This window comes from Boleophthalmus pectinirostris, unplaced genomic scaffold, assembly GCF_026225935.1.
Source record: "Boleophthalmus pectinirostris isolate CB_2022bp ecotype Guang Dong unplaced genomic scaffold, ASM2622593v1 HiC_scaffold_6, whole genome shotgun sequence".
Classification (NCBI taxonomy): Eukaryota; Metazoa; Chordata; class Actinopteri; order Gobiiformes; family Gobiidae; genus Boleophthalmus; species Boleophthalmus pectinirostris.
In genome coordinates, this window is record NW_026571447.1 from 26,470,084 (window position 1) to 26,613,860 (window position 143,777).

The following is a 143,777-nucleotide window of genomic DNA, read 5'->3' on the forward strand; positions in this document are numbered from 1 at the left end:
TGTTGAAGATTTTGCAATAATCTTGCGCTCTTTTGACTTGTTTGACTTGAAGTTATTATTTTACTTATAGTTACGACACTGTAAACAAGGGTCAGTTATTCATTATTTGACAGCTACAAATACATGATCACAACACCTTTATTTTGTTAAATAATTAAGCCCAAGTTGTTCATTTTGTCTTCTTACGTACTTTAACTTCTTGGGTTCTTTTTAAATTACACAACATAATCACTGCAGTCAAACCATTCACAAAACTCCGCCAACAGCTAGTACACCGCAAAAATAAAATCCCACAAGAACAAAAATGTAATACCATATACGAAATCCAGTGCAAATCATGCAATAAATCATACATAGGGTCCGGCATTTCACGTCCAAATAAAGGAACTCCAAATGGAATGTGAAAAAGGAACATCAGGGAGACTCACAGAACACAAAAAGACAAAGGAGAACAGGAATATCAGACCACTGTAAAAGAAATAATCATATTCTGGATTGGGACGGGGCTCGGGTCATTGGATCGGAAAACAGCAAGTTCAAACTCTGGATCAGGGAGGACACTGAAATCAGGAAACGAGGCAGCATTAACCGTGATGACGAAGCATTCCTCCTTTCACACACCTGGGACACCCTCCTCCAGAGAACACCTGGTGATGAGGGGCGTGCTCAGTCTGAGCGACCTGCCGGGTCCATCAGGCTGACCACGCCTACAGGAAGTAACAACAGCTGATATACAACACGTCAACACCAGTCAACACAGTTCTGAAGAAGGCTTGCAGCAGCAGGTGAAGCACGTCAACCAAAAAAAGAACCCAAGAAGTTATTGTTAAATAATTGTTTAAATGAAATAATCATCAGAAAATGCTTTATGTGATGTGTATATGTGTATCGAATTCTCTGTGTCATTCTGAGTGACGGTTGTTCATGGTTGAATTCATAATAAATTGATGCATTATTTTTGATAATAAGTGTTACCTCAATAAATATGTTTTGGAACTTAATGCTACTTCTGTAATTTTTAACTTTTTTGGAACTTTTCTTCACAAACTTACACTTGACTCTATGAAAACTATAATAAATATTTAGCACAAGAGTAACAATCATAAAATCAATATTTAGTTTAAACTTTCAGTCACTTTAGGTATTAAAAGCTTTGCACAATAGTGTATTATACTGAGTTAGCCAGTGTCACTTTTTAAGACGTCAGCTTCAGAGTAGCATTTGGGTCTAATGACTTTTCCACTGATTCAACCATCTGTTATGCTTCAAACAAATACTGATATATAATACAATAGACTTTGCACTGAAAGAAAATGGCCCATGTTCATGTAACAAAGAGCTTTGTGTGGTTCCAGAAGGGGTGGACAGCTCCTCTACCGTGTGCTCCAATTTTCAGACATTTTGAGATTTTTTTCCATTTCAAAGTCAGAAGTACAATTAGTTTGATTTAATACCACCATAAAACAGGAGGTGGGGGTGACACAGCGTCAGGTCAAATTTTGCTAGGTCCAATTTGTAATCTGCTTTGAGTTTTATTGTGTCCAAATTGTAAGTATTATGGGAGTACTATTGCAATACTCATGTTACTCGCACAATCTTGTATTTTGTCAGCTGCTGTTAATCGGCCACTTTATCCTGTCACACAAAATACACATTTTTTCACTCGTATAATGTTGCAGCAGTTACAATGAGCTGTATTTTGGACGCAGTTCTATTTAAAAAGACACTTGCTCATTAGCTTTGAAGTTCAGGGGTCTAGTGGGCGTGGTAAACGGGGGTACGCCGTCCACCCACCTTTCCTGACGTCAGATATGAAAAAATAACAAAAATAAATAAATAAATAATAGGTACAACTTAAATGTCAAACCAGAGCTATTGGCAATGGTGAAAACATCCTGCACAGGCTCATGATCTCTGCAGTACTGTCCTATAGTGACCTGAGACATGAGGGACCAGGACTGATCCAGGACTAAAACAGGACTAAACCAAAACTGAACCAGGACTGAGATTAGATTAGTCCTGGTTTAGACCTGGTTTAGTCCTGGTTCAGTCCTGGTTCAATTCCGGTTTAGTTCTGGTTTAGTTTTAGTTCTGGTTTAGTCCTGGTTCAGTCCTGGTTCAATGTCGGTTTAGTTCTGGTTTAGACATGGTTTAGTCCTTTTTTAGTCCTGGTTTAGTCCTGGTTCAGTCCTGGTTCAATTCCGGTTTAGTCCTGGTTTAGGGTTTAGTCCTTTTACTGGTTTAGTCCTGGTTAGTCCTGGTTCAATTCGGTTTAGTCTGGTTAGACTGGTTTAGTCCTTTTTAGTTCTGGTTTAGTCCTGGTTCAGTCCTGGATTCGTTTAGTTCTGGTTTAGACGTTTAGTCCTTTTTTAGTCTGGTTTAGTCCTGGTTTTTAGTCCTGGTTTAGTCCTGGTTCAGTCCTGGTTCAATTCGGTTTAGTTCTGGTTTCTGGTTTAGTCTTTTTAGTCTGGTTTAGTCCTGGTTCAGTCCTGGTTCAATTCCGGTTTAGTTCTGGTTTAGTCCTGGTTTAGTCCTTTTTTAGTTCTGGTTTAGTCCTGGTTCAGTCCTGGTTCAATTTCGGTTTAGTTCTGGTTTAGACATGGTTTAGTCCTTTTTTAGTCCTGGTTTAGTCCTGGTTCAGTCCTGGTTCAATTCCGGTTTAGTCCTGGTTCCATTGCAGTTTAGTCCTGGTTTAGTCCTTTTTTAGTCCTGGTTTAGTCCTGGTTCAATTTCAGTTTAGTTCTGGTTTAGTCCTGGTTCAATTCCGATTTAGTTCTGGTTTAGACATGATTTAGTCTTTTTTTAGTCCTGGTTTAGTTCTGGTTTAGTCCTGGTTTAGTCTTTTTTTTAGTCCTGGTTTAGTCCTGATTCAATTCCGGTTTAGTCCTAGTTTAGTCCTTTTTTAGTCCTGGTTCAGTTTCGGCTTAGCTCTGGTTTAGACATGGTTTAGTCCTGGTTCATTTTTGATTTAGTTCTGGTTTAGTCCTGGTTCAATTCTGATTTAGTTCTGGTTTAGACATGGTTTAGTCTTTTTTTAGTCCTGGTTTAGTCCTGGTTTAGTCCTGGTTCAGTCCTGGTTCAATTCCGGTTTAGTTCTGGTTTAGTCCTGGTTTAGTCCTTTTTTAGTCCTGGTTCAATTCTGATTTAGTTCTGGTTTAGACATGGTTTAGTCTTTTTTTAGTTCTGGTGTAGTCCTGGTTTAGTCCTGGTTTAGTCCTGGTTTAGACCTGGTTTAGACCTGGTTTAGACCTGATTTAGACCTGATTCAGGCCTGGTTCATGTGTTGTATCCTATGATTTATGTTCTGTAGGTGATTATGAATGGCGTTAATGCATCATACTGAGTAAAAAAACATCAAATATTACTGATTTTTACTGGGCTGTCATTTTGTATCTGATGGAAATGTAGCGACTATTCTGCACGGACACAACAACAACACATGTATTAGGGGTTGTACTACTGCCCAAACATACACTATAGGGGGCAGTTAAAAATGTCTTTCAACTTGAATCCTGTTTTTATTTATTTGTAACTACGAATCAAATATAATGCTGTGATCTGATGATTGCAGCTTCCATTTTGGTCAAAACCCAGGAGACGTTTTCCTCATATTTTATTTTCAAACATGCAACCAAATTTGTCCCGCCTGTTATGGAAATCAAACTCAATATGCTGCGTCTTCACAGTTTGTCAGCAAAAGGAGCATGTCAAATAATTACCCACAGGTATTGCATCTTTTACACTGCACGCTCGGCAGGATCTAATAACAACTTAACTGACCAGGGCCCATGGGAATCCAGTTTACAGCAGACTGGAGCGGAGCCTCTTTTTTCACACATGTGCGATCACTTTTTTAAAAAATGAAGCTGTTTTTCTCCAATAGTGAGTGGTCAAACACACTGAAAAGAAGAGAAGAAGTCCAGCTTTTTATAAAATAACTGATTTGCGTTTTTCTCTTCATAACTTCATGGATAATATGGTTAAACTGGACTTAAGTTTGGGGACATTTAAAGGTCCACTGTGTAATCAGAGGGTCTGTCAAATGCTTTTCTCCATGGAGATGTTTTTGCTTTATCTGGATGTTTCACAGTATAAACTTTCCAATCTTCATGGAGGCCGAATCACACCAAGTTAAAGGTCAGATCTGTGGAGAGATGACCCCGTTCACAGTCAGAATGCCTGTTTTTTGAGGTATTTTTGAGCTATAAAACTACCCTTTTATGGGATTTAAAAAAAAAAAAAAAATCATTTAAAGAAGAGCTGTTTAATGTTATATTGTGAACCATTAATGGCGGAGAAAATTACATATCCATAGAAACAAGCAGGTGACAGACCCCAGTACATTTTCAGATCTATGTTATAATGTTGTTTCCTCATCACAGACATACCTGGAGTTGTGTTTTGTTTCATTCACACATGTATAACACATCCACACACAGCATTACTGTTGTCCCTCCAGTCCAGTCTGTTGTTCACTTGGATGCCAAGGTACTTGTAGCAGTCGTCCACTATTTCCACATCATGGCCCTGGATGGTGATGGGCTCCACTGGTGTCCTCTTCCTCCTGAAGTCAGTCACCAGTTCCTTGGTCTTGTCAACATTCAGGAGCAGATGGTTTGCTTGGGACCACTCCACAAAGTTTGCAATCAGTGTCCTGTCCTCCAGCTCCTGACCATCTCTGATACACCCAAGCACTGCAGAGTCATCAGAGAACTTCTGCAGATGGCAGGACTCAGAGCTGTACTGGAAATCAGAGGTGAACAGAGTGAACAGAAACAGAGACAGGACTGTACCCTGGGGGGTCCTGCATTACTGGCCACTGTATCCAAGGGCGTAAGTTTGCATAGATACGGTGGAGACATGTCACAACCAATATTTGGTGAAGAAAATAAAAAATAAAGAAAATAGTCCCTACCAATATTTGCCATTTTATTTTCATAAACAAAAATATAAATTTAGTCTGATATTTTCCCAAATTCAAGTAGTATTAATTGAACACGTTTTAGTTCACATTTTGTTCTGAGATGTATTCAGTGATATGACGACAGGGTTACCCCTGCCGCTATTTCATTGGCTGCAAGAGAGTGATGTCATTAGTGGTGCCAGGAGCCTAAACTGGAGAAGCGACAGGACAGGGTCAGTGCCCGAAGATGGCTGCTTGAGCAGGTGTGAGTGAAGACGCTGTGCGCCAAACCTTGAAAAACTTTTCAAAAGGAACTTACGTGGCTACATCTTCAATTAAACTTGTCTTATAATGAGTTGCAGCAGAAAAAGAGCGACTATCACCACAAGTGCACCTCCCAAACGGAGCCCTACTCGTGTGCTGTGAGCAGCTCAACTTTATTGACAATATTTCATCAAATGTTTGGACATTACCTCACAAATATCTCATCACCAACAAGCAAAGGGAAATCTGCAACAAACTTGCTGTTTGCTCGCTGTTATGCTGTAAAAAATAATCTTAGAAGGGCAATGGACACAAACTGTACATTTTGCGAACTGAAAAATGAAACAGGGTGGTCCCCAGTTGCTCGTCCTGACGCCTGCCTGACAGGTAGTCAGTAATTCAAGAGACAATGGAGGGCTTAATATGGGCTTTTTAATGTCAAAACCTGAACGTTATACTCAAGTAAATGATTGAATTAACCACTCAAATTGTAACTCATTTCAACCTCGCTTTGTCCTCTCTGACTCTCACACACACACTGACACACACAAGCACACACACACTTGTATACAGACGCAGTGAGCCCTATTTCAGGTTGCTGTCAGCGGGGGACAGAGGCTAGAGGAAACACAGGATGAATTCTCCTCTGCTTCATTCTATCACCGAGCCATGACACCCCTATTTACCTCCCCCATCTATCTCCTCCCTGACTGCCGACCAGATCGTCCCGGCCGGGTGTGTAACCGCTAATGTGCTCCCCCGCTGGTGTGTGTGTGCGCGCTGGGCTAAAGTGTATCGGAGCATCGCCAGTGATGGAGAGAGATAAATTGGAGACTGTATATTGTAGTTTACGGTGTTAGAGCATGCTGAACTGAGCAGAATTCAAGTGTTTTGTTAAGGCGGCTCAAATACACTCTGAGTTTGGCAGGACAGGGCCGTACATCGGGGAGAATGGAGGGATGGGGATAAATTTGCTGAAGAAAGATAGGAAATCAGGTCGATGCTCATTATTATTTGAACAGTTTGAAATGCAATTGATTGTAGTAGGTTGAGGGTGACAAGAATATACGCCTCTGTCTGGTGGTTGCTCCAGGATCATTCCAGCTCTAACCCAAAGAAGTTTATTTAATTATTTATGCTTTGTAATCGCCACTCAGTCCATCAAAGTCCATCAAAAATATGAAGTGAAGTACACCGCTGTTGATACTTTGCAGTGGAATCATGCTGGGGGTGTTGTACGTACGTTTCTAATGGGAGAATATTTATGAGTTACCACGGCGACTAGAGCTGGGTATCGTTCAGAGGTTGCCGATATGCTACATACCTCGATACAAAAGCCACGATACGATACATACCTCGATACAGTGAGCTTTCGATTCAATACGATTCAATACAATACATTTCAAATCGATTTGATACAGTTCAATAAAAAAATAAAGCCCAATTCATGGTTGTGATACTAAAAGTCTTTGTTAAACCACTTCTACTGCAAAGTATAAGTATAAATATATAAATAAAATATAAAAATATAAATATAAACACACCCATTTTAATCATCAAAACAGTGAAAATGTCAAATGTATTGCATAAACGAGTTTCCTTCCTCCAAACAAGCAACAAAACTGTAGAGCTGTAACAAAATAATTTAATAAAATATACCAAAAAATACTCATGGCGATACAGTGATACAGCAGCCCACGATATCGATACTGTATCATCACATTAAACGATATGATATTCGATTCAATATTTTTGCACACCCCTAATAGTGACGCAAATAGCAAACACTGCCAAAAATGTATTTAATTTTCAGTTGCATGTGGACAATACGAGTGTTCATGGTCCTGTTTAGGTGTAGGTCTCAATGAAAAAACAGTTGGTTAATACTAGTTGACTTGTAACTGTAATTTTATGTGTGAGAGACTTTAGTTTAAGTTAAATCTTTCACTCGTTGTAGTTTCAGCTAAGTCAGTTCTTTCTGGTCAGACTGAGTTAAAATAAAACACAGATAAGTCTTAAAAGCTTCACATAAAGTAGTGTCTACAGTTAACATCACACCCTCAGAGAATGTTGATATCAGCTGTAAAGTATAGTAAAATGATAAAAAATACACTCTTAGTAAAATGATACAAAATACAATCTTTTACAATCTTTCATGATGAATTACTTGCACTGAATAGGTTTGATTTAAGCACATTGTGACTTGTAGGGAAAGAACATTGTCATAAAGTATGTCACTTTTTATTGAATATTGTGAAAATGTGACAGCACTTAACAAAATAGTAAAATACATAGTCAGATAGTCAAAATTGAAATAGATGTGAGCTTATTTAAAGGTGCACTACTTGTGTCTGTGGAGATGTTATTGCTTTGGCTGGAATGTTCCACAGTATGGCATTTAGGCATCTATCTCAGGTGCCACTAGGCCAATTTAAAATCTGTTTATTTGGACCCCAGTAACAGTGCATGTTTTTATGTATTTTTGAGCAATAAAATCACCTGCAAGACAGATATGTTTAATGCCATACTGTGGGACATTCCAGTTCCAAAAAAAGCTAGAACAGAACAAGCTGGTGACGGAACCTGTGCCAGAGAAGTTACATAGCGCACCTTTAAGATGGCTGTTTATTTTGGGACATTTCTGAGTGGAGCTGTTGTGTATCATGCTTTGACATCTATGATCCATTTTTGTTTCACTACATCCTCCCCTCCTGCATCCCTCTTTTGTTCCTCTGTTGTCATCTCTTCATCCTCTTCCCTCTCCCTCTCGTCGGCGGCCAAAGGCTTGTTTTCCCACTCCATATGTCGTAGTGCAAATATGAAAGAGCTTTCACGGACTACAGCTATAGACTTGTGTCCAATTCCCCAACCTCATTTTGGCTTGGAGAAAAATGGGCACTTTTTGGTCTCATTCTGTTGCCCACACACATACGTCCGGACAGCCTCTCTCCCTCAGGCCACGGTCATGCGCTTTCACTTCGTATTAACTTTTTAGGTTTGTTTTCTCTTGTCCACAATGGAACAAGCTACACATTCAGATACAAATAAAATAAGAATGCTCTGTTCCACCTTGTGATGTCATGAAGCTGTAGTTTGCCAATTCCTAGAGTAGAGTTTGGCGGTTCCAGCACTGAAATGATTCTAAATGAATTTTGTGAAAATGGTGTGTTTTCTGTTTGAGAGAAAAACTTGTGTGTTAAATGTGGGAATGAATCAAAACACACAGGGTTGCCACGGTCATGGAAATCCTGGAAAAGTCATGGAAATTGAAAATGCCATTTTCCAGGCCTGGAAAAGTCAAGGAATTTTGTAAATTCAATGAAAGTTTTGGAAAAATGATGCAATTTTAGTATCTCTTTCACACAACTACAGCGTTTTGTTAAGTTCTCATTAGACTATTATGATTATTTCTGAACGTATGCGACTTTTGTTTAGAAGAGATGACAATAAATGCACTGACAGTATTTTGAATGTTAAAAACTATAATAAGAGACCATAAGGTGAGTAGAAAAGGTTAATGTTTCATATTTAGCCCTAAAAGTATGGGAAATTCACTTTGGGTCATGAAAAAGTTGTGGAAAAGTTTTGAAATTTTGTCAGTGAAAAAGAGTGGGAACCCTGGAACACAACTCCAGGTATATTTTTGATGAGGAAACATTATAACAGATCAGAAAATAGTTTAATAAGGGTCCTTTAAGATTAAAAGTAAAGTTAAATACTTCCTTTTCAGTTGGCATCACTGCAACAGCCACTATAAAAGAGAGGAAAAAACAGACAGCCTTCTGGTAATGGGGCAGACAGGCTTTACTTTTAGATTAGAAGCTATTCATGCATGATTATTGTTTTCTCATTTAAATAAACAAATTGATTCAAATTGTAGAGTTACAAGCATCCAGTAAGACAACACAGATAAAAATATTTATATGTCAATAACCAACTACAACTACTTAATATTTACACATGCAATACTTATAATTATAGTCGTAACATCTTCATACTGCACTCTGGGTTATTCCTTTGTAATTGCCTGGACTCTATCAGCTTTTTAATGCACACTTAAAATGGAAATTCATGCTGTCAGCTGCCTTATCATAAATGTGAATACTGTGCCTTATAAAATGTTAAATGTATTGTAGGAAAGCACCGTTCAAATGCCCATTCATCTTTTAGTGATCCGCCCGTGCCCCTAAATCTCACACCTGCCACATTCACACAACGTGACCTTGCAGTGAACGCTGTAATTGTAATTTGTGACAATGTAAAAATGAAGGACACCGGACCCTATGCATGCCCTTATTGACAAGGGGACGATTCAATAATAAAGGAATAAAGGGCCTGCACCTGATTTCTGTCCGTGTACATGTGCAGAATCTGTCATGCCCTTGTACAGTTACATGTATTTTAAAGGGCCCATATTACACTATTCTCTGATCTATGTTGTAATGTTATTTCTTCGTTATAAACATACTTGGAGCTGTGTTTTGTTTCATTCACACATGTTTAACACACTAACCCTGCATATTTAGTTTTTCTCTCAAAAAGAAAACACTCTCTTCCACCTTGTGATGTCATATGGTACTGTGTTTTTAAACTCCGTATCATTTGGGTAATTTCAGCCCTGGAATTGCCCATTTCTGCTGAACTAAAGGTAAAATGTGACTATTAACTTGAAAACTACCAGTATAGGACACTACAAGGTTAGAACAGACTAGAGGTGGGGACTTGCAGGTCATGACTTGGACTCGAGTCAGACTTGAGTCACTATTTTTAGGACTTGAGACTTAACAAGATAAAATAGACAAAGACTTGGGACTCGACTTGGACTTGAAGGTCAGTGACTTGGAACTTGACTCAGACTTGAGGCCTGTGACTTGAGAAGCTTTTAAATCGGAATTTTTTCTGTTCTGACCCATTACGGTCACACTAAGATCAAAACATTTAAAAAGCAAAAACTAACTAAATTAATTTCTAGAACTCTTATAAATATGCACTCTATAAATACTCATATATAAATATACTATGATTTAAGTACAATTTATCTTAAAAGTCATATAAATTGCAAAAATCTATCTATATTTGGTACTTTGGTTTAAAGACTTGAAGCTCAAAGCAGACTTGGACTTGACTTGAGACTTGACTTGGACTTGCCTGTATTTAACTTGGGACTTGACTTGGACTTGAGACTTGCAAAACAACAACTTGGTCCCACTTCTGAAACAGACTATTTTGAGCTTTGGAGATTTAAACAAACTAATAATAAAGAGTTACTCAAACATGTGTGAATGAAACAAAACACAACTCCTGGTCTGTTTTTGATGAGAACAACATTATGACAAGAGTTAATTCTCTCAAAAGTCAATTTTGTGCACAGGACCATTAATACAGTAAAAATCAGGTTGGCCTACAGTGTCTTGGAGCTGTTTTAACTCATCACTTCACAGTATTACTATTCAAATAAATCCTTGTTATTGAAAATGTATATTGGAATCTGTGTCCCAATAATCCACAAAGTTTGTCTATTGTAAGTCATATTAAATGAAAAAAAAAAAAAGGTATAATGGTGGAAAATAGATCAATATTATGCAACAAAAAGAATTGCCAACATCAGTTGAAGTCCAAAAAGATGCCCATAAACTCTATTGATCACTGAATGTATTAAAACAAAGATGGATTTTCAATAGTACTGTATTTTACAATTATTTGAATATTATTATTTGGTATTTGAAAGGGTATGGATATTTGCAGTGCTCTGGTTATTTGGCTCATTGTCACGTAGTTTAGAATTTACTATTTGGATTTTTTTCTGTTTAAAATAAAAACTGAAAAGATAGTTTTGTTGTTTTACTTTTTACTAAAGAGGAAAAACAGAACAAAAATAGTTGAGTAATGCCAGGAGGTGAATCAACAGAGGTCTTCATACTCTCTGGTTTCCTTCCCCAATCTGCTTCTTATGAACCCTGAACTTCTCCTACCGCACATTACTCATTTTTGGTCCTGCTGAGATGAGATACAACATTTAGGGGCTGTTAATGAAGATTTGATTCTTTGTTTATTCAAATTAATTCAAGAGCACATTAGTAAATCAAGCCCTGAGTAAATATCTTACTTTCCGCTTCAGAAAATTATGCTCACTGCTTTTTGCCATGTCTCTTGGGGATGTCGTGTGCATCCTCAAAATCCTCTTCCAACGCCTTCATGTCAGATAAATTCAAATCCACGAATCCATCTGTGCATAATATTTTTAATAAATCAATATTTAAAGTGCACTCCTACCCCAACCTATTATGTTTTAGATGCAATTTATCAACGTCAAATCTGTTTTATTGTGCACAGGGGCAAAGTAACCCATTACAAATATTCATGTTACTGTAACTGTGTAGATTTTTGGGGTAGCTGTACTTTTCTGAGTACATTTTGAAACCTGTACTTGTACATGTAATTGAATATAATTCTATCATGTATTCATAATTGGTTATAAATCATAAGTTACTGAATACAACACAAACACGTAACAAATTTGCATGTCCTGCTGTGACTGGACAGAGCTCAGGTTTAAGTACAGTTTGAGCAAAATTCAGTTTGACTTGATTAAAAAGTAACTACCAGTGCTTAAAGTAGTATTCTTCATGTTTACTTTTTACTGTATTACTTTTACTTAAGTATAAACATGTACTTGTAATTAATTATATTTATAGTCAAGTACAGGTACAAATTCTCAGTACTGGTCAGAGCTCAGATATAATTTCAGTTTAAAGCAAAATACTTTTACTTGTTTGGTCAAGTTCTGTATAAAAGTGTGATTTTAAAGATTGCATTAAAAAGTAACTACTAGTACTTAATGTAGTATTCTTCATGTGTACTTTTTGTTATTTTTACTTAAGTACATGACTATATTTATATCCAAGTAAGCTTCAATACTTTTTCCACCACTGTACATATTTGTCAATGTGCTCCTGTTTGTGCTGCTCTGTTTACAAATTCATTTTTACAAATCAATATTGACACTTGAAATAATGTGAAAAGTGTTTAGAAACAGGATGATGGTTGTGGAGTTTGATTTCCCTGCTGTAGGTTTTGATTGGATTATTTCTGCCGCACATTTGATATTCACACTAGAGATAACTTGACAGCTTAAACAGAGCCCAGTGACAAATGGTGGCTTATGTGACAACAGACTCACAATAGGTCCCGGCCGACCACTGGTAAAAAATACACTTCCTGTCCCCAGCTTGGCATTAGGCGGCTGACAGCTATATTTTTTATTCTAGTGTGAGTCGACAGTCTAGTGATGGGCGAACACCTCTCACTTGGAGACAGCCACTGCTCCATAGCCCGAGCAACCAAGGACTTCTCCAGCATAGTAAACAATTCACTTTGCCTCAGCCAGTCCAAACCATTGACTGGACTAAATAAGGCTGTTATTAGATGACCTGAGGCTGCGCCCAGGCACTCCTAAGGCAAGGCTCAATGATATTACTTAATAATAAAGAGATGCAACAGCAGGAGACAGCGAGCACTCACTAAGCGAGAACTATAGGACTGGTAAAGGTGGGCACCCAGTTACATTTACTTGATTAACTTTGTGAAGAAACTGTAGTTTTCTGACACCATACTTGATTAGTATTGTATTTCAAGTACCAGTATTCTTACTTGAGTAAAGGTTTCCTCAAACAGTGACTACAGCATACAAGTGACACATGTATTATTCAGGGGTGTAACAATATTCAAGTCTCACGATACAATATTGTCAAGGTATGAACCTCACAGTATGATATTTATTGTGATATTTTGTGGAGGCTAACAAACTTGTTAATGTGCTACTATTTCCTCTTAAAATGCCTCGACAAGACTTAATCCAAAGAAAGAAGACTTAAAAGTGCTTAGAACTGTTATTTCTTCTTGTAATCTACACTGAAATGGAGCAAAGGATCATGGTCTATGTAGTTCCCTCTGTCTTTCTATTGCTGCATCATAACTCTTAATTTAAACAAAGACACCTGTAATTCGATATATTGTGATGGTTCACGATATTATTGTGAGAACTTTGACGATACAATATCACAATATTTTGGTTATCAAAATCCCTCGATATGATATTTTGACGATATTCATCTCAAGGTACAATATTTATTGCGAAAACTGTGAATATGCCACTTTTCCCTTTAAAGCCTTAAACAGCCTTTGGTACTGTTATAATAGGAAGAATTAAGATTTAAAAGTACTTAATATGTTATTTTTTCATGTAGTCCGCACTGACAACACTAAAGGATCATGGTCTATGTAATTCTCTCTGGTTTTTAGCTATTCTGTACCATGGGATGGCAAGGCAAGTTTATTTATATAGCATAATTTGTACACAAAGTAATTCAAAGCACTTTACAGAAAAAGAAAGACATTAGAATCACCATAAATAGTCATTTAAGCAAGCACTTGTATTTTGATATATTATGATGGTCCACGATATTATTGTGAGACTTTTGACGTTATCGCGATATTTTGGTTATTGTTACATCCCTAGTATTATCGGAAAAATAGTCAGTAGCCTTAAAAAGTATGAACAAAGACAATTCATGATGAGTAAATAATTTGTTAAGAATGATAGTTATTTTAAAGTGCAACCAGAACTACAAATCATAAATAGACTTTATATCCAAACTGTTAATCAGTACTCAGATTCTCCAAATGTTTTACTCTTACTTGAGTAACTGTCATTATTTTCATTCAGTAAGGTTACTCTTACCTGAGTACACATCTGAGCTGCTCTACCGTCTCTGTCGCTGGCCTGATCCAACCACACAGACTTGCCCCACATCAGGATAAAAATAAATAAATAAAAATATAGGTCTATAAAATGGGTGCTCCATGAGATTATGCTAAGGGCTTGTTGGTTATTTTCAGAAGCGATAATTAGTGTCTACAGACGTCAAATGTTTCTCCCTGGCTATGCAAATTACATCTCACATGACAACTATTAAACAGCATTAAATCAGCTCAGAGAGTCTATTAGCTGCAATATTTGGACAAAGCTATTTAAAGGAGCAGATAGGAGAATATGGGAGAGGAGCAGAGGGGCACTTCCTAGCGTCAGCCAGGATTACCGGCTCCCCTGAGCAGCACGGCAAATTGTACATTATTTTCCAGAAATAAAAATGCAAGAGGAGTATTATAGTATAGGATTAGGATAAGTATAGGTCTATTGTGGTCCGTCATTTCTTAATAACAGTCTCCCACAAAAGAAGCGTGCTATTTGGTATTTATTACTATATGTGGTGCTGCACTAATGAAAAAGTAGAACACGCTTTGCATTTCAATTGAGCACAGGATTCATGTATGATCTTAAAATAAAATAATCCTTTTATGAATTTACATCCTCCTACTGGTGCATTTTAGGAGCAGAGAACATTCTCTTAAAGGAAAACACATCTTATTTTATCCCAGTGGTCTTGAAAATAAACCAAGTATTCGTTGTTTTTTATTCATACATTAGCTCTAATATTTTCTCTGAGCTATTGTGTTACAATTATGTGACTTTTGGATCACTTTGGTTATTTGATTATTTATTTTTGGCAAATAAAAACAATTGCATTACTGCGTATAGTGCTCTGTTGGCTGGGATCTTTCATTGACAATCAGATATCCTGCCAGCAACGCCAATTACGTGGTAAGTGAGGCAGTTTGTAATGTATTAAGGAATTTGTATTTTGATTAAACTTTTAAAAATAAGCCATCCAGATTTTGATTTAACATAATTAAATGCTTGAAAGGGCAATCGCAGAAGTGCAGTACAAGCCTGGGATTTCTTATGTTACCTAATACATAAGAAATGACACTCTGCTCTCTTCTCAGGTCAAACTCAGAACCAAATAGATTAGATAATATTTCTCAGTTATTCAGGGGTGTAACGATATCCAAGTCTCACGATACGATATCGTCACGGTATGAACTTCATGGTAAAATATTTATTGCGATATCCTGGTAAAGTTCATGATTAGGGATGCAAGAATATCCAAATCTCTCGTACGATATTTTCACGATATACCTATACGATATACACGGTACGATATTTATTGCGATATTTTCTGGAGGCTAACAAACTGTTAATATGTTACTTTTTCCTCTTAAAATGCCTTGACAAGACTTAATCCAAAGAACGAAGCCTTAAAAGTGCTTAGAACTGTTATTTCTTCATGTAGTCTACACTGAAATGGAGCAAAGGATTATGGTCAATGTAGTTCCCTTTGTCTTTTTTTTTTTTTTAACTATTGCTGCATAACTCTTAATTTAAGCAAAGAGACTTGTAATTTGATATATTGTGATGGTCCACGATATTATTGTGAGAATTTTGATGATAGAATATTGCGATATTTCAGTTATTGTTACATCTGTTTCAGTTGTATGTGTCTTTCCTCATTAGCAGCCATATTTGTTTTGATATGAAGAGACAATGTGTTTCGAACTGGACTATAGGAGCAGGACCCAGACTACACTTCTTTTTACAATACAGAAAAACATGTGGTCTTGGTTGACCAGGCTAGGTCAGAACCAAAGGTAAAACATTTTTTTTAAAATGACAAAAGGAGGAGACATAGAAATTGAAATTTACCCAGTCTTTTAATAGACTTATGACTTCAGTTATACCTGAAGTGACTTTGTAATCCCCACCCAAAATGATCACATCTTTAGCAAAAATCAGATTTGACTTTGATGTCTGTTTCGTTTGGTTGAGTTTAATTCTAAAAATGTGCCTCCAATACGTTTCATATGTGGCGTATTGTGATGAAATCGTGAGAAACGGAAACCCCCTGATACTGCAACTGCATGGTCATTTACTGTCAAGATCCCGCAACTCTTGGCTCGTGTTGTGAAAAGCATTTCATTCTCTCTTTCTCCAGCCAGACTTACTAAAACCAAAACTTACTTGAGCATTTGAGTGTGTGTACAGTTTTCACTGAGGAGGATATGAGATAATTGAATTATACCGCAGATAGAGAGGGTTACAGAGGTTAATATCCTGCATGCACTCTGCTCCTCTCCGGACGCTCTAATTGCTTTAAGCACATTAGGAACTTTATTGACTGTGATGGCCTTTTAAGACATTACATTTGTGCTGCTTAGTGTCAGAAGGGAGTCAGCCTGTTACTGCTTACTGTCTACTCCTATCTTCGTCTGCTGCTGCCGTCATGCCTTCTCTCCTTCCCCTCTCTCTCAGCTTAATTAAAGTCCCCTGTAAATATGATGAGATTTGTATAGCCGCTCCAGCAGAAGAAGGAAGGGCATGATGGGTTGTGATTGGCAGGCGATTAACTCCTCTTAACCTGGCAGATTCAATTCATCCTCAGCGGAACAGGCACGCTAATGATTCTATAAAAGCCTTATTCATATGTCAGAATCTGGAACAAGACAAAAAAGAAATGCTATCTCCCCCTCACTTGTCTTCTGCTAAGATCAATCCCCTCATCCACTACCCCGCCGTGGTTCTCTCCATTTTCAACCCTTCTAGACCTCTTAATAAGGATGGAGGTGAACGGAAGGAGTTATTAAAAAGTCCACAACCGTCCTCCCGGGAGCGCTAAAGAGGAATTATATGCAGCTAAGTGCACTTACACACCTCAGATTTCAGTCATTTTGCATGGCTCGCATCTTACTTTCACACCACTAGCAGAAGAAAACCGATGATTATTCAGACAAAGAATGAGATGACCTCCTTACACTTGAACATCGTCAAAACTGGGTCAAGAATTACAGGAAGTAGTGGGTATAAAGTATAACAAATATCCGTAGTCGCAGTAGATTAGGCCTATACACAGATGAATGATAACAGCATGGATCAATGTCTGCTGTCCCTCGAAAAAGAGCTATGTTCATAAATTACAATAAAGCACCAAGCCTCTTCCTTCTCCCCCAGCACATACTCTCTCAGCCAGCTCAATTAGTATGAATGGAGATGTATGGCTGTGGAGAGGGTGCGTCTTGAGACTACTATGTAAATGTCGTCTTGCAGCTGTCCAGTCCCATCACGGGGCAGATGGTAGGAGCAAGAAAAGAGGAAATCAATTTGTTAAGCTAGCACTATCCGGCTAATGAGAAATCAAGTGGCTCGACTTTTCACATGAATCCCATCATGTCCATTTCTGGTCTGAAAGAGAGATGTCATTAGCCACTCTGACTGCACATCCTAGAGGAGCCTACACTCTGAGCTGAGCTTCAGTGCCTTAGATCATAGTCCCACCTGGTGGCTAGAGGCATTATTGCAGTTGTAGTTGAAATTATTTCTAAGTTTGCAAGGGTTAATTACACAATCTTCTTTTGGGAGTTGTTTTTCAATATAGCTAATTATACTAATGGTAAATGGTAAGTCTTTATTTATATAGCGCTTTTCACAGACATTTTTTGTCACAAAGACACTTACAGAGCATTATTCAGAATTATTCATTTACTCTATACCTGGTGATGGTAAGCTACTGTTGTAGCCACAGCTGCCCTGGGGCAAACTGACAGACGGTCCCTCCGACCACCACCATCACTGACGCACACACCACTTTCATACTAGGCAACGTGGGTGAAGTGCCTTGCCTAAGGACACAATGATTGAATTGATTGTATTTAACTGACCTTGACTATCAGTTGTTCTTGGAGACCTGTAGCATGTTTTGGGTTGATGGGGGAAACTGGAGCGCCCAGAGGAAACCCATCACATGTCTGGGGTCAGTTCTATGTTCCCTCAGCCCTATGTTTCCTTATTTCTAAGATTTTTCTGATTTGTACACTAAAAAAAAAAAAAAAAAAAAAAAAACATAAAAATTTAAAATAAACAATATCTAGGTATGTTAAAATGCAACTTAAATTAAGAACATTTTACTATTTTAAGTGTTTTTTTTTTTTTTTTTTTTGTGTAGCAAGATGTATTTTCATATTTTAACTATAAAAAGTCTTGTTCCACTAGCAGATAATTTTACTTGTAAAGTGAAATTTACTCAAATAATGATAAAACTTTCTTAATTCAAGTCATCTTAACTCAGGGCTGTCAAACTCTAATTCACAGAGGGTCAAAATTAAAAGTCATGGGCCAAACTAAATACGTATTGAAAATTTTCGAACAAAATCTGCATGTTTTCTCTTCTTTCAAGATATGTAATGTTAAACTTTTCTTATTAAAATAAATGTTTAATAATAGTTTTGCTTAAACATTGAATCCAGAACAAGCAAAATATAAAATAATAAACAAAATTTAAATAAACAATGTCTCTATAGCCTTATCTGTAGCAGGCCAGCTCTAATACATATTTGATATGATCTCACGGGACAAATATAATTATATTACGGGCCAAAGTTGGTCCCCGGGCCTGAGTTTGACATGTCTGGGTTAGAGAGCTTGTCCACGATTCCAGAAGTTGAGGTTTGAACCCAGTTCAGACCAAGTGCATGCTGTTGTTGTGCAATACTTTATAATCTCAGACAATATGAACTACATAGAGCGACTGAGGCTTTATGTCTTGTCATTATGTCTTGTCATATACACTGTGCATTGAAAATGTATCTCACAAACTATAGTAGCAGCGGCAGTGCACTTATTTTGATTTATCCACTTCTGCCAAATGATAATAAAGTTTACAGTCTGGACCTGATCCAGTTAGCCACAGCTCTGTACTTGCAAACACCGAGCAGTTTGCATGCGGCACTTTGTCGCTTATACTGTAATCACCTGCACAATCTAAGGGCATTGGAAAAGGGCATATTTTATTTGCAAGGCTGCACCAAAATACATAGGTAGTTTGGAGTTATGAGATGTACAGTAAAATGAAAGGTTATCCATTTGTGAGGTTTTTGCATAAAATGTCCTAGTTCCATAAAAGTAATGTGATCTATTTTTGTGAGTGATGAATATGTCACAGAGAGAATTCTGTAGCTCATGTCGAGGAGGAGAAGCCTGTGAGCACAGTGAAGGATGGGGATGTGCCTGTCTCGGCGTCAGCTGTGGTGGGGACTGGAGATGTATCAATCATTGCATTTTCATCCCCGCCAACTTCTGCCAACGCTCCTGTAGAATGGCTGGCTAGACTCCTTATTAGTTAGATTAGTTAATAAGTTAATTAGTTATATTTCAGATTTCGCTCATAGTTTTCTATGTTGTATTTTGGTGAAGTTTATCATTTTAATTCCTGGAGGGACATGGGCACCAGATGTGACTAACAGAGAGCTACTTCCAAAATTGATATTCAGCCTCCATATGTTAATAATGGCCAGACGTCATCCAATGTACACAATAGACTAATAAAAACAAATGACAAATGTGAAATCATTGTTTTCTCCTTTTGCATAGTTTATTCCTGCATTTTGGATGAAATGTGCTAATGTGCCCTCTTCCTGTATTTTGTAGTTTTCTTCTCAAGTTTTTCCACTTAACTGATGTAAAACTATAATAAATATTTACCACATTTACTATCCCATCAAAGTAAGTCATAAAATATTAAAGCCGGTCATGTGTGCTTTTAACTTGATGGATAAAGACCTCTGAATATTTTTCCCACTAGGAGGCGGTGCGTACTGCTTCAGAGTAAGACCTGGACAAGCTAGTGTAACAGCGCCATCTGCTGGTGATGATAGAACTGCCAACTCATACTGCTACTCTCAAGTTACAAGTCACATTTGTTGAGAAACACTCACTCACAATAAAACTATATGTTTAAAGCAATAAAACACCTACAGTATTGATACATGCATTGTCATACTGTAGATGATTGTTTCTCAAAGACTGGTTCGCGACACTCAGGTGGGTCGCAAGAGATTTTTTGGGGGGTCGCCTTGTCACAATTTACATGTAGGTCTGCAGTATACAGTTCTGACACATGAGGGAGCTAGTGAGTCAGCAAATATATTATCATCATTCTGGATAAGCATTTTATCACAATATCTTGTACTCAGTAGGGCCATTATTTCTAGGCTTATTCCTTTCACTACTACATATATGTGTAAATTGGGATTTTCAGTGCTCAGAAAAATGAATCCAAAGCACAGAAACAAACTGAATGCTGCTCCTGACCTGCTGCTGCGCTCCTGGACTGGAATGAGCTACAAAAACAAAGACAGGTCCACCTATCTCATTAGAAATGTTGAAATGCTAAGAAATGTTTTGTACAATTTCTAATCTTTTTGTAATTATTTTACTGATTATTTTGTTCCAATATTGCTGGTTCAGTTGAATGTTGAAAAGAAAAAGAAATGGGCTACATTTACTGTCCAAATATGTGACTTGTGGATCCTTTTATTGCTGGTTTAATAACTGTTTTTCAATGTTTTAACTTGAGTTCAGAGAGACACGAGCACTCAGGCAACAATAAAATATCCTCATTAATGTTCAATAATGGTTCAATCCACGTTTATTTTGTGATTTACAAATAATGTCTATTGATTTGGTTCGCAAAGGTGGTCCCCAGAAAAAAGTTTGGGAAACACTGCTGTAGAACAATCAAGGCAAAAGCATCTCTATGGAGACTAGCAAATACTGGACCCCCCACAATTAAAGTTACATAATACACCTTTAGGTTTGGTTGAATAAGGTGTAATCTTAGAATCTGTGTAACTTCTGAAACAACAGCTATGGAAACTTCTGATGAGGAGACCTACATTGTCAGCATGTGTCCTCTTATCACTTTTAGTACAGACTCTTGGCACGCTGCACCATGACAGAGCAGATTGTGTGGACTCCTGTTGTTACGAGTAACACTACTCTTTACTTCCATCTGGCACAGTCACAATGCAGCCTTTTATGGATTTGTCTCACAGAGATGATGTCAGCAGTGACCTCATGGGGTCCCCTCTCATTTGTGGGTTGCTTTTCATACTTCTCCTGGTCCTGCGCAGGGTTGGATGCAGCAGAATGAAACTACTTCAGAGGGATCAGATGTCATTAATATAGCTGAGCAGCTGTTTCAACATATCAGGATTAAGAGGAAGTGAAAGAGAAAGAAAGAAGAAGAAAGGTTTTAAGACCTTACACGCCTCTTGCTTGGTGAATGCAATGGGGAAGTCAGGTAAGTAAAAAAAAATCCACCCTTAGGACTTGCTAAACATGCTAAAACATGCTTTTCTTCTAGCCATTTCTTCATGCTTTATGCCAGCATGTAAAATATTAGATTCCTTTCCTCTTCCTATTTGCTGCTGGTAAGTCTTGTAGGTTTTCTTCTGGAGCAGTATCTTCTTAAATAGGTCCTTTGTGTCAGAGTGAGTGACAAGCACGAGTGGCAGGCAGGGATGTGCTTAGCTCAGCTCTCATTTCTATAGACAAATCTCTGTCTTTTGTTTTACAGCCTCCAAGCAGTTTGCCGAAGAGCTGCTCCACTCCCATAATGAGTACAGGAGAAAACACCAGGCTCCTCCACTGAAACTGAGCAGCAAAATCAGCAAAGAGGCAACACGGTAGGTCCAAAGATGCCAGCAATATAACAGCCTATAATACTGTCACTGCTAGAAAGAATAAATAGTAAGACATCCTGCCTCATAATACATTGTGAATGACTTAATACACAGAATTATTGTGTAAAATGTTAGCAGTCTACAGTCAGCATCTGTCAGATCTAAACATGTCTCGAACAGGCAGGTACATCTGTCTTTCTTGCGTAACAATTATTAGCAGAGTCAGTCATATTCACATGGGGATTGAAGAATTTGCCATGTTGTTTTAATTTTAATGATCATATTTTGTTAGACATTTTATCAAGATTTACACATTTTGACTTTTTTTTTGTTATATTGTTTTATAAAGCATATATCCTGACACATTAAACTTTGTATTTTGAGGTAAATTTGCTTGATTGTTTAACTTGATATTCACTTTCACATTAACAAGTATATTTATATATGTAGCCTGCTTTATCCCAGAGCAGCTCTATACACAAAGAAAATACTTGATTGGTTTTGGTATCCAGGACTTTCAGGATTCACTTCCACTAAACTGAAATAATCATTTACACTTACATTTACACAGTTATGCAGAAAGTTTGGCAAGCACAAGAATCTTGAAACACAGCGTTGAGTCCACCAGAGGGAGCTGTGGAGAGAACCTGGCCTGGGCGTCCTATGATCAGTCAGGTAAAATGCAGTTTCCTTAAGTTACGTCTTTACTGTTGGGAATGACTCAAAGTGAGACGCTGGGGCCTGTTTCCACTTTAAGCTCTCAGACTGAATGAGTCACTGAACAAATATGTGCAGTGTGGGACCGTACAGCTTCTCAGAGTGCAGCTTATGGGTCAAGAAAACTACGAAGGGACAAAAAAAAAAAAAAAAAAAAAGATTAAATTAAAACATAGCCAGTATGACAACAGAGAGAGAGACTGAAATGGGAAAAAATGTAAGAAATTGCTGTGTTGTGATTCAGCGATTACAACGGTTTGATACTGGATACCAATTTCTCTACCACACCTGTTTTTAGTAAATAATTATACTTACTTTACTACCACTTGGTCATGTTCTGATATAAAACTTTTTTTTTTCGTAATCATTAATAGTAGTATCTAGTTTCAGTACCACTTGTAGTATTGATTAGTGCCCGGGTATTGATACCTACTCCAACTCTACACAGACCCAGCACAATTAATAAATCCGTTGTGTATGTTTTTCAGGTAAAGACGTAACAGATCGCTGGTACGACGAAGTAAAACAATATAACTTCAAGCGTCCAGGATTCTCCTCAGGCACTGGTGAGATGTTCAATTCATGGACTCAAAAAAAAACCACAATAACAAAAACAAAAACAACACTACACACATTTCTTTGGCTATTAATATTTGTTAAAACATGTTGGATTTGTAAAGTCTCTTGGAATAAGAAATCTTCAGTCCATCGGCACAACGTTAAGAAAAAAAACTATATCAATAACTTAAATTTCATGCAAACTGTAGTGTTCTAATACTAATACAATTCTGTGCGTACTCATTTACTCAGATCAGTTGTCCTTTCAGAGTAATGTCAACTATGGTTTTATTGTATGTTTTTTTTCCAAGTGATACTGTGCATAGTGAGTCTACCTAACTTGCGCTGATTCGTTTAATGTGATGGAGATTAGAGTTTAAGAAAAGCAAAGAGATTCTTGCACGTATAAATATTTAAACTGTTAAATGGGACAAGCTCACATTCCTGGTCTTGCTCCTCCCCAGGTCACTTCACTGCCATGGTGTGGAAGAGCAGTAAGAAGCTGGGCGTGGGTAAAGCCACTGCTCAAGATGGCTCAACGTTTGTGGTTGCCAGATACTTTCCTGCAGGGAACATAACGAACCAGGGCCACTTTGAAAGCAACGTCCTGCCTGCAACACACACCCCACCAAAGCCTCTGGACGTGTAACTGGCAACTGCACAGTGAAACTGGGAGAGAACCACTTCAGTTTAAGGACTAAAGAAGTAGCAAAGTAGTTTGGTGGGGCATTTAAAAGTGGACTATTTAATGTGTTTCCATGAAAGTGTTAATGCTTTTCTTGGAATGTTCCACAGTTTGGCATTAAACTATTGTACAGTATCTTGAATTTCTCAAAAATACAGTGAAAATGTGCATTCCTCCTCCCCCATAGATCTGACATGTAACTTGGCGTGGTAGGACATATAAACTAAACATATGCTTGCCTCCAAGGAGATGGATCAGTTTAATGTCATACTGTGGAACTTTCCAGACAATGCAGTAACATTTCCGTAGCAAACAGGTGGCGTGCCCTCCACCAGAAAACTTTTAGCACCTTTTAGCTTTGATATATTACACTTCTAACTCTCTAAAGATATTACATGCACTTTAGAGATGGCATTTAAATTTGCCCTTCAAGTTCAGTGAAGGCAGCAGAGATGACCTTGCTTTGCTCTTTAAGCAAATTTTACTTTTAGTGCAAAAAGCAGCAATGAAAGTATTCTAATAAAATGAGTCTTGTAGGTGAGTTCGAGTGACAAAAGTGTGTGTTTTGACCCAGAGTTGTGTGGTCAGTCAGTATGTTTCTAAATGTATTTATGTATTGCTTTAACATTTCAGGATTTGCAAAAATGTTTACACAGAGCCTGTAATAATACACTAAATTATGTCATATTTTACTTAAATGACCTTTTTAACCAACATGTTTTGTATGAATTATCGCCATCTCTTGTCCTGCACTGTTTTGTACTCTGGCTTTAACTACTTTTGTATAATAAAAAAGTGCCAAAAACAAAAGAAGTTTATTTTTCTTTTACTTCTCAAATAGAAAACAAAAATAAAACAGAATAGGTAAGTTATAAATTATGCTTTAAATTGTGTAACTTTTCTGCTTGAGGGTCTGCTCGTGTGTGTCCATGAAGATGATATTATTTTGCCTGGGATGTTTCACAAAATACTGTGAGTTGATTCACTTTTCCACAGGTCTGACATATAACTTGGCCTTGTGCTAAAGGCCACATGGAACATTCCAGGCAACACAATATCATCTCCACAGACACAAGCAGATGGTCGGTGGCGGACCCTCCACCAGAAAAGTTTCATGAATTTTAAAAGCGAAATATATTATGTAGTATCTCTTTATTTGTCATAGAGCCTTGATCTAACATTAGAATTTATAGGCTTCCTTGTAAATGTTTAAAATAAAAGTTATTCACAATGAAACAGATTTTATTAAGCAGATACTGAGGGCGCAACACATAATAGCAGCAATACCAAACAGAAGAGATGTCTTAGGCTTTTGGCTGGAAGAGTTCTCACATGGTTAGCTCCTGAAAACAAAAAAGGTAGTTCAGTTAGTACCTGGCGCCATCTTGTGGGGATCTACTGTACTGCCCTGTAGCTAAGGTTACTGCTCCATGACTCACCACTATCTGACATTTACCCTTGGTCTACCCTTTAGCCTTGACAGGATAATTGACCTGCTGTCTGCTACATATCTGCTCTTCCTATTATTCTAAAAATGAAGCCATTTTAAATTTTCACAACATAAATGATGAATGTAGTGCCCAAGACAAAATGTTTTACTCTTCAGTATAAGATAATAATGAATACAGTAATTAATATTACAGTAGCCACTGGAAATTAAAAACTAAGCATGTTTTCATATATGAAAATATATGAAATAGATAGTAGAGTAGACCTATGTCTGGTGGTAGCCAGAAGGTCAGTTAAGGTCTTACTTGGTACTTGGTGAGAAAACTTAGAGAACCATTATTATAGAATAATATATAGACCTGTAATATGTTGTGTAGAAAATTCAAACGACCAAAGTCCCAGCTGAACTGAATGTGTGTGTCAAATATAAAACTCTCTTTTTATGAGCTTGGTTTGTCAAGTGTTAATGCCTTCCCTCTCCCTCTGCCCCCTCCCTCTCATGGTAATGCCTCTGCCCCTCCTCTTTCTCACCATGATGGCATTCACAATGTCGTTCTTGTTGTGTTTGAGTGCGCGGACAGCTTTGGACCGAGACACATTGGCCTGAGCCATGACCAGCTCGATGTCCCTGTGCTCCAGGCCGCCCTCGTCCACCTGAACAACACAAAAGGTTACAATGTCATCATTTTCAATCAAGAGGTATAATAATAAACCACAAAAATACAACTAAACTTGGGTAATAAGCTTAAAAAATGTCAAAACCATAATAATAATAATTAAATCAATAATAATATGATTTTGTGAAACGAGACTAGCCAGATTTGCACTACATACAAGTTTTGTACTCTACTTACTTTAGGTTGCGTTCAGACTCCTGGTTTAGTTTGGTTTATTTGTGGGTTTATTCCAAGCGAATCTAAATTGTTATTGTATTTTACTGTACTTACTCTACTCTCTTTAGTATCTTAATTTTTCTTTCTTATTTTTATTTTAATATTTTAGTTAAACTGTTGATGCCTGTTGTTGAAATCTTATTTATCTTGAATATTTTAGAAACAATAACCAGTTACCTCTTCTTCCTCTTCGTCATCACTCTCCTCTTTTATACTGAGCCTGGGAGGGACGGGTGGGGCCAGTGGAGTGGATGTCACAGGAACTTTGAACTTCTCTGCAGCAGCTTTGTGGGCTTGTTGGGATAGGTCCTCAATCTGATGAAAGATCATTATTGTTTGTATATGTGAGAAATATGCAGAGGGGATAAAAAGGTGAATATAAACGTGCCTTCGCTTCTCCAAACACTATATAGATATCAGACGCAGGACTTTTGAAAACATCTGGTCGACTGATGACAAACAGAATACTTTTGGACTTCCTGATGGTAATTCTTGTCACACCATGGACTGGCTTTAGACCTAGTTTAGACATGGCCTTCGGTGAAACAAAGAAGCAAAAATTAATTGAAAAAATATCAAAAATGAACTACATCGGACAGTTTCAGTTGCTATGTGTCCAACCTTGCGAGCCTTCTTCTCACTGCGGCTTTGTTTGGGTCGACTCAGCCCTTCACTCGCAGATGAGAAAGACTGAAAAGTGAAGGCCAAAAGGTTAATTGCATTGTAAAAGAGAAAGAAAGAAAGCAACAAAAATGCATTGGCAAAGATTATGATAAAAATCCAATTTGTAAGAGTGTTTTGACTGGACTCACATGATGCTCTGGCCTCATCGGCTCTGCGTCCTCCAGCTCTGGAACTGACTCCTCGCTCTCAGACTCATTACACGAAGTCAAACCTTGAAAGGAAAAATGAAAATTACAAGAAGATGCATTCATATTAGAGAAAGTTGATATTACTGATGAAAGAAATACACATAAAGAAAACTCTAACCTGATGTTTTTAGCGCTATAGTGATAATAATTTCTACAACTGCCGTATTCTTTTTTATATAAAGGCAGGCACTACTGGCACACATTTCAGCCTACGCCTTTTCAGTTTTTCTGCATGTAAGGTCACTGCTTTAGGAATAAGTTTAAGTCTGTAACTAGCAACTAAAAACAAACTATTTCATCTTTTTAATGGTCAAAAGTCCTCCAAATGGTGCCTGTAACAGAGAACTAAAACAGGCTTCTAACAAGAACTCACAGTTGTTTTTCAGAGCAAGGTCACATGGATCTGAGTTTCTGTAGCCGTGATTGACAGGACATCCTCCGTGTCGGTCCATCATTGAAGTGTATGGCTGGATTGCTTGTTGCCTTGAGTCATTATGGTCAAGTTTATTTCCCACAATTCCTTTGGGCTGTGGTCTGTGTCGAGGCAGTCTGCTGTCATCCTCACTGTCTGTATCTTCTTCAGCCAGACCAGAATCTAAAATAAAGCAACATAATTAAACAGAAATATTCAAATAATCTATAAATGATGTATATTTTTGACACTCACCAATCAATCTGACTTGTTCTTGCTTGATTTGTTTATGAGTTTCTACCTTCGTTGCCATTGCAGTGGTGTGGGAGGTGAACAAGGCGTCACATTGTAGATTTGAATCCACTGACGACTCCTGCGTTGGTTGTGAAAGGTTGAGTGGTGATATTGACGTCAAGGAGACATTTTGTTCCTGATAACTGCGTATTGGAAGATTTGGAGAGGGGGTAGTGCATTCCTCTGAAATGAAGGGTTGTGATTCCTGGATTGGTGTGGGGAGATTGTCTTCTGGTTTAGCTGATGCTGATGATGTTGAGTTTAAACTTGATGAACAATGGCTGGTATCTACATTGTTGTCATTGATGTCAACCGTGTTACACCTTGGATTAGAAGACAGTGGTTGGTTGTCAAGTTGTTCCTGCATTTGATTAGAGGGTGTCTTACAGTTATCGTTCAATGACCCTTTTTCTGTCGTACTTTGAAGGATTTTATTGTTATTGTCTGAAACTTCTACCAAACTGTTTGTGTCTTGGTTCGCCTCAGGACTTGGATCAGTCCCGTTACCCTTCTGTGATGCTTTGGTCTTCTGCTTTCCCCTCCTCCTGTTTTTACCAGGTTTTTTATGACTAGTTTGTGACATATTTGTTTCTGTATCAGTTCCTTCTCTTTCATCCGGATCATTTGCTTTACAATGTTGACCATCATCAGGCTTTGGTTTTTCATGTTGTACAACTTTCTCATTTGCATTGTGTCCACTGGGGACTTCCATACAGAGGTCCTTCTCAGTTACTCCCTGAGATTCATCATTATTATCCATTTGATTTTGTTGGACTGATCTACATTCAACAGACTTACACTTCGGGGTGAATGAACCAAAAGACCCTTGGAGCCAAGACATTGCTGTATTCGGCTCATGGTGTGGGATATTTTGACATGTTGACTTTGCCTCTAAGCATACGGTTTGACTTTCAGTTACTACTTTCTTTTCCGGACTTGTCTGTGGGTTTTCTTCAAGAGGAATATTGGAAATGGACTCTCTTAAACCAACACTTTGCGTTCTAACCTCTTCTGACAATGCATTCAGACCTCTACACATAGATATCTGCAGTGTTTCAAATTCATTATTATTCTGACAATCCTTCCAAGTAAACGTATTTTCAATATCTACATTTCCTGTCTCTTCTTGTGTTTGAAGACTATCATCTGTTTCACCGCCTAGATCTGATATTCTGAACTGACTTGGCAATCCCTCATCTGGCATTTCATCCTTTTTTTGAATATGTCCATTATTGTCATTTTCATCCAAAACAGAGTCAAAAACATTGTAGTTTCTTTGCCCTGTATTGTTGCTTAGATCCCCACACAGTTGTTTGCTATTACCACACAAGGTCATCCCAAGAGAGTGTCCGGTTGCCCAGATATTGTACCCATCCCCTGAACCAAGTTGTAAGCTTATTTTCTCATCGCACCACGTCCCAGCTCGATGACTAATATCTGTTTCGGAGTTTTCCCTCTTAGGTGAAATTGCCAAGGGCGACGAGCACCCAACAGCACCCAGAATCCCTTCATCGGTCATCAACAATGTGTTCTCTCTTAGATTCTCTTGGGTAGAATCCTTTGACCTATGTTCAGGGGTTAAGGATGGGGTTACGACCTCTGGAGTAATAGCTACAGGGATGTTGCTAGGGTTTGTATTAGTATCTTTTGGGTTTGATAGAAGTAATGGTCCTTTGTTTAAATCATTGGTCGCAGTTGAGGTCAAAGACTCTTCCAAAGTGTTACCGTACTTCTGATTAGCAAACGATTTGGACAACAATAGCCTCCCTGTTTCCACGGCCCTCTCTTTCTGAAACTGACGAGGTTTTATCAGCAACTTATAAGAATCTCTTTCTGGTTCATCTGTACTTTCTTCTGTAATATTGTTATTTGATTGTACAATGACTTCTTGAGGTTTTGAGGCAACTTCTTCAACCTTCGCCTCAGTTGTCAAAGTCAAAGGTTGTGATCTATCCAGCATTTCTGTACATTTTACAGAAGTAGCACCAAGAGGCATGAACGTTTGCATGACATTGGTTGTAGTGTATGTATTGGTGGTGTTTGATAAGAAAGATTGTTTTGATAATCTTGACATATCAATTTCAGCTTTAGTTACACTTTCATTTAAGGGAGTAGAGTTCTCCAAATCACTAGATGGAAAGCACAACTCTTCAGCACTCAGTGTGTCATCTGGACTCGTGTTGATTTGCAAGGATTTATCGGTAACTAGATCTTGCTCGGCTTGCGTCACTTCTGATACATTTAGGGTTTTGCCCTCTTTTTCTGAAACTGCACTGATCTCAGACTGGTTCAGACTCTCTGCGTCTTGACATGAGCTTGCAGAAGTTTCAACAACTTCTGTATCAGTATTGAGCTCAGGATTGTGATCACCTTGTTGAGTTTCTGTCGGTTCTTGTATTTGTGCATGTTGCTCAGTGCTATACACACGCTCATCTTCCTCGCCATTAAAAGAGGCAGAATCCAATGAGTCATCCGTATCGTCCTGGTAACAGAAAGACTCATCCAAGCCTTCGTTGATTGATGTTTCAGAAAGCGAGTGGAGAAAGGAGCTGTCCTCATCTGTTGGATAGTCATGTCCTTTGCTGTCTGAGTCTTCATCATCGTCATCGTCATCGTCGTCCTCGTCACATTCAACATCATCGGCATTGCCCTGATTTTCCTCCCCAACCACTTCCACTTCTACATTCACTTCCTGGTTCACTTCCTGGTTCACTTCCTGATTCACTTCCTCGCTAAGCTCATCGTCAAGACAATCGTTACTTTCAATACCGTAGTCTTCGTCGTCTTCGTCATCTTCATCAACGTCAGCTTCCTCCTCTCCAGCTCCGTAAGCGTCATTCGTCTCGTTTATGTCTTCTACTTCCTCCTCGGTGGGGAAAAGCATGATCTCCATCGAATCCGCCCTGAAGATGAGATTTGCGTGAGGGGGGAACCCAAGAAGGGACGCAGGAATCATTTGGTCATCATCCAGGATATTGTTGCTGCAAGCCGCCTGGGAAAGCATGGACAACCCAGAGTTAAGTCTTTCGAAGGCGTCCAGTGAGATTGTTGGGGAGTCGGGGCTGAGATTGGTTGAGGTTATGGTATCGGGAGTTAATGCTGAAGATGCTAAATCAGAGTCTTTCTGTCCATATGTTTCTTCTGATGAACATGATTCTAGCTGCAGTTTTAAACCAAGGGATCTTGAGTACTGCGCTGACCCCATCCCGGTTACTTCAACTTCAGACTCTGCTCCATCCTCTTGGGAGTCACTACTACGACTACTACTACTTCTTAGAGGGGAAATATCTTCAGTCACCCAACTCGGACGACAGCTTTCTCTTGAAACCTTGATCTCTTCCTCAGTGTTACTCTCTTCCTCCTCCAAAATGGCCGTTCCACTTATATCTGAAATATAGGCACTTTCTTCTGATCTACAGTGGAAGAAGTCTCCAGCTCTGCTTTCTTTTTCTGGTGTCGAGCGAACCTTATCCTCACCATCTTCATCTCCTATTTCTGATAAGGATCCGACAAAGCAAGCGGGAGCCTCTTGCGTTTCTTCTGTGAGGAGGGGATTGGGTGAGGTGGAGGGTGAGGTGGAGGAGGTGTAAGATGATGCCCGGCTATCTCCCTCCGCCGTCATATAAGATCCAGAGGAAGAAGTGAGGGGAGAGCATAGGTCCTCACTATCTGAAGGCGAGCCAGGAGAGAGTGGATAGGAAGGTGACCCTGGATATGAGTGATGTTTGAGGTGGGAAGAGCGCATTTTGATTGGGGTGGACGGAGCGGTGTAGTACAAGTCGGGGTCTCGAGATGAGGGTACACCAACTCGTAATGGGTCCACGGCAAATATGGGTTCGGAGAAGGATAAAGTAACAGGGCAAACGAGCTCGGAGAAATGTAGGGAAGGCACTTCATCTGGAGAGTGAGCCTGCTCTCCTAAAGCGTCATCTGGGGTAGAGGTGTCTGTGTATGATGAAGAGGCTGGGAGCAGAGGGGTGAGGAAAGGGGAGGGGAAAGTCACAGGAGGCTGTGGATCAGTGGAGTTTTGGTGCGGCTGACTTTGGCTTTCAGTTTTGTCTGTCTCTGTGTGAGTTTCTGTTTCATGTAAACGAGTTACTGGAACAGACTGATGATGTGTTGTAGTTTGAGATTTCTCTTTCTGTTTTTCTGGACTTTTGAGCAATGACTCCTGACCCATCACCACTCTTGTGTCCACTGTGTCCATTTTATGTGGTTCTTGGTAGTCGCTTTCCACTTCTGAACCAGTCAAGACCTAAAAGCAAAATATTATTTATGCAAAACATCAGCGAGTAACAACATATTAATTATTACAACATATTTAAAGAATATTAATTTAGTTGCTGTTTTTGGGTAAAGGTAACTTGGGACTGTAAAATAAAAGTGCAGTAGTAACAATTCAGAATAAAGAATAAAAACTTGTTTAGCAGGAAATAGTGACATATATTTAAAGGTTCACTATGTAACCTTTTTGTTGAAGGGTATGTCATCTGCTATGCTAGTCTTAAGTTTAAGTTTTGCCAATATAGAGACTAAAGTTTGGGCATTATGGGTAATGTTTCCAACTGTATTTTAACCTCTACAACATTCAATCACACACCTTGATCCTCTCCATTTTAACTGGAATATGGCGCCCACATGGTCCATGGCCTCCCAACTTCCCGGAAAGCCTGGGAGCAGGTCGTCGGTCTGAGCCCTCGGGCTGTGGGCGAGGCGATTCTGAGGACCTGCGACTCACATTAACCAACCTGGGGCCGAAGGGAGAGGTGCATGCTGGGAGGAGCTTTTGAGGAGTACTTGGGGACGGACTTGAGCCAGTGTCACTCGGAGAGGATCCACTATCACTTGGTGTAGAGTCCGCCAAGGAGTGTCTAGTTAAGTCTAGGAAAGGAGAGGATAAGACTGCATTAGTTACGAATTACAAATGCTACAAGTAAACATGCACTCTCTTTATGTTCTGTCCTTTTACCCCTAAAGGCAGCACAGCAACAATGTGACTGCCTGACATTTAGTTGGGACGAAAAAAGTTATAAGTATTATGTAGTAGTATGATTAGTAGTATGAGTTATAATAATTTGGCTTAAATGTATTTCCATAAGCAACCAATGTACAGTACAACAGTTCTTACACTGTTCACTGCTCTTACATTCTTTGAGCTAAAATCATATTAGGTCACATGTTAAATAATTGTTGAAAATTTTAATTGAAAGTTAAATTTAACACCGGTACGGCACCCTACAAGCCAACCACTTCTAGCCTTTATGACAATAGTATATTGATGTTATTTATGTTCATTTAGGGAAAAAAAAAAAAGTCAAATTTATAGCACAAATTCACAGAGTGTAAGGATTTACAACATGGTCAGGTGTAACATTAGCCCATGGGCTGATACTAAAATATGTTGTCATGTTCAAACCAATTTACATACTACACACAGTACTGTATTGTACATAAATCTGTATTTTCGTCATTGCAGTAAGCATGTAACAGAGCCACCCTATAATGGTCCACATAAAATGGAAGGATTTGTAATAAAACAGTGAGTAATCCCCCAGGTGATACTGTGATACGAATACAGTGTTGTCATTCTTAAACCAAATGTCATTTTCACAGTGCTATATATGAGCTTAAATGACTTTACAATCAATATTCTGCTCATTGCAGTAGGCAGATAACAAAGCCAACCTTTAAGTGGGCCATTGCTTTCATATGACCTCAGTTCAAATGCTGATTGGCTTCTATCACACACCAGCTCATCTCAATGCTACCCTCAAATACACATACTTCCTGTTTCCCTGGAGCTAAGGATCACTTGGTAATTCACTTTCTTTTCTAAGCTCTGTCCTTCTTTCAGAGGCAATATGCTGCACCCATTTTCTGCCTTTTGCTATTGGTGCATATAGAGCGTAGTTTAGAGAGAGAGGGAGCTTGTTGTTTTTCAGGACTGGGTATATTTTCTCTGGGGAAAGGCAGTCAAATCAGACACAGTGTTGGCTGGAATAAAGAGCAGGATGCAGAAAAGCGCACTGGCCGAAGCTGCGTCACTAAATCTGCAACTCCAGCCTGAAGGGAGCCTCTGGTTTAACTGCAAGGGAAAACGGCAACAACACCAGTCTGAATTATTTACTCTCAACAAACCACACAGTACTAGAGCAGCTTTCAGTTGTTGAATTTGGATGAATTTATCAAGGACAATTCACACAAAACATTGCACAAATGAGAAAATATGTTCCAAGGTAAATAACAAAGTTGCCAATTTCCACCAACAATCCTTGTTTCCAAAATTCTACCACAGGAAGCACTCAAGCACATAAAAAAATCAACACAGGGACACATAAGTAGACAATAAATACTTGGTTTGGTAATGTCAGTGTTGAGGCAGTGTTGTGTTAACCTTCCACAATTGAAATGATATCAAGATTAAGCACTTACGAACAATAACAGCGGCTCTTGATCAGTAAATGTGCATACAGTGCACTGCCAAGCTGCTGTGTCATGTTCATGGAGAGGGGGAGGAAGAGGAGAGAGGAGGAAGAGGTGAGAGGGAGTGAGGGAGGAGAGAGGGAGAGTGAAAACTGCCCAAGCCGCCTGTGAATATGCTCTGAAGATGAGGATAGGGATGGGGCAAAAACACAACAGGAGAAGTCATGTCAGTGTTTGGGTTTCGTGTAAGTGAACATAAATAGGGGAAATTAAACTGTTACTTTAGATTTTGGATTTTAGAGACAGAGTTCAGGACATGGGTGGAGACTTGTGAGAGCATAATATTAGCAGTGACACAGCCTGCATTGAAGTGCTGCTGAATCATGGCGTATGTATGAGATGTCAACACAATAAAGACATGCTGAAAGTAAACAACCTTATAGCCCAAAGTCCTACCTGGTCCAGGGAGCTCTGCGTCCTCTGCTCCCAGCTCGAGGTGTTTGTCGGTGGGGCCAGATCTGTGGATGCTCTCCCCGGGCATGCTTCACTCTTTGGCTCTGTGTGGCTCTGACGCACCAATAAAACATACAGCCGTGCAGACAGTGAGTGAAAGAGAGAGAGGCAGGACGAGGAGGAGGAAGAGGAGGAGGAGGAGAGGGGGAATCAGAGCACGTGACTGTCCATGAGTTTGGGTATAAAGAGAAAAAGGAGCGGAGGCAGAGGCTATGGTGTTGCTGCAGTTGTGATGCTGAGTCCATTTGAGAGACAGAGAGAACGAGGGGTGAGCCGCAGTGTACTCTCTCACTGCCCCCTCCCTCGTCTCCTCTCTCTCTCCCTCCCTCCCTCCTTCTCTCTTCCCTTCTCTCCTCTCTTCATCTTTATTATCCGTCTCTCTACCAGGATACAACTGGATCTTGAGAGATGATGTCAGCAGATTTCCACTGTCCTACTCTCAGTACTGCCCTCAACCTTGAAGGAAAGTACCAGTACTGCAAAAACAAGACAAAAGTGAAACAACAAAAATCAAAGCAGTGATGACCAGAGAAAGAAAAATGAAACACATGTAAAGGCGCACTATGTAACCTTTTTGGTGGTAGATCAGTCACATGTTATAACTTGTATTTATTTATTTACAGGTGCTTTTACTGCAAACTAAATAAATAAATAAATAAACACAGGTTAAAAAAAAAAAAAAAAACATCTCCACTGAAACAATAAAACTGTTGACTCTTCACCGGAAACGTTACACAGTGTACGTTTAAAAATGTAAAGGCATGTATGTAACTTTTATCATATCTCAAGGGAGCATCAAGCAACGTTTCCATGGTAACCTATTCCTCCCCAATAGCAGCTGTGCAATACACTTGCCCTCCAAAAATACACAAATAAAAACAGAACAATTGTGTTTTAAAATGGGACCAGCCTTCTGTGCCTTGAGACTGCTGATCCATCTGCAGAAGATGCCATGATGACCAAGGAGTTCAATACGAGAAGTGCTAACAGAGTGTCAGGCAGCTGTCAATCAATCGAGCTGGTGAGTCCCGAGGGAGGAGAGAAGCAGCCAACAAGCTCCTGAGAATGTGAAAATTATTGTTTAATGTATCTCAAATGCCCTTTTCATGATTTTCAACATGATGAAAATGTAAAGAATCTTCTCACTATCACATCACCTGTCACCTATCACACTTCTTGTACCTGCCCAAGGACTGCAGATGGAAAGGAGCTTGTAGCTAAATCTGGCACAGAGCATCTTTAATGTTTTCTGTGCACCGTCCTTGTTTTACATAAATAAATTTAAAAATGTCTTTGTTACATCACATTAATATAAAGTATTACTAAAATGTTAAATAAAGATTATTTGTGAATAGTCTAAAATGGGGTGGGCGATGTTGACAGAAACACTTATCTCAGTATTTTAGTGTAGTAATAAATGTAGTAGGAGTGATTTTTTTTGGCAATGCAACAGAAAAATGTGCTGTTTGTAGATGTATTAAAACTGATTTTTAAACCTTAATTAAGTTTCAAGACAAATATGAAATTACCCACAGAAGATATGAATAATACGAATTAATAGGCTTGTTTGAAAAAATTACAAAACATTTCAGCTGCATTTGGACATTGTTTCCTACTACAAACAATAAATCCAATATTCAGATTTTATATGAAAACATTCACAATATCATGAATTATAACAGTATATTGCTCACCTCTATTGTGAAGCAAATTCTTGTACTTCATTTTTAATTTCAGTATTCATATGCCTGATACACAACGACAGAATCCATCTTCAGAAATGCAATAAAATGTTTTATTTCATCATACAGTCAGTGCTTTCAATTCATGTTTATATTGATAGTTTAACAATCCAAGAAATGAAGATCGAGCTTTTCCAGTGACCTACAGGATTCTGCATTGACTTTCTTGCAGAAGTTGATAAGATAATTTTTACTTGCAGTTGTGTTTATTTCGGTCTCTTTGCCTCCTAAACCTCTTGCTCATCATCTCTATGGAAACAGGGAAAGCCCCACACGTTGCCAGGGGAACCAAAACCATATATATATTTATATTTCTTCCCTTAACAAAATATGAGCCGGTATTTTTCTGCAATGCTGTGAGCGTGGGCGTTTGTGTGTATTCCCTGTGGTCCCCATTGAGTCGGGGAAGCTCTAATTTAGCTGAGCCTGCACTATCTCTGTCCATCTCACTTGGCCATGTCTTCTGCCACAGCTTTCCCAATTTTATCCTTTAAATATGACAGTTTCTGGTAGTCACTTTTCAGCTGCAACCATTCGTAATATGGCACCTGTAAAAAGAAGAGAATGAACAACATCAGTGACTGCTTTGTGAAATTTGGTCCTAATAAAAGCACGTAGGAACCTAGGATGAAAATTATTTTAAAAAGTACACATAACAGAAACAGGTCTTAATAGTTGTGATGAATATATCAGAATACATTAATGCGAAATTCAACTACAAGAATTTGTACCTTTAATTCTCTATTGTTTTATCATTTATTTTATATTCACTAACAACACTTTTATCTGGATCACTACTGGTGAATAGCTGGAGCACTTTGACTCCATAATATATTTGTGGAAACGCCAACTCCAGCAAATAGCATGTTAAAATTTACATTTATGGTTTATAATTTTAACATGTAAACAGAATACCCTTAGCTAAGGTGTGCCGACACAATCTCAATCTCTATTAAGCCATGTGTCAGTATAGCAGAGATTTGTTATTGTTTAATAACACAATCCCAAACTCTAATAAAAATGCAATACTACATCATTGAAAAGAGAGGCGTGTGTGAAAGCTCAGCCTGGCCTAGATGAGACTGCTGCAGGACTCTATCTGCAGAGGGACCTGCCTGACTCCCAGCTCTAATTATATCCATTGTTTGGATGGCCCGACCACACCACACTCTGCCTCACAAAGACACCATTCACTGGAACATCTCTGTGGCAGCAGGCAGTATATTAAAGTTGTTTTCGCACAACAGGATATAACATGGGTATGACAATTAAAAACAAACTCAATTCTGACATGAGACGCAAGAAAATGAAGACTACTTCTACAAAGTGTATAATAAAGGATTCATCAGTTAATCAGTTCATCTATTTTAAAATTTGGATTCAGTTCATAATGCACATGTGTCACGTGTCCATTAACATATGAGTTTCTTGAATGCATGACCTGAATTTGAGAAGTTCAGGTCTAAACTACAGGTTTATACTTCATAAGATACTGATAAGATTTGTGGAGAGCAGAATATATTAAATTATGTAAATAAATGCAAAGTAGTGTGAGAAAATTTGGCAGTGACTTGAATGTGCTGAATTAATGCAGGTGATGTCAGGTCATGATGCATTGTTGTATGAAAAGCGCTTTTTTCATGAGTTCCAGAGTGATGAAAATCGAGCATTGTTGCTGTAAGCAATTAACAGTTCAAACCCAGTTCTCTAATGTGGTCCAATAATACAAACTCCAGTAATTTGAGTCACATTAAAGATGTCAGGAAACATCTATCACATTGTTCTATATGTATATGAGACCAGTAAATCACAATATTGACCCTAATAGTGTTACTATCGGAACCTCACCTCCACTGTGATGAAGCCTGCGAGCTGCAGGTGTCTCTTCATCATGACAAATCGTCCCAAGAGGTCCTTACTCTTTGAGCAAAAGTTTGGAAATTCCCAAGCCAAGAAAGCAATTCTATAAAACATAAATTATTAAAAAATGTAATAGATCATCTAAGCAACAATTTCACCTGCACATCTCTGGATCTCATTACCCTACCTCATGTATATTGTACATAATAATATTACTATTTATTTTCCGCTCTTTGTTATTATTACTGTAATGTTACTACTATATCCAAGTAGTTTCATTTGAGAACAAAAAGTTTGTCCAAGTCTAAAACTTGTAACTGATAACAAACCACTCATACCAATGTTTCAATGCATAATCATTAACTATTTACAAGGTGCAAGTAAAAGCAAAACAAAAATAAAATAAACTAGTGTTCATAAGAATAATAATGACAAACTCACCGGTGTGCTTCAGCAGGTAACGTTTCTTCTCCTCCTCCACTTGATAAATGTGGAGCTTTGAAGTGCAACAGGTTCACTGGTTTGTTGTCATTGTCCACAACTATTTCACCATCTGATCAAAGGAAAATCACTGTATTAATTTAGTAACACATAGAGTTGGGAGATATATAAAAACATGGATAATACCGCACTTGTTGTTTTGAACATATGCTAAAATAGAATCTCATCTCTAATTAAAAACTACTGTAAATTACTCAAAAAGTATAACGCGATATTTCTGTTGTCGTTCTTTTGATGGTCCATCCAGGTTTCAAGCAATAATCAAACTCCACCCCCAGCATGGCAGTTTACATACGCATCATCATAAATAAGGGTGTGCAAAAAATATTTAAATATCAATATATTATATAGTTTAATTTGATTTAAAGAGGGTTTTTTTTTTAAATATTATTTTGTGACAGCGTTACAATTTTATTGCTTTATTGCTTGTTTATGCAATACAGTTAACACTGTTTTGATGACTAAAATTGGTGTATTTCATATTACCTTTGTACAGACAACAAAGACTTCACAGTGATGATTTAGCCTGTATTTTTACTGAACCATATCAAATTGTTTTGAAATATATCATAAGGAATTGTATCGAATCAAAAGCTCAGTGAAATGAGATTGGTATTGTATCGTGGTCTATGTATCGACGTATGTATCATATTGGTAACTTCTTAACGATACCCAGGTCAATCATAAACTGACTAAAACATAAACATAAACAGACTTACCAATAGTCCAACCATAGACTGTGTCAACACCCACACGCAGAGCATCTGTTTTGCTGTCCACCAGCATGTGTAGGATGTCTCTAAGGCTGGTCTGTAGAGGTGAGAGGGAGGACCTGGGGCCTTGGTGTGGAAGGGCATCCAGAGCATTCTGGGAGGATTCTGTGTTGAAGGACCCTGGATGTTCTAACTGAAGTGTGGCAGCAACATGGAGGAGCTTTAGCCGATAGTTATTTCTGCGAGCTGGGGAACTATCTGCAATTAGTTTAAGAACAAGTATTTATTTGTTAATATGAAAACTGAGTATTTGTGATGACAAAAAATATGACTAAAAGTACAGAGGAACAAGTGTAGACTAGATCAGTTAAATGTATTTGTTTTCAATCCCTGAAATTGAACTAAAACTATACTAAAACTAAAAAAAAAAACTATGAAAACTAAACTAACTAAATTAAAAGATTTTAAATAAACCAAAATTAAAATTGGAATTGAAATGTAGGCATGGGACGATATTTAAATTTGCTGTCACAATTATCATTTGACAAAGTAATTGCAATCACAATAATGATCAAAGATGCTGTTATGGATATGAATAATTATAATTTTAATAATATTATGAATAAGTTCCATATTTACAAACAACTGTTATAGTATTGCACTTTGTTATAAGCAAGAACAATGATGATTTATAGGAAATCATCATCATTAAGTAGCTTTTTTCTGCACATTCTGGTGAAACAATGGAGATTACCTCTGTTGGCAGTTCTCCGATTATATAAAATGTCCCACAAATGATTATTGTCTACTCTTTTTATCACTATAAATTATACTAATGTGACTAACTTGTGACTAATTTAACTGTTTTAATGCTATACAACATTTTCTTGCAGACTTTAGGCACACAATAGATAATCATTTAAAAATATAGAATTAAATGTTTAATATATGATTTGTTGATGACATTTTATGACCTATTCTTTAATAAGCCTTTCTGGGACAATGTGACTCACCTTTAAGAGTGGAGATGTGTTGCTCCTGTAATAGAGGGATCAGATACTGTGGTTTAGTCTGCTGTAGTACACACAAAGACCACGCCACATCTGTCTGCAGGAAAGACTCAAATGTGGAGAGACTGCCCTCCAGGGATGAGTGAACCTTTGTGAAAAATAAGAATGCAGATTTAGTGATTAATGATTAAACAATGAACAATGTTAAAATATAAAACATTTAACATTCTACCTTTGCATAGAACTCATCTCCTTTACTTGGCTGGAAACCAAGTCGAGCAAATGTCATGAGGAGATTGGAGAGTTGCAAAACATTGTACTTCTCATAGTTTGAAATATAATTCTGAAATGGGAAATTTTATAAAGTTAATATATTTTATAACATTTATAAACCAATTAAACTAAAACCAGATAGAGGTTGTTTCTTACCTCAACAAAGGCTTCAAACAGAGGAAGATGGAGCCATTTGAGGAAACCAAAGGATTTAGTGAGACGGATGACTTCAACAGGGTTGAGCTCAGGAACTCTGGGTAAGAGCTCTGAGGCCATGCGCTGAAACACCTGAGTATGGTGGAAGCTCAGTTTTCCTAAAAGGGAAAAAATAAACACTACTTTAGCAATTTGTGGGACATTACATTATTAGTAAATGTACATATTTTGTGCACATTTTACCATATACAAATGCCATATCCAGCATGAGCTGAGTGGTGAACTCTGATGATGATTTCTGTAGAAGGTGATATGACAGAGCTCTGAGAACAGCGACTGAGCGCCGACTCTGGGCTGCCAACGATAAACAAACTTTACGAATATCTTCTGTTGAGAAAACTTCAGCTAACTCCAAGGCCTAGACATTTAACAACATACAAAAGTTATAGCATCGTCATAAATGTTCTTACATAAACCATCTGCATTTCCACAGACCTTATCCTCCAGTCTGTCCAGAAGTGTAGGAGCCATCTGCTCCCCTTTAGACATCAAAGTACTGATAGTTTTAACATCAGAGATCTCAGTCCAGCGTAGCTCAAGCTGCTTCATAGCAGCTTTGACTATGGCCACATCCTGCGGTACTTTCCGCCCAACACCCCAGTCAATCAGGTGAGCCAGCTGTTTGTAGGTGAGTCTGCGAATGCGCCACTGGATCTCGGTTTGAACAGAATTCAGCACAGGATCCGTGGGGGGCAGGTTCATAATCCACAGAGCTTGTAAAGCAGACACCAGAGTGCTGTTCCACACTAAAGACACCTGTGCATCAGAATAAAGGGGGGAAAGACAGCTCTAATTAGGGTTGGATAATATGATGAAAAAATCTAATTGTGGTGATATGACATTATATGACCAACAAAGCCAATCATGATTCACTAATTCTCTGTTCAGTGCACCTTTCCCATCTACTCTTCTTCTAGTTAGCCTCTGTAAGGCTCTGAGTGATTTAACCAATTACAGTGAAATGTGAACTTTCTGAATTGCATTTTTTACACCTTAAAAAGGCAATACAACTATTGTGGCAGTGCACATCAATTGGAATATAATAAAAATTGTGCCCCAGCACCAACAAAATTAAACTCATGTATGCCATATCACCCGCCTTTAGCTTATTATGATGAATGAAGTATACTGGTTGAAATGTGCTTATTTTTATGCTCTAGTACCTGCTGAGACAGAGTTTGCATCATATTCTTCAGTCTTGGGTCTTCCAACAGCTCAGGGGATTGTTCCTTAAACTTGCCCTTTGTTTTAATCACCAAATGAGTCCATCTTTTAAGGGCACTGCCTGCTTGGTTGCCTGTTCCTGAATTCTCCTCCCAAGCCTGGAGTATGTCCTCTGGTTCAACAGCTTGATCCATCAGGTCCTCCAGATGGGTACGTGCAGGCATAATAGGCAAATTTTCTTCTTTCTTTACTGTCCTTGCCTCACACATGAGCCTCCCCCCTGCAGTGGCCCACAGAGGGGACCTGTGCACCTCCGCCGCCACAGCGGGCAACAGGCGCACGGAGACTGCAGGAGCCTGAGCCAACACCAGGCTCAGCACGCGCCCACATCTCACCAGAACCCGGCTGGACATGTCCGCAGGTCCACAGACTATGTCCACAGGTCCACAGACTATGTCCACAGGTCAGAGACGGAGACGGAAGAGGACAGGACTCACTGATCACAGGCGATGTTCTCCATCTCAGTACAAAACTAAAAAAGGACAAAATGTTAAACTATTTAAACAACATTGACAAGTAAAGAAGCTTAACATAATGTCACAATACAGAGATCTATTGCCCAGCAGCCAAAGGCTATAATTATCCAGCGGTTGTGGCAGATAAAATGAAAGGACAGAATTGAGGCTAACAAAGTTAGCATTCCCGCAACAAAAACATAAGTGGAACAGTGGAAGTCTAATTGATCATGCTCCTACTAGAATTTGGAGAATTGAATGTTGAATATCAATATTTCTCTGTAAATGGGATATTTTATGTCATTAGGGTGACATCAGGTTAATTCCTGACCTTGTCGACAGTCGTATCAGTGAAACGAGAAAGTTAAACTCATCTTTCAAAGATTAAGAGAGTGACACTACACCGCTCATTAGTTTTTACTGTTCGGTAATCATTAAATACCTTAGATCAAGAAATGTTTTACCTTAATATGTGATATTCTTGAAGAAACCGGTTCACATGTTATGTGACAGCCGCAGTCGCATGATTATGACGTCAGTTTCAAAGTGGGATCACGTGACCTACAAATGGAGCTTTCAAAAACTTGTATTATAATTGATTTTTTCTTTATAATTTGTCGTTTGTCGTTTGTTTGGCCACATAGAAATCATTATTTTTATGCTTTGGCCCTACATTGAATCCTCGTTCTGTTTGTAAATGTGATTTTATAAGCTTTTATAAGCTCGTGTTCTTAATGTTTACCACTAAACAGTCGAGTCAGACAAGGTCATGGAAGAATAATAAAATCTTAAAAGATAACTTAAAAAGTTCTTATTATAGATCCATGGATAAGGTCTACTTCTCCTTATGTTTACAAAACATTTTAACCTCCCACTAGTGGCCAATTGGCATCCATGATATCAGAAGATAGGCAACTAACGTCACTGATCTCTGATTATTTTTTATAATTTGTGCACCATGCAGACATAAATGTGACGTAGTGCGGCTTTAATTTACTTTTACTTTAACTTGGCCACTAAGAATTCTTATCTTATATTTACCCAACAGGAAACTGGTTTGTGGTACAAGTCTTGAAGGTGAGCATAACCTTCCATCTATTAAAAGTGTAATGGACTATTATGAGAATAAATAAATGCCCCCTTTGTGTTTGGGTATTGTGATTACAGGGCTCTAAACACATGACATTGGCAGTGAGGATGGATCTCCTCAGTACATGGGGCCCAGGAGGTACTCTGTGTCCGAGTGTGGACAGAGACAAAAGGAAGTCCTGAGACACCACAGAGATGCCTTCCCCTGTGTGTCTGTCAGAGCTGTGAGGAGGAGGACAGGACACAGGTGGGGCAACTGAGAAACTCACACACAATAAAAACCCTCTGTTATTCCACTGTTTTAACATTTTGGATGATAGATTTCTCTCTTTAAATTAGTCAGTTTGAGAAAGTTCTGGGATCAAACAGGCTTGTGTGACATTGTGGTCACTCTGAAATGACCTTTTCTAAATAACTCATAATCAAAGTGCATTTTTCATAAAAAGAAAAAAAAAAAGTGTGTGGAACAATTGTTTGTCTATTAGAAATCTCAAAAATAGTAAAATATTTTATAATACTAAATAAAGCCACACTCGTATAAGAAGCACTCATTTACAGAGCAAATTATATTCAACTACTTAAACCCTTTTGGCATTGGAAAATCCTATGTTTTGAGCTATTTTGATTTTATGACATTGTAAAAATACAATTATTATTGCGTATTGTGTTTAAAAATATATAGTCAATGGACAGAGCTTATTGTTAGTCTTCATATTTAATATAGATACATCCACTTGCACCCTTTAGATTCTTGAGAACTTGGGAACTGTGGTTGTAGAATATTGAGAAGTGACATTGTTGTGTTTATAACCTTCTTTTGTTCTCTGCTCTAATCACTTTATCACAAAAAACGTGCAGAGAGGTGATAAGAAATGCCTTTAAACTACACAGGGCTACGATACAAGAGACTGCATGTGTGAATAACCTGTGTAAAAGGTGACATTGATGGTGAATGAGAGGGAGGAGGTGCTATAAAAGACTGGACGTCAAATTTGTCCTGTTCCTCAAATTGTGTTCAAATCAGAAAGGAGGAGACTGGATTGCAGTCAAGATTTCGGGGCGGAAAAAGGAACGAGTAGTCTGGACCTCCATTGATTTAGGAGAGCCAGTCAAACCAGCAACCATGTCGAAAAAGGTAGAAATTCTGAGTATAAACTATATTTATTCTAGTGCATGGGCAAGTTATATTGACAATAAGTAAAATCTTATCCCCCTCAGATTACTGTTATATAATTTCAGATGTGTTAAAAATACAAAAAACTTTGATCTATTCTAGTTTGTAATTATTATTATTACTTTGGGGATACATTTTTCTTTGCTTTTTAACTGTAGGATACTTACGACATGTTTGAGATGAATGGGGAGATGGACAAGAAAAAGAAGAAGAAACAGAAAAAAAAGGAGAAACTGGAGACCATGAAGAAAGAAATGGACATTGTAAGTGTTGTTTTTTTAAATGGTCATAATATTACTAACAGAAGAGGATATGGTCACTTTATAACTTCATGTAACTTATCCCGAATGGCTATTTTTTAGGATGACCATGAAATTACAATTGAAGAGCTAGAAATGAGATATAACACAAGTGTTACTAAGGTAAAACCCACGAAAGCTTATATTTCTTGTCAATTTTCCAAACACTAATAACCACAACTGCATTTCTCTTTGCACAGGGCATGACCACGACCTTTGCGACTCAGGTTTTGGAGCGGGATGGTCCCAATGAGCTTAAGCCCCCCAAAGGTACCCCGGAGTATGTGAAGTTCGCCCGGCAGCTGGCAGGAGGTCTGCAGTGTCTGATGTGGGTAGCAGCTGTCATCTGCTTCATCGCGTTTGGGATTGAACTCGGAAGAGGAAACCTGACCAGCTTTGACGATGTGAGCCTGTCTTTATCTGAACATTTATATCTACCAGATTTCACACATAAAATCCATGTGTTGTCATATATTTTTTGTTCTTCAATAAATAACTATGGTATAAATATGTGTAAATTGGATGAACTTTGGTAGCCAGGATGGCGCCACCTAGTGCCTCTGCTCAACGACTAGGTCAGGAATCAGAATACACTAGACGATTTGCAAGAACCCCGGAAGTGCGAATCCCGGCACCAGCCAATCAGGGAAGAGCCATACATTCTGTGTTGGCAACGATTCCCAAGATTGAGGATTTAAAGCCGGAACAAAGAGAATGTTTGGTGAATTTTATCAAGGGGAAAAACGTTATTTCCCTTCTTCCTATGGGATTTGGGAAAAGCTTAATATACAAGTTAGCCCCTTTAACGGCACTTTACATACGTCACAACCAAATAGCAGCAATTGGTTTAAAAAAAAAGTACCTGCCTACTGTCGAGTTCACTTCGTGGAAACCGGCTGATGAATCAGGCTAGAACTTTGGGCCTTTTGTTCTGTATGTTTTCAAGGAGTTATAGCGTTCTCCTACTTATGTCACACAAAAAACTAAATTATGAATAAAAGTATGTTAAACATGTTTACTGAAATGATTTGTTTAACCTGTCACATGCACTTTATCTTTACTTTAAACAGTTGTATTTGGCCATCACCCTGATCGCTGTTGTGGTGGTGACTGGCTGCTTCGGGTATTACCAAGAGTTTAAGAGCACCAACATCATCGCCAGCTTCAAAAATCTAGTACCACAGGTTGGTTATCGCTGACTTTAGGGGGCCCTTTGTTTTTTTCTTAAGTGACTGTATCAAACTTTATGTGTAAAATAAATACAGCAAGCCGTAGTGATCCGCGATGGCCAAAAGAATCAGATCAACGCAAACCAGCTGGTGGTTGGAGACCTGGTGGAGATAAAAGGAGGAGACAGAGTTCCCGCTGATGTTAGAATCATCACTTCTCAAGGCTGCAAGGTATGTTCATTGTAAAGCACACTGGCACTTGGCAAATTAACATTAAACATTATTATGCAAAGGGTAAAATGCAAGCCTTCTCATGACTTTAAAAATGGCTTTTACCTGTTTTACCTGTTTTTTGCAAATAAACTCTTCTAAAAGCCACCAATTTCCTCAAAATGTTAAAGTGACTGCAGCTCTCTATGTTGTTAATCTGTGCCAGGTGGACAACTCATCTTTGACTGGAGAATCTGAACCACAAACCAGGAGTCCAGAATGTACTCACGAAAACCCTCTGGAAACCCGAAACATTGCCTTCTTCTCTACAACCTGTCTAGAAGGTAAAATACAAAGATTACCAACAAAGAAAATAAAAATACCAAAAGTTTGACCTTTCTTGCGTTCAGGCGTTGCCACTGGTGTAATCATTAACACTGGGGACCGCACCATCATTGGTCGGATTGCCAGTCTGGCCAGCGGAGTGGGGAATGAGAAAACTCCCATCGCTATAGAAATTGAACACTTTGTGGACATCATTGCTGGACTTGCGATCTTTTTTGGCTTTACTTTCTTTGTTGTGGCCATGTTCATCGGATACGCTTTCCTCGAGGCTATGATCTTTTTCATGGCTATTGTGGTGGCCTATGTGCCAGAGGGACTGCTGGCTACTGTTACTGTGAGTATTACCAAAAACATCTACTGTATATATAGTGTTTATTTAAAGGTGCTGAAAGTATGTACATTTTTTTGGTAAGGAGGCAGCCACATGCTTCTTTCCATGGAGTTATAACTTTGCCTTGAATGTTCCACAGCATGGCATCTAGTCTTTTTTATTGCAGGGATATAACAATAACCAAAATATCGTCATATTGTATCGTCAAAAGTCTCACAATAATTTCATAGGCTGTCACAATATATCAAATTACAAGTTCCTTTGCTTAAATGCTTTGTTTTTGTAGTAGCAACAGTTAATAAACACTGGGAACTACATATCCCATGGTTCATTTCAGCGCAAACAACATGTAGATATATGTTTTTGACTTGAATTCTTGGGATTATGATGGAAATAATTCACACCAAAATCTTATCCAGGTATTTTAAAAGCAAAAAAGTGTCCTACCTACAATTATATTTATCTCTCCAAAATATCGCAATAAATATTGTACTGTGAAATTCATATCGTGATAATATCGTACCAAGAGATTTGGATATCGTTACATCCCTGTCATGCAGTCCTCCACAGGTCTGAGTTGGCCTAATTTCGCCACTTGCCTCCCTCCATAGAGATAGATAAGTTTAGTGCTATAGCATACTGTGGAACATTCCAGACAAACCAAAAATAATCTCCATGGAGACAAGCAGGTGACAGACTCATAAATTTAAATCTTAAATTTCTGGACCATTTTATTTTGAAGGTAACCCACTGATTCCTCAACAGGTGTGTTTGTCACTAACAGCGAAACGTTTGGCTCGAAAGAACTGTGTCGTCAAAAACCTGGAGGCTGTGGAGACACTTGGTTAGTACACAGACATTTTACTGTTTCAATTATGACTTCATTATTATTACATGCATCTCTGTTATTGTATGTTTAGGTTCCACATCGGTGATCTGCTCTGATAAGACTGGCACCCTGACCCAGAACAGGATGACTGTGGCTCACCTGTGGTTTGACAATCAGATCCACGCTGCCGACACCACAGAGGACCAGTCAGGTACACTGTCACTGGGAATATCAGTACACTGTGTTCAAGTTCTACAGCAGGGATCTCCAAACTTTTGCATCCGGTGAGCTACCTTTACAAAAAGAAAATTCCAGAGAGCTACTCATTTTATCTGTTGCAAGAAATTGAGTTGATATAAGAGGGCAAGCTGTAGATGTTGTACAGTTAGATGCCTCTAAAACCTAAAACCATTATCCATTTATTAGAGCACAAAGTTCAAAATAACACAGTTACAATGGTAATTCATCAAATTTGGGTTATTCAGTACAATACGTGTAATTCAGAAATCCCTTGGAGAGCTGCTTGTAAGACGGTGGAGAGCTACTGGTAGCTCCTGAACTACAGGTTGGAGACTCTCTACAATTTGATGATGTCTTGATCTTAGATGGTGGGCACAGGCTTATAGAACTCTATGGGATATGAATCTTTCGAGTTGAATAATGGCACCAATTTCTGATGTTATTGTGAGAAAATAATTTCACTTTTGTTTATTTGTGCTGACAGAGAAGATGTCCGACTTTGTGTCAGTTTCCATGTGGATATTAAATTAACCATTAACCATAAACCTGGTCAAACATCTGCAATCTGACAGTAAAACAACAAAGGTTTACAGAGAAATCAGATGCACTGTGTGGAATACTATTAAACGGATGTATATGGGAATTATAATGCACCTAATTATTTCTCTCTTCAGGTCAGTCCTTTGACCAGTCTTCAGAGACCTGGCGTTTTCTGGCCCGAGTGGCGTCCCTGTGCAATAGAGCCACATTCAAACCAGATCAGGAGGGGATCCCCATACCAAAAGTAACATAAACATGCTTGACACCGCTGTGATATTGTGAACATGCTTATAAACTGTTTTTCTTTCTGTTTTTCAAATAGAGGACTGTGGTTGGAGATGCTTCTGAAACAGCTTTGCTGAAATTCACTGAGCTCACCATTGGGAACATTATGGATTACAGAAATCGCTTTAAGAAAGTTGTAGAGGTGCCGTTTAACTCCACCAATAAGTTTCAGGTGAGCTGTTTAATCAAAAATAATATACTAACCTAGAGTAAAACTAATATCAAAACTAGATTTGAACAAGTATCAATACTGAAAAAAGCCTAGTACAGTAGGAGCTCAAGGTAACAAAAGAAAGTACTATCCATTGTGTTGAAAATTAGTCTATTGTGTAAGCTTTTTTATTATTTATATAAGAAGTAGTTTTTAGTTTTTAGTGTTGTGACACTGATAGACTGTGTGTGTCTGTAGCTGTCTGTACATGAGCTGGAGGACCCCTTAGACCTACGCTACCTGTTGGTGATGAAAGGAGCTCCGGAGCGAATCCTGGAACGCTGCTCCACCATTTTAATCCGAGGCCAAGAGCTGCCCCTGGACGACCAGTGGAAGGAGTCCTTTCAGACAGCATACATGGACCTGGGAGGACTGGGAGAGAGAGTGCTGGGTCAGAGATGGTTTAAATATATTTTGTGTATTGTTTGTTTATTTTATTTGTTAATTAAGCAAAAGATTGAACTAGGGATGAGCAATAAATCGAAAAATTCATATTACCAAAGAATCTAGATTGCCCGAGGTACCCTTAGTACAAACAGGCTGCTGGACTGGGCAGTGCCTGATTGACTAAAATGCAGTTGCAGAGTTTGACCACAGTTGGCAGCACAAATGTATTCTTTTTTTTTCTGTTTTAGACCACAAATAGGCTAATAGACCTTATGAACAGTTGCCAGTTGTTCTAAAATACTATGTACACAGTTTAGATGCAAAAAATAAACTTGATTTAGTGTTTAGTCCCACTTTAAGTTCACATTCCAACCCCTAGTCAGTTTAATTGAATTTTTATCTGCTTGCTTTTGCTTTGGTTCCGTAACTTTTGCTAAATTTGATCTTATATCCTTGTGTCTTCTCTGCAGGTTTCTGTCATGTTTATCTGAACGAGAAAGAATACCCCAGAGGCTACAGCTTTGACCCGGATGAGATGAACTTCCCGACCTCTGAACTGTGTTTTGCTGGTCTCATCTCCATGATCGACCCACCCAGAGCCACCGTGCCCGACGCCGTCATGAAGTGCAGAACAGCTGGGATCAGGGTACGTCCGTTTTAATGACAAACATGTACAAAGATGGCTGAGGGAGCCAATACAAATTTCTCAAATAATAATACTCCTTTACATTAATATATTACGACTCAAGTGCAATTAAAATGTTATGAGTAATGCAAACAGTTACTCGAGTAAGAATAAAAAAGTATTGCTACTACTCAAGTGCCAAGACACTGTTTTGATGTAATATCTGACTTATGATGTAGCATTAATATAATCTGATAGACAATACATTTCTAAAAGCTCTGATCCTTGTATGTATTTTAAAAGCAGAGACCACAAAAACCTTAAATTAAGCTGCACAAAAATTAATTTTCATTTAATGTTGTTTGTTTTTACTTTTAGACATACAGCGATACAGATGAGTAATGAAACATTTAAATAAGAGTACAGTCACTTAAAAATATTACTCAAGTAGGAAATTGTTATGTGACTGTTTTCACACTTTACACTTGTCTTTGGTTTTGGTTCGTACACAGTTTGGTCCTGATGTAGACTTGGTTTGGTCCTGTTCTAATCCCAGTAACAACTCACCCTGGCCATGTTCAGCTATTACACCATCAGTATTGCTCGATCACAAACTAATTTCATGATGTTTAAATTTTCAGGTTGTCATGGTAACTGGAGACCACCCAATTACAGCACGAGCAATCGCGGCCAATGTAGGGATCATCTCTGAAGGCAGTGAAACCGTGGAAGATATCGCTCAGAGGAAACGCATACCAGTCGAACAAGTCAACAAGAGGTAGAGGCAGAGTCATTAACACGTTTATAGTTATACTTCTTAATAAACTCGGCAAGACAAGTTTATTTGTATAGCACAATTTGTACACAAAGTAATTCAAAGTGCTAAGAAATACATTAAAATCACAATAAAAACAATTCAAAACATAAATAATTATCATAAAATTAAAAAGAAAGAGAGACATTAAATTAGAGAGAAGCGTGCGGAATGAAAAATGAAAAACCTTTCAGTCATATGCACAGCTAAACAACTGTTTTGAGCCTGGATTTAAACAGCGTCAAAGTAGAGGCCTGTCTAACATCTTCAGGAAGACTGTTCCAGGTTTTAGCTGCATGAATCTGAAACACTGTGTTTAGTGTTTAGTCGTGACTCTGGGCACCGCAGGAGGCCGGTCCCTGAGGTCCTCAGAGTGCGAGATGGTTCATATGGCACTAACATGTCACAGATGTAGTTTGGTGCAAGGCCATGGACAGACTTTGTACACCAGAGAAAGCTAGTGCAGAGACCTGAGCACAGGACTTATGTGCTCGTACTTCCTGGTTCGAGTCAGGACCCGAGCTGCAGCGTTCTGGATGTACTGCAGCTGTCTCACAACTGTTTGTTCATTATGATTTAAGTCTTTGTTTGTGCTTTCACCCTATCAGATAACTGTGCGATATTGCTAAGCCTTTAAAGTTGTTGTGTGTGTTTTGCTTCAGGGAAGCCCGTGCCTGTGTGATCAGTGGGGGTCAGTTAAAAGACATGAGCAGTGATGAGTTGGATGAGGCGCTCAGAAACCATCCTGAAATGGTGTTTGCCAGAACCTCTCCTCAGCAGAAGCTCATCATCGTGGAAAGCTGTCAGCGCCTGGTACATGCACACAGACAAAACTCAGCACTCAGCTGTGGTGGAACCCTTTATAGATTGAATGATTGGCAGAATGGTCAACAGATTTTAGATTCATTCAGCTTTGGGTTAAAATTTTTAGGTGCACATTCTCTATCCACATAGGGAATGTTATTATTTTGACCCATCCTTAAATGCGGCTGGGGTAACATTTCAGGATTAGTGACTTAGCGATCATCATTTAACTTAACTTCATGGCACATTTTGTTTTCCACAGGGCTCCATTGTTGCTGTAACAGGTGATGGTGTGAATGACTCTCCGGCCCTGAAGAAAGCAGATATTGGTGTTGCTATGGGCATCGCCGGCTCAGATGCAGCCAAGAACGCAGCAGACATGATCCTTCTAGATGACAACTTTGCTTCCATCGTCACCGGGGTGGAACAGGGTATAAGATATGCACTCCATCTTCATTGAATATTCGCAAATCTCACTACAGAATTCTGACCTGCCCTCCAAATCAGTATTAAACTATAGAAATTCAAGAATGTTGTGATGTGAAACCTATCAATAGTCTCACCTAAATTAATTCATACATCAAAGTTTATGGCTTAAAGTATAAACTGTCTCTCTAGGTCGTCTTATCTTTGACAACCTGAAGAAGTCCATTGCATACACTCTGACCAAGAACATCCCAGAGCTCACCCCGTATCTCATCTACATCACTGTGAGCGTGCCTCTTCCTCTGGGCTGCATCACCATCCTCTTCATCGAGCTGGCCACGGATATTGTGAGTCCATTATCCAATAGTTAAAAGTAACAGTTGTCACATACTGAAAAGACACATATTACACACACTTTTGGGTGTTTGCAAGGTGGTTTTAGTTGTATAATCTGGCAGCCCAAAATGAAAAGTTCATATAACTTTAAATTCAATGACAATAAGATATTTGTATAATTCCTATGTGATTGACTCCATTGCAGTTCCCCTCTGTGTCTCTGGCCTATGAGAAAGCTGAGAGCGACATCATGCACTTAAAGCCCCGAAACCCCCGTCGTGACCGTCTGGTAAATGAAGCCTTGGCTGTCTACTCCTACTTTCAAATAGGTGAGTTTTTCTTCTCAAAAAAACATAATTAGTAAATGCAAATAGTTAAAATGTCTTGAAATCTGAGGGGTTTTTTTGTTGTTAAATTCAGATTCATTTACTTGTTCAGATCATCCGACTTGCTTCAAAATGTGTCTGTGACTAGTTTCAGTTATTTGACATTGCCAGAGGAGTCATTGCACTAACCCTATTTTCATTTTTACTTCCTTATCTGTTGCTAAACGATCTTGAAACCATTCTAAAATGTTATAATGTCAAAACAAGTTACACAATCCAGGTAATATGAGCAATTAAATCCAACCAAACAAACCACGATTAATATTCTGAATACAAGACATGTAAATGAAACCATGCAAGGAGTTCAGTTTTAGCAGTGTCTGTGAGTGTTATTTTATTATATTATATTCCTGGTTGACCTTTGCCCTCTCCTTTGTTTCAGGTGCGATCCAGTCCTTTGCAGGTTTCACAGACTACTTCACAGCCATGGCACAGGAGGGCTGGTTCCCGCTCCTATGTGTGGGACTGCGCTCACAGTGGGAAGATGTTCACCTCCAGGATCTACAGGACAGCTATGGACAGGAATGGGTGAGTACAATAAACAATGAAGGCCTAAAAGTATAATTAGGGCTGCACAATATGAGACTAAAATATCATATTAGGTAACAATTTCCAAAAACATATTCTGTTTATACGGGTTATTTAAATTTATGAGAAGGTTTCTAATTGTTTAGCCCAGAATGTTCCACAGCATTAAAAGTAAAAAGTTGAAAAAAAAGATAAAGCAATAACATCTTCTTGGAGATAAGAAAGACAATGTATCTTTAAACATCAGAGCAGGACCAATACCAGGCAAAGCTAGGATCTAGACTAAAATGTTACTAGTGCCAAACATTTTTTCAAACACATTTTTCTCTGTAAGAAAGACAAGCTCTTTTATTGTGATATGGAGATTGCATTGCTGGTTTTGTGTTAATGATTATTTTGCAATAGATTGTGCAGCCTTAATTAAAAATAAATTAAAAATAAATTAAGTAAATATGAAATTACTCTTCCGGTATGTTACAGACCTTCAGCCAGAGGTTGTACCAGGAATACACGTGCTACACAGTGTTTTTTGTCAGTATAGAAATCTGCCAAATTGCAGACGTACTGATCAGGAAGACACGTCGTCTCTCCGTGTTCCAGCAGGGATTCTTCAGGTACAAAAATGATGCTCTGATACAGAGTCATTTGATTTTAAGATGACCATTGTCAGGAGTGTACTGTAACAGGACTTTGTATAATTTATGTTCTTACATTTGTTTAAGTGTCTTTAAGTGTTTAAGAGTCTTTAGCCATAATTTTGCCCATAATTTTGAATAATTGAAATGAATGACAGAAATGAAATGAAGACAGCTAATTTAGTCTGAATACCAATATAATAAAGTAAAATATATTGTATAATTGTAATAGTGTTGCTAGAAGCAGCAACAGGTTGGTCAAATAGATTTTCAGTCAGTAATTCATATTTTTATTCATAGAAACCGGGTTCTTGTAACAGCCATCGTCTTCCAGCTCTGTTTGGGAAACCTTCTCTGCTACTGCCCTGGGATGCCGAACATTTTCAACTTCATGCCAATCAGGTATAGTCCTCTAACCAAAACGCTGCTATTTTAAAACATAAAATAACTCATGTGTTTTTGTGTGTGCTCAGGGTACAATGGTGGTTTGTCCCTCTTCCATACGGTATTTTAATCTTCGTTTATGATGAGATCAGAAAGTTAGGAGTCAGAAGACATCCAGGAAGTAAGTTTGATATAAAACTTGACAACATTGTGTATATATTTCAGCACAAGTTAATCTAATGTTTGTTTTTAACAGGTTGGTGGGACCAGGAGTTATACTACTGAAAAATAAAACATAATTGCAAAGGCAGATACTATTAGAGGAATACAGACCAAAGAAGAATATGTTGTTGTAATTTAATGATAATAAATAAATTAATAATTTCCATTCAAACTCAAGTACAACAAATGGATTAGTGACAAACATCCACCCAGTCTGACTGAACAACGTTTAAAAGTGTATTTCCTGTCAAAAAACAGATTTGTCACTATCAATAAAAATGTCCTATATTGGTTGGTTGGTATTGTACTGAGAATTAAATAACTTGCAAAACAGAAGTCGTTTCTTCTTGTTCTTCCAAGTCCTAATAAAAGATGTAGTCTGCAAACAATTTTTATCCCCCTAAACTAAACAATCAATACCAACAGTAGAAATCAAGTTTACACTGAATTCAGTCAATTCATAATTCAGTTCAGTTTGACTCCAGATCTGGCCCATAAAGACGACATAATGATTTTAATGTTCAAAAATGAATCTAAATAGATTTTTTGGGACAATTGATCATTGTAGAGAGACTTCATTTTGTTTGTTGTGCGCATTTGTGCATACGGTACTTAGCTTCGCTTAGTTTTAAGTCCAGTCATGTAGTGTAGGTCTAGAGTCTTTTCAGAATCTAATGAAAAGCCACAGATGTCCATAGCTTCACTCGACTTTCCAGATTGCAATCTTGCCATCCCCCTTGGATGATCCGCTCAGCACATAGCGGTCCTCTGCAGAGCACAGGGTCTGGGTGCTGTCTGTGTGCGCCTGCAGCTCTTTGTCCACCTCATGTGTCTCTGAGTCCAGCACCATCACCTGGCCCCTCCCCTGACCGTCACCATCACCTCCACTGTCAGCACGGCACCCCACCCAGATCTGCAGAGGTCAAACACACGGGTTATGAATGTTTATGTTGATTCTGCAACGGAATACGAAGCATTCTAGAGAACCTGTTCTTTAACATTTTGATGGAACACAGCAGAGACATCCATGGTACAATCTGCTGATATAACTCAAAATGCAGGTTTATGTCTCTGTAATTGTTGGGCCTGCCCTCATGAAAAGCTAGAGCTATAGGTGTGATGGATGGAAGGATAGACGTGAAATTATTCAGACTTGATAATTTGTTATCTAGTATCCAGCCATAAGATTCACATTTTTATGGTTTCAAACTGCCTCAACAGTAAGAAATGAACAATTAACAATAAAAAAGAAAATATTATGTCACTTTTGGATTGTCAATAGTCCTCAACTGTCGCCTATAAACAGGAGGATGAAACCCATGAATAACACAATAACATGTATTTACAAATCCTCATCTAATTTAAACTGTACAAGCCTATTAAATGCTGTAATGACATTTAATCCAACATTAGAATAACATACAACATGACAAGTATAACACACACTGACCTGGTTCTTGACTTGGATCATACACTTGACCCCTGAACTTCCAGAGAGTGTGATTCTCTTTGAGGAGCGTCGGTTGTTTATACTAAAGACAAACAGGTCTCCAGAATCTGCACAGCCGGTCCACAACTGTCCCTGCTAAAATTAACACACAGATTACATTATATTAGATTACTTTATGTACACAGTCGGAGCATCACAAAGGTAAGAAAATATGAGTTGATTTATGCTTGATGCTTTTTTTAAACCCACTCTTTCTGATTGTACAGCTTTTAGCTTTTTAGTAAGTTGGTAGGTGGGAAAATAGCATATGGTACTTTGAAGTAGGGATGCACTGGTATGATACTGGTATCAGATATTGCTGCCAGTATTGACACTTTTGATGGATCCGTCCCAAGATATCCCATTTCGGGTTATAAATTAGTCTGGTAAGACAAGTTACTGGACAAAGTTGGCCCAAAACACAATATTTTCGTAAGTTATTCTGAATAAATATTTTAATTTTTTTTTTGTGATATGCTGTTTGTGTTTAAAGGAAATTAATTTTATTTTCAGTCTTTGCCCTCGTATCGCTTGATGCTGGGTATTAACAGATACTTACCAAAGTATTGACAGAACAGAAAAAGCTGCATTGGTGCATCCATTTTGAAGCTGTACAGTCTACTTGAACTAACTACTGAAATACCACTGCTTGTCCATATAATTGAGGATATGTATTATGAAACATTGTTTTCTCACCTCAAGCATCACAATGAAACAGCTGAAGTTAGAGCTCCGGACGTCATCAGGAAGTACAATCCTCCTTTGTGGAGTCCCACTCTTTTTCAGTTCAACAATACTGTCCACACAACCTACATGAAGCACAGAAAGCTTTCATTTTCTGATCATTACTAAAAGAACTGAATAAAACAGTTTAGTGATTCTCACCACACCACAGTGAGCCGTCATGGATCTGAATGGAGGAGAGTCTGGAGCAGCTCAGGTAAAACTGACGCTTCACTTTGAGGCTGAGAGAGTCCCAGAGCAGAATAGTGCCATCACAGCTGCATGAGTACGTCACCTGACTGAAGGAGAGAATCTTCACACCAGGATCTCAAAGGGGTCCAGAGGTAAAAGACAAGTGTGCAAATGCATAAAACCCCACTAACCACTGTGGGCTCTCAAAACTAAATTATTGCATCTAATATGTGGTTATGACTCAAATGTATAATGAAATTATTTTAAAGGTAATTAAACAGCTAAAGCCAGGGAGATGTTTTGGATAAAACTTTAGGTGTTATCTGCTATTAAGCTTTCAAACTATTAAATGTTTTAAATCTATGAGAAAAATGAAAAATCAGAGTGAGGTTTGTGGTGGGCAGGGCTGTTGTTTGAACATGATAATAGGTCGTGGCACTATGACTGCTTTATACCACATAAATATTCATCACTTATATTAGTTGTAACACCAGTGTAGATTATTTTGACATGACATTATATAAATGGCTCCTGGTGATTTATAATTTTCAGCTTTACTCAAAATATTGTATTGAGCTGTACCTTTTGTGCTCACGTGTGTCCACTGCGAGCCCAGTCACCTCGTGTCTGTGTTCAGTCAGCTGCTTGTTACATGACATACTGTGAGTGTCAATGATGTAGATCACAGAGTCCACAGAGCCGATCCACACCTGCTCCTGCACCAATCCCAGCATGCAATTCTGTAACACATAACCAGATACTATAGACAATCCCTTAATAATGTTGATTTACTTTTTATTATTGGGTGTATCCTTTAGTACAGCAGTTTTCAATAGGTGAGGTGGGCCTCCCTAGGGGAGGTGCGACACAGGAGGACTAAACCAGGACTGATCCCAGGTGTCTTTTCCTACTGTAAGAGGAGGCTCACATTCACCCAATTCGAAAACCCCTGCTTTAGTAGAAGGACTCATGTCGCTGCTGCTACCTGTTGCTTTGTCTTCGTACACAAATTGTAAAGATGTACATTTATTTAATCTTATATGGAGTAGTGTGTTTATTCATATAGTGTAATGCAGGTTTATTTGCTTGTTATGAATAAATAATGAATAATACAATTAGCAGATTTGAGTCAAAGCTATTTTCCATACAAAATGCCTCTTACCAGCTGTGACTCCCCCACCATAATACAGTCCTGCAGAATGGACCAGCTGGTGGCGTCGAACACAACCACCCGGCCTCCGCTCAAAGCCACCCACAGCTTAGGGTTCATCTCACTGCCAGAGTCACTGCACGTCAACTGGCCTGGAGGAACACACACATACAAGGACACGTCTTGGTATAGGGCTACAACAAGATTAATTATAATTATATAAAATTTTAATTTGAGGGGTCGCTATTTACAAATGACAAAAGCAGCAGTCATGTGGGTATTTAAATTCCCTGTGTTTCTAATGACCTTATGGTAAAACGTGCTACACGGGGACAAGTGTGAAGAAGCCTTAGTTTAGAAGACCATGTTTCAGTCTTCCCACAATTATTAATATTTCTGAATGTGTTCAAATGTGATTTTAATATATTAATTTAATAATAATTGTAATACTTCAGAGAAATCACAATTAGATCTTCCCAAAATGGTCCCTGATATGGTACTCTCCCACACTTTTTATTGTATTAATACTATTATTTCTGTCGTCATTACCACACAACATATTAAGCACAAGGGGACTCTGAAACTCTCTCTCCCTTCACATTAGAAACTCAGACTCACTAAACTTATTATTATTATTATTGTTGTTGTTATTATTGTTATTATTGTTAAGACTACAAAAATAGTTGTGTCTTGTGATAGCGTAAAAGTACAGAAGATACAGTGATTTACATTAAATAGAAAGACAAAGCCTGCGCTAAACATGAGGCACATGATCAGTGGTAGACATACACATTAAATTTAACACATATTTATAATTTAGCACAGTTATAATAGAGCTTAAAGGCTTGTCTCTATCTAGGACATATTGTTCTATTAAACTGTTCACGCTGATCCACTTTTTACACATAATGCATCTCTATTCAGTCTGATGATTAAAAAAACAGGGAGGCTGAAATGAATCAACCATCTTAGTTGTAATATCTGAGTTGTCTCCATAGAGGTAAATATACTTAATGCAAAGAGAGTAAAGCAGTTATATCTCCATAGAGGCGAGCAGGACAGACGCTTCACCTGAAAAGTTACAAACCAGTACACATGGTGTTTGTGTGTGGGTAATAATTATTGAATTAAACAATTAACATTTAAATATGACATGTTGATTTTGATTTGCCAAAGAGTATAGAGAACCTGGAGTATAGAGAAGCACGTGTACAGTCTGGGGCTCAGGGAGGTCCTGGGACGGGTTGATCTTATGTTTTAGAGTCTCGGAAGTCACTTTGGGAACCATCATAGGAACTAAAGAAAAATCAGTACAAATGTTAAAATGTAGTAATAAATTAAGTATAAAGGTTGTTGTATAAAGGCCAGAGGAATAATCTGCAGTACATTACCATCATGATAGAGTTTATCGAAATAGGCGAGTTTGGAGGCAGCAGAGATGGACTTCTGGGTTTGCAGGGAGCCGACCACAGCATCCATCAGCAGGACATTGGTCAGAGCTTGGTTCATGTACTGGGGATCCTACAAGTAAGGCAAACAAGACATGTAGTTTAATTACAAACTACAGGTCTCTGATTTCTATACTGTAACAAGTCTGTGTTGGACTGCCCCCTGCTTTGACTCTATGAAGTTGTTGCTTTGCATAGAACACCCCACAGTATGGAATTAAACTTACCAATGCATGTATTTATTTTTTGTGCTAAAAAATACCTCAATTACGGTTACCTTTCCACAGACCTGACCTGTAATTTGGTAATCTGCTTGTCTGCATGTATAAATGGGTTTATTGTATGTATATTTACAGTATGTAATGGTATATACCTTGTGTTGGTCGGCCATCTTGCGTCCTGTCCACATCTCCTTCACTATAAGGTTCCACAGCTCAGTCTCTGTTTTCAGATTGGCCTCGAACACCTCAGGTCTGCTGCTGCACTTTATACGGAGAGACGGGATCCGCAGGAGAAGGACCGGGGCAGAAGAAACCTTGACTTCCTGGAATTACAGTACACAACACTCAGCTCAATGTATGAGATTGCTTTGCCTACAATGTACCACAGTACGGCATTAAATTCATAGTAGTAGGCGATGCCACAAGGTCAAGTTAAGTTCTGTGAAGAGCTACTTGAATAAATACTAGATTGACAAATTTGCAAGTAATGTTGTGTTGCAGAATATTCCAGGTAAAGTAGAAGAGTTACATAGTGCAACTTTAAAGTGTACTTAACCAGTCTGAGTTCTCACTTTACTAAGTTGTTACTATTATACTTTAGATCTATTTTTATATTTTCTTCACAAACTGACACTAATTGATGTTATATTGACCACAAGTACAACAAAATCTGTCACACACACACAGAGCTGTTACCTGGATGTCTCTAAATTTGGTTATTTCCAGGAAGTTTGCTCGGCCCTCGGGCAACAGGAAAAGGCGTTTTTGTGTCATTGCAATTTTCCCAACTCCGTGCGATGTCTTCACACAGGACGAGAGCTTGTAGACACATTCACTGTTATCCAGCTGGTCTATCACATCTGAGGGCAGGTTCACATCTTGAGCTTCAGCTTCAGTTTCCTTCCAAAAAGTGTAAAAGTCTCGAAACAGATCAGGGTCCACGTGTTTAGATTGACCTAGACAGAAAATATCCATTACCGCTCGGCATAACAAACATCACTTGACCCAGCAGTTCTTTATGTAGATATTATTGTGTGCGACTAATGGACACAGACTATAGTGTCCTGTCACAGTCACAAAGTTAATAGTGTTAAGCCATGCATGATGTTGAACAAGAAGAGAAAAACAACATGAAAAGCAGAGTAAATGAATTCTGTTTTGTACCATCTGTGAGAGCACCGAACAAGCGGTGGATAGTGGCCACGTCTTTCACAATACCACACTCCTGGACACAGCGCACAAACTCCTCCAGACTGAGAGGCTTTCTGGGCAACTCAAATTTCTTCACATGGTCATTGCCAGGATTCAGAGTTTTCTCATTTTCAGTTTTTACCTAGAAACAAAGCAATTAAGGACATGAAAAAATATGCTTACTGCTATGCAATGGGGCTGTATGAATAATTTAACTTGAACCCAAATTGTAATTAAAGGTGCACTTTAGGGATGTAACAATATCCAAATCTCATGGTACGATATTTATTGTGATATTTTATGAAGGTTAACAAAATTGTGAATACGCTACTTTTTTCCTCTTAAAATGCCTTGATAAGACTTAATCCAAAGAACTAAGATGTAAAAGTGCTTAGAACTGTTATTTCTTCTTGTAGTTTGCACCAAAATGGAGCAAAGGATCATGGTCGATGTAGTTCCCTCTGCTGTTTTAGCTATTGCTGCGCCATAACAATGAATTTAAGCAAAGAAACTTGTGATTCGATATATTGTGATGGCCCACGAAATTATTGAGAGACTTTTGAGGATATCACGATATTTTGGTTACTGTTACACCCCTAGTGCACTTAGTAAGTTTTTGCCTCATGAAAATGTTATTGCTTACAGTATGACATTAATTTGATCTATCTTTAAGTAAAAATATTTTTAAATTGCCAAAATATACTTGTACTTATTGTAGTGAAACATTCCAGGCAAAACTATATCTCTATGGGAAAAAAAAAAAAAAGTTTCCTAAAATCATAAAACAGTGCCCCTTTAATACAATGTAATAATAATAGTATAACCAGTTACAACATTTTCTATTGAAACTAATCTGAAACTTAAAAACATATATAACCAACTTATCATGTAATTTGACATCTACAGACATTGCTCTGAAATGCATTGTGTCTAAGTCATTTAACATTTCAGTTTTTCTAGTAACAACAATGTTTCAAAACAACATGTTGAAACTGTGACCTAAAATCTTACTAAAGCAGATACTGGAAATCCAAACCCAATAATTGTAAAAAATAATAATCACTGACTTTGAGGATGAGTCGTTTGAGCTCTGGTCTCCGGTCGGCCTGCTGCCTCTCGTCGCGATGCAGCGAATCTACCAGCCATGTGACCAGAGGAGTGGGGAAGATGGCCGTGTCTGTTTTACACAGGCTCTGGAAATCACTCAGAGCATCCAAGCGCCGAGAGCACAGGGTGTTAATGAGGCCACGCAAATAGTAGAATCTGCAGGAGGGAAAACAATCATGATTTCTTTGTGTACTACTGTTACTACTACTAAAATTCTACTTTACTGCTTCTACTGGTACTAACTAAAACAAGTATTTTACTGCTACAACTAACTACAACAAGTATTTTAGGTAGTGTGACTGTAATACCTTGCCAGTAAAGCAGAGTTCTCATGTTGCACAGAGAAGATTGCCTTGTTGAGCTGTTGAATAATTTCCATGTAATAACTTTGGACAGAGTGGAAGGACAGGGAGGCTGGGAAATCTGGAAGCTTGAAAATCTTTGCAGGTTTAGGTGGTGTCTTAAATACTACTGGGAGACAGGATCATGACATTTTAGTAACGTTTTTATTGTAGATGTAATAGCAGAAGGACAAACCTAGGTCGGTGTTGATTTTGTGGAGCAGGTTGTTCCTCTGGAAGCTCTGGTGGTCGCTCAGGTTGGGCAGGCTCATGCCCTGTCTCTTCAGATGATGGTCTGACACAGAGCTCCTCCTACGAGCCTGGATCTCCTGCATGGTGGGTCTGCGAGGGAGCTCCACTTTGGCTTTCATCCTGAACACAAACAACCTCCTATATTAGATCAGATATACCAGTATACTGTCACAATATATACTTTACAAATGCAGTAAATGAGGTTAAATCACTTTTGTGTTTCTGAGCGTGTGCTGAGCTCCATGCGAGCAAAGCTGTCCATTTTCTTATTGAGACGATCTTTCAGGAAAGAATGGAAAATGTGTGTCTCCAACACCTATAAACAAACCACAGCTGTTTAAATTAACACTCTGTTCACAGTGTACAGACTGTGCTTATGAATACACTTGAGTGTGTTGTACCTTAGTGTAAAAAAGCTGCTCATTGGGCTCTCTTGTCTTCAGAAACTCTGCACTGTTGAACACTCTGTGTTCATAGTTAAGATGGCTGCAGACATCTCTGTTATGTGCGTAAAATATATAAAATCATTATAATTGTCTAACTTCATATTTGTCTGAGCCTGACAGAAAAGGCCAGACCTGAAAATGTTGACGATGAGCTCCAGAGTAATCTTCTGGATGTCGTGGTTGAGGTTTTGTTGCCAGGTGCGTCTCTGGGCTCTGTGTTCGTTAATGTCAGTCCAGCTCGGGCTGTGGCACTGGCTCAGGTCAAACTGAGTCTGTAATGACTGGCACCTGACAAACACAGACATATATGTATTTATGTTATTTATTCTCTGGTGGATTTCTGGTGTTTACCTCTGTGTGAAACACTCAGCTGCAGACTGGGGAATCTCAGGCAGATCCACCGTCTCAGAGGAGGACGTGGACACGCTTCCATTATCAAGGTTAATAAGCACCAGATCGTCGGTTTCCTGGGCAGAACAACAACTAAAACTTAAACCATTCAATAGTTTACATTACACTGTATATACAATATACAATTGTCAAATTAATATGCACAGATTGTGAAGTAACACTTGTAAGTTACCTACAGATGCAACTTCTTCAAAATGGCTGATGTGGCAGCCCATGAGGAAGGCTGTAGGAGCCATGAGGAAGTCCAGCATGCTCCGGGCCAGGACAGGGACATAGGGGTGCTGCCAGGACAAAGGCTGAGAGAAAGGCCATCAATCAAGGTTTTTATAAAATATGTACTTTAAATGTATTTATGTTTTCATGCATTGTCAATAGAACGCACCCAGAGAAAGAGCAGCAAACACTCTGCTACCAGAGTGAGACGAGCCCAATCTGCAGAGAATAGCACCACACGCTGCTCCTGCAGCAGACAGGACAGCACCTGCACACAAGGGTCAACATCAGACTGATCAGAGTATATGAGATAATACGTGTGACAGTACCTGTAGTAACTGGTGTGGGGTGAAGCAGAGCAGCGGCAGGTGCAGCTGCAGGTCTACAGTAGGGCTGTCCCTGTCCTCACCTGACGGCAGAGTGATCGTCAAAGGTCTGAGAGAAAACATCTGCAACAAAAGCTTCTGTTAAACATAATATCACATAAACACTGTGGACTGTTCATTTGTGAACCTCACCAAATGTAAGTGTCCAGGAGGGGGCGCTGGCACCAAAGCCAGTTTAGCTGCAAACTCCTTAACCCTGTCCTCCAGGTCTGACACACGACAGGACCTCAGCTGAGGTAAGAAACTGAACACAAGAGGACAAAGCTTAAAAACTTATTTTCTCCTACTAACTGGACATGATCTAATGTAGATGTCATTGAGTGTCTCACCACGATAAACTGTCCTTCAGGGCTGTGAAGAAGGGATACTTGGATATGACACAGAAACTAAAGGCAGAGAACACCTTTGGACAGACAGATCCATTTTGATTTGGATATTGTGACAAGTCATCCTGAAGGAAGACACATATTTAAGTATACTGTAATATTACTATTATGAATTATTTGAAGAGAAATGTTGAGTACCACTACAGCTTTGTAACACTGCATGACAACACTAAAGGTTTTGTTCCCAAAAACATCTGTAAACACTAAAAAGTGAAACTGCTCTTCTCTTGGTTCACTCATTACTTGAAGACCATCTGTAAAAGCAATATGGATATAATTATTATTACATTATTATATGAACAATAGGCACTCTGGACCTAACCATCTTCTTTATAATAAACATAATCATACCAGGGAAGCAGAGCTGAGGTAAAGCCACGAGGTCTATGTCTTTGGGAACAGTAACATCATCACTTCCTCTTTGCTCCGCTCCTGTCCGACCTAAATAGCATGACAACAAGTGCATTTTATTTCTAGATTATTATAGAAATATAGGGTGCATTCCTGCTTGAGTGTAGAATTGGATATAGTCATAATTTGAAATGGAGGACATGGGTGTGTATAACTCCATGGGAGACTTACTGCTATTAGAAAAATATCCAAATTGTCATATGTTGAACTTTATCACTATATGTTAGGGACTGGCTCCACAAACTTGCCATTTTAATTTTATGGCTTATAGTCTTAAACGAACACAACTTTGGTGTGTTCGTTTAAGACTTTGGACAAATGGTATATCTTTCTGAAGCCATTGTGGAAAGGGGTGTATTAGATATTAAATATTGACCAATGTCAAATGAACACAGTGTATCCATGGGTTTAAGAATGATGAACAAATAGGTCTGTGGCTATAGGAATCAAAAAGTCCTCAAAGTGCTGAGTATAACAAGAGGCTGAAAACCATGAATTTAAAAGTGCCTTGAGATCTAATACTGTATTAGTGTTTATGGTCCACCTTGAGCAGTAGCAGCAGTAATAGAGGACAGGTGCTCTCTCTTCTTGCGTATGAAGGACCTCCTCCTGCGGCCGTGGGAGCGCACCAGCTCAGAGTCTGTGTGCAGTTTACTTACAAAGGGAGGGGCCAGGACATGCAGCACCTCCGGCTCCAGCGTCACAGGGACCCCATTACTGACAGGGCTCTGCTGCCAGCTCTGTGGAGACAACACAATTATTACTATCAATAGTTACAACTGTGTGAAAAAATATATATATTAAAGTTGCAATATGTAACTTTTCTGGTGAAGGGTATGCCTGGAATGTCCTACAGTATGATATTAAACTTATCATTATTGAGCAGCCCTATGAAGCCATGTGGCTCCCACAGCTCCGGACAGGCTGCCCCAGCGGTACTAAAGATGGGTCAGACACAGAAGACAAATTTGGGTCAGCTAAAGAGGACAGATTTCCCAACCTTAACATGTATATTTTGCTTGAGAATAACATTACACCTGTAATGGTATATTCGGCACGGTAAGGCACATTTAATTGTCCTCACAGGACAATTTATCCTCCACATTGGTACCATCTTTGGGGTAAGCTGTCAGGAGCAGTGGGGACAGATCTTGAGTTAAGCTTGGTCAGGATCCCTTTTGCAGGACAATTTTACCTACTGTGAATAATTTAGGTTGATGGGGAAACCAGAATACTAGGAGGAAAGCCACTCCAGCATGGAGAGAAAAATGCAAACTGCACACAAAAAGGCCTGAGCAGCCTGCAAGTAGCCTAGGAGCAGCCTGGGAGTCAAACTTAAAACCTTCTTGCTGTGAGGCGTGAGTGCTATCATTGCTGGCCAACTGTGGCACCTGGTATTCCTGGTGGTCTCCCATCCAAACTAGGCCCAACCCTGTTTTCCTTTCAATATCAGATAAGAATGGGCACAAGTATGACACAGCAGGGTGCAGGTGTTGATTTGAGACTTACCTGGTAGAGTTCTCGTAGTTTCTCACTGGAGGCTCCGACCACCACACAGGCCTCAAGCAGAGCAGCAGGCAGGTGTTCACCCATCCCTCACAAAAACGCCAACTAAACTAAACAAACAGAATAAATGCCCATCAATATGAGGTTGTATTCCTGTGGGTATCTTTGTGTTAGTTAGAGGTGTATTATGTGCCTCTTATGTAGTGGAGGTTCCTACAGTACATGCTTTGTGTCTATGAAGATGTTACTGCTTTGCCTAAAATGTTCAACAATATGGTATTAATCTTATCTACCCCCATGGAGACAAGCAGGTCACACCACCAGTTTAGTTGCAAAACAGTTTCTTAATGCCAACCTTTCAGGCAAGTAGTTTCATCCTTATGGACAAACAAGCAGGTGTACTTTTCAACAGAAATTTAACATATTGTACCGTAAAACAGAATCAGAACAAGCAGATTTTTGCTACAGTGCCCCATTACTAAGTGTGACAGAGAGGATGTTTCAGCTGATTCTTGCTGCTGTTACTGGCAAAAAATATCCTCTGCAGACAAAGTGATATGATATATTTTGTTGTAGTGTATTCTCTACTCCCTTATTTGTCCATGTGACCATCTGGAAGTGGGTTGGAAGTACCCAGTTGTTTCCACTGAAATTTGTTTTGTTACGTGGGAAACAATAGCTTAATGTGCTTCTAGACAGTTATTTATATATCCTGCAGAAGAGGAGTATGTGAGGAGAGCATATGTTCTGTCGGCTGATTGTGGGTAGGAGGATGCGACATGATCCTTTACAGAACCATCATATGATCTTTGAAAAAAAAAAAAAAGGAAAATTCCACATTATACCATATCACTCACTCTGGCCAGGGTTACAACATTCCTTCAACTGCATACACTTTCACAGATAAACAAGAGGGCATATGCAATAAGTATTTCACCTTAATTCCAAATTTACCGTTATCAAAAACTTTACTTTACTTAAAAGGTGCACTGTGTGACTTTTCTGTGGGGTCCGCCACTTGCTTATCACCCCTCACTGTGAGTGGCCTCATCTCTCCACAGATCTGACCTGTAACTTGACCTGGTTGGTTAATCTGTTTTTTTGATTGTTTTGCTTTTGGTTTGGTTTGGTTTTATTTTTTATTTTTCATTGAGATAAATAAGGTTAAGGCCATAATGTGGAGCATTCAAGGCAAAACAACATTTAGGCAACTTATACAAACTTCATTGATCCACAAGGGAAATTATTTGATAATAATATTAATTAAATAATTTCCCTTGTGAATCAATAAAGTTTGTCTAGATTTTCATAGAAAGAAGCAGGTGGACTTACTTTGTGCATCTTTACTTTTGTTTTCCTTCTGATGCTGATAATGAGGATAATGTTACTCAGTCAGAGCAACATCTCAAGACACTGTCTCTAATATATTTCTTAACAGCATGTTACTTACACTGTCACTCAAAGTGCAATAGTTTTTTTACAAACAGAGCCTTGATCGTCAGACCTGCAGTTGTGTCAGGTGATCACAAGTCACATGCTGCAGGTGAAAACCAAACGCGTCTCTTTTTCTCTTACCTTTACACAGTCCTCCGTCCTGTTGTGAAGAGGTGTTGGTTCAGAAACACGGAGGGTGGGTGGGAGGTAGAGTCCTGCGCTTCCCTCATTTGAAAGAATGCCCCTCTGTGCGCTCTCTCCTCTCTCATGCTTTTTAATCTAGCCCTGCTTCCGGGTCCTGCTGCCGCAGATCTAAACATGCGCACTCACAAACGAAGCGCAACGAGCGTGGATAAAGAATTTGAAGTAGTTATGATGCTCTGGACGGGGGTTTCCTTGATATGTCTATCAAAATACAATGTAATGTCTAGAACTTACCGGAAGATGGCGCTGACTAACCTTGAGTCACACCTAAATTAATGCAGTAGAAATACAAACTCCACAACACATACGAACAGATTTTTGTTTTAATAGATCACGTGTATTAATTTTGCCTTTGCAAAAGTGTATAAAATATGTTAAGTTGTCCTGTAGCTTAGACTCAATAATGGTACACGATTAAAAATGCACTATGTAACTTTTCTGGTGTAGGGTCTCCATTCAAGTTATTGCTTTGCCAAATATGTTTCAAAGCATTGCATCACACTTGTGCATTTCCATGGAGCCAAGAAGAGCCAAGTCACAGGTCATGTCTGTGGAGAGGTGATCTCGCTCACAGTAAGAAAGCATTTTTCAATGCATTTTCTTTTAACAGAGAAAACAACGATAAATGTAATTCCATATTTTGTGACTTTTATGACGACTGATGGAGACAAGCAGGTGACAAACTCCCCCTCCAGAAATGATACATGATGCATATTTAAATGAGATTATGATTTTTATCATCTTTATATTGGTACAAAAAGTTTAGATAAATATGCAGTATAAAAACTCAAATGTAATGTTTTCATCAATGTTTTGTAAAGTGCAAACATAAACAGTTTCATTGGCAAATGTATGAGAAGTCTGCTCAGTCCTGCTAATGTGAAAAAAAAATATCTACCAAATAAGGTCATAAACACACTGCAGACAAAAGGCAATAATGTGGAGTCATATTAGGAGGAAAATTGTTGCAGTTATCTACAACAAAGACACTGAAAACTGATGTACTAATGACTCCACTTTACTGCCTTATAAGTGGAGTTATATATATATATATACCCAGCATTTAATCCTTACAGCCTGATTACATATGCGCACCTCAAGTATGTCACAAACAGTGTCCAACCAAAACAATTTGAATATTTCATCTCAAATACAAATTGTTCTATGTTGTTCTATGTCAATTGTTCTACTATGAGCCCTTGTGTTCAGTTGATCTTTAAAAAAATGTTCAGTAGAAACACTTAAGCAGCAGTCTCTTCACTCTGTGTTTTGTATGCACCTTCATGATTTGTGAGATTCAGCAACGCCAGTCTTTTATTTTGTTCTCCATTTTGGTCCTTCTCTATAGACGCTTCCTTGTTCTGCTCTGAACTGCTGGGCTCCACATCGGGATAAATAACAAGGAAACAGGCTGTGAGAAAGCCCAGGAAAGAGCCCCCAGAGGCCACTACAGGAATGACACGTACAGAGCCCACAGCGTCTACCACTGCCCCCAGCGCCGAGGCAACCAGGATCTGACTGATATAAACCTACACAAACAAGCATGGAGTTAGAGGTGGAATTAGAAATAGTGCTTTTGAATATGTACACATTTTTATATCAATAAAGCACAACTTTTCTAGTGGAGGGTCAGCTAACCACTTGTCTTTGTGGAAATGTCATTTCTCTGCCTGGAAAGTTCTACAAAATGGCATTAAGCTCATGTACCTCTGTAGAGACAAGCAGAAGAGACTACAAAGTGAATTACAGGCCAGAGTTGTGAAGAGGCAACCTTTCTCACAGTAATAATGGACATATTCAAGCACATCTGTAATTAACCAGACAACTGCCAAATAGAAGAGTTTAATGCCATACTGTGAAACATTTTGAGGAAAAGTAAAAATTAATGTGGCAAACCCTCCACCAGTAAAGTTATAAATCAGTAAGCCTATGAATAAAGCAGGGTGTTTTAAGTTAAAATATAACCACTTACTTGGCAGGATAAGATGGCACAGTCAATTCCAAAGCCTCTTCTTGTGTTGGCTGGGCTGTGGTAAATGTACTGGAAAAACAAACAAACCACATAGTTAGTAAATAAAACATGCCATTGATGGACATATGAATGCATTTTGGTACTTACTTCTTTGATTTCATGGTACTGCCCCAGTAATGCATAGGGGCAATAGGAGATACTCATGGAGATCACACCCATACTACTGATCATCACCATGGCCACGTAAACGTTAGGGAAGATGGCCATCACCGCCGTTCCTGTGGAAGCGAAGACGTTTTGAGGGTCTATTTAACAGGTTTTGATCTGGTAATGAAGTTATTTAAAGTATTTTTAATGTTGCCCACTGACCTACTGAGAAAGAAAGAGTCCCAACAATGTAGATAATCTTAACACTCAGGTCAAAATGATCAAGGTACTTCTGAAGGATTGCTGGAAAACAGTGAATGCAAACAGAGACATTTGAGTTAACAAGAGTTGGGCGAAGTTCGATCAATCAGGTCTATTATTTGTGTCTAGTAATAAAAAAAACTAACTGTAAACAAAAGAAGGATACCCATAGATTTCAGGATGATGAAAAATTAGGACTATTGCTGAAGAAATTAACAATTTAAAACAAAATATTATATCTTCTGAATGGGAAAAAGTCCTCAAAATGTCACCAATATCAAGAAGCGGAAACTCATCATGAATAGGAGATTTGTACACTTTTGTCATTAATTCTACAGTCCATTCATTTCTGTATAATGTTTGTCTGATTAGAATGATTAGAATATAAAAAAATGATATTATTTTTTTGTCAGTATCACCCTCTTGGAATACTATTTTTTATTTTAGTTTTAGTTTTTTTATACCTGAACAAATTGCAGAAGTGGCAGCATATACAACCAAACCCCAGCAGCCCATCTGGACTCCACTGAGATAATTCTGTTGCTCTGTGGAATTGGCCGGTGCCTGAAAACAAACTACATTTAAACTCTTTCATTTCTACGCAAACGTGTGTCTTTATTGACTGTAAAGATGTCCACATGTTTATTTGTGGCAGATCTTACTATGGGGTCTCCCTGAAAGATGACTTGTCCCATGAAGTCTGTAAAGAAAACAGCTTGGGCAATATAAGCAAACCATGTGAGCAGATGACAGATACACAGCCTCCACAGCTGCGTCGGCATCTGAAAACACAGAAGACAAACGTGAGAGAATAGAAACATAGACTGTACTATAAGTTCAAGTTAGGTCGATATGTGGCAATTCATATTTTGTCGTAACATCTGTAAGGGCCTACATTAAAATTGAGAAGGAAGGCAGTTCAAAAGTCTGTGGTAGAAGTTCCTGCTAATTATCTTTAAAATTACTGATTCTATCTAAATGAAAAAAGTTTTTCTCTGTCTGCTAGTGGTCAGTAATACATTCTAGTTACATATCTGCACTTTTGTGGTTTATATTTAAAATTAATTCACTTTTATACTGATACTTGGACCTCAACTAATAGATTTAATGGAAATATATTAGTGCTACATTAACGGAGAGCAAAAACTATTATCTGATTGTCATCACTGAGATAATAAAAAAATTAAAAAAAAGACTGGTGATGTCCTATTCCACAGATTCATTTTTAATTGTAGGGACTAGAAATAGCATTATCACACCATATTATTAAAGTTTGTGGACCAAAATTGTGACCTAAAAATATTTCCACATTGTTTGTTTTTTTTTATTCAAGGATTTGTCATAAATTCTGTCTCTCGCATGGTGACATTACTCCCTCTCCTCCTTCCTCTCCTAACCTATATCTATGTATTACCTTGAGCATGGACAGCCACAGCAGGCGTAAGGTCGTCTCCTCCTCATCTTCGGACACAGTGCTGGACTCTTCTGAGGAGAGACTGCTCATGGAGAACTTCCTCTCTCTCTCCTGCACTTCTTTCTGGAGCTCTGAGAGGTCGCTCAGACTGCGGGATGAGGTGATTCGCTTTGGACTTAAAGGCGCGGCTGTGTTTCTTTTCAGTCTGTACCGTTGTGATCCCACGCGTCCATAGTAGGAGAAAGTGAATGAAGGCTAGAGAAAACAATAATGCTTTTATTATAGTTGTTATCATCTATACTACTTCAGAAATTGTTTAAAAACAAAGCTGTACCTGTCTGTAGAAGGTGGGTCTACGTGTTGAGAGACGAGTTCCTAGTTTAGGAGAACCCACGCTTTTTCGAAGGTGTGGTGATGACAAACCGTTACTGGAACAATTTGCTGCTTTTACCTGAAATCAATGAATATATAATACAAACTGGTCATGTAGAATATTACAATCACAGTATAGTGCTAGACCAAGTGCCCATTCAAATGTTTTTTTTCGGGAGCTGATACTAGTAGCAACTCATTTTTTTACTTCCACAAAAACATAATCTATTAGGGAAAAAAAATGTACTTGTTTAATATTTCCCTTCATGGTACTAAAAAAATACACATGATGGAATACTGAGCCCTAAACAATCTTATATAGTAATTATTGTGAGAGGTCTGCCATCTTATTCACTGCACTTCTCACTTTTCAGGTTTTGCATTTGTATTGTATTCAGGAACCTACCAGTGATTTACTCTCTGTGGGGACAGTCTGAAAGTGCTGGTTGCAGGCAGATCCATTCATGGAATCATTGTTACAGGTTATTGGCACATGAAGCAAGGAGATGTCACTGTTCCCCTCAGTGGGACTAAAAACATCTTCGAGGTCTTCGTGCACTTCTGGTAAAAGGTCCACCTCTGCCAGGAAGTGCTGATTGTCTGGATGGAGATCAGGATCCATCTCGATTGTAGCATCAGGCATGGCTAAAACCGAATCACTTTTACTCCGCACTCTCTCCATGCCAAGCAAGTCCATGTCCTCTTTGTCAGAATCTGAGCTGTCGTCTGAGCTTGAATCTTCTTCCATGATGACATCAAGCATAGGTGCAGTGTGGTCTACTGTCTTAAGAGATGACTGTGAGGTAGAATCAGGATTTTGTGAGACTCCAGGCTGTCGTGGAGAGTAGGGCTTCTCTGGAATACTGAACATGTGTAGAATGACTGATACGATAAAGACTACAGCTGTGAACAAGAACAGGACCTGCTCCTGGGCTTTGAAGGCCTGACCCAGAGCTGTGCCTGTCCAATCCAGACCTCCCAGCATGTAGCCCACAGCTCCACCAAGTCCTGGGCACACAGAAAAGTACATATATGAGTAATATTATGTGAAGAACTTTTTGGTCAACTACAGACATGTCCTGTGCATAAATTAGCCAACTAAAAGGAGGTGTGACCTGGCAATAGAGAAAACTAAAAGGATCTCTATGATCAGATGATGTGTCCGACCAAAACGCAAAAACAGCTAAAGTATATATCACAAGAACTAGTAACAACATTTTCTTAGCAGACTTGGAGAAACTTATCCATGCGTTTGACTCCAGTAGGTTAGACTACTGTAATGGTCTGCTCACTGGCCTCTCCAAACGAGCTGTGAGACGCTGCAGAACATCCAGAACGCTGCAGCTCGGGTCCTTACTCGAACTAGGTCCTGTGCTCAGGTCTCTGCACTGGCTTCCTGTGCCTCAGAGAATAGACTTTAAAGCAGCTCTGCTTGTGTACAAGTCTCTCCATGGCCGAGCACCAAAGTACATCTGTGACATGTTAATGTCATATGAACTAGAGCCCGACCGATATATCGGCTGGCCGATATTATCGGCCGATATGGGCACCTGGAGATATATCAGTTATCGGCCGATATGCTTGCTGATATGGGCCGATATTTCACGTGGGCATGTTATACCTCTCTACATTATGTTCATTTAATCCAATTTACAGACAGATGAATGTCCTAATATGTGACTCCTCATCAGTATTTATCTGCGGTGTAATTTGTCTGTGTCCGTACTGTCCCTGAACACACCCCCAGAGTCACGTCACTTCACTCACGTGTGTTTGTTTACACCCGCAGCGGTGCGCAACATTGAGATTATTTTCTTTTTAAGGACAATCGGTTTGAGTCTGGATTAAAAGGACATTTGTTAGTGCAGATTTGTGATGTGAGGAGGAGCCTGTGTGAGCGGTGAGTGTTGGAAATACATCGACTTTGAAGCTAGTTTAGGTTTTGTTAGCGGTTAGCTGCTGTAGCTCCCGCACATAAACAGGCTGTTTTCTATTGGCCTATTGTAAAGTGACTATATTGGCTGTATATTTGTTACTGGACCTGCATTGATATGTAAATGAGCTGTGAATAGACGTGTGAATGATCCACATTTATGCATATAATTAACTACCGCGGTGCGCACGTTTTTACGGCTAAAGGCTAATAGCGGTAGTTTATTTACTAGCTAGGAGTTATGGGTCGGTCGCGATCGAAGCGGCTCTTTGAAGCGAACAATGGGAGCATGTTTCTTATTGGGAGCCGTGTTTTCTCTTTTTCTCACTTTTTCTCTTCAAGCCGCATGTAGACCAGTAGTTTGACAGCAGCAGCGGCTGAAAACGAAACTTTCAGAAATCTGCGTGTGCATAGGAAAAAAAAATAAGTGCATATTTGGCTGCAGTTCAGCATAAAATTAATAAACCAGGACTAATCTTGGGCTCGAGTGAGGGAGAAACCGAGTCTCGACACTCAGTCCTGGTTCAGTTCTGGTTTAGTCCTGCTTGCAACAAAACAATCTCAAGAGTCGCTTGGGAGCCGAAAGAGCCAGCTGCTTTAGTGAGGCGAGCCAAACCGGTTCTCCAAAAAAAAAAAAAAAAAAAAAAAAAAAAAAAACTGGAATACCCATCATTAGTAGCTAGAATATGATGCAAAAATGCCATTAGGCCAATCTACTGTCTGTAAATATGATGTAAAGAGTCAAAATAACAATAAATGTTGCCTAAATAAACCCAATTTAGAATCCAAACCTATTTTTTTTAATCAATTCAAGATTTACAGTAAATTTTTACATCACTAAATATATCGGCGATTATATCGGCTATCGGCAGCTCCAACTCCCATTATATCGGTTTCATATCAGCCACAGCAAAATCCATATCGGTCGGGCTCTAATATGAACCATCTCGCACTCTGAGGAGCTCAGGGACCGGCCTCCTGCTGGTGCCCAGAGTCAGAACTAAACAAGGGGAGTCAGCGTTTCAGGTTCATGCAGCTAAAACCTGGAACAGTCTTCCTGAACATGTGAGACAGGCCTCTTCCTTGACGCTGTTTAAATCCAGGCTCAAAACATTTCTGTTTAACTGTGCATATAACTGATAAGTTTTCATTCCGCACTCTTCTCTCCAATTTATGTCTCTCTTTTTTAATTTTAATCTTCATGATTATTTATGTTTTGATTTGTTTTTATTATGATTTTAATGTATTTCTTATTCTGTAAAGCACTTTGAATTACTTTGTGTACGAATTGTGCTGTACAAATAAACTTGCCTTGCCTTGCCTTATGTAAAAAGGCTCAGAAAATTCCAACTAACTCAGACCATGCCTTCTCCTTTCTTTGAGGGCCCACAGAATATAAATAGTTGACAAATAAAAATGTTGGTTGTCATAGATATCATTGGAAGGTTAATCAATGAAACTACGTAAAGCCGACAGTCCTAGAAATGTTTAATAATATCTCTCTTACAATATAGCTTTATGTCATTTTATTTTCTAATTTTTTGTGATGATATCAGAAAACAAACATTAAATCAAGCAATCTCAGAAATATTGGCCATATAGATTATGTACATTTTCATTACCACACACTCACTCTGAGCCTCCCTCTAGAACCTCCCTTTTGGTGAACATCAAAACAAAACAAAAAAGAGAATACAACTACAACAAAACATAGAAAATTATAGTGCTTTATACTTACCGGCAGAAAATGCATGGATATTCAGGGCCATATCTTGTTCCTCTGTATCTGCTACATCCAGAAGGTAAGCTCTGATCGGTCCATCAGCAGCATCAGCACTAAAGTCCAGCACTATGACCCCTACGACGGTCAGCGCTATTCCAATGGGCTGGCTGCCTGCAGTATCGCCCACAGAGAGACCTGAAAGACAACAAACATTCATCTTAAATATTTCACGTATGTTAATATTTTATATGAAGTATGGTTCATTTAATACTATGTGTTTTTGTATAGCCCAAAATCACCAAAGCAGTCATCTCGCTGGGATTTACAAAACTGTTGATTTAACCAATAAAAAGTTAGAAGATCATTTGTCAGTCATGTGTCAAATAAAGGTTATTCAGTCCTGATGTAGACTCAGATTGGTCCTGTTTTAATCCTGGTCCAATCCTGCTCTGGTCCAGGTGTAGTTGCGGATATAGTCCAAGTCTAGATCCAATTTTGAGTGTGTGAAAGTATCCATAGAGTAATACTGATTATGTAGTGCTATATTTACCTATCAGAGCTCCATTTAAGAACAGAGCCACTCCCAGCAGCACCCCCACACACAGGGCCAGTATGAAGGGTCGCCTGCGCCCCCATCTCAGCGTGCAGCGGTCACTGGTGGAGCCAATCACAGGAGTGAAGAAGAGACCTAGGACTGGACTGAGGAACCAGGTCAGACTGTAGTACTGCTCGGGCAGACCTGCACACAGGACAAATCACAAAAACAGTTACGTACAGAGTGAAGTGAGTGAGTTCATAACCATATTTTAATTTAGGTTTATGCATTTATTTTGCTTACTAGTTAGTAGAGTTGTCACGATAACATTTCAAACTCAATACAAAGGAATAGACCCCTTACTCAATACCAATTTTGATACCACAGTGACTAAAGAGCACTTTTTGTTTACACAATAGAATGTGATTTTTTTATATTACCATGTGGTTATATGTCTGTGTAATCCCTCAGTCATCCATCCCTGTCTATGTGCTCTTATACTTGTACTCTTATCAGCTCAAGATCATTCTAAAAGCTATTCAGGAAAGGATTATTTCTGTCCTGTGAATGTGACTTTTTAAATATCAATACTTGCTCAAATGAGTGTCTAGCACTGGACTGAGCAATATGGTGATAAAAATCTACATTTTATTTATTCCTCTGACAATATACTAATTTGGTAAAACTGACATATTGTAATTCCAAGGTTTTCTCCCTGCTTGTAAGTGGTGACAGGTGGATTTAACCAATTGCAATGTGTGAACTTTGATAAGATGCAGAAGACCTCAAGGCAATAAAGATAAGTTTAAGTTTACATAAATCATGATAAAATAGAAATTGTGATCTAGTTCCAAGATAAATGTGATTATTCTTTTAGGATATTGCCCAAAGGTTACAGGCATTACTGCTTATAACACAATAATAAATCGCACAGAAAAACAAATATGTGAAATCGGAAAGGAAATGGTGAAACTTCCTCTCAGTGCCCTGTCAAAACATGCAGCCAATCTTGCTTTTTAAAATAGGAAGCGTATCTAGAGTGAGAAAACCAAACTCCCAAACCAGTCTGCAGAGTATTTTTGTCAAAGGACTCCGAGGAGGTACAGAGTCTAAAATCAGACATTGTTTGGACATTAGACAGCAGTGAGAAGTCTCGTAAATTAAAATCTGACAGACATGGCGGGTTCTCACGGGAAAATAAGAACCATGTTGCCCTGGGACAGCAACTAGAGCTCTTCCACTCCCTCCTCTTACACAAAAGGGAATATGTGTATCTATAATGACGTGAGGATGTTATATTAATGGGGCTCTGCATAGGTGTCCACTCACTGACACTGTAATCAAAACACAACATATTTAAATCTGTAGTCTGTATTGAGGCATGAAGGAATGTGCTGTGTGAGGCATTCTTGTCATACCTAAAGAGGAAAAATGCTTTTGTTGTGTTTGTGCTTTGGTGGCAAACTTGACATCAAGCTGCACTGCCCCAGGGTTACTACTACTGCAGCACAGAGAGGGCTTTCAGAGAGCTAGTACTGAGATCACAGTCAACTTACATTATAGGGCTCTCTTTGTCACAGTTTAAACTCAGGGCGATTGAAAATGAACTTGTTCAAATGATGAATAACCTAACCAGACTCAGAACTCACATAGATGGTCAATGAAAGTATAAATAGAAACCATTAAACCATCAACTAAAATGCAAATTCACTGTTTACCTGCTAGAAATCTGAGTATAATGGTATAATGTTTGCAAGGACGTTTACACACCATCATCACAAAATTCTATAGGCCTCTAATATTTCCCTAGGCTCCATATATTACACGAAATTGACTCCTGTGAGCTTTAAGCCATGTTATACTGTCACCTCCTCAAAAACATACCTAGAGTTGTGTTTTGTTTCATTCGAACATGTTTAAGTAATCCTTTATTATTAGTCTATCTACAATGCCAAAGCTCAAAATGTCAAAATGCTCAGTTAACGCCTACCTTTTACCTTTGGTTCAGTAGAGAATAACATTCCAGGGCCTGAAATCATCCAAATTATTTTAGTGAAGGTGTGCGGAGTTTAAAAACACAGTGGAGCACTTCCTGTAATATCACATGACATCACAACATTTTCTGTTTGAGAGAAGAACTCAGCCTTAATTTGTAGCGTTTGAGTGTTAAACGTGTGAATGAAACAAAACACCACTCCAGGCATATTTGTGATGAGGAAACAACACTATAATGGCATAATAAGGGCCCTTTAATCCATTTTAATTTGCAGGTTCATGTTGCAGTTAGCAATGTCAAGATTATTCAGCTTGATTTCACCGACTAGTTGACCTACAAGACAGTGTAAATGAAAGTGAATGAGGAATTCCGCTGTTGTCTGGCTGTGGTGTCATTAATGGTGAATAATTGAAAAACTGTGATTATTTTTTTTTTCACTAAAATTGTATAATGTGACTAGGGACAAGGGACTATTATTATATCTATTGCAATAAAGCAAGTCAAGAGCCTAATCATGAGAATAAATAAGGTTCTATGTGTATTTTCCTTTTCAATAAACCCTATAGAAATACACTGTAAACATTAGGGTCATCTTTTATATGTTATATTTATATTTTATTGTTTATTTATATTTTTGTGTATTTTGTATTCCTCCACATGTCCTTACCAATGCGTAACAGTACTGGAGTCACAAGGGCTGTTTCCATGGCGTAGCAAAACTCACGTCCAAACATGACTGCCCCGTTCATGACCCAGCGGTGCCGTGGGATGACCGGCCGCCTCTGCACCTCGACCTCTTCATTCTCTCTGATTTCTGTGGTCGCTTTGAGCTCCCTCTTTTTCTCCAGAAGGTCCATCTCTGCAGTCTCACCACCCATTTCAGTCTTACCAAATTGCAATAACAATACTTGTTAAATGCAAGAAAAATATATTATAAAGTCAATGGTTTCATTACTCTTTGAATTGTCCAATATATCCATTGTTTGGTCATAAAGCATATATTTGTTTTGCACACAAGTGGCATCCGCATAACTTCAGCAACTCAGACACAAAGTTATATATTTTCCTCCGTAGAAAATCCCATGGTCGCTGAAAAGAAGACAGGCAGCTCTGAAGCAAACAGCAGTCCGAATGCAGTAGCCATCAGCAGTGAGGTAGCAGCAGGATTCTTGTACATTTGACTTGGAGAAGTGGAGGTTAATGATACATACTGTCTGTGTTTGCTTTGGGCCTTGTCATGCACCAGTGAGTTTACAGGCATTCAGTTTTTGGATTGTGTCCTGAGTTTTCAAGGTGGAACAATGCAGGGTCAGAGCTTTTGAAAAGAAGTAACCTGGGAAGGATAAGTGGAAAAATACATGAATAAAACAATACACACAGTGAACACCATAATTATTAGCATGAATTAGTATTAGTATTTGTCTAAACTGTGTAATTGTTAAGGTCAAATTCCGCAGTGTTCCCATGTGTATTTGAGACAGCATTCCCACAAAAGGAAAAGTACCAAGCCCTAAATAAGGATTCAGTCATGCAACCAGATGTTACTCACGCAGATATCAAAGAAAACGCGGTGTATGCTGTTGCATAATCTGTAAACATTACCTTTGTTCCCAAACGCTGACGCGCCCTAAAGCGTGTAAACATATACGGAAACTGGCACCAACAATTACAAGTAGATAATTAATACAGTGTGATTAGGTATACTCACAATAAGATCAGCATACAGCTTCTGGAGGTCAAATGAACATATCCTTTGCACTGTCTTAAGCGTTTAATCACTCACCAAGTTTCCACCATGCGCCAGTCAGAGCAAAGGCAGCGCGTTAAAGTTAATGTTTACGCAATTGACGCAAATAAACTTTATATGCTCGAGTTTTAGAGCGATTAGCAAGGTACTCTGTGCAATATCCGTCATCTTAGACAAGTGTTGTCTTGCAAAACAGCCCAGGCAGGAATTTTAGCTGGGGGCGCTTCAGTCCTGTCACAACATGACGAGAAACGCTAAGGTAATATTAGATCACCTACTTTTCTCACCCAAAACTCGTGTTGCTAACTAACTAAAAGAGCAACGAACTCGCTTTGTGTCACATTGATTCATAATTAAATATTCATGGGTACCTAACAGTTATTGCCAATACTGGAAATTGATCAGCATACAGTCAGATTTATACATTTATAGGCGATTTTTAGCATAATAAGCTAGTACAGATTGACAGCTAACATTAGCAAGTTGTAGCCGAAAAGGTAAACGAAAACAAGGTCGGAGAGGTTAATCTTACCTGAAAAAGACGTCCCTCACAGCGGTAGTTTAACTCACTAGTCAGTCATTCTTGTTTGAGTGCAAAACATAAGGAATAAGGCACTGCTAAAGGTTTGGGAGAGGTTTTTGACAGCTAACAAAATGATCATCTGGCTCCACACGCATCACTCTCATTGGTTTCCACAGCAACAAAGACACACCACGTGACTCCATCCGCCCATTCACTGCCGCCTGGTTTACTACAGAGTAAGTAAACATAAACAAACTGCTATCAATGAATCACAAGGTCAATGCCAAACAAACCTTGTAGGAATAGTTATGAATGAACTAAATCATGTATTACACACGTGAGTACATTACTAAAAAGATGAAGGATAACCCTATGTCCTGTCAATCACCATCATTATCATCATCATCATCATCATCATTGCACTGTCTTCCTATGACCTCTGATTTTGTATTTTATTACTAGAGATGTAACAATAACCAACATATTGTGATATCGTATCATCAAAAGTCTCACAATAATAGCACGGGCCGTCACAATATATCGAATCACAAGTTATTTTGCTTAAATGCACGGTTTTATAATAGCAACAGCTTATAAACATAGGGAACTACATATCCCATGATTCATTTCAGGGCAGACAACATGATAAGATATGTTTTTTACTTGAATTCTTGGGATTATGGCAGTAATAATTCATACCAAAATATTGTCAAGGTATTTTAAATCAAAAAAGTGTCCCATCTACAATTATATTAGCCTTTTCAAAATATTTCAATAAATATCGTACCTTGAGATGCATATCATGATAATATCCTACTGTGAGATCTGGATATCGTTACATCCTTTTATTACTTATCTTTCTATTTTATTTTGACTTGTACATTAACATTTATATAGTTTTGTCTTATTTGACACCTGTCTATTGCAATTTTTTGCTTCTTATTTGAATTTATTGTTACCATTTATATTTTCGCTCTTTGTTATTATATTATATTGTGACGTGTGAGCTACTGTGTCCAAATAATTTCCCTTGTGGATCAATAAAGTTTGTCTAAGTCAGTTTAAGTCTGTATAAGTGACATTTGGCAAGTGGACAGGCACCTTACACATTCGCAGATTCTAGTTGTAGGAGCTATTTGCTAATTTGTATAATATATTTTCCCTTTGTTAATATTGTGGTTGTTAATTTGTTTAGATTAATCTGCTATTATTTACCTTAGCACCTTTTCTGTTTTGGTTTAATCCATGAGGCACCTAGGGGATAAAATGTGTTTTTGTTTGTTTGTTTGTTTTGTTTTTTTCAGTCGACAGGGAGGCAGCAAGTAGGCCTTGGTCATGTATCCCTTGTTGTTTGCCTGCCAAACAGGAATAAATCTTGGAAATATAGCTCTGGTCATGGACTTGATTTTGTTTTTTCCTTCACTGTGTAAACCACATACCCATGGTGCCCAAAAGTGATTATTTGACTTATGTTTAGTTCTGAGTTTGCTCACCGCTTTTGTCTGTTACTTTTCTTTGACAAATAGTCACTAAACTTATTATTTCAAGGAGGATAGATGAAAATAAAGTCTATTTTCTGTAGGCTAATCGTGAGTATCAAATCAGTATATCTACATATTTTGGTGTTGTGCTTGTGAATGTACCATTATTATGTATATTTACTGAGAAACTTTTTTTTTTTTTCAATAACAAGTTCATTTTATTTTCTACCTTGGTACCTTATTAAATTTCCATTGGCTATAGTTATTGCTGGAAGGCTGGGGATAAAGTTTGGCAATGTCACTTGCCACATACTTGGCCAATAATTGTAATCAGTGACAAATCAGCGTATCCACATATTTTGGTCATTCCTCATGTGGTTAAAATATTAAAAATGTCCTTGTCAAATGTGACACCATTGCAGTGTTCACACGTGATGTTTCGTTCACATTGTCTTCCTCAGTGAAGCAGGAATCTTCTTCATAGTGATCCCATTATTAGTGACAGGGTTAGCTGTCCTTCCTGAGGCTTTGGAGCTGTGCTGCATGCTGACAATGTCACCACTCGTCACCTCCCGCTCTGCACGGCGGAAGAAATGCCTCACAGTCGCCTATGGGAGTGTAAAACAAGAGCATTAGGCATATGGGAAAGAACTGAGTAAAACTTGAATAGTTTTACTTCAGAATATAATTTATCATAGTAAAAGTACAAAGCAGACATTTAAAATTAAGTGAAAAGAGTGGTAAAAAGCTAGGTCTAGTTCAGCACTGATTAAAGGTTCAGATATAAGATTTGACGGCGGCACCAGCAGCTGCAGCAGCAACAACAGCAACAGCAGCAACAACAACAACAACAACAACAACAACAACAACAACAACAACAAGTACTACACTGAAGTCTTCTGACCAACTGACTAACCCGACTTTTTATACTCCTTGGCAGGAAGTACCTCCTCCAGGTAAGTACCAACATCCTTTTACAGGTCACATATGTACAAGTAACTTAAAAAAAAAAAAAAACTTTAAGCTCCTTTAAATCATAGTGCTTAAAATAAACTATATAAATCAACTAGAAACACTAAAATACCAAATACACAAAAACAATGAAACAAAAAGAAGTTAAACAGTTCCCCTCCCCTCCACCTGGTTCGGTCCAGGACCTCCTCCAGAGGCTTTAAAAATGACCTACCTGTGGCACACACCCTCCTTTGTCTCCAGACCATGTGGAGGAACATGTAAGTAACTGAATTGTGTAACTGAAATGAATTAACAAATAAAGTCTACTTGAATTAACAATGTGTGGGTGATAATTTAACTGATGAAACAAAACAGAACCCAGGATTATGTCAAACTGTTTAGTATATTGAAAATGAACACATTAATGTGACTTTAAATGGAACAAAGACCCACTTGCCACAAGAATAAACAATAGATTCAGGAAAGGTACAAATATATGAATATTTTTGGGCTCTGTCATGGCAAAAAGACTAATATTAAAAGACTGGAAAGCACCAACAGTCCCAGTATTTAAAACTGCACTTTTTGAACAAGACAGGAGACAAATCAAAACTTTGTTTTCTCACTGCGCAAGTCAGCATTCAAAAAAGTTTATATATTTTTATATATATTTTATATATTTTTAAATACCCTTTTGACTCACTGGGTGTAATTAAATGTATATTTTCTGTTTACCTGAAAATTATTTGTGACAAAGCAGTAAACCACAGGATCCATACAGCTGTTCAGACTGCTGAGAGTCACTGTCAGATGGTACACAACGGCATGATGAGGCATATCTGGGTAGAAATACACAACAACCTGGACAAATAAGAAATAGTTTGATCATTTAAAACTGATGATGAGTCTGAAATTTTCATAGATTTTTTTTCCCCCCATACCTGTCGGATATGGAAAGGTGTGAAGCAAACTGTAAAAATAATCAGGACTGTGCTTAACAAGTGGACGGCTTTTCTCCTTCTCTCTCTAAAAAAACAATACAAATATGTTTTAAGCTCTAGTAGTGGTCGTAATTGTGGAATTCCATTTGTTTTTATAGAACTGTTTTTACCTGCTCTGTTGCATGAGGCGTCTGTCACCCAGGGCCCACATGATGCGCGTAGTGAACACCACGATGACGAGGAGGGGCAGGAAGAACTCCGTGATGGTGAGAAAGAGGAGCCTGAAGAAGCAATCCGTTTGCTGGAATGCCGTGGAGAGGAGGGAGTAGGTGACTACGATCGCAAACAACCAAACCGAAACACACACACATTTGGCCACACTAGAATTTCTCCATTTTCGAGATGCTTCCACCTAGAATGAATGAATAAATACATCAATAAGTCATACGGCACAGAACCTTCTTCCTCCTATATAGTGAGATAGCCACTACTGTGCATACTCCTAGAACCCCCTGTAACTGAGTAGTTTTTCTCAGTTAATTGACTCTTTATGTATTAACGTGTAAAAATGAGTAACAAGTACTTTTTACAAGATACTTTTACTTTACAATTCACTGTGCAACATTTCTAGTGGAGGGTCTGCAATCTGCTTGTCTTCATAGAGACTATGGTATTAAACGTATCCAGTTCTATAAAGACAAGTAGACAAATGCTTTTCAATGTGTTTCTGAGCAATAAACACTGATAAAAAAAAATATATATATAAGAAAGACAGATGATTTTAATTCATTCTGGGTAAATCAATGATCTCTCTGTGAGACTAGCAGGTGATGGACCCTTCACCAGAAAAGTTACACATTGCACCTTTAAGTACAAATTCGGCAGCAATTCTTGAACATGTAATTGTACAGATTTCTAGTAGTTTTTCTTCCACTGCTAAAAAGTTTAGGCAATCAAAGAAAGCAATCAAAACTGTGGTAGAAGTGAGTAAAGTACAGTAGGGTTGGTGAAAATATGACTCAAATTACAGTTGTAATGACAGCTGCCCTGGGACAAACTAAAACACAAATTATCACTCAGACAGGTACACAACCATAATTCAGAAGTGGGCTGGGTGAGTGTTATGCTCAAGGACACAACAACAGTCAGTGTATATCTTTCAAACTGGGGAACATTTACATCGCAACCCTGAATAATTTACATAAACACATTGGCTTTATAAAGATTTTGTGAAAAAGTATTGGACCCACCTGCACAATGGCCAGGTACCTGTCCACACAAATGCAGGTGAGGAACAGGATACTGCAGTACATGTTGACAAAGTAGCTGAAGATGTGCAGATAGGAGCAGGTGACACAGCGCCCCCTGCTGTAGTAGTGGAGGATGCGCGTGGGTAGAGAGAGGTTGACCAGCAGATCTGTCACTGCCAGGTTTATGGTGAAGATGACTGAAGTGCTCTTTTGTTTAGTGCGGAAACAAAACACGTATAGAGCCAAGGAGTTGAGTATCATTCCTGCCTGAAATTGAAGAACAGATTATTATTATAAAGTATTGCAATTTCAGGGAAGTTTACTGGTTGAAAAAGAGTCTTTACCAAAAATATGATGGAGTTTATAACCATTAGGGAGATCCATAGACCATAAAAATCATTGTAGAGACCCTCGTCCAAATATGCCAGTCTCTGATGATATGCCCCCATGCCACTCTGGTTGGTGGAGTCAGGGATTATGGGTAATGTAGTACTGTTCTCAAACCAGGACTCAGTGCTGTTAGACTTCATCCTCAGACTTCATTGTGATCGCATTGAGGGAAATGATTGTAGGAAATAGCTAAGAAACAAAAACATATAATTTATGACAATACATTTTATTAATTCAGTTTTTATGTTAGTGTTGTGAACAAGTAATATGATGTTGAGATGTTTATTAAAAAAAAAACTAAATATGCACACAATGTTGGTATGGGTTCTGAGATTATAATCAAATTAAATAAACATCTATTTGTTGTTATAAAATAAACTATAAATATTAGTTTGACCATTGGTTTGTTTTGGTATTTTAGACTGCTTCAGACTCCAGTAAAACAAGTTAAACATAAAATGATTCCCAAGTATATGTTATATGAAAAACTAAGTGTAACATGAGAAAAAATATGATAGTTAAGATATAGTTGGGTAGCTATTATATCCATTCATATACAGATGATTCAAGTACAGGAGTTAAGATAATATACACATTGTTTTGTTATTTCCCATTTGAATGTATAGACTACTCTCTGAAGTCATTTTGAGTTTAACAGCGGACAGCCCTGAGCCTCCCTTCATCCCTGTAATATTGTTCTGTGCTGCTCGTGTCTCCAAAGGCATTTCCGACTGCAGCAAAACACTCTCTGATGAAAAATACCATCTTCTCTGACTAATGACAATGAATACGATGAATAATGGGCTTCAATAGGATTCGAACCACACCACATTAAGATTACATGAGGAAAATAAATGTCGCCTCATGCACTTACATCCCCTGATATTATTCAACTTATAGAAGCCAGTTCATCATCATTAGCCACACTAACAACTGATGTGCGCACTGGGGAAATCGTGTGTTTAACTAATTCTTCTTTTCCAAACCGCAGAGACATTACAGTTGCACGACAAGTCTACTGCATGAGAGTAAAATATTGTTATGTAAATGAGTGAGATAGTGCATAATAGTGTGTACTTCTAAATTAAATTACTTCATAAACTCCCAGAATGCACCACAGCTAATTGAAAACACATTAGGGTTGATTACAGTTTAGTGCATTAGATGATATAGAGGCATTCTTTCTGATGAATTGGATATCAAAGATTTATTTATTTTTTTTTCATAAAGTGGTCTGGAGAAGAGGAAGTCACTTTACAAATAATGCCATTCAAATAAACAGGCAGCATGAGATTTCTGTGTATACCCATGGCCAATACTGCAATACTGGGTACTGTGTGAGTAGAGACAATCTACAGAATGCAGTGTGATAGTTAATGTTTAATAATATTGTAAAGGACAGATAAACAGTTTAGAAATTCCAATTGTTTTCTAGAATTTATAATTTAGCATATTCTGATCATATAATTCGGGTACATTACAGAATTGATTGATTAATTGTTCTTTTTTCTTCTCCTAAAGTCAGTTCTCAAAAAAAAAAAAAGTTTTTGCTTGACATTAATCTAAAATCTATGAAGAGTATTATTTTCAATTTATTATTTACACAGTGTCACAAATGAATCTTTCTTTAAAATTACTCTTCTTGCTTATTATCAAATTTCTTTTACACTTACCTTGGATCCTTCAGTAACGCTTATATTCAGTGCTCCCAAAACATAGTCATAAAATCACTTAAAATCACATCCCGTTTGTGATTCTTAGTCCATTATGTCCTTTCAGAATGTGTCCCCTTTCCTTCAGCTCGGTCCCTCTTCTCTCCCTCTTGCTCTAAATCTCAAAGTCTGGTTTCAGGCAGGAAGTCCTCTGTGTTAGGATTCTGCTCTTACTGTCTTGCAAAGATCCACTGGACACTTTATCATCATTTTACGCATATATTTGTCTTTTGTGGTCTAACTATTTTATTCTTTGCTCTAACTATTTTATTCTTTGTCTCTTGTCTTTGTCTTATTGAGAGAGCTGCACACCAATGGGCTTCATAAATAAAAACTGCTTTGACAATTAACATAACCAATAAGCTGCATGCTCTACTCTTGATACTATTTGAGAACCATCCTCTATAATCGTACACTTTGTAGCATTCTGGTTACACAGCATGGCATTAAACAAATTTCCATGGCTACAGGCAAGCAGGTGGCGTACCCTCTACCAATTACGTAATGCACCTTTAAGTGTATCTTTAACTCACACTTTGAATGTAAGAAATGAACACATGCATCCTGTTATAGGCCACTTTTTGAGAACTATTCAAAAGACAGGAGAATTTGTTTTAAACTTTAACAGCTGTGGCGGTGGTCTTTGTTTTTCAATGGTTCAATGGATATTAAAAATAAAATAAGAATAAGAATACAACATAAGTATACCACATATAATTAGGCATAAACCATAAACCATTCAAACAGACTTCCAACTCTCTGGGGGACAGAGTAAATATAGTTTAAAGAAAAGCCCCAGTTTGTATGGGCATGAGTCCATCCATCTTTCACACAATGCGACAGGTGCGTCTGGCGCTTCCTGTCGAGCAGTCATCATCGCTCAGCGCCTGTCAGTGTTTCTGGAAAAGTCCGGAATAACGGATGTAACATGGAGCATCAGTCTGTTCCTATGGATGAGCTGGGAGAAAGGAGCTGGTCTGGGACATACTGTGGGACCAGACACTGTAACAGTATATGGTCCCACAGTGTGTCCCAGAATGTGTTGGTATGTGCTGGTGATTGCCAACATATGTCAAATGGTGGGAGGAATACGGATTATTTGTAAAAATGTATTCAGTTATTAGCACTCCCAAAATTGTACTTGAGTAAAAAATAAAACATGCTTATAATTAATCAAAGTATTAACAAGAAACAAATTCATTTTATACAAAACCTGAGCAATAATTGTTTAAATATGCCTTTTCTTTGATCTTAGGACAATGTGTGTTTGTATAGGTATAGAAAGGAGCAGAGACAGTGGTGAGACAGCTCTGCTTTGGGATGTCAAGAAAATGATTCCTTCTTGAATTGCAGGATTTTGTGAGAACCTTTTATCATTGAAAAGAGCTAATTTATAGCATTTTTTTTTTTTTTTTTTACAAATGATCTGAATTGCATTATTGTCATAGCAATGGAGGACTGTTATAATCCTTGTGACTAGTACAGTACTCTACAACTCCTATCATTTTAATTGTAGTACAAGTTACGTGGCTAGATTGTACTAATTAAAGTACACATTTAAAATTCTACCAAAAATATCATAGCAAACAATATAAATATACTTCTGCACATTTGCTTCAGCCCCTTATGTGGCTCCATAAATCTGAGGAGGTGCAGAGGCAATAGTGCATTTAAGTCAAAATAAGTCAGTGTGTCAAAATGGCTCTGAATATGAACGGGTCACAGGAAATGATGACATAGTTGCAACTTCTTTTTACTAAACCTCCTGTTCTCCATCAGCGATGCATTTTATCTGTCACAAGTGAGAGGATATGGAGAAAGAATGGCAGCATGGTGGAAACTCTCTGTCAACAAACTGAATAGACCATTAGACGCCCATATGGAGGGGGCTAGTACAGGGCAGTGCTTCTCAAACTGGCGTGTGGGATTCTTCTGCAGGCATTTGTTTCCTCAAATATAATGTCTTATTATTTCATGTGATTACAAATCCTAAAATATTACTATTCCTAAAATAGTCATTACCAAATATTTATTATTCAGAATTGCCCAAATAAACATGCACCATTTTCTGTACTTGTATTTTTTTTTAGTTTTCATATATTTTGAAGTTTTTGAAGCTGTAAGTTCTTATTCCATAAACTGAAGGCACCATATAAATAAAGATATGTGTAGTTTAGTGTAGTTTAGAATTTTAGACTCCATTCAAATGTCCTTTTTGTAGAACAGAACAATTACTAAGTTCATTGTTTAACTCTGTGTCCCAAGTGTGAGCCAGAGCCATCAGTCTGAATCTGTGTGTTGAATATTCTGTCAGTGAGACGTAGAGCAGAGCACAGACCAGTCATCACACCGAGACATTATACTTTAAAATACCCATTCTAACATTATCTGGGGTAAAATGTGAAATTATTTATCCAACATTTGAGGCTTTATTAAGGCTTTTGTTATGCACCTGTTGAATTGAAATTGAAGTCCCGGTCTCAACAGTAAATGGTTACTAGTGAAAATGGGACATTTATCAAACATGATGGAGTGAAACTTGTTCTATGACTAAAACAAAATCTCTTATAATTGCTTTTATAGAAAACATTAAAGTAGTGGTCACACTTCATTAAACCTTTTTATTTTTAAATTAGCTATGACAACCCCATTGTTCACAAAAATAAAGTCTTGAGTGTTCGTCTCCAAAAACACTCAAATAAAACAAATAAAATTATACATTGCATAGAACATTTTAACTGTGTAACATTTTCATGTAAAATGGCAAGAGACAGTACCACACCCTCTGCAACACTAGTAGTTTATATTAATATTAAAAACTATGTAAACCTTTATTCCAAGTTTCATATTTGAGATGCTACATGTGCCGACCATGTGGACATATACTTGCATTGAAATTACACTGAGTGTTGTAAAAACTCAGTTCTTAAGAAGAAAATAACAAAAGCTTGATACTCAGAAGTTGGACCTAGTTATATCATCATATAAAAGTATAGCTGCACTTTAAAATCGAAATTTGTCTTTGTTGCAGCAAGTTATGCATAAAATGTTGATCAGTACAGTATTCAGCATTTGTGACTAGGATACAGGTCAAACGTAATTGACTCAAAGAAATCTTGTAACAATTTGAACCATGGCATTGTAAATGTCTAAAGCTTTCTGTGTCTATGGTTATATAGCTGCTCTAAATATTAATTAGAGTTTTGGTATGATTTTGAGCTTTTAGTGCTGATATAAAATCTCTGTCTGACATAAAGTCTGCGTCTGTTTGATAGATCCAGTATGACGCTGAATGCCCTGAAGTCTGTGTGTTCCTGAGTGACTTTAGTTGGCATGGTTTATAGAGGACTTTGGCTTAGTCTGTGTCCTGTCTGTAGTGGAGCACATAGTAGTCATGGACATACATCAGAATGGCAAACGGCTGTCCGATGATCAGGGACATCCACACTGCAGCATTGCCATAGTTGCCACGCAGAAGGTTGCCAACAAACCAGGCCAGTGGAAGCTAAAAGAGATTTAAGACGGGTCATTAGAAAAACTGGATACTAGAGCAAGCTCATACTGAAAGTTTCTACCTTTTAAAGGTTAATTTATTCATTAAGATAAAAACACTGAGGTCTTTCTATTTCTTGGGAAATACGCTCCACTGAGTTAAAATAGTCTAAGATTTTTAAGACATGCATCAACTTAATGATTATTGTCATTCTTTGACCAATGGAAATTAATTAATTCGGGGATCAACAATAAAAATTAAGCACGTTTTTTTCTTTGGAAATTTTTCACCTTTCTGAATCAACTTGGTAACAGAAAAAACATATTCTTGGGGAAAGTAATGTATTTTATAATTATATTTTTTTGTTGCAAAATGGACTTAGAGCAGATATGAACCTTGATTTGTAAAGCGCCTTTTAAAACATTTTGCATTTTACATGCATAGGAACATATAGAAGTTAAATAGTCAAAGTTACCTGAGCCATCATGCCCATAAATGCCCAGAGTCTGAACATCCTCAGAGGAACACTGACCAGGTACTGAAGAGACAGCAGGAGGCCAGATCGCAGTTATACATCGAGATTTTTAATCAAATAAAAACATGAACAAGACAATCATTTTATTTTTACTCGTACCTCGTGGAAGAAGGCTGACAAGAAGAAAACTGCTGACTGGCTCACTATTTTGCTGAACCCTCTTTTTATCAATGGCTTGTAAAAGTGCCTAAAAAGAATTGATTAGAGACAAAGATTACCACCAGTTTTACTACAATATATAGTGCATTCAAAACAGTAAAGGCATAATTATACACATAGTTAGTCGCATTTATTTGTGCTAAGACTTCACTAGGGGCTACTGAAAGCAAATGACCAATAAAGATTCTAATTATATTTAATTTGCTTTGTCTTGTACAATATACTTTAAACCCGCCACCACCAGAGCAGACTGCAGAGAGAGTATGTACTTTAAATAGCTTTTAGAAACACAATGAATCTATTTCCCAAATGTGTTCCCTTCTCATAAATGGTAATGCTCTGTGCTTCCAGTGATGGAGCCGTGTGCACAACTCACCGTAAACACCACTTGTGAACAGGGATGTTCCAGTTCTGCCAGAAATAAGTCACTGTCTCAGCGTTCCTAAAACAGAATCAGCAGAAGCAATAATGAAAACAACAGTGTAAATAATAAATCTAATGCAGTCGGGTTGATATAACGAAATCTCAATGGGCAAAAAGGACTACATAAAAAAGTTGGAGCAATCACACATGGATATAGACTTTGTTTAGTTCTAGTCTTGGTGTAGTCTTGGTCTACTATAGGTTTAGTCCTGCTTCCAGAGGTGGGACCAAGTCTTTGTTTTGCAAGTCTCAAGTAAGTCTCAAGTCTTTGACCTCAAGTCAGAGTCAAATCCCAAGTCAAATACTCACAAGTCCAAGTTGAGTCTCGAGTCACTGGCCCATAAGTCCAAGTCAAGTCCAAGTCGTCTGCTTTCAACTTCAAATCATTTCAAGTCTTTAAACCAAAGTACCAAATATAGCTTAGATTTTTGCAATTAATATGACTTTTAAGATAAATTGTACTTAAAAAAGCTTATTATATTTGTATGTGAGTATTTATAGAGTATATAAGAGTTGTAGAAATTAATCTAGTTATTTTTTCCTTTTTAAATGTCTTGACAAGATCTTAGTGTGAATCATTACAGTCAGAATAGAAAGAATTCAGATTTAAAAGTGCTCCTCAAGTCTTCTCAAGTCACAGGCCTCAAGTCCGATTCAAGTCCCAAGTCCCTGACCTTCAACTCCAGGTCGAGTCCCAAGTCTTAGCTCATTTTATCAAGTCAAGTCTCAAGTCCTAAAAATAGTCACTTAAGTCTGACTCGAGTCCAAGTCATGACTTGCAAGTCCCCACCTCTGCCTGGTTCAGTCCCAGTTGTGTGTCATGTGCACAAGGTAAAAGCAGATTTAGTTCCAAAGTGTTTTATTTATTTTTGCTAAACACATTTTTGCCTATTTTTTTTTTTTAAATTATTATTTGTGCTAACTTCATGTAGTTAACGTTTGTTGTGAATAGTCATAGTAAACATATTTGCAAAGTTTGAAGCCACATGTTTTATACAAGTGGAAAGACGTTAAGATAAATGTAAGAAAGGATATTCTTCAAAGTGTTTACTGACATATACTTTCCTTTCCTGTAAGGGTTTATATATATCCGACTCAATCGTTTACCAGTAACTACAGTATTGACTTGAGGAAAGAACCTGCATAGATAACAGCCTGTTAGCCATTTAGACCTGACACTGACCAATAACTGTCCTCGTGTTTGTGCTCTAACACCAATTTAGATCAAAATGCATGTACCCACAGTATCAGAGGTAGAATGTCAAGTACACTAGACCCTAAACAAATATTTCTCACAGTATTGTTGGGTAAAAATGTTTGTAGTGGAATAAAAAACATAAACAAATACATATAAGCTGCTGTGAAGTTTCATAGTGCACCTGACATTATAGCCCCATCAATGGAAACAACATGGGAACACTGACTTACCCTGCTGAGAATTGCTAGTCGCATTTTCTGTATATTCAAACCTATATGAGCTCTACTTTGTTACAGTAAAAAGCGGGTCTCTTCATTTCAGGCAGCATTCCCATACAGTCCACTGCACACATCATGGCGTTCATAAACAGTGAAGCTTACCACCAGTCCTTGTAAAACTGCCTGTCACCGAAGCGCAGCAGCTCAGCAGTGAAATTCAAGGATGAGTGGAAGAACCAGTAGAAAAACATGAGCCACAGCAAGTGATTAGGCACCTACAAAAGACAGACGCACTGGGATAAAGCAACATGAAGAGTGTAGTGCTTAAAGCTGGGTGCCATTAAACAATAACTATATGTAAGGGAATGAATACTGAAAATAAAATACATTTGTGTGGTTGAAAACTGGTACTTTTTTTTGTTTTCTTTTGATAGCAAAGTTTTATCCCTGACGGATCCTGAGACATTTCTAGTGAATATACACTGAATATTGTCTGGCGGGGTTGTGGATGATTATGGTGCACATGCCAGTCTGGGAAACAGTACTAATAGGGATGTAACAATAACTGAAATATTGTGATATCGTATCATCAGAAGTCTCACAATAATATCGTGGGCTGTCACAATATATCGAATTACAAGTTTCTTTGCTTAAATGCATGGTTTTATAGTAGCAACAGCTTATAAACATCGGAAACTACATATCCCATGATTCATTTCAGTGGAGACAACATGAAGAGATATGTTTTTTACTTGAATTCTTGGGATTATGACAGTAATAATTCACAAAAAAATCTTGTCAAGGTATTTTAAAAGCAAAAAAGTGTCCCATCTACAATAGCCTTTTCAAAATATCACATTAAATATTGTATCATGAGATGCATATTGTGATAATATCGTACCATGAGATTTGGATATCTACTATATATTACATCCCTGGTACAAAGCAATGCTTTTTCTTATTGACAAAAACAAGCTGGGCTTAACTTTTCACTTTACTACTTCTTATTTCTTTAATCTCAGCTCATCTATAATAATGTTTTCATGATTAATCAATTCATATTTACGCCACATTCTGAGGTTGTGTCCTTGCTAGTGAAGTACTGATTATTGAGTGTTTGAACTCACTGCAAGTCGAAGAAGCCTCTCCATCATTCTGGAAAGGTCCATATCCTGTTAAAACACGGAGGTTAACAATATTCAAGTGTAAATACATGTGACTGTATTTACATGTCAGTGGTTATTTTACCTCAAGTGGTTTCATTGAGCTTTGTATGATAGGAACCATCCACTGAAAACAACAAATGTAAACACTGGCAAGTTATAATTGATAATAATACATAAAATACTGCATTGTGCCCTCTTAGTACCGTCCACTTACCTGTTGAGTGAGAGCAACTAGCAGCTGGGTGAAGAACAGCTACAACAAAGGTAAAGCAAATAAGTAAGAAACTATACCTGTAAACTGCTAAAATTAAAGAAAATATTAATGAACATAATTAGAATTTGGCCTTTTATTTACCATTTCAACCAGTCTCCTTACAAGAAAACTCATTCGGATTTTGGGAGACCGTGGGAAGTTGAGTTCGTAGCACAGAGTGGGGGCGAAAACAAAGTAATACATGTCTATAAAACAGAACAAAAAGTCACCATGAGAGACACATCTACTTGGCAATAGCATCAAGAAAATCAGCTTTTCTTTACCTTTCATAGTAAGGTTTCCAGGGTAACACACCTTTGAATCATCCCCAGCAAATCCAGAGGGGCCTTTAAGATAATATGCAATGTAATATCCTCATAATATTGAACTGCATTTTTAAAACCTCACTTCTTTGTTTATCTCCTCATATTTGAGTGTACATATCAAATCTTATTAGTGTCTATATTGCATTTGTATCCAGTTTACAATATTACTGCAATAATGCTTTATAATTCTATTGCTTTTTACTAAATGTCTTTATTTGTTAAATTGTGCTACTGTGTCCAAGTGATTTCCCTTGTGATCAATAATGTCACCATAAATCAAGATAAATCCATTCAAATTTCTCCCATTTTGAACTGCAGTGTCTACTTCGACCATGAGATGTCGCTATAACAGCATATGTGTGTGTGTGTGTGAGAGAGAGAGTGCGTGTGGACTTACAGGAGAGCGATCGGGACAGTTTTTTGGCTTTGGCGCTGCTCAAATCCCTGCACCACATGTTGACATCTCTGTAGGAGTAAAGCTTTAGGAAGAGGATGGTGTAGATGCCCAAAGCAAACACCCCTCCAACTACAAACAAAGAAAAGCAGACAAGAAATTAGCTACACGTATGATTATGTTAGGATTTCAATGTTTCTTTGAAGGTCCATGGTGCAACTTTTGTAGTAGAGGGTCCGTCAGATGCTTTTTCTTCATGGAGATGTTATTACTTTGTCTGGAATGTTTCACAGTATGGCATTAAACCTTTCTATCTTTATGGAGACCAAACCAGACCAAATTACAGGGCAGGTCTATGGAGAAACAACTCTACTCACAGTCAGTATGCCTGTTTTTCTAAGTATTTTTGAGCAATAAAACCATCTGTTACCCAGTACATGTAAGGCAGAACTGTTTAATGTCATACTGTGGAACATTCCAGACAGTGACAACATATCCATAGAAACAAGAACGTGACGGACCACCAACCGAGAAGTTACACAGTGCACCTTTAAAATGCACAGGGTAACACTGGAAATTTGTGGTGTTTTAAACTAGAAGGACAACAAGCACTCAAAACACGTAAAAATTTACTGTGTATTTATAGAGATTTAAAGTCATGTTTCTACACAGTTGGGTTAATTTTAGAATCTGTTATCTTTGTGAGAAACTCCTGAACTGAATGCTGGATGGCAAAAATATTCTCTGACTGGATATGATCATCCAAAAAGTATTAAGATAATCATTTTTTGTCTATGTAGCCCACCCTGGCTACCACAGAACAGCTGAGTGAGGTGGAGGTTAGCACACCTGGCATCCGACCAGTGCCGATCTGACCATTAACCATCTGTTTCTCTGGCGCACTGAGGCTCGGGGAAACTGGAAAGACTTCAGGACCAATAACATATCCCAATCGTGGACTATAGGGAGACTAGTTTTATTTATAAACCATTAAACTGATTAGATGCGAGATAATACTCATCATTCTTCTTGATGTTTGTGGTCAGATTTGGGAGTTTAAACACCAACGCTTCTCGGTTCTAATGCAAAAACAATGTTAGAAGGCCCTGTGTCAGCAGCAGCAGCAGCAGCTCCAGTGCTTGTCCTCGTTTGGTCTTGGTTTAGTTCTGTTGTAGACTTTGTTTGGTTTGGGGGTTTAGTATGAACAGTGGTCCTGGATTAGTTCTGTTGTAGATTTAGATTGTTTTGGGGGTTTAGTGTCAACAGAGAAAAATCCTTCACACCATCTTACTTGCAAATTGTGAATTTCATTAGGACATCAGTGACATTTCAGCACTAAGCCTTCACCAGGCAAATCATTGCATCAGAGTTTAGTATCAAACTTTGAAGTGTGACACATTGTTGCAGAAAATATTGTGATTAATGCCAATATTATAGACGACATTAAGCCACTGATAGACTTCTTCAACCTTAATGTAGTCAACACTTTCCTTTATGAACCTGACCATATTGCACATGTATTAAACTCGTGTGTGTGTGTGTGTGTGTGTGTGTATTTTGTATAAACACAAACTTAGGTATATTATTCAACTGTCTAACTCACATGTTGATATACTACACATCAGAGGTAGGAACTTGCAAGTCGTGACTTGGGACTCGACTTGGACTTGAGGCCTGTGACTGGATAAGTCTTGAGAAGCACTTTTAAATCTGAATTCTTTCTATTCTGACCGTAATGATTCGTACTAAAATCTTGTGAAGACATTTAAAAAGGAAAAATTAGCATTTCTACAACTCTTATATAAATACTCATATATATAAATACACTATGATTTATTTATTTTTTAATCTTAAAATGAATTTATATCTACAACTCTTATATACTCTATAAATACTCATATAGAAATATACTATGTTTGTTTAAGTACAATTTATCTTAAAATTCATATAAATTGCTAACCTACAGTATATTTGGCAATTTAGTTTAAAGACTTGAAATGACTTGAAGCTCAAAGCAGATGACTTGGACCTGACTTTGACTTATAGGCCATTGACTTGAGACTCAATTTGGACTTGCCTGTCTTTGACTTGGGACTTGACTTGGACTTGAGGTCAAAGACTTGATACTTACTTGAGACTTGAAAAACAACAAATTGGTCCCACCTCTGCTACATATTATAGCCTAAATCGACACAGATATGGCGGAGAGAATAAATAATCATAAAATATTGTTTATCCTATAGAACAAAGGTGGCTACACTATTTGATGTGACAGGCCTATTTGCGTGTTAATTGAGCTTCAATCATTTCTTAGGACAAATGTGTACTTTGCTGTAACAAAATAAAGTACATAATGTGATAGCAGTAGCTGATACTTCAACTCACTTTCTGTACGGCAGTCTAATCAAGATGGGAGGAGTACATGACCCTTGGATGACCCCGAACTGAGCACACCTCTTTCTCTGGGCCAACTGGAGGTAATCCAGTCGTCATGACCAACTGGTCCATTACCACTAACAGACTGTAATTATCGCTCAGATATGGGATGTCTTCAACGTACCTCACAAACCCAGCAGTCATTTTTGAAGGGCAATGAGACAAATGCTCATGAAATCTTTGCTAGAATTATTTTATTGTCTTGGTTATTGCACATGTTAAACTGAGACGGACTGTATGGAAGATTATTCTGTGTTAGTCAACTCTTTGTCATCATCACCATTCAGAGCTATTAGCCTTCAGGTTGAAATTATATACATAAAAATCCTTTTACCTGGGGTCACTGAGGGGACCATTAGGACCACTGCTGCAGGGAAGGTTAGCATGACTGTCAGGTTAATGCAGTGGACTACAAATCCAACAAGCTCACCAAAAGAGCCCTGAACAGATAAGAAAATATGATTAGAATATTGTATTATTATTATTATTCTGCTGTTCCACCTTGTGATGTCATGAAGCAGTATTTTTCAAGTCAACAACTAACTTATTATTATTATAATACATGGTAGATAATGAAAAATATCATGTTAAGTGGTGCACAAGAGCAGAAACACAATTTTTAAATTCTAATAAAAGTAAAAAAATACTTTAACTCAAATGCAAAACTTATACTTTTAGATTAGAAATAATAGATTCAGTGAAAATTGTGCACAGACAAAAAAAAAAAAAAAAAAGATTTGAGCCACTGAGCTGGAAGAACAACAAAAAAAAAAGGTGTAAACTCACTTTTGAAAGCTGTCTCTCAGTGTAGAGGGCCACCATAATGAACAGGTTAGACACTGTGACAAAAGAATACAATATTTTATACATAGAGTCACGTGGTAGGAATTCATTACTGGACTCTATATAACAATATAAACTCAAACTGCGATCAGATCCTGTGACAACCTAAAACTCTGAAAAGATTTTTGTACAGTGAATACAGCTTTTTCACTTTAATGCATGCTCAAGATAGATAGAGATAGATAGATAAATACTTTATTGATCCTGAAGGGGAAATTCAGGTATCGCAGCCTTTCTCAGGTGCACCTTTAAGAAAAACAATACAGCATAACGCAAGGTGAGGAGGATGAGAAAAAAAGAAAGAGGAGGAACACATGCATCTCACTTTCTCTACCTCCTCCTCCTATTGGTTAGTTTGTCATGTTAAAGTGAGAGACAGGTTTATTTGACCAATAACAATGAAGTGTAAATTCTTAGAAAAAGACAGTAATAGACGAGAAATATAAAGCTACAAATAAGTTAACAAGACGCGTACAATTGTGGAATGGACTCTAAGAAAATGAATACTCTTTTGTCTTTTTTGTCGTTGCCCACCCGTACTTCACAACACAAACATTTACTTAATGTTTCTCACTGCACTTCCTGTCAATATTTACACAAACTTGTCACATTTATTTTAGTACATTTTTCCACAGGGCCTTTCTGGAATACCTCTCCACAGTCTGGGCTTCCTCATGATTAAACAGCAACACCTGATGAAAGCAAATGAGGCGGCACAAACCGAACATATGTGTCACACTCTACACGCCAACTGTCGCACCGCTCTGAAGGCAAAATACGCACTCACACTTTTCATGTCACTACTATGCACTATTTTGGTTTCATGGTAAGGAATAGTTTGGCTCCATTAAATAAAGCAGATGCTGATAATACACAGAAGTGGAAAACATATTAATTATATATAAAAGCAAATGTAATATAATCTTTCACACAAGGATATAAAGTGATATTTCTGAACTTAAATGTGCATTATGTAACTTTTCTGATAGAGGGTCTGTCAAAAGCTTTTCTTCACGGAGATACTGTTGCTTTGTCTGGAATGTTTCACAGTATAGTATTAAACCTTTCTATCTCCATGGAGACCAAACCAGACCACGTTACAGGTCAGATCTATGAAGAGGTGACCCCGCTCAGTCACAATTCATATGTTCTTAGGTATTTTACCACCTGTAATTGAATAACATTTAAGGTAGAGGTGTTTAATGTCATACTGTGGAACATTCAGGGCAGAGCAGTGACATAGCCATAGAAACAAGGAGGTGAAAAAGTTACATAATGCACATTTAAGGAGTTTTACAGTCTTTTCACATTTGTCTGATACTTTAAGGTGCACTAGTGGGTGACTTTTCTTTTCTCCGAATGCTCCACAGTATGGCATTAAACTTAATCTCCATGGAGACAAGTGGGTGACGCCATAAGGCCAAGTTACAGGCGGCTTTCACTTTACCAATCATTGTAATTGCAAATCCCCCAAACATTGAGACTTTCAATTTTAGCAACATTGCCCATCCTTAATACAAAATATTATATGACTTTTCTTGTCCAAATAATTTCAGGCTCAGTTACAATATATACCTTATTTCCTTCTTAATTTCCATATCTGGCTTGAAATAGAATGATTTGCATTATAATTTAGCATAGATTTCATAATTCAAAGAAAGACTAACATATACACTTACATTAAATAAAACTGTGACTGTTTTTGGATTTATTTTGTAAGGTGAAAAATTATTCATATTCAGTAAAGGAGATAACCCCAGCATAGCCCCTGACTTCTTGTGTAACTTCTTGTATAACTCAGTGTAGTACAGTGTATCTGGTGTGCATATTACTGCAGTGGCTCTCAGCTGACTGTCCTTTGGGGATGAGCTGCTTTATTGTCCACTCCTGTAAACACTCTCACCGCTGCGAATACAAAGACACTGTAGCCTGCACAGTGCACACTAGGACTGCTCGGTTATGGAAAAAATCATAATCACAATAATTGGGCCCATAACTGAAATCACTATTATTCCAAATCATGACTTCTACACTGTCAAAATGTACCCGTAGAGACAGTATAGTTTTTACAGGGTAGTACAAGCACACAGAGCATTCTGAACAGGAGATGATTACATTTCTGTCATTGAAAAGAGCAATTAAAATCATGATTAGGCATTCCATTCATTGTGCTGTTCAAGGGCTGTCATCCACTAAGAAATTATTTGTTGACTAAAGATAAAACTGCTTCCTGATTAGTCGACTAAAAAGCTCTCAAACAATTCACTGTCTCTATGATCTGATCAACTATGGCACCACTGACCGATTAAGCGACTAAATGACTAGAGAACTACAGCCCCACACAGCAACACACAGCTTTACCACAAACAGTCCCTAATCCACTGTATCCTCCACCTGACTTAAACAGCTGCATTCTCCTCTCTGTTTGATCGACTTTATCATTCATTTCACTTTGTCTTGACTAAAGTGTCTCCTCTGAAAGGCGCTCTCCGCCTCCTGTCTGCGCCCTCTCCTCTCAGCACTACAGTGGCAGCCGCATATGCAGTATGTGCAGTATATAGGGCAGGTGATTGTGCCTCCAGAGACTGTGGAGCTGCATTACTGCAGACTTTTACTGTGAAACACCATAAAGGTAAGCACTTACTGAAGTAAACACAGGGACAACTTTGAATATTACAAATTCAGCAAGAAATCAGGGTTCTTCTACAGAGTGTGCACAGTTATGTTTTAATATAGTGCTTTTTTCATAATGGCTTAAGATTAATTACCCCATGTAATTCTCTAAAGAAATGTGTTTTTAAAGTACTCACCAATCACTAGACAGGCAGCTGGCCAGCTATAAGGATCCTTCAAGAATAATGACACAACCTGAATGGGATCTACCAGAATGCCATGTCTGAAACATTGGAAACATGAACATAAAACTAAAATTCTAACTGTAAGTATTGAAATATATATATATATATATATATATATATATATATATATATATATATATATATATATATATATATATATATATATTTAGGTTCATACCTAAGTAGATTTTCTAAGAAGAGTCGAGCATTACTGAGAATCTGCAAAACAAAGAGAAAAATAATAATTTATTTTGGTTTCCCCATTCACTTCCATCATATTTTTTGTAGCATTTTGCTTTGTGACCTTAATCCAATAAAATATGCAGTAAATGAACTGAAAGAACTGAGCACTAAACATGTGTTATTAGAGGCCCTAGCCTATAATTTGTAGACCTATTACAGTCTGAGTGTCTCTCACCAGCATCACCACACACCAGTTGAGGACTCCTCTGTAGTTGTTGTAACCACTGGCAGAACTAAGCAGTGACTCCTGTGTTTTATGACAACTAAAACAAATACAAACATATGGTTACACATTTACACAAAATCTGATTGTTTCTAATGTTTGTAATATATTTAAGAATTGAATTATGAAAAAGGGTTAATAGGCTATGTAGACTAAAAGAGCTTTACATTGTTATTGTAATCGTCATTTTTATAAGCCTCTCGTGTTAAGTACTGGGCCCTCCTCTGATAGTAGCAGTAGTAGTGGCAGCCTGTTACTACACTGATCTGTCACTGAGTGAACTCAGATGACCGCAGAGGTTCAGGTCCTTCAAGGACAGGGCCAGAACCGGGGCCAGGGGCGCAGAAAAGAAAACAGTCTAAAGGTACTGGACAATAGCCCACCAGCTCCCACTCAGTAACATGATCTAAACATTTCACCTGAGCATATCACTGGGTTTGTCATTTCTCCGCTTGTGTTTTCCACTTTTGCCCTTTGATCGCGTTGCTTCCGGTGCTGCGTGTTTCTTTCCCGGGATGTCTGCGCTCTGTTCCGGGCTGTCCGCGCTCGGAGACGCGGCCACGGAGGCTCCGTTCATCGGCATGAGACTCCCTGCTCTTCCCACCGCGAAGGTCGCCCTTCTCCTGAGCGTAACCCCAGATGCACCCGAATCCGCCATTGTTAGAAATCAAAGGTAGCAGGCCACTAGCAAACTTTGTCAAAGCATCTCTTAAAGTAGCATGACAGGAGCTCTGACACAGGGAAATGGACGGACCGCGGTCCCCACGGTCCCCAGCCCGCCCAGAGTTCAGATTTCCGCACAGACAAGTGGGAGTGTGCTCATGACGCCACATGTATGAGGCAACAATACCCCGCGGCCTCTTCTATCATCAGGGACACGGAGAGGAACTCAGGCCTACGTGCGTAAAAGTAAAAAGCCGCACTATGTAACTTTTCTGATGGAGCTCCACCCTAGGGTACGCCTTCTGCTTCTTCATGGAGAGCTTGTATTAAATGTCTGGCTCTGACAACAGTCTGTCTTCAGTCCATTCAATGAGCCTACAGCCTGTTTTTTACTCGGATAAACACACAGAGAGTAAATGCACCGCGCTCTGACTGTGAGTGCGAGTCTCTGTTCCCCCAGATATGACATGCACCTCAACATAATGGTTTTACCTGCTTGTCCCCCTGGAGATAGATAAGTTTAATGCCATACTGAGGAACATTCCAAACAAAGCTGGTGGACTCTCCATGAGAAAAGTTACATACTGCACCTTTAATAGTTCTATTGGCTTTAGATAAAACCAGGTTTATATGGTAGACTTGCACTAACTCTAGAATTGATTAGGACTAAAGGAAGCTTGTCTGTTTCCACCCCACACTGGGCAGGTTCTGATCAGATGCAATGATCGTCTCTTATCAGGTCTGTCTGTCTGAAGTTGTCTTGAAGAGTAATGGTCTGTCTGAAACTATTGGGATTAGGCACTCAGGATGGAAATCAAATCAATAGGACATTCCTAAATGTTTCTCCTTTGTGCATTTCTTATTTTCACATTTACGTTTTGTTTTAGTTCTACTCATCACTCATGCAGTTGTTAATTAGCCTCACCCATTCTGTATTTTGTGCTTTTGATGGGTTATATGACTCTATTAAATGCACCACCAGTAGAGGGAGTGCAAGTGCTTTTTAAACTTCATTTAGCCTTTGGGTGAATGTCTTAGCCAATAATTTCGCTCCACTGCTGAAATATAGCCTTGTCTTTATTGTATTTGTATTATTGTTTCAAATGGCCACACAATACTTTACTCAGAAGCAGTAATATTCCCTTATTCATGTCCAACCTTATTCATTTCCCCTCTCTTTGCGTGTGAACCAGCTCGGGCCTCGATCAAGTTATTTTTGACAACCATTTAAAATTTAGAGAATATGTGGTTTTAACTATACATTATTGATGTTTTCTGTAGGGCCTCAAAACTAAAGCTGTTAATGTGCTGCGGGAGTCAGGCAGAACAACTCAGAGCTTTTATTGTAGTGTTTAAATAAATATACATGAATTATACGACTTGTTTACATAATTCTGTCTTCACATGTGCGTAAAGAAGACTGTCCCTTTCTGCTGATGTCACGCGTTTGAAGTACAAGTTGATAGATCCAGGGCTAAATATAGAGAGAGGAGAAGGTGAGATGAGTGGGGGGTCTCACATTGTGTCTATTCTGTGTGTCTCGGTTTCTCGCTCCATCCCTGCCTTTTGAGGGGGCAGTGAGATAGTGTTTGCCCTTGTAGGTTGTAATGAAGCCGTGGAAGGATAGATGACTCACTTTAACACAGGCAGAAAGGAAATACACCTCCGACATCACATCTGACCAACGGACGGCCAAAGTTCTACAGGATGAATCAAAAACTGCAAAAAAGAAAGAATAAAGGTGTGAATCACTGTTGGCACGCTAGGCTCACAACTGAACGGTTTGGGAAAAATGTCTAGTGTTGCTTACAAGCGTTGCAGTTGCAGATAGATTTGTGGTTTAATAGTAGGATTCTGTTCAAAGTTTAGATTTTAAATGTATCCAGACAGAAATATGATATAAGAATCACATTTCAAAACGTTTCTACAGATCTAAACTACAGTTAGCAGTTTATATGCAGAGTAAGGCAGGATAATTTGTTGTTTGTGGAGGAAATGATGGTACTTAAAAACTGCAGATTTGTGATTTGGTTATCTCAACATCTGAATCTGGGTCCCTGTGCTGTCAAATACTCTTTCTCACCCAATGGCATTGCTTAAAGGATGGCTCAAATCTCTCTACACAGATAAGGCATGCAAGTCTTGCCAGTCCACCACCTGCTTGTCTCCATGGAGATGTTATTAATATGCTTAGAATGCTACACTGTATGGCATTAAATATAACTCTTTGCATGGAGACAAGCAGCTGATGCCACCAGGCCAGATCTGTGGAGAGGTAGCTCTGCTTGTGGATGTTTTTTTAAATCAGTCCTGTAATTTACGTGGTAGTTCGAGTTCCAGTTTGCACAGTATATCTCAATTTTACTAATCATATAGAAGATAAATATCACTTAATCTGTATAACACTGATTTTATGATAAATAATCTGACATTAGTTTGCAATGGATTATTCTTGAAAGTTGTTGTGTTAAAGCTATAATAACAGGACGGTGCCATGTGACTATACCAGCTCCTATGCATAATATACCGCTGCAGTGCATAGGCTATAAAATCAGTTGATGTTTCTGGAGCAAAGGCCCCTTTCTAAGTGCACCTGTGTGTCTTATAGCTGGACTGGTCGTGGGGAGAGCTATGGAGGCGTCGGAGCGCTGGGAGACGAGCGGAGCCACGTCAGCACTGTGCGGTTCAGCCAAGGACTTCTGCACACTTTATCTGTGCACATGTCTGTCCATACTGCGAGGAGAAGAGAGGGAGAGGGGGAGAGGAGGAAGAGGAGGAGGAGGAACGAGAGTGCCGGATGACAGAAATCAATGCAAGTATGTTACATCTGATATTGAGCTGATTAGAAGTCACTGAGCTATGCAGCAAAACATAAGGGACTGTGACTTTTTAAAAACACTACATCAAAATAGCCAATACAGTTTGGTCAAATATTAACTGCATTTCATTATTTATTATTTATTTTACATTTTTTTTTATCTAATATCTCATTAGTAAATCTCAATGGTATATCAGGATCCTTTTATTTTATTTTATGGTAGTTATTGTAATTACTGTTTAATTAGGCTCATTTAAGCACAAACAAAAGACATAATTCATAATGAAGAAATAGTTAATTAAGAATGATTCAGGCTCAGTAACTTTATAATAAATGGGTAGTCATTAGGGTTAAGGTGAGGTGTTAATGATGTAGTATTTAAGACGGAATCATTCTCAATAAATCATTTGTTCATTACATATTAAGTCTTCACTCTTGGTTTTTTAAGGTGTTTTAGTAACATGTATTAAAAGTGTGTTCATTAGAGTGTTATTCATTTGAGAATAAGATTATTTATTGTCCCAACAATACATTTTGACTGTGAGTTTGCATATAAATAAAATAGAAATATCAGAGTATGTGGTTTTGGGATGTTTTACTGACAGTTGCCCATTTGTGCAACATTTACAAAACTAAACACATAGCACAAAGCTTGCAGATTGTCCTTATTTGATAATGCCAGTTTTGTCAATATTCCCCACCCGCTTTAAAGCACCATACTTTTAAGACTTCACTCCTCACTGTCCCTAATGCCACACCATTTAAAGATATGTTGTTTCTATCCATTTAAAAGGTTACCATCACAACCGTCTCCCACAATTCTGCTCTGCATTAGACTCTAGATGATTTTAATGCCACATAAAATAGTTTGACTTGTTTCTGGTTGGGAAAGGGCACAAATGGGAGAGACACAGCAGAAAGAAGCTTGGAGCGGTACGATTATGTGCGAGTATTTGAGGCTGCTACTGACCATGTTTAACAACTGGCCTGGGGAAATGTCATTCACTCTCTGTATGTGAGGGCCATGCTGGGAACGCGATGTAGCATGGGACGTAGAGGATGGAGGAGCAGAAGAAGCATTTTATCTGTTTCATTTGTAGCCCCAGTGTCTCTCCGAGCGTGAAATAGGTGAGTTTGTTCGTCCCGGTCGCAGAGAATTTGACTGCTTTTGGTTTTACTGAAGAAAAGTGCTGCAAGTCGTAAAGCTGTAATAGTGTTTGTGAAAGCTGCAGATGTTTGGGGGAGTTTAGAGTTGTTATTTGTGTTGGACTTTATGGTATATTTAATCAGTATAGATTTTTAAATCAGCACTCAGTAAATTCTTTTAGATCTTTTAAAGGCCACACACATGCATTTATATACTTCTATCAATTAATTTATCATGGTGTTGATTTGTCATTTTATTGACACTGGGCTAACCTTTATTCTAAATGGTTTGGCTCATCCATTTTGGCAATCAAGAGCATCTTTGTTTGCCAATGGTTTAAATTAATTACTAAATTAATCATTAATTAATCATTGGATTTATATGACACCCACAAAGATGTACAGTGTATTATTCATTAACTCCACACTCAAGATACTATTTTAGCCACAGCTGCCTTGGGTCAGACTGATGGAAGTGAGGCTGACTCAGGCTGTCTCAGGCATCAGCCCCATGCACACGCACCACGTTCTTACTGGGCAGTGTGGGTAACATGATTTGCCCAAGGACACAGCGACAGGATTTTTTGGCACCTGTTATTCCCTGTGGTCTCCCACCCAAGTTCTAACAACGTCTGTCCTTGTTTAGCTTCTGAGGTCTGATGAGAGAAGCCAGTATGGCCACTCATGATTTGTAAAATCCCTTGTCAGAACATGAACACAGACGTGATTCATTCTCTTTGTTTCATTAGCATCCACAAACTGCTCACAAACATTAGTGCAATAGTTCAGATAGATGGGATAATATGAGTACACTCAAATATTGTTTCCACATTGTATCAGGTGATGACGCAATGCAAGATTTCAAAATATCTTTTTGAAAGTTCAGACAGCTTAAAATAAGATATGTTTTAAATGCGGTTATTGTGATCCAGGGCATCCTCACACTTCTGAGATTTTTGTTTTTTTAATTTCTGTCTGACTTCAACTCAAGCAACACTCCAATCAACTCCGTATAATTGTCACTGAAAGATCGTCACTCATTTACACCCCAAAGCTGATCATTTTACACCACATTTTTACACATAATGAGTTAAATATACTTCGGACTTTTACTGATATTTTTCTCAATAAAAGTCTACAGTCAATCAAAAAGCCATTTAGGGGAAATGTGGGTTGTTTCCTCTTCATTCTGTCTTCTCTGTGGGTGGGATTCACGCACCTTATACGTTTTGAAGTATTCCGTTGAGAACTAAGTCATTTTAAATTGCAATGTCCTCTACTGGTACTTCATTTTATTGCATCTTACACTGAAGTTTGTACTGTAAGATAAAACATGCTCTGATTTTTTAAAGAAAAGCAACTAAAAAAGTCAACTAAGAATGATTCTAGCAGTCGACTAGTCCATTTCTTCTTTTATTATTATAACTTTGTTTCATATTGCATTTACAATTTGTTTTATGCATTTTTAATCAGAAAAAGGTAAAAAATATTCTATGTGTTTTAGAATTTCTAGACTCCAGATAACAATTGATGATTATTAAAATGATTAGTGATTATTTTAATAGTAGTGGTCACTTTCAGTTATTCCGATTACATCTCTAATGTTAGTAGCTGGTAAACGCTGATATTTGGATGATGGAGGACTACAGTGTGGGGCTATGGAGTGCAGCTTTTGTATTTGAGGACATTGTACTGTATATTTGTCCCTCCTGTGGGTAAGCAGCTGTTTCCCCTAAAGAGAGCTGAAGGGTAAACTCTTAAAATGGCCGAGGTTAGACGCGCCACTGTTCAAAAGGTTACTGTAAAAACATGGAGGGTGTTTCAGTTCACTCACATTATTAAAACGTTTATTATCACAGCTCCGAATATGATATCTGACATTATCAAATTCAGAAAGCAAAACAGGGCATCGTATTTAAATCGATATTGAGATTCAATCATGTCTAATTGTCAGTTATCAGGTTGATTTTAATATCATCTTATTGAAAGGTCCACAATTACTCTTCTGTCAGTAAACTCATTTGGTTTAGAGCAGAGTTCAGACTTTGGTGGAAGAAATTTAAAGGTGCACTGTGTAACTTTGTCACCTGCTTCTCTCCATGGAGATGTTATTGCTTTACCTAGAGTGTTCCTCAGTATAGCAATTATCAGCGATTTTTCTCTGATGCTGATACTTTGGCTTTAAGCAGAGGCAGCACTACCATTAGGTAAAAGTAGGCAACTGCCTAGGGCCCCCAAACCTGGAGGGGCCCCCAACCAATTGGCCTCAGTGCCACTAATGGCCGAGGCCTCAGAGCAATTTGTTTTTCTCTCAATATGACATTAAATGAGAGTAGCTTACTTTTAAACAATAATCATAAGAAAAATAATAATCATCATATGTAATGAATGTTAACAAAAATGTAATTGTACCAGCAAAAAAATAAAACAATTTTCAGTTCTGGTTATCAAGTAGGCTACCTAACTAATAAGACAAGCTTTGAATCCAACATAATTCAAATCAAATAGAGATGTCCATGTCTCAAGAACCATGGGGAAAAACAGGCAATAAATATATTAAAAAAACTAAACAAAACAAAACAGAAAAATGGTGCATTATAGTGAGGGCCCCAAACTCAAGTTCGCCTAGGACCCCCAAATTGAACTCTGCCACTGGCTTTAAGTAACTGCAGATAGCCGATATCAACCTATAGTACAGCAGAAAATAAAATAAAAAAAACTGTACTTTATTAACTTTAAACACACAATGTATGGTAAAAAAAAAATATCCAAATGTAAATGTTTATCATTTTAAGTAACTACAGAACAACAAATGTATAAACCAAAGTAGGATGTCGACTGAACTGATATCCGATAACATTTCCAATATCTGCACTGATATCCAGTACCAGTATGATATCAGTGCTTCCTTAGCATTTATATTTACTTAGCTCAGTGGAGACAGCAGGTGACACCACTGTGCCAAGTTACAGGTCATATCTGTGGAGAGGCGAGCCCACACACAGTAAGAATGCATGTTTTTAAGGCAATAAAACACAAGTAATTGAGTAAGTAACATCTCCACTGTGACAAGCAGCAGCAACCCTCCTCCAGAAGAGTTACATATTGCACTTTTAATAGTTTTTTGTGATAAATTTGAATGGCTCTAAAAGTCTGCCTTGTTAAGTTCATAAAATAAATACTGAGAGATTGAAGATTGAGATCAGTCAATATGAGGAAAAAAAAAACAAAAAAACAACTGACAATGACATTTTTTTGCGATATGACCCAGCCTTGGCAAAACTTCCTCCAAAACTGCCCTGCGATCTTCAATCAAACGGCTCTGAAATTCACACATTTCCGGCATTTTGTACCCAATTGTCTTTGTATGGAAATCTGGGATCAAATGTGTGCTGATGAAGGAGGAAGTTGAGTCTGCAGTTGTTTACATTGTGTTCTAGTTTTTAACAGCATCATAATCAAAGGCTTTTCTCTCTGTGCACCGCGCTGAACTCCCAGCTTCTGTGCAGGAATAAATTGAAGAGTGGAGATTCGGGCGTACAATTATGTTTTATCTGCTGCTCATTACTCCTCACACTGAATCACTTACACCGGCGAGTCTGCTCAGTCTGAAAGGGACACGCATTTCAGTGTTTTTCTGTTGTCTTCCAGGGTTGTGCACTCTTAATTGTGAGTAAAATGGATATTCTACAATTGTGCAATCATAAAAAAAACAACTATTGACTAAATTCAAATTAGTTATTAATGGTTTTGGCAGTTGTTTGGTGAAGCAAAGCAAAGCCAGTACAACAGGTTAACTCTGGACTGAAGCAAATACATAATTAACTGTGATTTCAGAATGACACAAATTTGGGCCAGGCGATATGACAAAATATATCAAGATTCTTTTTCTTATATTGATCAATCCTGATGTGTTTATTTTGTCTTGTCAAAAAATGTGATTTCCTTAACATAAAGAAGACAAATAATAAGAAATGTCTGACTTCTTCTGCTCCAAAGCACATGTTTTTACTGACACAGGATTGGCTGTGGACCTCTAAATAAAAAGATTTCAAGATGATCATTCTCGATAAGAAATTACTTCATAAAAACAACACACTATGATTTGGACTAAACCCATTTAAACTAAAGGCTCAAACCAGGACCAAACAAGTACAATGTGTGAACGCACCTGGAATCTCCATCACATTTAGAATTTGATTAACTGCACAGCTCTAATCCTATATTTTTTCATTAGCAGCACAAGCAGTATAGTTGGACGCTTTGCACAGTGCACAGATCTGACACAGACTGTTTTGTTTCTAAAAGCACAGAGGAGCGTTTTGCGTAAACCGTTTTGTTGCAGTTCACCCCAATTCAGCGTTTTGCCGCGCTCAGCTCTTTTGTAATTACACTGGGCTGCTGAAGACTTTAATTCAATTAATTTAAGGAGATGTTCAGCTGTTGGTAGCCTTCTCTGACTATAGACAATTAAAGGAGTGGACCCGATACTGACCCTTTTCATACTGTAAGATTGTTTAGCCCCAAAATATGAAATCCTACTTTTGTTTTGGCCAAATGTTTAGAAAATGTTCAAGTTCAAGTTCAGTAGCCTCCTAGGACCTGGCATCCACATATGTGCACATATGTCTAACACATTTTGGGTTGTTCAGGCACTTATATAGTTTTCGCAAATCATTATTATTCAATTGTGACTTTATTGTGTTCCATCAAAATGATTCATAATGATTCAAAAATTAAAAATGAATGTTTTATATATCATATGTGGACATAATTTTTCTCAAAAACTATATCATGTAAAAATATAATTGTTTGGGACCTAATGAGTGCAAAAACAATCAGCCCAAATAACAAAGAGAAATCAATAAAGCCATGTTAGAGTTCAGGTCTTAGGAGGTTAAAATGTATTTGTAAGTTTGTAAATTAAGACAACACAATAATTTGCTTGTTGATAATGTAGCAGCATAGCCTGGGTTTAATGAAAGCTAATTTGTCACCTTAATATTAATTCTGAATTTGACATTTGACAATAACATTACATAAGACCAAATAGTTATGTTTTGGTTAATAAGTCAGAACTGACAGTACAAATTGCAGTTGGGCTTCTAAATCTGCAGATGTCTAAGTGCTATAGATATTTATTCAAAAAAATTTAATCCGAAAGTCAGTTTTATTGCAATGTAAATGACGGTTACTGCAAATCACATTGTTGCATTTGATCACACATTGGTCTCTGCAATAACATACAACAATTAGCATGTCTGTGTCTGCTGGGATGTAATAATAATATGCATATTCAAAACCTAATGAATGCTTGTTTTGCTCTCCTCATCAGCCTATGTATTAACAGTGTAAAATGGGCACACTCTTAACTGCATACGTCTACACCTCTACTCATATCCGAGCTTCTAAACGCTGCTGTCGTGTTTGTGAAGGCAGGAGACGCTGTTTATTTAGAGCGCCTTAATTAGCGGCAACAGTAATGACGCCACATGGGAGCCGCGCTGGGATAGGCACGCCGTGGATATCCTCATTATTGAATTGGTCCGGGATTTTTTTTTTTTTTCCTTTTAAACATGCAGACATAATATACATAGCTCACATGCCAGTTTAGCTCTCTTGATCTTAAGCCAAAAGTGTGTGCTTTTGTTGTGTGTTTCTGTAACAGCAGTCATTTATAGTGTTGTTATTGCGCGTCGCTCTAAATCTACAGGAATTTTGCGATACGTCAAATTTTATTACAATTGTCCTATTAATTGTGAACCAGCTGAGAATAATATAGTCTATATAATAACAAAAACTGCGACTATTAGCTCAAATGGGCTTGTTGTGGGTTTCAATCATTTAAAGTGCTTGAGGAAACACAGGAAGTTAATTTGTAAACAGCAGAAACGACTACACTTTGTTAAAAAAAAAAAAGTCCTGTTTGTCAGGAACTAGAAATTAAAGGTAGTTTTTTGTTTGTTACTCCAAAACTGTCAGATGATTTATTAATTTTTTTGTACAGTTTTTAGTAAAGGACCAAAGAACATTTAGAGCGTAAGTTTGGTGTTTTTGTGTTTCTTTCATTTTATTGTGAGAGTAGTTTTGGGGTTAGTGGAGTCAGTTGTGAAATCAATGTTTATTTTGCTTTTATTTACACAGAAAGTTTTGAAGCCTTTTCCTATGTCTGGAGTTATCTTCACCTCGTACTGTTGTGAGAATGAGTAGGATTGGCAAAAGTATTGAAAATCAGATGCTAAACGATAATAAAACTATGGTAGTATCAAAACTATACTCATTTGAACAGTTTTATCTTGAATTTAATCTGAACTAGTATAAGACCACATAGCATAATAACATTAACATTAATAACTAGGGATGTAACGATATCCAAATCTCTCGGTACGATATTGTCACGATATGCATCTGACGGTACGATATTTATTGCGATATTTTAAGAGATTTTAATATAATTGCAGATAGGACTTTTTGCTTTTAAAATACCTTGACAAGATTTTGGTGTGAATTATTTCCATCATAATCCCAAGAATTCAACTAAAAACATATCTCTTCATGTTTTCTGTGCTGAAATGAATCATGGGATATGTAGTTCCCAATGTCTATAATCTACTGCTACTATAAAGCGATGCATTCAAGCAAAGGAACTTATAATTCGATGTATTATGACAGCCCATGATATTATTATGACACTTTTGATGATACGATATCACGATATTTTGGTTATTGTTACATCACTGTTAATAACATGTTTTCCTTTTTTTCCTCTAAAGCAGACATGTTTTGTTTTGAGACAGATGGACCATGCATGTCCCTGATTGGCTCATCCACCTGTCAATCACTCCCAATTTTGAACTCACATCTTCATAAAGTATCAGCGAAATGTGGATTCTGAATTATAGCATAGTTAGAAGTTACCGTAAGTGTTTTCATAATTGATAATAATCATATAAGAATGTATTTACATACGGGGGTCGGTGGTCTTCTATTATTAGCCCCTTTGTAATTTAACCAGAAAATCAATCACATCCGTCACATGAGAAACAAAGATGTCCTCTGTGGGGGACAGGAAAACATGTTCTTACATAAGTCATTTGGCGTCACCCGGTGTTTCTCTTTAACTCCATGTGTTTTCTGTGTGTGTGTATGTATGTGTGTGTGTGTGTGCGTGTGTGTCTGTGTCTGTGTGTGTGTGTGTGTGTGTCCGGGGAAAATGCCAGTTTCAGCGTTTCAGTCGACACAAGCTGACAGTGAAGGAGCACAGGCTGCAGAGAGACTGACACACACACTTCTTCACCCTCTCCTCTCTCTCTATAGCGTAGCACTCTCTCCTTTCTCTCTCTCTCTCCCTCAGTCTCTATTTCTCTCCATCTACATATCTATCTCTCTCATTTTCTCTCCCCGTTCTCTCCTTCTCTCTCTGTCAGTCTCTCCCCTTCCCTTCTGTATCTTTCTCTGCCCTCTCTCCTTTACTTCTCACTCTTTCCCTTCATCTCTCTATACATCTCTTTCTTTCTCTTTCCCTCTTGCTATCTACTTATCTCTCTCTATCTTTCTCTCCCCTCTCTCTCTCTCTCCTCTCCTTCATCCATCTATATGACTGTTTCTCTCTGCTCATCTCGCCTCTCCCCTCTCTCTATAGCTTCCTTTTCTCTCTCTTTTTCCCGATCCACCTATCTGTTTCGACCCATTGTTCTCATTCTCTACCACTTTCTTTCACCTCCTTAAATCTGCATATATCTTTTTCTTCTATCCACCTCTCTCTGCTTTCTCTCTGTTGCACTTTGTTCACTTTCTCTCCATGTCTCTCTTTCTTTCTCTTTCCCTCTTCTGCCACCCCATTCACTTTCTCTCATACCGTCTCCTGCCCCCATCCATCTATATCTCTCTCTTTCTCTCTACCATCTCTCTCTATCTCTGTTCCCTCTCTCTTTCCTCTGAAGCTCACAGTCATCCCTTATTCCCGTGCACAGCGTTGGCTCTGTATTTATTACACTGGACTAAAAGATATCAGATACATAGTTAATAAGCATGTGACAGTTAAACATATATGTCCACTGCACACTGTAGTATCCCTTATTATGAATTGCCCCCCTCAAGTGTTTTCACATTAGCTGCTATACATCTCTGTCTGCAAAGAAACCACAATTCAGTGGCAGTTTTCACAAGAATATGGCATCATGATTTACAGCCCTCTGCAGCCCTGTTGTAAAAATCTATAAATCATGTCTCTTTGATTTTATTATAGGAGATGAACAGAGGATACCACGGTCATCCATAGAGGGGGCTATTGAGCTCTGCATCTGTCATGGTCCAACCTGAGGAAAGCAAGCTACAAGGTGAACATCTGTAGAGTCACTGGAGATGGATGGGACATTGGAAATAAAGCTTTGTGAATATGGAGAGATAGAACTCAGTGGCTGATAGGTAGAGTGAGAGAGAAAGAGAGAGTGATAAAATAGATAGAGGAGGAGGAGAAGGATCGATACATTAGTGCCTGGTGCTGGAGTGGTGGTGGCAAGTGTCGAGATGAGTTTCCTGTGCAGTTAGACAAGTGGTAACAGGCAGGCTGCAGTGAGGGGATCTACAGAGACACAATGCAAACACAACGGAACAGAAAGCAGTCATTAAGAAGAGAGGATGAATGTGCTTTTGCTACAGTCTGATGTTTGGATACAAATATTTACAGAAAGAATGCTAAACTTAAAATGTATTCAGTATCTGCAAAAGGAAGAGGAAGTAAGAACTCTTTTGAACTGTGGGGAATGAATTATGACAAACTTTTAATTTAGTCCATTTACAGTGTTGGGAGTAACGCGTTATAAAAGTAACGAATTACAGTAATGCATTACTTTTTGCTGTAACGCAGTAATGTAAGGCATTACAGGGGGAAAATAGTAATATTTTACTCGGTACAAATGTGAGTAACGCGCGTTACAATGTTTTTTTTTTACCAGGATTGAAGTGGTGGGTTTTTCTTCATACAAATTCGCTAAAATCACCTCGATATCAGCAGCGGTGAAACGCCGGAGATGCGCCCTCGTAGAGCTTCAGGTAACCGCGGGCGAAAGGACTGACAAAGAACTCCACGCTGTTTAGACCTGGTTTAGACCTGGGTCAGTTCTGGTTTAGACCTGGTTTATACTCGTCCCGCCCTCTATCGCAGTTCACTTTTCGCGGTCTCGCTGTTTCGCAGTTTTTTGGGGGTTTTTTGTGCAATTTTGCATGCCCTTTTTTCACATTGTATGAATGCGTATTGCGTCCCTCCCGCTGCGTCCTGACTGGCCAAGGGACTCCTGTCTCCTGTACAGTACAGTACAGAATGTGTTCAGCTTCCAAATTTAAATACATGTTCAGTCTCTAGCAGTGTGATTCTGAAGTGCTGTACGGTTGCAAGTTTTCTCCCCGACGAAACCCACAACGTCGACGAAACGTTCTGCACCGACAAAGGCTCCTGCGCTCGCACCCAAAAGGCAGAGGAAGATGCAAACCATCACACAAAAAGTTGGACTTCTGGACACGCTGAAGGAAGGTAGAAGTTACGCGCTGTAACAGACTCTTGCACCGGCTCGGGTACCTGCAAATAGTTGCTGAAATCAGGGCCGCGAGCCCGAGCAGCAGGGTCCATAAAGAGCGATCGGGCGACAGCCGCTCTTACCTCCGTGAGGTGCGGAGCAGAGCCGCTCCTTTCTCCTGCGGTCACCTTCAAGCCCGTCCCTACAGTGAGTCCTGTTTTAGTCCTAGTTCAGTTCTGGTTTAGTTCTAGTTCAGTTCTGGTTTAGTCCTGGTTTAGACCTGGTTTAGTCCTGGTTCAGTCCATATACAGTGCAAAAGTTATTTTGGTGAGAGTAACTTAAAGTAATGCAATAGTAATGTAATGCCTTACATTTTAAATGCAGTAATATTGTAATGTAACGAATTACTTTGAAATGACAGTAATAGGTAATAAATAACGCATTACAGTTTCAAAGTAACTTGCCCAACAGTGTCCATTTATTATACAAACAAACAAAAACACAATTGGACAGGAGTTAGAAACAAGTGATGATCTGTTGTGCACTGACATAGTATTATGTTTATTACTATGTTTTAATACTATGTTATGTTTATCCTTTATTTCTTGTCATGATCTCTAGTGCAATTGTCAAATCATTCACAACTAACAAACACAATGGTCACACAGGAACTGCTAATTCACAGATGCAAGATTCAGAATTCAGTGTTGACAGACTGTTGGTTTAATAGTTTAATTGAATAAAATAGATCACCACCAGTCAAAAATGTATTTGAAAAAGTGAATGACTTACAAAGGCCAGGTTTTCACAGCCAGGCTGACACCACCTAGTGCCTCCGCTCAATTTCATTTCTCTCCAGCGACTAGGTCAGGAATCAGAATACACTAGACAGTTCGCAAAAACACCAGAAGTTGTAAAAGGCGCATTGGCCAATCAGTGAAGAGCTGTAAAGCCATGACGTCAAACTCACCTTTTGTGGTACAGCACAACAGTAAACAAAGCTGTCGAGATGGATGTAGACGAAGCCAAACATTCTGTGTTGGCAACGATTCCCAAGATCGAGGATTTAAAGCCAGAAAAGAGAGAATGTTTGGTGATTTTTATAAAGAGGAAAGATGTTATTGCCCCTTTTCTGACAGAATTTGGTACTTTACATACGTCACGACTAAATAGCAGCAATTGTTTAAATAAAAAAGCACCCACCTACCATCGAGCAAATGAATCCTAATGCTGTAAGGTCAGACGGTTTCTATGAAGTGAAACCGGCTGATGAATCAGGCTAAGATTTTCATCCTTTACTTTATCTTTCCTGTTGTGCTTTTTTTTTTTTTACTTTTTGACTTGTCAGCCAAGAGGTTTGGAGTTTCATTCCTTTGGACCTGGCTGTTTTCTTTTTCAGCACACCCTTTTACTATAGATTGTTTCTCTGGTACTCTAATGTCTTTTTGTCACCTATTTGTATAGATAAACAGGTGAAACCTAACTGTTTTAAGTGAAAGGCCCATTGAAGTGGCATGTTATGTAGACAAAGCATGCCGTTTCAGATATCACTAAACTAAATCTGATTGTTGCAGTCCGAATCCGCGCGGTCAGTCTTGCTGAATTCTGTTTGCAGTTGCAGTGGGCCCCTCCTGTTGTTACGGTGCTGTGGAGCAGAGGAGCACCTCACATCGCTGTCAGTGCAAAGTGGCTCTGAGCCCATTAGTCAGTCAGGCCTGTCAGCTCATTGCATCACTCCACTGTAGCTCTATGGCTGCATTATTGATCTGAAGCTAGTTTAGACTTATCACAGGCCCACCACAGCCCCGCGGTCTTTAGTGTGTGACTAGAACACTCACAAACATAAACAAACAGCAGCCCCCCGCTTCTGTGCTCACGAGGCAGAGACATGAAGGTCAAATGAAAGCAGCACCTTCACTGTGAAAAAACAACACCTGTAGAGCCGGCGCCGTGGCAACAACAGTGTCACACGCCATATATTTCCTAAGTGTAGCGTCTGACACTGAAACACAGTCATTTCTCCAAGTCAGCCATACAAGGTTATTGTGGTTATTGTATTTGCTGCAGGAACAAAATCACTCAGTTGTGGTTTATCATCTGCTGTGCTGGTCAGTAGGGTCAAAGCTTTCCGAGGCAATGGATAATTATGTAAGGAGTTGTTATATAATCTATTTCAAATCCCATATTGTGATTCACTCATTTTGGCAAATCTACGCTGAAACAAACAGACTCTTGTTGGTCCGACTCCGTAACGCGACAGATAAATAGATGAAAATACTAAGTGAAATCATGATTTGACTCGCTGAAAACTGTATTATTTAACACCCATAATTTTGAAGATACTGCAGTATTTTTTAGGCCACACTCTCTTTGGCACCCAAAATAGCTGATGTTTTAAATGTTTTAAAGTCCATATATTTTTGCACACATTTTTGCCCTTCTATGCACTGTAGCCACAGCTGAATCACTTGTACTTTTCCTTGCACTGGGCCACATTAATTTGAGTTTTAAATTTTGATATGACTACTTAGCATTGCCAAGGTGACCAAACGTATTAAAGGCCATGAATAATGCATTATACACTTAAATCTGAATAAATATATATCATCACGGGTCTTCTCTAGGGTGTCTCCTTCCAGATAGCAGTCGGCACAGAGATGGAAACACAATGAGAAAAAGTGTGTGTCATTATTCGTTATGACTACTGACAACTCCAAATTGTGCCAAGCTTAAACATACCAAATGATGCTGACTTTGCTTTCAACCTTACGAGAAGCTTATATTGTTTCATTCAGGGGTGTTTGAGTAATTATGCGTAGATGAACAGAGACGATACTGGTAACTTATATTGTGGTGGATCAGATATCAGTTTCCAAGGTATCTTCTCATCCGATATCCATTTTTTTCTATAAACTGGTGTAATGAGACAATTTACTGGAGGATGCTGGACTAAAATGTCTTATGATATTAAAGTGACAGTCCAGAATTTTGGACATAGCACCACATTTCCTAGTTAGCCAGAGTGTTGGAGACGTGTGGAGACACTTTTTAAAATATTCCATCCAGTCCTTGTATTTGCAGAGGTTGCTAGTGCTAGGCTAGTGCATGTCAATGGCCATAGTTAGCCTAACATTAAAAACAGTCTTACCCACTCTACAAAGCCCCCAAGACAAAACAATGATAATGCCAGACTGTCGATGTAAATGTCTGTATCGATAGAATAATTTTAGAAGTAAAACCAACCTTGCATTTGAAGGATTTATGTCTGAGTAGCAGCAGTGAGTTGTACTTCCTGATAGAAAGCTTGGCAGCAGCGGACTGATATCACCTAGTACCTGTCTTACCGGCAAAGTAAATTCCACTACTGCTGAGAAAATAGTCCCTCAACATGCAACGATTCATGTGATGCAAGGTTAGTTTTATTTCAAACATTATTCTATCAACACAGACATTGACAGTCTGGTGTTATAATTGTTTTGCTTCGGTTGTTTTGTGAAGTGGGTAAGACTGTTTTTAGTGGCAGGCTAACTATGGCCATTGACATGCACTAGTCTAGCACCAGTGACCTCTGCAAATACAAGGACTGGATGGAATATTTTAAAAAAAAGTGTCTCCACACGTCTCCAACACTGGCTCACTAGGAAATGAGGTCCTATGTCAAAAATTCTGGACTGTCCCTTGTACTTTTGTGAAGCTTTTCTGTAGTTACAAAACACATTTGATGTATTTGTGTTTAAGGAAGTACATTTTATTATGCATATTTGTCTGTCTCTGCCTTAATATCTTGTCCTAGTGTAGTTCATATGAAGGTATTTGCAGCTACTTTAAGACAATGTATTGACATCGATATCAGGACAGAAAAAGTCGGATTGGTGCATCCCTAATTGTGCATATGTAGCCCAAAACGCTTTGTCCACTAGTCTTTATTATATTCATCCCCGGAAGCACCTTTACCGAGCAACTGATATTTTGCCTGCAATGTAATCATGGCCTGTTATAATTGTTGCTTATCCTGTTTTAATTTTCACATACAATATTTTAAGTTATTAAATCTAATATCAATGAAACAGCAACACCATTTCATTTGTAGAGGTGCAAAATGAAAGAACAAAACAACAACTGTAGAGCACAGATGGCTAAAAGTGGTATAGTTATGAAAATGCCGTAGCACAGGTGTCAAAAGTAATATATAGAACACTGAAATTATAAATATACTGTATGTCATCACGGGTCATTTCTAGGTTGTTTCCTCCCAGATGACAGTCAACACAGAGACAGCAACACAATGAGAAAATGTATGTGTCATTATTTGACTCCTGTCTCTGCCCGCTGTGCCTCCTCTGCTCCTGGCTCTGAGTGCACTGAGAGGTCTTTCTGAGTCACAGCTCGTGGTGCTTTTAAATGTGTGTGTCTCTGTGTGTGTGCATTTCTGTGTACGTGTTTTGGCTTCTCTCTGCTCCTGTCAGTCTTCCATAAGAGGGCGATGTCTCATACTGGCTCCAGATGCTTTTGAATAAATCACTTGTCTCGTTATGTGGGACATGCTTGTGTGTAAGTGATAATATAGCTGTCACCCGCTCTAATTTTGATTCATACAATGTCTTTATTTCATTGCCATCAGTTTACACGCTCGTAAAGATGCTGTAGATTGTGTTTTCATTGGGTTGCTTAAATACTGGTCCATCACGCTGACATATGGCGGTTCAGTATGCACTTATGTATTCCCTGTATAATATTTTACAGTGAGCGCTTGGCATGAAACTAAATACTGAAACAACACCACTGGTTTCATCAAATATCAAGCTAGCTATTGTTTTTCATTAATACAATACTGACACATCTATTAGATACATGATGGTCGACGGTTCTTTCTCTAGCCAGGACCACAACCTCAGAATAACCTCACTGTAAATGACTTTATTATGCATGAAGCAGCACGTAAACGAGAAGACAGAGAGGAAGTGAGCGGGTGGTATTAATAGAGGAGGAATAGGAAGAGGTGTGCGTAAGATGTGGCCTGCTCCCAAATTTAACTTAAAGAGGGCGTATTTTAAAGAGCTTTCTACCATGTTATGATGTTGTTCTCTCATCAAAAAACATGCCTGAAGAGGTTTACAGGTCATTCATTTATGTTTGAGTAATCTTGAGATAATAACATGGTTATCTGAATATGTTATGTGTTAGCAATTAAGTGTAATACCACCTTGTTTACTAAATGCACCTTCATATACACCAAAAATAGCTACTTCATTCTTCTTCTGGAAATGTATTTGTCTTTGTCTGTCTGTCTGTATATTGTGTTTATTTTATTTATTATTGATATTTCCGTACATTTCATGTCTAAGTGTGTGTGTTTTTAAGTTAACTTTATCTATCTTTATCTTTATCTAAATGTATCTTCTTTTTTTTCCTGGCTGAAATCCTGAGTAAGATCTCTTTATGGTCCCCAATCTCTTCTCTGTGTCTCAGCCCAAGCTCAGACCATAAACTGTATATAAATGGACATAAGTAAACCCCTAGTCTACACATTCCTAATAGGAAGTGAACATGGCCATGCTTCCAGCTCCATCGACTCTGGCACCAATTCAGGTTGTACAAGGGGTGTAGCGAGCGTGGAACGTGGTGGTACGCCATCCACCCACTTCTCCCAACGTGAGATATATAAAAAAAAAAAACACATTTAAAATAGCTGCAACTTAAATGTCAAACCGGAGCTTTTGGAAATGGTGAAAACAACCTGCACAGGCTCATGATAGCTGCACTACTGTCCTATAGTGACCTGCAACATGAGGGTCGAGGACTGAACCAGGACTAAACCAGAACTAAACCAGGTCTAAACAGGTCTAAACCAGGACTGAGTGTTTGGGTCAGGCCCGGAGGTGCGCCTGCGTAGACTATCGGTCCCTGTTCCTGTGTAGTCCTGGTTCAGTCCTGGTTTAGTCCTGGTTTAGTCCTCCTGATTCACTCACGAATTGCGTACCCCCACTTAAAAAGTCCCCACTACACCACTGGTTTGTACTGAAAAAAAAACTTTGCGCCTCTCTCTATAACTGGAGGCTCCCCATTTTGGTCTTAAAACGTTCTACATGATCCTGGTGTCTTTATTTTGCTATTTTGTTCATTAATCAATTCCTATTCCTAATATGGAACTCAGCTCCATATTTACCCCTATCATTGCTAGCCTTGTGAGCTTCATTTGACTAAAGCAAAATGTTATGGGTGCCGTCACCCTCCCTTAGTCCACTTCTTTATACAGTCTCTGAGTCAGACATAGCCATACAATCAGGTTTGATTATTTCAGTGCATGGGAAATGAACAAGCTCATTGTTAATCTACAATTTTATAACAAAATCAAACTTTCTCACCTCAGATAACATTTATCCCACTGATTCAACACAAATCTATGCTATTTTTCATTTCTTCTTTAGCACTTTGTTTCAGAGAATAGAAACATGTCTCTATGCATTTATTTGCACAATAAGATCAACTTGTAATGATGAAAATACACAGATACACAGTTTTACACAGAAGTCAGTTGCAGACAGTGCCACAGACATCTTCACCCAAAGACTGAACGACTCAACAGTTGCAGCCTCAGCCAACTGGTAGTAAATTTGATAAGGGTAGAGCATGCTGAGATATTGGGGCCAAATGCTATTGTTTTACACAGCACATGGGTCTATAGTGCTTCCCTAGCGCAGAGTGCCGTGTTGATTCTCCATCTGATCCACACAGGATGTAAAAGATATTGCTTAATGCAGCTTTAATGATGTTGGCTGCCACAATCGGAGGCTCCATTTTTCATTGCCAGGACCAACAAGCTGCTGTTGCGCCGCTGCATTAGTTTCCTGTTTATTTGTATTTCTTTCATTTTCAGCTAAATGACCCTTGAGAAAGGTTTGTGCTTCACCTATAGACACAGCATCCTCCTCTGCAACCTTATCAATTAAAAAAGTGAAAATAACACGCACCACCCGCAGTTATTTGCTGTTCTGTAATTCCACGCTATTTATCAATACAAGGCCCTCGCTGAGTACATTTACATAAACCTGTAACAGTGCTGCTTTATCATTTAATTGGTCCCCAGTGAGAGAGCCACCCCAACCTGCAAACAGTACATAACTTAGGTATAATAGCACAACAGCTTACAGGCCTATAAAAGTGTCAGCTTTTGTATCAGCTGGAAACCAATTCTATGCACTTCTCTATTCATGTTTCTGTTCTGCTTATTCCAGTGAGTGGTTGCAGGTGGCAGGAAATTGTACTAGAAACTTTAAGTATATTATCTCCACATTTTCCACATAGATTAGTAGGGTTGGTAGGCACTTTATAAAGGTGCATGCTGGTTAAGATGTATTTGGCAGCAGCTCAAAGGTCCTATATAGCACAAAACTGACTCTTGTGAGCTTTAAGACATTTTAAAATGTTATGTTTTGCTCCTCCAAAACATATGTCAAGTTATGTTTTGCTTCATTCTCACGTTTGAGTAATGCTGTTTACATTTCCAGACCTCAAAATGCTCAGCTCCACCTTGTGATGTTATGAAGAGGGAGTTTTTCAGTTTTACCTTTTGAGGTCACTAGATTGGCAATCCCAGGGTCTAAAATTATTATGATTATGATTCTAGTGAAAGTGTATGGAGTTTAAACGCACAGTGGAGTATTTTCTGTTTGAGGAATCGTGGTCAACAATGACAATGTTATGGATTTACTTTGCTGCCGTACCACCTCATCAGATCTCAGCTTTTTGACGATTGTGGTCTGACTGAATGATGCATTGTAAAGTGCTTTGGGGATCTTGAAAGGCACTGTATGAATCCAAGGCATTATTAATATTATTCATTTTTTCATCCAAAGAAAAGCCATGGAAAGAAGACCGTAGGTTCAAATGAAGCCCAAGGATAAAGCCTCAACACTTCTAATAAAGAAGTAACAGCACTAGCAAATACCGGAGTGAAACAGGTGTGCAGAAAATCCAACAGGTTCAGCTGTGGTCTGTGTCATTGTCACTTTATTTTCAGTTGTAAATGTCTAAATGTGTGGTGCCTATATTTCTTCCGTGAGGTTTGTGGCAGATCATGACAGTGACTGGTGGGGCTGAGGTTGGATGACTTTGTTGTTTACTCTCCAGGGGGGAGTCCATTCATCACACAGAGGACGAAGTGCCATGACACAGAGCAGTGCCCCTCCCTCCCCTGCTGCAGGGCCTGGAGGTACCGACTGCACACAACATACAAATGAGAACATTTACAGATACTTTTAGGCTATTGGTGCACATATAAAATAGACTAGTCATTTGAACAGGTATAAATACTGAAAAAAATCACAAAAATAAGACAAACGTTTTTTTTTTTATGTTTTAGAATTGTTTTTCTTTTGTAGAAATAGTATGACTTGTAATATTAAAGAAACTACAATTATATTTGACCAGGATCAATTTTAACTTTAGAATTGTGGTAACTGTGATTGAAATCTATGGATATTTATGTTGTGAAGAAAGTTCTTCTCTTATGGCCTGTCTTTATGTAAATGCATCATTTGCAAGAGGCCTAGACCATTTTATTAACGTAACATACATAGCAGATACTTTTTTCCCTTCATCAAACTTAGTACAAAAGTTATTTAACCCATGGTTTTGAAACAAAGTTTCCTTTGATAAAGCTTTGTAGTTCTAATACAAATTCGCAGAGCACAGAGGCACTGGACTCAGACTGGAGCAGACTGGAGGAGACTTGCTTGGGGACACTGGGAGGCTGCCAGTGGCCAGAGCTGGCCAGACCCTGTTCTCTCCATATCTTCTGAACAAAGAATAAACCTTTTTCTATTTCATAACAATTTTTTATAACTCTATTTCATAAGGCTTTGGAAATTGATTATTATTGTCAATATATTTTCCACCATAATAACCAAGACAACACTGTTATGGATTTGGCTTGTGGTCCCTCTGACAGTAAAACTATAGGCTATAAAAAATGGCTATCAAGTCTTGAGCCTTTTCCTTTGTACTAAAATCATTATTTTCCTTGAAGTCATACCAAGAAATACCATAAATTCACCCAGCGATAGTAGAGTTTCTCTAAATTGTGCAGGCTTGTCTCCAGTCTGAAATGCAGTGTGGGATTCCCAGTCAAGGACACTGGGACTCTGCTGCTCTGCTCTTGTCTCTGATTGGCCCCCAGTGGACAGACACACAGACAGAGTAATACTGACCCAGAGCTGCAGCAGACTATAGGAAACAAAAAGCACAATACAGCCTGACTTCAACTATTCATTTAGTTCTGTTTTATCCAATTCCTTCATATATTTCTTCATATAACACTTGCTCCTTCCAATTGTCCCCTGTAACCCTCTTTGAAAGCCCACAATGAGCTTCTCAGTCTCATCTTCTGTCCTCTGCAGCGCCCATTGTCTTTTCCCTCCAGCCCTGCTCCATGTGTGAGAGTAGAGATTGGTTCGTGGTGGTATTAGGGACTGTAAGGAGGATGTCGAAATGATTCATCCATGGGGAAATACCAGAGGCTGTATTAAGACCCTCTCCTCTCCTTGTCTGTTTAAACAGATCCATTCTCGTGCTAATTGTTTTGAAGCGGGGCCTGCAAATCCCCTGTGATATTCTTCGCTCCTCATTGAATTAGCCTGCAGTTACAGAAATATCTCTCTTTTATCAATCGCTCAGGGAGAAATATGGCTTTTCCACCCCCCAATCAGCTACAAAACTGTCAATTTTCTGTCTTGTGAAGAGCTTTGTGCTGCTTGATTCACTACAGTATGCAACAGGAGAGGACAATGTGACGAAGATTGTGCAAATCATGTCAGAAGGCGTAATCCACAAAGCCATGGAGATCCTCTTTAATACTGCACTATCAAAATGTGCTTACTCAAAAAACCTATTATTCTTACAAAACTGTGGAGAGCTTCCTGACTCGCAGACAGTCTGTCATCTCCACCCAGGAATGTGCAGAAACCAGGACACTCGCTGACGGAGGAGGAGGTGATTGAAGCGAAATCACAGAAGAAGAAACATGTGGAACATTTGTAGCTGTTAATCTGAGGCTGCTGCGGCACAGGCAGGTGGCAGGTCTGAAGTCTGAGCGCTGACAGAGCAGGATCTTTGTGAGTATGACAAACTTTCTGCTTGTAAACAACAGAAACATGCAACAAATTCAAATATACATTTTTTTTAGCTTCACTTTATAGATTTTACCTAGTTTATTTATTTTATGGTATAAACAATAGAAATACTTTAAGTGAAAATGCTTAATTGTGCTTTAATTCTGACCTGAATTATTATAACACACAAACTCACACACCACATTCATACAAAGATGAGATGGGTAAAGTGTCTTGCCTAAAGACACAATGACAGTATGCACTGGAAATCGATCCTCTGGCTTTCAGAGGAGGACGTGTTCTAACATTGAGCTACTGCTTTCCCATTGAGTAAGAGCAGCAGTCTCCCAACCCAGTGTTTACTAAGCTCAACGCTGCTTAACATCCAAGATCAGATGAGATAATGCATGACCACATATGGCCATGTCCACTTAAAATGCGTTTATTAAAATAGTTTGTATACATTTCTCAAATAGCGTGCGTCAGGCGTTGACTGTGTAATCCCTCAGTCGTCCAGGTAGGTTCCATCAAAAAAGAAAATTGAACTTCTGTTCAGTTGACAATTCAATTTTCTTCTGTGATCAGGTATTACGAATGCCTGGGATTGGTCTGGAGCAAAAAATTACTTTTTGTTGTTGTTCAAGTTGAAGAAAGAATTATGTAGCAGGAGGAATCACTTTTCCCTTGTTGAGAGCTTAAGCCTTTTGGTGGCAGTGGAGTTTCCTCTTTCTGCATTTCTTTATTTTATCACAATATCCCAAACTAGTGATTTTGTTCCCAATGAGCATATCTGAAATGAAGTTGTATTCAAGGACAGGAGACTAATTTAACATAACTTTCCGGTTCAAATAAATTGGGGAGGTTCTTGCTTTGCTTTGGGAGCTTCTTATAACGGCAACAAACCGCCAAAAACAAGTACAACCTTGAGCAGTGGCGCTGTGTGGAGCAGTCAGACCAAGGAGGTTCAGTCTGTGCCAAGAAAACAAAACAGATCAAGTACAAGTTCAAGCAAAGAGCCAACAACCTTGACAAGTGTGTATATTTATCTTGTGTTTACCGTGGGACTCAGAGCCAGGGACTGCATGGACTAAAGCGCTGCCATCCGTTTACATGTAAGTCAAATTAAGCCAAGTTAGCTCCACTGATATGCATATTACAGTCCCGGATATTACCATACAAGCCGCTTTCTCCATATTCATGCTGATTATTTTTGGTCTCCTCACACGGAGCAGAATAAAATACAGCCTGCCGAAACAGTTAGCGACCAATCACGGGCTTTGATGTTGAGCCTTGGCAGACAGCGAGGGCGCGGAGAGAGGGACCGATTTGCCGAAAAGAAAGAAAAAAGGATGCGAAGATGAAGGAGGATGGGAGGAGAGAGTCTCATGGAAGTGTGTTAACTTGTGAAGGGCCCGGCGCTTAAGTTAAAAGAGCGTCCGTTCTGGTCAAGATGATTGTGTGGGGAAGAATCTGTAGTGAAACGCGTCCTTTGAGAGCGGTTCTTTTAATCATGGTGGTCGGGGAAAGCAGTAGAGGACATTGTTAATTAGATGCCATGTAACTGCACATCCCTGTAGAGTGTTCAGCACATATGCATCAACAACTCTCATTCTACACATGCAACAGTACAGCTATTGAAAACACAAATATTTCACACATAAACACAGAAAAACATGCTATGACGTACTAACTGTAAACCATACCCATAGACTGCTTTCACACTTCCTGTTTTAAGCTTCGTTTGGTACTATTGTAGTCGTGGTTTAGTCAAAGTCTAGTAGTTTTGGCAGAATACTGGTAGATGCAAATTTTGTTACAAAGACATTGACTTTAAGCTGACTATATATGATTACAGTATATAGTGATTCTGTAATGATAATAATAAACGCAATTTTTATTCTGCAGAATCATGAAATTTTCAACACAACAATAGTAGTCCTGTTGCATATTACCTGGTGATCTTATACTAACCAGGACTGATGACACCTAGTGCCTCTGCTCAATTTCATTTCTCTCCAGTGACTAGGTCAGGAATCGGAATACACTAGACAGTTTGCAAGAACCCTGGAAGTTGTAAACCACTCACCAGCCAATCAGCAAAGAGCTGAACCAGCCCGAGTTACGATAGCAGACTGCATACTCCATATTCCTTTAGAGTTTGCAGAAACAACAATGATCGTTGACAGACATGTTCACTCTCTGCTTTGTTGGCTGTTTTGCCGGCAATTACTTGGACACCACTGAGGGTTCCAGTGCATGACATATGTAACGACCAAAGAGCAGCGACTGGTTAAATAAAAAAAATACCCGCCTACCATCGAGCGAAGGAATTCCTAAAGCTGCGAGGTCAGACGGTTTCCACAAAGTGAAACCGGCTGATGAATCACGCTAGTCTTATTCCAGCTCTGATTAAGAATGTGCTGAACTGATTAGTTAATGGTATCGGATATTGGCACAAATACAAATATCAATTCAGATGATATTCTGGTTGGACACTTAAATTGATGTAATAAGACTATTTATTGGTCATATTTGGTCCAGAAAGTCATATAATGGTTGAACTTTTATTTATAAAAAATGTGTCTCTGGTTACTTGTCCCTCAAGTAACTACAGACACATTAACAACACAGACACAATAACAGTTATACAACACATTCACTTCTTTTTTGTCTTATTTGATTTTCTTTTAAAGGAAATAAAAGCTGTTTTTAGTTTCTGCACTGGTCTCTATCAGCAGATACTTAAAGCTATAGTATAGACATTGGCATCTCTCTGTGATGTAGATCAAGACCGGTCCAAAACATTTCTGGAAGGTCACATTTTTTTTTCTGCTTATATCTTGATTTTGATACTTGTTGAAATTAGTATCTAGTTTCAGTATTGTTATCAGTTATCTGAGTATTGATGTTTTTGACAACCCTTTGGTCCAGGTTTAGTGAAGTCCTAACTTTGATGTGGGTCGGTGCAAACTTGTGTCATTATAGCCTTAGTGTCTTCTCTATACAACTGCCAACTCAACAAGCAATTCTTCTAGCAATTAGGACATCAGTGGAATAGGACTGTACAGATCTGTAATGTCCAAAGCCTAAGGAGGGCAAATCATAGCAGTGGCCGAGATTTCAGATACCATTAAACTGCACTCATACAATACATTATTTATCGCCAACTGGGGCCACTTTGCTGTATTTCAGAAGCCTTTCCAATATACATGAACATGTCAACATCAGATCATTTGTGCTCTTGTGACCTAGTTAAAAAGGACATCTTTGCCATACAGTGGACTGCTTCTATATCAAACTTTTCTGTTACTTTTAACATGCCATCCACACTGACCAGTTGTGCCATTTTAAGTCCCATAATAGACCTGATTAGGGGTGTATTTTCAGTATCAGTAATTTCAGTAATTGGTATTTTTTGTTCGCGAAGTGTACTGATTGTACTTGAGAAAGAATACTGTATGTTTAAAGCCATAGAATGTTTTTAGACAAATAATAAACATAATTAAAAGCATGTTTTCATTGGATTGTAATCTTTACTAACAGACTCTTATTTGGGCTGGAGGAGGGCCTCTTCCTGCTTTTTCCATGGGAATGTTGTTCCTTTGACACAGTATCTCCATGAAGAATGTATGAAGGTGGTTTTAAATTTCTATATCCATGTTACATATATCACTTTTAGTAATGTTTTTTTAATTGAGTACAATATTTTAAGTTGATGAAAATATTTGAAAGTTGCGTTTCTTGTGCATTATCTTTACCATTTTGTTTTTATTTTTTGTGTTCTATTCTTTGGAAATACATTTGCACATTGTAATGTTTTGTCTCCATACAACAATATTAAAACATAAATCAGATATACACCCAGGTAATCTGTACTCATGTATTATTAACGAATCATTTCTTCATTTCATTTCAATCATTTAGAGCCTTACTTTTTACTTCCTGAATATTAAAGTATGGAACTCTACATTCTACATTTTCAGCATCTTCAAGTTCAACCACTCGTGCTTATAATCAGGATTTTAAAATAACACCACTCCATTGTGAGGGAGTGTGATGGACTTTGGCAAATCAGTCTATTGATTACTCTACTTATTATTCTAGTTTTAAAAAAAAGTTTTAGCCTTTACTTTCTTGACTTGTAATCCACTTGTTGAGAAGCTGTACCAAGAAATGTTCAAATAAAAAAGTGCTCCTTGAAAACCCAGGTGCCTTGTAGATGCATAGCTCGCTGTCTGGGCTGCAGGACAAATTATGGGATGCTTTCCATACATTTCTGCTGTCCCCTATATACACTGGCCTGTATATATCTATATATACACTGTAATGTACATCCAGCTTGTACAGCGCAGGTGTTGTTTTTTCATAGACCAAAAACACATAAGCATTTGTCTCCCCTTAACTTCCTGTCTTAGCAGTTCCTCCGTTCTGCAACTCGGCCATTTTCTCTTTCGCATCTGTTTTTGCCTGTCACCTATCTCTCCTGTCTCTTCGTCTAGCGCTCTTGTTATAATGAAGTCTTCACTGTGAGTCCACGCCCAATCCAGCGTCTGAACTCACGCAGGGCGAAGCAAATGACATTCATCAATTGTGCTAATCCCAAACTCCTCTTTCTCTCACTCTTTGTCTGCTTTCTGTCATCTCCGTCACTTTGTACCTCGGCATCTCCCCATCTTTTTCATCTGCTGTGCATATGTGTGTGTTTCGTTCTGTTCTGCTGCCTTTCTCAAGCAGAACGGTTTATTTATAGGGCCAATTAAATCTGGAGGAGACTCGACAGGCTCCTGCAAAGCCAAGTCTCCAAAAAGTAGAATCGTTTTATATGTTTTAATCTTAATGCCTGAGAGCAATAAACTGCTTGTCATGTCTGGGAGGGAGATAGTATTTAATCTTAAAGAAGGGAGTAAAGAGGGGAGAGGGAAGTGGCAAGGGAAAAAGGCATGTACACACAAGTCTAATGGAGGAAAACTAATTGAAAATATAGTCACAGATAAAATAGTATTGAAGGACATCAGAGGAAAATTGATGGACACAACTGTCATACAAATGCTCTGGTTTTGAAGTTATAAAAATGGCAATGTAAATGGTACTTTATTGATTTAATTAAATTACAATCAACATGCAGAAATCAGAGTTAGAATTTGTAACGTTTTATAATAAATGAATATATAAGACTGTACAAAGACTTTTAATGAAGCTTTCAACTAGTTCTTAAAAACATGAAAAAGAAAACTAGTTTAAGTTCAGCGCTTTGCAGTGATCCAAAGTTATTTCTTAGTCACTATACTAATTATTCAGCACGATGAGTTTATAAACACCTGTCATAGTCAAGCTTTAGGAACCACTAGCATGCCAACAGAACACTTCCTGATCACCGGGCCATAAAAGGCTTTAAAAATACATACATGCCACACATTGGTTTCATTTTGACTCCAAGTGCAGGTACAATATTTCTGTACTGGCCTAGAGTGAATTTTTTTCATGTCTGTCTGGTACAACCTCTACAACCATTCTGCCGTTAGGGGGTTAACCCCTAACGGCAGAATTTGTATTGATGTATATTAAAAACAAAAAAAAAAAAAATGTTTTGTGTGTGTTTGTGCCTTTAAGTAGGTGGTAAATTAAGTTGAGATTGTTAATTTCACTATAGCAAAAAAAATAAATAAATCGAAATTTGGGTATGTTGCAAATTTGTGATGACTAGAAGCAAGTGTTTGGCAAAGGTTCCTAGGAAGGTTAAGGGATTAACTAACTTTTTGGTTGGGGGTCTGTCACCTGCTTTTTTCTATGGATATGTCACTGTTTTGCCTGAAGTGTTCCAGAGTATGATATTAAACAGCTCTACCTTGCATTTATTAAATTTAGGTGGTGGTGGTTTCAGCGCTCAAAAATACCTACAAAAACAGGGATTCTGACTGTGAGCGTGGCCTCTCCACAGATTCAACCTGTAACTTCCTCTGGTTTAGTCTCCGTGATGATAGAAAAGTGAAACAATCCAGACAAATCAATAACAACTCCATGGAGAAACGTGTTTGACAGGTTCTCCACCTGAAAAGTTAGACAATGCTCCTTTAAGAACAGACTGTTCGCCAGAATTCTTATCCATAATGTCCGTTTTGATAAAGCTCTGTCCACTCTATTTTAAACATCTCTCTTGTGTACACAGTTTGGAAAAGCTTGTCAAAAATACTTCCACTGCCACCTTAAAATGTTACACAAACCCCTGACTCCCCGTTTCTGCTTATCGCCGCCATAGTCTGAACTGAAGAGTGCTTATGAGACCATGGAGCTGCTAGTGGAGGTAGTTCTTGCCCTCTAAAGCCCATAGCCCTACAGCCAGGCCCTGACAACATGACTGATGCTTGCTGGCAGCTGGCTACTCACTCCCACGGTTAGAAAGGCTCCGCGATGGAGGGAGACAGCAGGGAGAGACGAATGATGTGGGTCACCGTCAGAACACGATTGATTTGGATCCGAACCAAAACCACTGATGGCTTATTGAGACAGGGAGATGGATGGACCCACTGAGAAAGAATGACTTATAGATCCAGGATACAACATGTGCTACTGCCAACTGGGTGGAGGAGGTCACCTGCAAGGGGAGGCCACTATGACAAGTGGGTAAAGGGGCTAAATGGGCTTATAACGTAACATAAAGTCATTGATTTGTATTTAGGAATTATTTGTTTATTTAGTCTTTTTAGGTTTGCCCATAGAGATCAAAACACTTTTGGACAGCAGTTTTCTCACATTGACCACTATTTTACCAATCAATGTTCAAAAATCCTAGCCAGGCTGGCGCCAACTAGTGCCTCCACTCAGTTGAATTTCTCTCTAGGGACTAGGTCAGGATCCGGAATACACTAGACGGTTTGCCAGAACCAGTAGACAGCGCACCGGTCGATCAGCGAAGAGTTGTGAAGCCATGAAGTTAAACTCAAGAGCCTGTCTGGGTCCCTTTTGTGGTACAGTACAACAGTAAACAAAGCGGTCAAGATGGATGTAGATGAAGCCATGCATTCTGTGTTGACAATGATTCCCAAAATTGAGGATTTAAAGTCGGAAAAAAGAGAATGTTTGGTGAATTTTATCAAGGGGAAAGACGTTATTGCCTTTCTTCCTACAGGATTTGGGAAAAGCTTAATATACCAGTTAGCCCTGTTAGTGGCGCATTACATACACCACAATCAAATAGCAACGATTGGTTAAATAAAAAAAGTCAAGCAAACAAATCCTGATGCTGCGAGGTCAGACGGTTTCCACGAAGTGAAACTGGCTGAGGAATCAGGCTACAAAAATCTTTCTTCAACTAGACTTATAACATCAATCTTTTATAGAATAATTTATAGATGCCCCACCATGTAACTTTTTATCCAAAATATAGACACATTTTAAAAATAAAAGCTTTTCTCGAAGGAAACCTGTCTATCTCCATGCAAGAATGTTCTAACTTTCTATTTCTATTTAATCTTGTGTGCCACTTCTAGAAAGTTACATAGTGTCACTTAAATATGCAGTTCCTTCATTATAATTTAGAAAACTCGAGGAACCTGTTGTGGAAAAAAGGATATATCTCTTGATGATAAATAATTAATCCATTTGCGAAGCCTGATGAGTTTTTGGAATACAGACAAAGGTTTATTCTTGTTACAGGAGGTATGGACAGAGTCTAGGCCTGGCCTGGCCAGAGACCAACATCCTCCCCTCCCCAGCAGTATGTCCCTACTCCATTTGTCCCCGAATCTTACAAAGCACCTGAGATGACCTGAGGCATACACTTTAAACTAAGAAGGTGACAACTCCTACTGAGGTGTGGCCAGATGTGCTTGATCAGATTTGCATCCATATCCACATGCATTTGTCCAAGCCAAATGAGTTTTAGTTACAAGACCAAGTGTTTCTAAAAGATAAACTAATCACTATTTTAATTTAATCAGTCATAATCAGTATTTTCCTGTGGGGGCCTAGTCTCAGGTAGAAATCATATTCATTTACACAAAGCCAGACTGAGAGAACTCTTTCCACAATATACATTTCCAACAGAGCCCCTTTGGTGCTTTTGTTGGGAATCACTGACATACAGCAGACACGTGCCACATATTCAACACATATAACATTATTAAGATTTGTGGTTTATCTTAAAGATGCACTATGTAACTTTTCGGTTGGGCCTCCTGCTTGTTTCTACAGAGATATCATTGCTTTGCTTTGAATGTTCCACAGTATGACATTAAACACCTCTACCTTACTTCACATTTATTCAATTATAGGTGGATTTATAGCTTAAAAATGCCTAGAAAAACAAAGGCAAGGATTGGGGTTGCCTCTCCACAGATCTGACCCTTAACTTATTTTGGTCTCCATGAAGATAGAAAGCAATAACAAAAGCATTTGACAGACCCTCCACCAGAAAAGCTACACTATGCACCATTAAAATCGGTCACAGTTTAGACATGAATAATCATGGTTAGCGTAGAGGATTTTCCAGAGGTTATATCTTGCGTGCAGAGCTTAATTACTGTGTCATATATAGTTATCACAGCTTGAGCTAGCACCCCGCACCATAATGCACAGACCCCTGCTGCTTCTATAGGTCCAGTGTAGGTGCCTTTCCCTCAGAGTATAGCTGCATTGTCCGGTCATTGTCTGTTGTGTTTGTCCTCTATAGTGGCCAAATGCCCACAGCCACTGCAGACAAAACTGGGCACAAAGCACAGACACTGAGAGGGACTGAGTCTTGGCAGAAAGAGAATGCTGCGTTCAACAATCGCACACTACAAACATATGGATAAAGATACGCACACGGGTTAGTCCCCACATGTTACACACAAGTATTTATAGACAACACACTCGGCTGCTTAGAGGCACAAAGCTGGCAACACAATAGGGCCACACCAGTTACAATACAAGCCCCATAATGCAACAGGAAGATACAGACACAAGGAAAAAATAATTTGAACAAAAGGAAATGTTAAATGTTTGGGTGGTGCAACTACATTTTATATTATGCAAATGTATTATTATTGATTGTATGTATTGATTTGACTTTTTTGTTCCTGGCTGCTCCCTAAATGTCACACAGTTCAACAGGTACTTTGTTAAATACAATTATAATGAGGTTGGCCACATTATGCAGCCGTGGAATATAATACAGTACTGCAGTAATAATCATTGGCTTGTGAAGTATTCTGGTCTGTATCAGTGATTTCAAGGAAGGAACTGTAATGATGAACCATATGAGAGAAGAGAAATGGTGCTATCAGCAGACGAAATGGATAAAGTTGAATTTTAGCAACTGGTTAATGCAAGTATTAATAGAAAGACATCAGGATGCATACCGTATTAGTTTCATATAAGACAGCATATTATCTTACATCAAAAAGAGGCTAATAATGCTAATACTGGCTACAATACAACTGCATCAAACACTGCAATTATTTCAGTCAAAATACATGTGTTATCCAACTTCATTATTATTTATTATACTATTATTTAAAGGGCCCATATTACTCTATATTCTTATCTATGTTATAATGTTTTTTCATCGTCACAAACATACCCGGAGTTGTGTTCACACATGTTTAAACCTAAATGTGCAGGGTTGTGTCTTAGAGTTCTTTTCTCAAACTGGAAACCCTCCACCTTGTGATGTTATGTGCTAATACAGGAAGTGCTCTACTGTGTTTTTAAACTCCAAACACCTTCACTAGAATCATTTGGATAATTTCAGCCCTGGAATTTCCCATCTCTGCTGAACAAAAGGTTAAAGGTAGCTGTTAAAGGGACAGTCTGGAATTTTGGACATTGGATCTCATTTCCTAGTGAGCCAGAGTGTTGCAGACGTGTGGAGATGCTTTTAAAAAAAATATTCCATCCAGTCATTGAATTTGCAGAGGTCGTTGGCACTAGGCTATTGCATGTCAACAGCCGCCATAGTTAGCCTGCCACTAAAAAACAAAATTATTACGCCAGACTGTCGATAAATGTAAATGTCTGTGTTGATAGAATAATGTTTCAAATAAAACTAAACTTGCATCGCATAAATCATCTCATGTTGAGGGTCTATTTTCTCAGCAGTAGCGGAATTGTTCTTTGCCGGTAAGATAAATGCTTGGTGATATCAGTCCGCTGCTGCCAAGCTTTCTATCAGGAAGTACAACTCACTGCTGCTGCTCAGACATAAATCCCTCAAATGCAAGGTTGGTTTTACTTCTGAAATGATTCTATCAACACAGACATTCACATCGACAGTCTGGAGTAATAAGAGATTTGCCGTGGGTGTTTTGTGGAGTGGGTAAGACTGTTTTTAGTGACAGGCTAACTATGGCCATAGACATACGCTAGCCTAGCACCAGCGACCTAAAAGTGTCTCCACACATCTCCAACTCTCTGGCTCAGGCCCTATTTCCAAAATTCTGGACTGTCCCTTTAACTTGAAAACTATCCCTTCATGACATCACAAGGTGGAACAGAACATTTTGAGCTTTGGAGGTGCACAACACCTAATAATAAAGGGTTACTCAAATGTGTAAATGAAACAAAATACAACTCCAGGTGTGTTTTTTGAGGAGGAAACATTATAGCATGGCCAAAAGCTCACAAAAGTGAAGTTTACGTAATATAGGACCTCTTAAAAATCTGTAAATAAGTGATAACCTCTTTGTAGTGTATATATGTATATAGAGGTTGCTAATGTTTTTGCATAGTTTTGAGTCAGAATATCAGTACAGATGGGATTTGTCACCAGCATCACAGTAAATAAAATATGGGCTATCCTTTTGAAGCTGTGCCCATTAGTGTACACACAAACATGGCCCAGACAAAGGTTAATCGCAGTCTAAAGCTCACAACCTCAGCAGCTCTGCCTCACGAACCAGCTCACAGGCCCACTCACTGAACCCGTCTTTATACACTCTAGTTTTAGATTATAACCTGGTGATGATGCATTTATTGTTATGGAAGCTCATATATTACACAAAATGGACTCTTGTGCACTTTAAACCATGTTAGAATGTGATTACCTCCTCAAAACATACCTAGAGTTGTGTTTTGTTTCATTCACACATGATGAGATGATGATAAAACATTATAACATCAGAAACGTCATATCAGGAAATATCAACATCAAAAAATAGTGCAATAGGAGCCCTTTACACTGTCGAGGATGTGTTGATTCTAATGTGTGATGCTGTAATGTCTGATTACACGCTACAGTGAAATACAAGGCAAATCACTTAGTTCAGGCATGTCCAAATTGTGGCCCGGGTCCCAAATGTGGCCCTTAGACTGATTTTTCTTGTCCCTCAGGCTTCTCCATGAGCAGCACCCTTTACTTGTGTTAAATTGCTCTGGTTAGATGTCTGTTTTGTTCAAGAAATATTGAAACTGACAAAAAGGACTAATTATTTTGTCACATCGCCCACTCCATACACAGAATACACTCTTTGCTGGGACAAGCTTTAGATCCACTTTGATTAGACCGTTCAGCTTTGTTCCTGATCGTGCTGCTTCAGTACCTGCTGAACCAATTTCTTGATCTTCACATCGGCACCAAAGAACAAAACCAGGAATCACGAGACAAACAAACCCACATTAACAGCTTAAAGGTGTGTTGTATAACTTTTCTGGTGGAGGGTCCGTCAAATGCTTTTTTCCACAGAGATGTTATTGCTTCGTCTCAAAAATGTCCCAGTATGGCATTAAACCTTTCTAAAGTAGTGACAATAGTTCAGTTGGTAGAGCGTTTGTCCATTGATCTCGACATAAACATCATTGGTTGAGCGGTCAGATCCATTGACCCAGAGGTTGGTGGTGTGATTCCAGCTATCCCAGATGAATCCAGTTGTTGCTCTGTCCTTGGGAAAGACACATAACCCCCCTCGCTCCCAGTGTCTGTGTACACTGGTGTGGGTGAGTGGTTCCTTGTTGTAAAGTGCTTTGGGTGCCTTGAACACGGAAAAGCACTATATAAAGATGTGACCGTTTACCATTGATCTTCATGGAGACCAAACCAGACCAAGTTACAGGTCAGATCTGTAGATAAATGACCTCGCTCACAGTCAGAATGCCTGTTTTTCTAGGAATGTTCAAACAGTAATTTAATAAAAGTAAGCTAGAGTTGTTAAATATCGCACCGTGAAACATCGCAGGTGTATCCAAAAAGACACATGGTGCACCTTTAAGTCTCCATCTCCATCAGGTCAGAGTTCATGTTCAGTCTTTTCCTCTGACAGTCTACATACCTCCCTCCCAGTCCCTCCTCTGGCCCCTCCCACTCTGCAGCTCATCTTCAGTCTGGGCCTGTTTGGTGCGGGCGACAGCATCTGTGCCCATACACCCATACACTGGAAACTCTCCTCTCCCCCTCTCCCCTCCTCCTCCTCCTCTCCTCTTCTCCTCTCCTCTGTCTTGACTGGCTGTCTTCTCCATCTGACAGCACAGAGGAACCAGGAAACGCCTTTTATCTCTTCTGTCTCCTGCCTTGTGCTCCCAACTCCTCGATTCAAACTTGTGAGAGGAGAGAGAGGCGACTAGCAGTGTTTTGGATGGGGCCGATAAAAGCGGGACAGAGAGGGGGAATGCTGTTACACAGGGAAAATGAAAGAAAAGAAAGAGCTGATCATGGAGTATCTCTAAGAATACGGCTTCCTCACGCTTGTTTCTCTGTCTCTTCCTTCCTCCTTCTCTCTCTCCCTCTCTGTCTTTCATCCTCTTTCATCCCCTGCCTCTCGCTCAGGCCCTCTCTTCATCTTTCTTCTTTACTCCATTTCTCTTCCTCACTCTTATTCTTATCCCTCTTTTTTTTCTCTCTCCACTTCTCTCTTTTTGCCCATCCCCACTCTCTCTCTCCCTCGTGCCTCCCTCTCTATCTCCTTCATGCCTTCTCTCTTCCTCATTTTCTCCCTCACCCACCTTTATCCCAGTCTCTCTCTCTCTCCTTTACTCCTTCTCTCTATTCCTCACCCTCTCTCCCTCTCTCCCTCCCTCTCTCCCTGTGCCAGTGTTTTGATGTGTTCGGGCTAACCCACAGCGTTAGCGAGGCGCACAGACACAACAGAACAGATGAAGAGTGTCAGGCGCTGGTTAGAGGCTCACACATGCTGCTTATCTCCCTCTCTCTCTTCCTGCTCTTTTGTCTTCCCTCCGTTTTCTCCTCTTTTCGCTCGGGGCTCAGAGCTGCTGGAGTCAACCTCACATCATTCAGCCCCTAAACATTTGATCGCCCGCATGAAAAAAGTCGCCCCATGGGAGGAGAGAGAGCACGACTGGCCTTATTCAGAGACAATGAGGAATCCTGGGTAGTCTCAAGTGGCGCTGTAACTCCCCACTTATTATTTAATTAAGGTTTTGAATTTGCAACAAAGTAATACGATAATTCCTTGTAGTTCAGCTTTAAATGCAACAGAAATTATATTTTAAATGTTAATGATTAGAGATGTACTGATCAGCTTTTTCAGTCTCAATATCACTGCTTTAAGTATCTGACTATGCGCAATATGAACTAGCACGTATTTCACACAGTTAACTTCCATCCAGTTGTATTATATAACTGTTATTCATCCCTCAAATGACTACTGAAAATGAAAAACTTTATATGAATACAAGATCAAAGATTTGGAACCTTAACCCCCGGGCCACGAACCAGTACTGGGCCGTGGGTCATTTGAGACCAGACCGCAAACCCCCCCTCCTATACCCAGTGCCTCCTTCTGTATGCTGCGTGGACCACGCTTCCTCCAGTACGCTGCATGGACCACGTCTAAACCAGGTCTTAACCAGAAATAAACCAGAACTAAACCAGCTCCAATTCAGGTCTAAAACCAGGAATAAACCAGGACCTCCTCCCTCCTCCTAAACACCGTTGGTCTGTGAAAATATTGTCAGACATAAAACCAGTATGCCGATATTCAATACCAGTTTTGATGCATCCCTATTAATGATGATTATTTCAGTTGCGACCATCATATGAAATGAATATGCTGTATAATACATTCAGTAGCTTGGATGATACAGTGGGCATCTTATAATAATACTAATAATCCATCCATCCATTTTCTTCAGCTTATCCGGGGCTGGGTCACGGGGGCAGCAGGGACTCACAGACTTCCTTCACCCCAGACACTACTACTACACATACTAGACACTAGTGAATATTAATAATAATATACTAATAATATTATTATTAATGTGTCCATGGGCAACACCCTCAGCTGTATGAAGGTCGTGCGTGACGAAGAAATGTCATTGTGCAGATGGGTGGTCTCGTCTCAGTCAGGCCCAGGGCAGTTGTGGCTACAGTGTTGGTGTTCATATGAGACATCAGTGAATTTTCAACACATGTAATATTTGCTTTTTGGATGGAATGTTTTTTTTTTTTTTTTTTAAGTATTGTGATTGTGTTTAGATTTTTAGATTTGTGATCTACAATTTAGTTCAGTACATACTGCATTTTGACAAACATTCTGGAGCCATTTTAGCGAAAACTAAAATTTGAACTACTTACTTAGGTTTTTGATTGATTGTATTTAATTGACCTCCATTATCTATCAGCTATTCTTCCTGGAGACCTATGTAGCATGTTTTTGGTTGATGGGGGAAACTGGAGTGCCACCGTGCTCGTGCTTTTATACAGAACACTTTTGTTTGTTGAGTAATTGCATTCATTTTGTTTGCTTATTTGTAATTTCAATTGTTGTCTGTAAATCTACAAATATGTTTAAATAAAGCTGTAACACTGACATTAGTGCTTTCTGTCTGTGTGAGAATTTACTTCCTTATTTTCAGTGTGAAATACGAGTCTTTCTGGAGGTCTCTCTTCCCAGTCTCATCTTGTTTTGTGCACCGCAGCAGTTGTGCGACAGGGCCATTTGGCGTGTACATTCATTACACATTGTTGATTCTAATAATATCGCGCTCTTTCTAATTTTCACCGAGTATAGGATCCAGTCATGGAGGGAATAACATATGGCTTTGTACAGCACAGACGCCTCACAATAGCTGCTGCAGATTTAGAGCCACAGTCATCTGAAGTCAGCACTTATGTCCCACTTGTAATGGTTTCCTCCGCACTTCGCCTCAGCTTAAAACGGCTGCATTGTTGTACTCTCCGCCAGGCTCAGTGCTACATGTGCAAATGCAGGCACTCTCTCTTTCTCACACACACTCACACACTCACACGTACATGCACGCACATTCACACACACACACACACGGGCGCTAATGACCTTGACTAAGTAGCTCTCAGGGTTGTAAGTGACTTTTTTAGTAGTTCTATCTTTTTGCCACATTGTTCATTTGTAAAGGTTACCACTGCATAGCTTCTAGAATTGGTTGATTATGACAGAAAGGGGTAGAATTCGAACTTTAAAGTCAAAATTATGATTTATTGAAAAGCTGACAAGTAATTTTTAGGCCTGCCGTGTTAATAACTATATTGTTAGATGGAACGACATGTTTGGAGGAGTCAATATTTATCGTGGGAACTTTTTCTTTGCAGTAGTGGGATTTTTCAAAAATGTTTCAATATGAAGATTTGAGCTGTAGAAAGGCTGAATAAATAATTTCTAAACTAATTACTTAAAGGTCCTATATTATGCTAAACGTATCCATGTTTATAATATTGTTATAAGTCATGTTATAATTTTGTTACCTCATCAAAAATATACCTGGAGTTTGTTTCATTCACACATTGAGGAACCCTTTATTATTAGTCTCAGATTTTCAAGTTAACACCTCCCTTCAGATGTAGTTCAGTAGAGATTGGCAATTCCAGATCTGAAATTATCCACATTTCTTGTGAAGATGTATGGAGTTTAAAAACACAGAGAAGTACCATACGTCTTATGTTTTCAGTTTGACAGAAGAACTCACATGCAGGGATTGTGTCTTAAATATGTGAATAATAGATCAGAAAGTAGCATCATATAGGCTCTTTAAGTGTTGCATTCAGCTATTTATTTATTGCAGTTCAACAATATTTAACAATATTTTACATTTAGAATAGTTTCAGGGGGATAATTCCGTTTTTTTGTTTATCATCTGTATTTACTTCAGCAATATATTGCATTTCAAAATTTATTGTTATTGTGACAGGCTTTGGAATTTTTTTTATTTTACAAAAAAATAATAGAACACAGTCTATTTTGTTATCTCAGCAAATGTAGCGCACTATTATTATTATTAATTCTGTTTATTGGTTATTAATTAATTATTTTATGTATTATGAATTATCATTATTAATATTTAAATCACAGCAACATCACGTAACCACTCTGAGAAAGACCGCTAGTGAGCTGTCGAAACCTTCAGGTATGAAAAAACAACCTAACAACATAAATTATCGGAAGACCAAATGAACCTCATTGGACTGTCTTCCTGGTTTGTGATGTAAATGTGAATAGAGCCTATTATGCCAAAAAAGTTAAAGGTTCTATATTACGGAAAATTGACTCTTGTGAGCTTTAGGTCATGTTATTATGCTGTTTCCTCCTTAAAAACATACCGGAAGTTGTGTTTTGTTTCACTCACATGTTTGAGTAATCCTTTAACATTGATCTGTCCATATTGCCAAAGCTCAAAATGCTGTTACACATTCTATATATTTAACTCTTTTTTTTGTTTTGTTTTGTTTTGATTACTGTGTCCGGCCTTAATAGCAACACCACTTCAGGATAACCCAATAAAATCCAATTTCAAACTACTTCCCCATTATACTCCTTCTCCATTATAATATAGGTAAGTACAAATATGCATAACAATCACATTATCTCATTTATAGTGGTTGCCGTTGGTGATCATTCTCTGGAACATGGCCGCCTGCGCGTGTGCTTGCTTTGGGGTCACCGGTGTAATTTGAAATGTGAATGCTTGGTTTGTCCTCACCGCGATGACTTCCTCCGTCAGCAAACTGTGAGCTGGAAAATGGAGCCATATTATGATGAGATTAGCTTTACCGGTCAAGGATTCCTGATCTGTCCAACAAAGTCACCTGAGATTATTACGTTCAGCGACGCCTCTCGTCTTCCTCCCCCTCCGCACTTTGGGGCGCATTGGGTTCGGCCTGATTGAGTCTTGCTGGTTTGTTTGCTCAGAGTAATTCTCCTCTCCTTGCTGTATTTAATGATGTGATGGTGTTACAATTAGCTGCAGATTAGCGGTGAGCTACAGTACAACAAAGACAACAGTGTGTGTATGGATCTGCAGGATATGATTGGATTTAAAATGGACACAAGAAAGGG

The 143,777-nt window shown here is 38.5% G+C and overlaps 8 protein-coding genes across 15 annotated transcripts; 2 read left to right on the top strand and 6 right to left on the bottom strand.

Annotated features, from left to right (window-relative positions):
- The first annotated feature begins 20,172 nt into the window (after positions 1-20,172).
- On the top strand, positions 20,173-24,344 carry glipr2l (GLI pathogenesis-related 2, like). Its single transcript, XM_020937514.2, has 5 exons — positions 20,173-21,198; positions 21,475-21,583; positions 22,152-22,255; positions 22,786-22,863; positions 23,320-24,344. Exons 1-5 carry the CDS (start codon positions 21,186-21,188, stop codon positions 23,502-23,504), a joined length of 489 nt encoding a protein of 162 aa, XP_020793173.1. The 5' UTR covers positions 20,173-21,185; the 3' UTR covers positions 23,505-24,344.
- Positions 24,345-24,350: 6 nt separating this feature from the next.
- nacad (NAC alpha domain containing) lies at positions 24,351-34,948 on the bottom strand. The gene is made up of 10 exons (XM_020937390.2): positions 34,340-34,948; positions 32,061-32,341; positions 27,422-31,715; positions 27,128-27,349; positions 26,695-26,777; positions 26,504-26,572; positions 26,271-26,417; positions 26,060-26,197; positions 25,521-25,643; positions 24,351-24,883 (listed from the first exon to the last, which is right to left on the bottom strand). Exons 1-10 carry the CDS (start codon positions 34,422-34,424, stop codon positions 24,869-24,871), a joined length of 5,457 nt encoding a protein of 1,818 aa, XP_020793049.2. The 5' UTR covers positions 34,425-34,948; the 3' UTR covers positions 24,351-24,868.
- A 1,221-nt stretch (positions 34,949-36,169) lies between these two features.
- On the bottom strand, positions 36,170-42,924 carry tbrg4 (transforming growth factor beta regulator 4). Its single transcript, XM_020937454.2, has 11 exons — positions 42,855-42,924; positions 41,875-42,407; positions 41,147-41,467; positions 40,895-41,069; positions 40,652-40,809; positions 40,455-40,565; positions 40,226-40,370; positions 39,219-39,470; positions 38,440-38,551; positions 37,987-38,101; positions 36,170-36,686 (listed from the first exon to the last, which is right to left on the bottom strand). The coding sequence occupies exons 2-11, from the start codon at positions 42,286-42,288 to the stop codon at positions 36,585-36,587; spliced, it is 1,905 nt and encodes a 634-aa protein (XP_020793113.2). The 5' UTR covers positions 42,289-42,407; positions 42,855-42,924; the 3' UTR covers positions 36,170-36,584.
- A 1,490-nt stretch (positions 42,925-44,414) lies between these two features.
- On the top strand, positions 44,415-54,995 carry LOC110171389 (ATPase H+/K+ transporting subunit alpha). The gene is made up of 24 exons (XM_020937092.2): positions 44,415-44,614; positions 44,812-44,916; positions 45,016-45,075; positions 45,153-45,356; positions 46,023-46,136; positions 46,218-46,352; positions 46,558-46,675; positions 46,742-47,010; positions 47,773-47,851; positions 47,928-48,047; positions 48,751-48,860; positions 48,939-49,073; positions 49,311-49,503; positions 49,970-50,145; positions 50,766-50,902; positions 51,601-51,751; positions 52,005-52,173; positions 52,361-52,515; positions 52,710-52,833; positions 53,273-53,418; positions 53,899-54,032; positions 54,354-54,455; positions 54,527-54,618; positions 54,694-54,995. The coding sequence occupies exons 1-24, from the start codon at positions 44,432-44,434 to the stop codon at positions 54,720-54,722; spliced, it is 3,240 nt and encodes a 1,079-aa protein (XP_020792751.2). The 5' UTR covers positions 44,415-44,431; the 3' UTR covers positions 54,723-54,995.
- Positions 54,781-68,260, bottom strand: LOC110171567 (DENN domain-containing protein 3-like). Of its 5 annotated transcripts, none has more exons than XM_055164206.1 (28): positions 68,108-68,260; positions 66,536-66,637; positions 65,571-65,766; positions 64,967-65,056; positions 64,754-64,869; positions 64,559-64,680; positions 64,362-64,473; positions 64,173-64,292; positions 64,013-64,111; positions 63,807-63,926; positions 63,571-63,686; positions 63,352-63,507; positions 63,175-63,271; positions 62,986-63,089; positions 62,718-62,893; positions 62,489-62,651; positions 62,141-62,336; positions 61,047-61,215; positions 60,579-60,838; positions 60,035-60,205; positions 59,605-59,734; positions 59,402-59,509; positions 58,226-58,365; positions 57,646-57,803; positions 57,034-57,170; positions 56,845-56,957; positions 56,110-56,244; positions 54,781-55,572 (listed from the first exon to the last, which is right to left on the bottom strand). In XM_055164206.1, exons 2-28 carry the CDS (start codon positions 66,617-66,619, stop codon positions 55,360-55,362), a joined length of 3,801 nt encoding a protein of 1,266 aa, XP_055020181.1. In that variant the 5' UTR covers positions 66,620-66,637; positions 68,108-68,260; the 3' UTR covers positions 54,781-55,359. The 5 variants fall into 5 exon arrangements, with proteins under 5 accessions (XP_055020181.1, XP_055020182.1, XP_055020180.1 ...); XM_055164207.1 differs by having other exon boundaries at positions 62,489-62,648; positions 66,536-66,642; XM_055164205.1 differs by having other exon boundaries at positions 66,536-66,642.
- Positions 68,261-68,419: 159 nt separating this feature from the next.
- On the bottom strand, positions 68,420-80,961 carry slc45a4b (solute carrier family 45 member 4b). Of its 4 annotated transcripts, XM_055164211.1 has the most exons (14): positions 80,803-80,961; positions 79,735-79,856; positions 79,191-79,612; positions 76,543-76,731; positions 76,008-76,187; positions 72,743-73,344; positions 72,299-72,415; positions 71,965-72,219; positions 71,213-71,332; positions 71,015-71,114; positions 70,512-70,592; positions 70,290-70,420; positions 70,143-70,211; positions 68,420-69,699 (listed from the first exon to the last, which is right to left on the bottom strand). In XM_055164211.1, the coding sequence occupies exons 3-14, from the start codon at positions 79,399-79,401 to the stop codon at positions 69,412-69,414; spliced, it is 2,343 nt and encodes a 780-aa protein (XP_055020186.1). In that variant the 5' UTR covers positions 79,402-79,612; positions 79,735-79,856; positions 80,803-80,961; the 3' UTR covers positions 68,420-69,411. The 4 variants fall into 4 exon arrangements, with proteins under 4 accessions (XP_055020186.1, XP_055020187.1, XP_020793007.1 ...); XM_055164212.1 differs by having other exon boundaries at positions 79,248-79,856; XM_020937348.2 differs by having other exon boundaries at positions 79,191-79,856.
- A 1,544-nt stretch (positions 80,962-82,505) lies between these two features.
- LOC110171524 (G-protein coupled receptor 20-like) lies at positions 82,506-85,949 on the bottom strand. Its single transcript, XM_020937240.2, has 6 exons — positions 85,764-85,949; positions 85,420-85,686; positions 84,340-84,581; positions 84,170-84,254; positions 83,964-84,089; positions 82,506-82,882 (listed from the first exon to the last, which is right to left on the bottom strand). The coding sequence occupies exons 1-6, from the start codon at positions 85,947-85,949 to the stop codon at positions 82,718-82,720; spliced, it is 1,071 nt and encodes a 356-aa protein (XP_020792899.2). The 3' UTR covers positions 82,506-82,717.
- Positions 85,950-89,969: 4,020 nt separating this feature from the next.
- dgat1b (diacylglycerol O-acyltransferase 1b) lies at positions 89,970-103,178 on the bottom strand. The gene is made up of 17 exons (XM_020937396.2): positions 102,709-103,178; positions 102,242-102,329; positions 102,002-102,042; positions 101,776-101,861; positions 98,909-98,961; positions 98,457-98,562; positions 95,690-95,818; positions 95,251-95,313; positions 95,069-95,172; positions 94,928-94,966; positions 94,796-94,837; positions 94,675-94,719; positions 93,710-93,822; positions 92,085-92,150; positions 91,649-91,736; positions 91,490-91,552; positions 89,970-91,026 (listed from the first exon to the last, which is right to left on the bottom strand). Exons 1-17 carry the CDS (start codon positions 102,945-102,947, stop codon positions 90,877-90,879), a joined length of 1,515 nt encoding a protein of 504 aa, XP_020793055.2. The 5' UTR covers positions 102,948-103,178; the 3' UTR covers positions 89,970-90,876.
- Between the last annotated feature and the right edge of the window lie 40,599 nt (positions 103,179-143,777).

What these genes read in the sequence shown, in the direction of transcription:
- glipr2l (XM_020937514.2), top strand. An exon ending in GGCGTCCTATGATCAGTCAG is followed by an intron (nt 22,256 to 22,785) that starts GTAAAATGCAGT and finishes TATGTTTTTCAG; the next exon opens with GTAAAGACGTAACAGATCGC. An exon ending in AGGATTCTCCTCAGGCACTG is followed by an intron (nt 22,864 to 23,319) that starts GTGAGATGTTCA and finishes GCTCCTCCCCAG; the next exon opens with GTCACTTCACTGCCATGGTG.
- nacad (XM_020937390.2), bottom strand. Translation starts at nt 34,424, where the DNA reads ATGCCCGGGGAGAGCATCCACAGATCTGGCCCCACCGACAAACACCTC. An exon ending in AGAACAAGTCAGATTGATTG is followed by an intron (nt 27,350 to 27,421) that starts GTGAGTGTCAAA and finishes GCTTTATTTTAG; the next exon opens with ATTCTGGTCTGGCTGAAGAA. An exon ending in GTGAGAAGAAGGCTCGCAAG is followed by an intron (nt 26,418 to 26,503) that starts GTTGGACACATA and finishes GTTTCACCGAAG; the next exon opens with GCCATGTCTAAACTAGGTCT.
- tbrg4 (XM_020937454.2), bottom strand. Translation starts at nt 42,288, where the DNA reads ATGTCCAGCCGGGTTCTGGTGAGATGTGGGCGCGTGCTGAGCCTGGTG. An exon ending in GAGATGAGTTCTATGCAAAG is followed by an intron (nt 40,371 to 40,454) that starts GTAGAATGTTAA and finishes TTTTTCACAAAG; the next exon opens with GTTCACTCATCCCTGGAGGG. An exon ending in TTACCTGCTGAAGCACACCG is followed by an intron (nt 38,102 to 38,439) that starts GTGAGTTTGTCA and finishes TATGTTTTATAG; the next exon opens with AATTGCTTTCTTGGCTTGGG.
- LOC110171389 (XM_020937092.2), top strand. Translation starts at nt 44,432, where the DNA reads ATGAGAGGGAGGAGGTGCTATAAAAGACTGGACGTCAAATTTGTCCTG. An exon ending in TGAAGAAAGAAATGGACATT is followed by an intron (nt 44,917 to 45,015) that starts GTAAGTGTTGTT and finishes GCTATTTTTTAG; the next exon opens with GATGACCATGAAATTACAAT. An exon ending in CACCACAGAGGACCAGTCAG is followed by an intron (nt 48,048 to 48,750) that starts GTACACTGTCAC and finishes TTCTCTCTTCAG; the next exon opens with GTCAGTCCTTTGACCAGTCT.
- LOC110171567 (XM_055164206.1), bottom strand. Translation starts at nt 66,619, where the DNA reads ATGGGTGAACACCTGCCTGCTGCTCTGCTTGAGGCCTGTGTGGTGGTC. An exon ending in AGTGTTACAAAGCTGTAGTG is followed by an intron (nt 64,681 to 64,753) that starts GTACTCAACATT and finishes GTCTTCCTTCAG; the next exon opens with GATGACTTGTCACAATATCC. An exon ending in GCTGAGTGTTTCACACAGAG is followed by an intron (nt 63,508 to 63,570) that starts GTAAACACCAGA and finishes TGTGTTTGTCAG; the next exon opens with GTGCCAGTCATTACAGACTC.
- slc45a4b (XM_055164211.1), bottom strand. Translation starts at nt 79,401, where the DNA reads ATGGGTGGTGAGACTGCAGAGATGGACCTTCTGGAGAAAAAGAGGGAG. An exon ending in CACTTCTGCAATTTGTTCAG is followed by an intron (nt 70,593 to 71,014) that starts GTATAAAAAAAC and finishes ACTGTTTTCCAG; the next exon opens with CAATCCTTCAGAAGTACCTT. An exon ending in GACTCTTTCTTTCTCAGTAG is followed by an intron (nt 70,421 to 70,511) that starts GTCAGTGGGCAA and finishes TCGCTTCCACAG; the next exon opens with GAACGGCGGTGATGGCCATC.
- LOC110171524 (XM_020937240.2), bottom strand. Translation starts at nt 85,949, where the DNA reads ATGAAGTCTAACAGCACTGAGTCCTGGTTTGAGAACAGTACTACATTA. An exon ending in TAAACTCCATCATATTTTTG is followed by an intron (nt 85,687 to 85,763) that starts GTAAAGACTCTT and finishes CTTCAATTTCAG; the next exon opens with GCAGGAATGATACTCAACTC. An exon ending in CGCCTCATGCAACAGAGCAG is followed by an intron (nt 84,255 to 84,339) that starts GTAAAAACAGTT and finishes TTGTTTTTTTAG; the next exon opens with AGAGAGAAGGAGAAAAGCCG.
- dgat1b (XM_020937396.2), bottom strand. Translation starts at nt 102,947, where the DNA reads ATGGCGGATTCGGGTGCATCTGGGGTTACGCTCAGGAGAAGGGCGACC. An exon ending in AGCTGCCTGTCTAGTGATTG is followed by an intron (nt 98,962 to 101,775) that starts GTGAGTACTTTA and finishes CTTTTGTCACAG; the next exon opens with TGTCTAACCTGTTCATTATG. An exon ending in TAGTTGCTCTCACTCAACAG is followed by an intron (nt 94,838 to 94,927) that starts GTAAGTGGACGG and finishes TGTTGTTTTCAG; the next exon opens with TGGATGGTTCCTATCATACA.